The sequence below is a fragment of the Medicago truncatula genome, chromosome 1 (assembly GCF_003473485.1).
Source record: "Medicago truncatula cultivar Jemalong A17 chromosome 1, MtrunA17r5.0-ANR, whole genome shotgun sequence".
NCBI classification, from domain to species: Eukaryota; Viridiplantae; Streptophyta; class Magnoliopsida; order Fabales; family Fabaceae; genus Medicago; species Medicago truncatula.
In genome coordinates, this window is record NC_053042.1 from 31,583,542 (window position 1) to 31,708,261 (window position 124,720).

Sequence of the window (124,720 nt, forward strand, 5' to 3'; positions counted from 1 at the left end):
TGGAATAAATAAACTAAAATAATTGGATAGAAAATAAAATAACTACTAATTAATTAATAAAAAACAAGTGTGTCATTTTCAGCAAAGATGTCTCTCACGTGAGTGGCAGAAAGTGTTAATGGGGGATTCAAGAAAGGTTCATTTCTATTGTACCTACCAAAATGAAATTAGGTAAAATATTTGCAGTATATTCACACATGGATTCGATTCCAGTATCCTCACCCCACCTAATTTTGCAGCTCTTCTTGGCTTCTTCTGTTTTGTGTTTCATTCTTTATTGTCTTCTATAACAACATGCAATACAAACAAAAATTATTGCATTTTGTTTGTTTTTAACTTTTGTCAATTCACACTGTTTCATGCATAGATGCTTGTAGCATCTCAAAGCATCATACAACTCGACTTTGTAAGTATCTTCTGTAATATATGTAGATATTTTTGCAAAATAAAAAAATATCAATTTCAAGATAAATTTAATTAACAAGATTATATTGTATATTATTAAAAATATATTAATAAATGAAATACGCATATTTAACAAGATCATTACATACACATGCGTTCAATTATATTTCAAGATGTATATTTATGAGATGTTTTAGAAACAATATAACACATAAACTTTAATCCATAAAAATTTGAATGTACATAATTAATGAAAATTTGATCATCGTATAGATTATGTGGTTAGTTTAACATATATTTTGTCTATGGATGACACTCCAACTGATATCCTAACTAAAAAGAGTGATCTAAATGATAATAGTCTTATTATTTTATATGAAGTTCCTCCTTATATGACATCTATCCTCTTAGCAGATGTTATGAGCGTTGAATTTATTCGACCTTAATTTGTGTCGTTTTCTTGTTTTTTCCTTCTTCCTTTTTGTCACCAAAAAAACATAAACTTTTTTATGTGATGAGATAGATAGATGTATGTATAGAAAAAATTATATTGTTATAGTGTAAGATATAATTACCTTTTCGGATCTATAATAATATTAACAATTATTCAATTTACTATATTAGCATATATTATATGTTGTCCCTGTTGAGTTTATCTCATAACTTACTCTACTACCTCCGTCTCTAATTATAAGTCCATTTTGAGGAAAAAATTATCTTTCTTTTATAAGATCCCTTTGATATTTCCAAGTATATTAATTATTTCTTTACCAACATACCTTTATTTACTTTGCATCTTTTTCTTCAATCAACAATAAATATTATATTGAAAACATAAATTAACTCTCTTTTAAGGATAAAATTGTAAAAAACAATAGTAATTATATACAAATTTAATACTACAATCAACTTTCTTAATCTCCGTAATTTTTGCAAAAAGCTCCTATATTTAGGGAGGTAGTATCAATTATTTTATTGGAGAAAACTTAGGTACATTTCGTGCTTTTGTATGATTCTTAACTAAAAATACATATTTTTTGAATATAAAAAACTTTGAGAAAATTATGGATTTAAGGAAATCATGATGAATTTAGTTAAAAACCATACGAAAAGCACATAAGGAATTGTGCCCTAAGTTTTCTCCAATTTTATTTTATTTAGTTCAAATTACACTAGTGGCCAAGATCTTCATTATTTTAAGCAAAGTAATAATTATTAAAGGCTTGAAAAGAAAACACAAGCACAATAATAATAAGGGACACGTACTTACTCACAATTATCTCTGTTTGATGTGCATCAAGTTGGAATATACCATGAATCAGTATTTGAATCTAAACATAGCAAAAACGGGGATTCCTTCTTATGTCTCATGGGAACCCAACCAAAGCATAGTTACTCTTGTTGATAATACTAGTGAGGGACCGATTAACACTAATACGTGACATGTGTAAAACTATGATGATGGAGACATTTAAAAAGTTAAGAGGGTTTTAAACACATGGGGATGGAGTTAGAGATGAGCAAACATAATTTGTCTTTATTTTGCTGTGTTATTTACTTTGGTTAAATAAAGTTGTTGACTTTTTGTCCAATAATTTCTAGATTGGGCAATTAGATTCTTGTTGATAAGAAAGAGATAGCCCACCTAGAAGTGGAAAAGTATTCTCTCCCGTGAGAAATCCTCATGTCTCTCATGTGTGACAATTCAAGACATTAAATTTTATTTTTGATATTTTAAAATTTTTTATCTTTTATTTTTTAAGGCTCAAATTTCATTTGTCTATCTTTTTACTTGAGAGAATCCAGTTCCGCTAGAAGTAGTGATGAACATAACGTTTCATATTTGATTCAAGAGGACTTAAATACGATGCGCTAGCCGAAAAAAGATAATAATTCAATTAAGATAAAGGAAAAATCGCAGTCGAAAATATCTTTTTCTCTCAACTCTCGCTATGTTAGAGTTATGTGGTGATGGATCCTTTATGGATGTAAACAATAACCTTTTTATCTTGAAGTCAATGTCATATAGAGATACGAAACACATACTCTATACAGACCCATGGAGTTTTGACTGAAATCTATTGATCTTGGATACAATTTTGGGTCATAAACATTTGTCAGAACTGGATCTACACATTGTCCCTTTTTTGTAAGAATATATTAACTACCTTTAAGATTGAGATCAAAGATGATGGCAAAGAAGATTGGTAATCTAGAGAGAAAGTTCCTAGAAGTTGATCAATGAGCTACCGACATAATGGATAAATTGTTACACATTAAGGGGGATATCGATATGAGGAATCCTCTGAAGCGTGGGTCAGTGCTGAAATATTGAAGTAGAACATATGGATCTTATTTAAATACGAACGTTTGCCAAACTTTTATTACAAATGTGGAAGGATTAGACATCAAATGAAGGGATGTTAGGAGGAATCATGGCAAGATGGTGAAGGGAATAATGATGTTAAAGAGAAGGAAAAGGCCTATGGTTCTTGGACGAGAGCTTCCCCTATTCTAAAGATTCACTTGGAGATAAAGAAGGAACTAAACTCATTAACATGTAGTAAGTCATTCTTTTCCTCAACTAGTACGAGCAACTGTTCTAAAGCGGGGAATGAAAAAACATCAAAGGAGTTGTTGTTTAAAAGAAAAGAGGTTCCTAGCTCTAAAAATCCTAGTAGAGAGGCAACTACATAGAGTGAGAAGAAAAAGAAAAATAGAGCTATTAAAGGGGTTGCTGAAACCATATGTTCACTTTCCACCAAATTACACAAATTAGGTGTAAACCACGAGGGCTACACATTGTAAGAGGCATCACACTCGGTTACAACTCATCAAAAAAGAAAAGAAAATTACAAAGTTAGTTAGACTTGATTTTCTGCTTCTTCTTATTCATCATCTTCCTCGTCAAAGCCATCGGGCACTACGAGCAGGCCATCCTTCGTTTCCTTCAGAAAATGGACCACCTTGGTGTTAAGCTCGACACCAAGATTGAGTGCTTTCATCTGGGTCGCTACATTATTGAAGCCATAAGGGGTGCCTACAATGAAATCTTGTTGAACCTCCTCGATTTGGCGATGAGTCCAACACGGTCCAGTCCAGCCAAATCCTCAAGCTTGTTATGTCCTCGAGCTTCAGCTTGCTCAGTGGCTGTTCTCAACGCAGATTCTAGATCCTTATTCTCAAGTTCAAGCGCGGCAATTTTGCTCGCCACCTCATCTGCGGGCTTACAAACATATTCAACTTCCTCTAGCTTTTTCTTCACGGCTTCAATCTCCTTATCCTAGTTAGCACAATTTTGATCAACCTTAACCAAATCCCGTGCTTGTCTTTATAGTCAGCGAAGTCGTTTTCAAGTTTGGCGACTGTGGCCTCAAGGACCTGCTTCTCCCCAATCAAACCATCATTCCTAGCCTTAAGCTCGCTATCAGAGTCATTCAAAGCCAATGCCATGCTGAGAGCTTTCATCTCCCCTAACAAACCCTTCGTCATCGCTCAACCCCGTTGTAACGCCCTATTTCTATTAAAGCGGTAAAACACGCGAATAAAACATTTATTCAAGAAATAGACGCTACGTCATCATACAAAATTCAAATTCAACATGCATGCATAAGATCTCAACATTCGCAGCGGATATATAAACCATATACATCGAAGTATACATGACATGATATAAAAAATACATCAGCATAAATGTTCACCGAGTTCCAACAAAGGGTAAATCTCCAACATGAATAAATTCAAACACAAGAAATCTAGACCAACATAAACAGATGCCTAGATCAGAGTCATCCTAGACTCTACAAACACCGATACCGGAGATAGCTCCCAATATCCAACCAAGCATCAATCAACTCACCGGAGCAACTGATCTTGCACAACATCTACCCATCCATACAGGCAGGTAGGCGGTCAAAACCACTGGGGTAAGTATTACATCATCATAATCCACATGACAGTTAAACATGAATAAATAATCCAAATATCATGTACTTAACCAATAATAATAATATCCACATATATACATACTCATACCATAATACTAATATCTTACATTAAGCAATCACCAATCACATGTGTCATGAACAATCATCAATCACATTTATCAAATAGACTCATGTCATGATATGCACCTAGTTTGACACATATATGCATGTGGTACCAACTCACTTCAAGGGCGTCACCTATATCTAGACCACCAAAGGTCTCTGCAAGGCCGAAGCCCACAATCTAGATCACTAATGGATCTCTGCAGGGTCGAAGCCCACAAACTAGATCACTAAATGATCTCTGCAAGGCCGAAGCCCAATGATGCAACAAAAACATCATATAAAATCTCAACACGACTATGATGCATGAACATGTAGTAAAGACTCGATAATGCGACACCACCTCACAATTTTCACAACAATATAGAGGACAACTTCCAAATATATTGATCATCTCCAAAACAATTGTATTATCAAGAAATTACATCCACACAACGATCAAGACATAATTCAAATAAGATTCATTATCACATCAATAATCAACCATATCATTCAACATCAACTACCTCATATAGTTTCATCACTCCAATCATTTCTCATATTCCAAGTAAGAGAACATACGACATCTTATGATAAATATCATATCCAACACATAACAATTCATTCACACATCTCCATTTAGTCATACAAGGCTAGTCACGAAAGATCATAAGATAATTGGCTTAAAAGAACCATTTCCGATAAAACCGTATCAAGTGGCAAACGACCAACTTTGATAACTCTCAAGTAAGGTAACGTAATCAAGTTTGAAAACTAATACATCAATCTTAATCAATCATGTAGTCATGAGCTTAAGCCACTTACAAACTATTAGACATTAGTTCAAAGAATAGCTTAAGTCCGTATGAGAAAACCCAAGTTCACATTTTTCACATTCCCACCCGAAATATCACATTTGACCTGATTAAGACGTTTGACCAACCTTACAAGTTTTACCTAAATCTATATGAGCTGTAGGCTCAACTCGTAAGCTCAATTAGTTTGCAAAAGTTTGTTTTCGACAAAATCCTAATTTCCCAAAAATGTACAAGTTTCAACCGAAAACGGAAAATTTCAAGTTGAAAGAATCATTTTACAATGCTCGGATTGGCTCCCTAAGACTCGGAACGAAGAATCAAAGTGGCTGAAACTGGGCATGTTTGCTTAAGTGACCACCTGGTTCGCTTAAGCGAACAAGTTTCAGTAGCCACCTGACAGGTACACTTACTGGTCGTTCATCAGTTCGCTTAAGCGAACGAGTTCCAGTAGCTACCAGTAAAGTACGCTTACCGGTCGCTTGCAGGTTCGCTTAAGCGACCTGTACCCAGAACTCACTATGATGATTCGCTTACCGGTTCGCTTAAGCGACCCCTTAAGCGTACATTCATAGTTCTGCAGAAAATGTTACGGGTTTCAACCCCTTTTTACCCAAAATCCCCAATTTTGATCTCCCAATGTTCAAATGTGTTTCTAGAGAGATTGTTTTCAGGTCAGTATAACTAAAATGACCCACAAGGACACAACAAACATGAAAACAAATAACATTTGAACCAATTCAACCCATTTTACAAAGTCACCAACAACAACTCATTTCTCATCAAAAATCATGAATTATGCACACCCAAGCCATGAATTATCAATAACAACATCACTTAACAACAACTACACCAATTGAACATGAATCTCAGCATAATTCAACCTCAACATATCACAAATTGACATTTAGAGCATGATATGACATATATCATTTCCATATACTTTGATCATTCAATTTCACCAATAACAAATCAATTATCACCAATTTCTTACATTCAAACATAACATCATAATTGGAGCACGAATTCTAACAGTCATGAACAAATAATCAATTACTCAATTAAGCACTTATTCATACAACAATTGAAAATTTACACTAAAAACGATTATGATAAATTCTAACCCCCTTACCTTAATTATCTCCAATTCCTAGCCCAAGCTTCACTTTAGCTCCTAGGATCTCTTCCAATCTTGAATCTTCAAGCTCTTCTTTTCTCTAACCCATTTTCCTCTTTTCCTTCACTTTCTCTCTCTACCTCTCTCAAAATATCTTATGTAATGAAAATTGTGTGATACTTTCTCTTAAAGATAACTTTTATATAGTCTATTCTCTTAATGGGCTTAACCCTAAACCTTAGTGGACTTAACCCACTCCAACTCAATTCTAAAATGTTTCTACAGTCACAACGGTAAAATACTATTAACGATCACTTAACGGTAAAATACTAATTACTACACTAGTAACTTAGTAAAATAATGGTTCTCACTAAATGCTAAAAATAATTCTCACTAAAATTACTAATTTACCCCTCTAGCACGAAAACCCGTGAAAATGCACCCAATGATGAATATTCACACACAAGCACAATTAAACACATAATAAAAATAATTATAATAAATCTAACGAAAATCGGGCTGTTACACCCGTCCCACGAGCCCAATGTCGTTGATAATCGTAGGATCAGTGCCACACAATGTTAAAGTGACTTGATCGTGGAACTTATCAACATTCGATCAGACACTCAACGGTAAAAAAAAACTGACCATTTGGAGTCTGGACAACACCTTCATTGACTTGGGGACCCTTTCCTTGAGAAGAGGCAACATACTTTGTCCTTCTTATAAATCATTTTGCAATTATAGGAAAGATAAATTAAAGATTCGAAAGAATATAAAGTAAAAAATAGTTGAGGGTATAGTGGAAAAAATAACATTTAATGTTTTATTGGTATTATAAAATGACTTATAATTTGAAATAAATTTTCTCTTCAAAACGACTTATAATTTGAGACGGAGAAGAGTAATATAATATTGAGTATTTTCTTGTTTTTTAGGGGAACTAATACTAGAAAAAGTTAATATTGACTATAAGTAGCTTTGATAAATTAATATGAGGGCCGGTTGCTTTGTCGGATAACACAGGTGGGACATGACCAAACTGGCCACCGGCGGCGGCGGTGAACTAACATAATTACATTAAAGAGCATGCACTTAAGACACCACGTCTTCTCTTCTAGTTGTTTTTTTTTTTTAAACATTCATTTCAAAATCCATGCAGGTTATTTTATTTAGGGATGCACTTGTTATTTAATAATATTTAGATGAGATGACATATCTCTTTTTTTTTTTTTTTTTTGAAGGAATATCTCTTTTATAAGTTAACAAATATCTCAAGTTTAAATCCAATTTTTTTAAAGAAGTTTAAATCCAAACTTATAACTATACTAGTATATACTCATCAAATTACTATACAAGACCATTTATTTATAATCGCTTTTAAAAATACCTATCATATCCCATTGAAAAAATACCTACCACAGGCTTATTCTTATTGCAGGTAAAATTATTTTACATTCACTGTTCATGCACTATTTTCTCTTTTATTTAATTAACATACAGAAACGGTGGAATTCTTTCTGCCTTCTAGCCTAATTAATACTATATTATACAGCCATGTTAAAGGAAAACTGTATTTATATCAAGGTTGCATTCATGATTCATGGAAATGTAGAACACTTCCAAAATAGAAAATAAGAAAAAAGAAGATGCATATTTCTAGGAGCAAGTTTTGGTGCGCTTAGACATAGTGATGGAGTGGGTGGATACGGATTCCATAGAATCTATCTATGAGATACTAAAATGTATTAAAGTATTCAGAAAGCCAACGGTGCTTATTCAAACTCAAATTATAAAAAATAACAACATGCAAATAAAATATTCATGATACTGTGTTCTCCATAAAGAAATAGTGTTGAGCAGACTAATTATATTTTTTCATGTATAAATAATGAATGATCTGCTTGGCCTTTTTGGTGTTGAAAAGAACGACGCATTATAATAGAGTTTCGCACATTTTATTTGACATGTTGGCTGTCGAATTTTGAATTGGAAATGGGTTCGACGGTGTTAGTGGTTAGTCTCACATCGACTATGAATTAAATGTGTTGAGTATATAAGATGTAAGTCATATAGACACATATATTTTTATGATTTTGGATGATGATATAATATCAATAGCCCTTGGTAGTCATGATTGTTAGACCCATTGTTTCCCCAGCTCAAATTTGAAGCTTCTATGGCAATTACAATCGATTTTGTTCTGTGTAGCTCTCACACAAATACACCATTTTATCTATTTACCATAATTGCCCTTATAAACTCCTTGTATTCTTGAAACATATTACTCTATAATTTTTAGTTTTAAATACAATTGAAAATAATATTTTGGTCACTACACATTCAAAATTAATTTTGATTCAAGTCATCCATACAAAACCAAACCAAACCCATACTAAGTGATGTAAGCTTCTGAATCCGAGTTGGTTTCCTACTAATAAAAAACATTGGTCTGCTCCATGTGGTGGATCTCTTCATTATAAATGATCTTATAATTGTATCCCCAATTTTTAATTTGTTAGATTTTGATCAAATCATTAATTTGACCAAGAATATACGTAAATTTGTTGTTGATGTGGATGAGTTCACATGGAGCAGATGATATGGATAAGAAACACTTGTGTGTGAGTACACGTGAACACGAGAAGAAAGTAACATGTGAACCAGGAATCTAATGATATCTTAAGAGCTCAAACACCATTAAGTCAATTTGCCAACTAACTATCTTTGATTAAATGGATTAAAGATGTAAAAAATTTCTAAAAATTTTAAAGTTAAAAAACTTTAAAAAATTGATAAATTAGAAATTGATTTTGAATCTTATGTGATGTTGATCATGAATGATGACAAAATTATCAACTTTAAAGCTTGCCTACTTTCTATTGACAAACAAGGAAACACCGGTATTAAATTTAGTATTGTGAATTCCCTTCTCATGTATCGATCACTCACCACAAGGGTTGCTCACGGTCATCCTCTTTTTTACAACTTCATGTTATAGAGTTTGAGTTTTTCAAAATTGATTAGAGGTGGATCTCAAACTATGGTTAGTGTTGCTAAGTTGCGATGAAGGATGACGACAAGCGCCCGATACAGCGAGGTATACCTACAAATACTCAAACGCTCAAGTCAGTGGAAGATTAAGGTGACTGAGAGGTGTGAGAATAACGTGTATCTTTCTCACGAGTACAAGTTATTCACACACTAACCAACCCCTAGTACAAGTTATTCATACACTTGCCAACTAAAAATATATGTTGGCTTATCAAGTAGCCAACCGTAATAAATCAATTTGAATTGCAACCTTCCCATTACAAATATGATACAAAAATTGTTCTCCCTTCCAAAATTGATCATTCCCTTATATCAACGACAGTTAACTGCCGCTTCACATCTTTCAGCGGCAATTAACTGTTTTGCAAGCAACTAAATACACACAACACTCCATACATGTTTTAATATCGCCTGCATAAGTGTCAACATCCCAAATCCTCCTTCTCTTTACCTGGTTATTCTCCCCTTTATGCCAAAGAACCTCAGCATCAACAACTCTAAGTGAGTGCTTGTTTTGGAAGTGGGAATAAAGTAAAGTGCATCTACACAGAAGCTACAAATAGTAGCTTCTCCATTTTCACTGTGAATCACTCAAACGTGCGGCGGCAGTGAAACAACGCAAAACCAAACATACCATAAATGACTTTGGCAGAGCGTGCTCTTGTTTTATCAAATCTGACCAATATTTTTCAGTAAAAACATTACAGAAAGACTTGGAACAAAACAGTCCATCAACAGAGAGAAAAAAGTCCTCATGATGTTGCTCAAACCTTCTTCACTAACAACCTTTCATTGAACATTTCTTCTTTTCTAAATTAAGCCTCAGTTTAATCACTCCCGACTTTTTTAGTGCACTAACCAATTTTAATTATTTTGCAACAAACAATTTAATATCACCAAAACACATACAGATTAAATTGTAACGAACCTCTATTTCTAAATCCCAAGTCTTCCCTCTGTTCACCAAGATTGCAAACTGACCTAAATGTTCTTTAGCATTGCAGCATATCACAGTATGTAAACAAATCCATTTAAACGTCACATCCCACTCAATAGAGTAAAACATAATGATTGACTAATTCTTCATCACAAATTCCCACAACTTTCCACCTCCAAATCAGTTACTACTCAGTAATTTGGCTTTAAACAATCTATATACAGACACCAATAATTTGATGCTGAATGATATCACTGCAAATATTTCTGCCTAAGGAAGACCTTACTTGAACCAACCCACCTGTTAAAATTCTATATCAATCTTTTGCCAAACAGGCCTCCCCTTCCTTCACCATAAGCACTTGCCATCTACTTCAAAATCATGTTTCAAATAATTTATCACTGCTTTGCACTCCTCTTGCAATATGTTCTACCCATTGAAATAGCTCCCTCCATCTCCAAAGTCACTCTCATTTACCACCCACAATAGATGGTTAAAACATTCCCTTAGAGTCATACTACCCAGCCACCCGTCTCCAACCAACTTTCTTAGCCTTTGTGAGAACCAATTATGTTGGTATGGTCCCTCCCTCTTATCTACATCAATTAAATCCCTCCACCAGCTAGAACTTCACCTCCAACTCCAAATGATCACCTCATTTTTGTGAGTCCTACTTTTGTGATAATAAGTCAAACCATAAACCTCTTTTTTCCACTCTTAATCTCTACAACTGCCTCCCTAATAAAGACAAATTGAAAACTCAAATCATTAATCCAAAGAGTTGTTCTCACTTCCTCACCCCTCCCCCACAAAAAATCATATAACAAAGGTTTCATCTGTAAAAATAACACATACAGATGCCCTGAAGAAAGAAATGGAACAGACTGTAAGGTCAATATCAGTTAAGTAGCAGCAATTAGGCCAGTGGATTTTGTTTTTCCTTTATTTTAATGGCACTGGAATGTTTTATACAAACAAGTCTCTTATGTAGTAAAAAGAAAACAAAAGTGTCACGTGCTATTGTTCACACAACTATCCTCACAAAAGTGCAAAATGATCTTCCCTTTTTGGGATGATCGTGAATATGAAGGCCCAATGTTATAGATTTTACAAGCAAAAATTGATATTGAATTGATACTTATCTTCCGAAAAAGGAAGAAAAATAATCAAATGAATACCATCTTACACCAAACTACCAACTTGTATTATATAAACGATCTCAAGTAATATGATGATGACGATGACAACACCAATATTTATAATAGAAGTTACAGATATGAACCATCAGATGCGATCATGTTTTTTTTTTTTCTTTCTTTCTATCAAACCTTGTTGTAGAGGAGCTACCCCAGATTAATCCTGCTTGACATCTACACTTCCAGGTTTAGTAGGTTCTGTAGGAGATGGTCCAACACTTACCTCATCCTGCTATAACATTGAGATTTGTACTTAAGTTAAATTAATGTTATAACATTCGTGAAAGCTTTACACATGAAATCATCAATACAATTGTTTGCAAGCAGGTACATTCACCAACACAAATATTATTCACCACATGCATGATGCAAACGCACAAAACAATTCAGCAAACTTCAACAAAGACAGCCAAAGGATCAATATCTGGTCGTTTGAAGAATCACCCATTTATACAGAATATATCTTTAAGAAGGATAAAATAAAAGACAAAAAACAGATTTCTTCTCAATTCAGAATGTATGTGACTTTCAGTAACACAAACCCTTGACAGTCAAATGAAATATCATAATGGACAACACACATTTGGAAAAGCCTAGACTTATTCCTAAGGTGTCCAACTCCGTAACAATCATGTATGAGATGACAAACCAACAAGATAAAAATTAGGGGGATGGTTTCCACTTCTAATGCAGTTTTTGCCTTATTAATTTCACCAATTATAGTCCAGCGCCCAACAAAACTTATGGAGCATTTTCAATTATAATACAACAACAACAAAGCTTTATCCTATTAGGTTACATCGATGAAACAATGTCATAATGTTCCATTGCAAATCATAACTATAGTAATATAGCCAACCAATTGACCTCGAAATCTTACTTAACAATTTCCTATAACTTTTTTGGTCTTCCTCGGCCTCTAGTAATTGGATGGTCCTCAATCTGATTTACTGTCCTTACTAAAGAACTACATAGCATCGGCATTTCATACCGAAGGCGTTTTGGATAGTCCTGGATCACTTTTATTTTCTTGAATTGTTATCGGCGTCAATGTGTTGATGTCGAGCCATGCTTGGTGTTTGTATCTACGACAGTGCTTAATAGCTATAGAATAGAATCTACAGGTCTCCTTCACACATACCCAACCTACTTAAATCGAAATCGAAATCTAACCATAGCTTCTACAATAGTTGCTATCCCTACTCTATCCAATACTATAATGCTATTGACATAAAAGCCACATAATTGGTAAACATTTCACAAAGAAAATCAAAATTGAAAATTAGAAATTAACTAACTTTATTAATAGTTTTGTTTGAAGGCTTGATTGGACATGCTGGAGGAACCCTCTCTGGTTTTCTATACTCCCACCCAAAAGCCGCATAGATTTTCCCCTAAAAACACAAAAATTAGGATTAGTAATGCATAATTAAGTAAAATAATCATAATGAATAGTGGTGTAGTGTAATTTACCATTAGAAAATCGAAGAGAAGAGGGAGAAAATTAACGATTGGGACGAGAAAGAGAGGCACCAAACAAACCAAGCAAACCTATAACAACAAATTCAATTTGGTTTATTCATCAAAATTAATGTTCAAAAATTGAATAATACAAAATCGTAGATCAAAGAAATTATTACTATTCTACCATGTTGTGATGAATAATGGATGCAAAAATCGATGAAGAAGGTTGATTCAGTTGCGAAACGATGATGTTGTAATTTTGAATCAAAACGCAGGGTTTTTATGTCGTTTTGAGTTTGGCCCAAGAAAGAAAATAAAAGAAATAAAAAAAATCCGACCTACCGGATTCGAACCAGTGACCTAAGGATGTCTGTTGACCAACTACAGTCCTCCGCTCTACCAACTGAGCTAAGGTCGGTTGCTGATTAATCTCTCATACACATGATAAATATAACAAAGGAGTCTTTCACAACATTTTCTTACTAGTTATGGTTCATTTACAATATTGTTATTTTTATTTCGGGGATAAATATATTATGTCAGCCACTAAAGTGTAATAAGGTGATCCGTTGAGGTTGCTTCTTTTTGCTATTTTGTTGCAACCTATTATTCATAATATTGGAGATGATTGTGAGTTTCTTCTTCATGTTTGGTATCTTAATGATGGGACTGTAATGTAATATGGATTTAGATGAGGTGGTTAAAACACTTGACATCTTTTAAGACATGGGCCTAAGATTAGGTCTTGAATTGAATATTCATAAGAGTGAGATCTTTTGACTTTCGTGTGATAATAATAAGCATCATGTGGAGTTGTTCCCTTCAGACATTGGGAGGCTAGTTTTAGAGTGAGATCTTTAACTTGGTTAATTTACCGCACATGTTGCCGTTAGCGTTAATAAGGATTTCTAAATTCAGTTTCTTAAATCATAAGTAGACACCACATAACAAATGTTTTACTAAGTTAAATCCAACAAAGACGAAGGGGAATTCAAGGATTCCTTAATCATCGTTAAACCTCTGAATCACAAACATAATCTTGCATTGGGCAGGACAATTAAACTATGTAACCCTTTTTAATCTCTTTTAATTTTACTCTTTAAAATAAGTTTTGCTAATAGCTAAGTTGAACGACAATCCCTGTAGAGAACAATAAACTTACTACTTTATTACTTGTTACGGTTTGGTGCACTTGTCAATTTCGTCCATCATGGGGTCACCTTTTTTGTTTCATAAATCCCCATCAAAACGTTCTTGGTCTTTAACATGTAACAAATCTGGACGTCCGCATAAAAAAGTATTATATCTATGGTCTGCTTAAACTTTTCCATCATAAAAAACAACTCTCATTTTTCATGCTAAACCTCACCCAAATATAAATATTTGAAGTTCCTACTTTAAAATATTTAAAATATAAACTATCCGATCTTGATACAAATTCAACTACCAAAATGCATGTCAAATATAAATTCTTGCATTTTCCTCATAATTTATGATGAATTCTTTTTGGTTTTGATAGATTTTTTCTTGTTTACCTGTTTTTCACTTCTATATCTTTGCGTTTTCACTCACATTTTTGTTGGGTATGTATATATGTTTGTTATATTTACAACGACAAAAAAACTACAAGTGAATTTGTATAACTTCACAATAAATTTGAGCAGCATGATTGATTCTATTGCATTTTGAGTAGCATTAATTTGGGGTACTCTGGCACTGTCATTTTTTCTAGCACTACCAAGAGCTTTCCCATCATGTGCTTGCTGACATGACCACTGCAACATTCATCATGAACATAACAATAGTAACATGGTAACATTATAAATTGACTCTAAAAATAAACTTTATAAAATGATGAAGAGTGTTCTTAGAACACCATTTACCTTAATGTCTCAAACCAATTCCAATACACTTATTTTGATTGGCCATTTCATTTTGCTTTTCATTGGACATTATGCCAAAAGAGAAACATTACATAAACCAAAAATCATGCACACAATTTTCCTAACTTAATTTGTTGTGTCAATGTTGCTTTTTCGCAACAAACCCCATGAAAAATTAAAAAAATAACAACACAACAAATAATACTAGCAAATTATTTGGAGACCAAATCATCCCCAAATTTATTCACTTTACAATAAAAAGATTTAACCCCAACATTCAGGTGTTAGTCTATGGTCCCTTTTAGGATCTTGGCAATAGTTATAAACCATGTGGTGTCTTTGAACCCAACTCATAGACCAATGTTGTTGTCTTGTCAACCCACCGGACCGATACGGCGAGGCCGTGGCCGGACGACACCAACGCGACGCATAGGCTGTGCAACCACTAGCCTTGAAGTTTGTGTACTTTGCAACAAAAGGTTGGTACTTGTAATCAGCTTTGTATTTTCCATCTTCTGTTGCCCATGATGAAGCATCCCAAATAGACCCATAAACCCACATTGGTCTTAGTGGAAATGTTGCATCACTCTTCCTTGGGTACCTCCTTATGGGCATATCATCCACTAGGAATCTGTCACATTGTTTATTTATAATGTAAGTTAAAGAGATAATGGTATGGTGAAACTAATTTTATAATAAGGTATGTGGTTGGCCATAAAAAAACACATGTAGATCACTAGATTAATGTTACTTTTACAAGAGTTTGATATTGTAATTTAAAAGGATATATATAGTTCAAATTCTCAACTATCAAATTGTTATTATTGTCATTTATAATTAGTAAAGGTTCCCCTTCAATATCATGACCATTAGATTGCAATAGAAAATAATAATTGTTATCATTACAATTTAGTAAGACATGTTCCCGTGAGCTTAGCTCAGTTGGCGTAGACATACATAGTTATATGCAGGGGCACCCCTCTTATTCACCTTGAAAAAAGTGAATTTTAGCCACTAAACTACTTGACAAAAAAAAAAAAGAGTTTAGTAAGACAGATCTCCATCGTTTATTAATTTTAAATAATAAATCAATGAAAAAAAAGATAGTACTTCTATTATCACCTTCTTTAATTTCAAAGAAAATGATATATATTTTTTCAAAGAAAATGATATTATTGGTTTACTTCCATTTCATCCTACAATGTCAATCATTCGTGCATACACTGTAGTATTACCTATATTCTTTAAGAATCAAACAAATTAATATGACACAGACAAAGACCCAAGTTATATTATTGGTTTTTTTTGTTACCATCTACCCTATTATTATGTTTCAGCAGAAAAAGAAATGTTGGCTACCCTATATGCTCTACTAGCCCAAAAATAAAGTCTAACCGATTAATTTGAGCATTTCATACGAACATATGCTTGTTTAATTTGAGCATTTCATACAAATTAAAATATATGATAAATAAACAAATGAAATAGAATGGTAATTTTAATAAAGTATCCCTATAAACTATAAACTTGTGGTTATTTCAATTGTTATAAATACAAAAGTGAAAAATAATATCTTAAACGTGATAAACTTTTTGTGCAAATGTGATGGTTATTATACTACTTCGGTCTCTATTGTAAGAAAAAAAATTCATTTTTTAAATTTATTTAATAAATGATGTCTCTGATCAATATTAAGTGAACTGTCTCTTATAGTTGAGATCGGTGAAAGTAGGATCGAAAGAGTATTAATATAGAGTGGAAATTAACAGTGACTTACATTAATTCCTTAGGATTCCAAACTATAGCATAGTGATGAAATTTTTTGGTAGGATCAAACCACAGATGAAATTTCATTTCTCTGCCTATAATTTTTCCATCACCACTCCCTCTTATATAAACATTTGTCTGCAAAGTATAAGGCTTTCCAAATGTTGTCCCTAGAAATTCAATGTCTACTTCATCATGAAATCCTGGATGTGCTTCATTGTTAGAAAGCTGCAATTAATCAACTCATTAGTAAAATTTATCACACTCAAATTTTTTTAAAAATGTTTAACCTTCCATTAATCAACTTCATTTTTTTTAATCATGATCATATCTTAATCTTACATAAAAAGCTGTTATAACTCCTGCAGTGTAGCCAGGATGAAGCTTAATCGAAGCGCCAAAGTATCCCGATCGAAATGGACGATTCGACTTGAATCCACTTCCTATTAATCAGAAGAAAAAAAATGTAGTGTTACATGTCAATGATATATTTTGTGCATGCTTGAATTTGCGATAAATTTCGCGAAATCAAATCGTGCCATTGTAATTTTTCCGGTCGATAAAGTATCTAAACTAAAGTGAATTGAAACTAATCAGATTCATACCTGAGGTTCTATCAAGCCAAATAGTTGTTCCATGTTGATCCATGCTTTGGTGTTGAGGTCCCCAAAGGTTTCTATAACCATTGTAAAAGCTCATAGACCTGACTTTGGAACTTGGCCAGTAACCGGGGGAAGGTGGCCAATAGGCATTGCTTGAAGAAGCCATAAAGAATAAACTAGCAAAGAGAAATATGAAAGGAAAGGCCATGAAGAAAGGTAGGTAACTTAAATTTTAAGCAGAAAACAAAATGATGCTTGTGTGTATAAATGCAGGGTGTGTGTGAGAGTGATGGACTACTCAGTGAAAGGTGCATATGGATGAAGAGTATGGCAGTACATATTGATAGTAGTATAAATATAGAAAATTAATGGGTCCCTCTACAATCGACAACTATGAAACACCGGGAACGGCAATGAGCTAAACGTTCAAGACCAATAAGAGAGATAGAAGCCACATCTCGACCTAAAACCTTCAGACATTGGGGAGTCCAAGGGCGGCAATGGACTAAATGTCCAAGACCAATAAGAGACTTAGACACCACACTCTTACCCAAAACCTCAAGTCAACAGGGATATGAGTTTTCTCTCTTATATATCTAATGTTTCCTCCATTCCTAGTCGATGTGGAACATAATCACTCACACTTAATTTTCCAACATTATACTCCATCCGAAATGAAATATAAGTAAAAAATGTACTTGAGAAGTTGATCTATATGGACTAAATTTTTAACCATAAACTTTTGAATTTTCAACTATCATTTTTGTTTATATTTATCGATGATGCTTACATCAGACACACTTTTAATTCAAAGTGTGGGTGCTGCATAAACTCTAAATGGGACTGATTATGCAAATGAAGAAAATTGATGGGGTGAAGTAGAAAATTAAGCTTAACAATAATCAAGTGTACTATAGATCATTAGAGACAAAAAGGAAGATCTTTAATTGTTGTATTACACTTAATTAGACTTAATTTGGAGGGTCAGTTGAATTATGTCATTCTGTTTTTCCCAATGCAACTACTTTTCTTGTTACTATTTAATGACAAGAAAGCCTTTAAGCTTGGAGGGATCGAGAATTACTCTTAGACAAGATAACGGCATGCAGAAGAGGGTAGTTGGGGTGTCTTAAATGTGGCTCAAAATTGTGATATTGAGATTGGATTGCATGGCCCTTTCATCCAATAGTATACTCCCTTCGTCTCACACTCTTATTTTTTTTTTTTTATAAATAATTGTCACTTTAGAATATCAATACAACATTTAGTAAATAATATTAATTTTACCATTGAAATCAACACAACTAATCATTTTTTTAATAATTGTGCACAAACCTTAAAAGACTTATAATTTAGAGACGGAGGGAGTACTATTTACACAGTGATATTTGAACAACTGTTTGATACAACTTTTGTGATAATTTTTTTTTTTTTCTTTTAATTGGTTAAAAGCAATAGAGAGAAAAATGAAGAGAGAGAATAAAAATATAATGTGAGTATGAGAGATAAAGTTGTCACAAAATGGTTGTACAAATATCATTTCTCTTAATCAAGTTGATGTAATAACTTTTTTTTTAAGATTTGAATCTCGTATCTTGTATATATTATGCATTGTCTCTACAAAATGAGTTAAATTCATAAGGAGGACACTTGAATTAACTTACTCAATAGGAAAGTTTTAGTTTTAGTTTTAAGGAAAATAAGTGAGTCAATTATAAAAATATCTAGTTGGAATACATGCATTGAACTAAAGTTCTTTCGAACGATCAATAAATTAGATTTATATATGCTAAATTCTTAACACATACTCCCTCCGGTTCTTATTATAAGAAATAATTGAATTTTTTAGTTCATTATGTAAGTGATGTATCTAGTCTATATTTACAATAAGATACATTAATTATTCTATAAACTTAAAAAGTTAATTTTTTCTTATAACAAGGATCGCAGGGATAATTAAGAAACAATACCAAGTCTATACATATTTATCCTTAATTCATTTTTTGTGATATATACCCTTAAAGTTCACTAAGAGGAGTGGGCCAGATTATGATATTGTCAATTCTCAAAATCTTGAGTGAGTAATGGTGCGTTTGAAGCTATGAAAACTTCATCAATGAAGTGGGTCAACAACAGTCCTTTAGTGGCCCCAAACTTGATGAGTACTGGGGGTCACATATACGCATGGTTGATTGATTTTTAGAATAAATTATTCATATAACCTTAAGGTTATGATTTATTGAGAAAGAAAAGGATCCATGTATAGATTACAAATTGATTGCAATCGAAGTCATTAAAATTAGGATCATGGACTACACACATTTTAATGCTTTGATCAATTAATCGCATATAGTACTTCTTCCATAAATGAGTTGTACAAGCACTTCTTCCATCTATCCAATATTTTTTTTTTGGTGAATGTTAACCAATGCGCTAAGGATAATGGTTAAGCATTCAAAAACAAGTAAGTTTTCATGAAAAACTTGTGTAATCATTACTTTATCAAAAGTAACATCTTATATTTTCAATATAAAATTTTAATTTGTAGATTCCTTAACAATTTCCTTGATGACACTGGTTAACAAGACCCTATTTTTTTTAACCAAAACTTTACCTTCATCATCTTTAATACATTTCACTTATCTAAGTCTCGTGTCTTTCTTTCTGTTTCATAGCAAGCCCATCAAAAACTTAAGGGCCTAATGATCGGGTATAACCCATAAAAAACTCGAGTTCTTGCGTCAATCACCTAATGCTGTCAAAATGAGTTCGTTCGTAGGGGCCAGTTTGCCAAGCCGGTAAATTCTCTACCTATTCAGGCTAGCAGGTATGGGGCACGGGGTAGCCCATTTATCCTGCATAACGAAAAACATTCTAAAAATTACATATATTTTTAAATAATTCTTTAGGATGTGACTTATAAAATTAGGAAATAAAAGTGAAAAATTCAATGAAACAACACACAAAAATGAAAGTAATAAAAAAAATTGTAAATGCTTAAAATTTCAATGGCCAAACGAACATATACTTATAGTTAGAAAAAGCATTTTAATGTATTTAAAATTGTTTTCCTTTCCGTTCTACTTTGTAACGTTTGAACGACAAAAGTTTATAATTTTTGTGGGTACTAAGCAGTGTTTAGACCTATTAAAAATAATATTTATAATAAATTTTGTAACTATTTTAAGTATTTTTTTAAGGGTTGGCTTGTTTAGAACCTGCATGTTAATAGGGTTTTTTGGGGCTTAATACACCATTTAGTCCCTTAATTTAATTCTTTTTTTTAAAATGGTCCCTTAACTAAAAAAACGTTTCAATTTGGTCTCTTATGTTTTCTGTCGTTACCTCTTTTGGTCCTCTCCGTTAGTTTTTAACACCAAATGTCTAAAGTGAACCATATTTAAAGGTGGTCCATCATGGACCTTATTAATTTTTTTTTTTAATTTTAACCTTTTGATTTTTTCTTTAAAAGATAATTGTTGGATCATGTAGGGTCTATTGTATTTTAGTGTGAACCACTAACACCTAATATTTTTTAGATTTTTCTTCCTCTTCTTCTCTCATCTTCATCAATCTTCCATTAATCCAAAAAGAAAGAAAGAAATAAACTTGGACACCCAAAATCATCATCATCTTTGTTCTTATTCATTCATTCTTCATCATCAAAACTCATTGTTTGTTCCTCAACACCAACAACAACAACCTAGAATCATCATCTTAATTCTCATTCTTATTCATTTATTCTTCAAGAATCCAGTTTCAACCCCTTTTTAAATTCCTTATCATGAATTAAAATAAAATCTCCAAATTCTCTCATCATCATCAACACATCATGAATTAAAAAAAAATAAAAATGAATTTCAACCCTTTTTAAGTTCCTCATTTTTCTGTGTGTGGAGGTTCATTCCATTATTTGTTATATTATTGTCATGATTTTCTTTTTTCTTCTTTTCAACTAACAATTTTCGAAAACTGTTTCCAAATTTCATGTGGAAGAAATGCATGACATCAACATTATTGAATGGTGCAAGAAAAGAAAATTACAAGGTTTTCAGTTAGATATGCTTAGACCAAAACATAAATATCGGGTTGAGAGTTTCTCTTTAGAAGATACATCAATATCTGATGGAAGTCCATTTTTTTGAAGTGTGAACAACCACACGGTTAATAGCAGAATGGACGTTGATACAAGTCTCGTCTTCGATTTTCTGCTTCTGTTCAGTTTTCGATTTCGTTTTTCAGGTCTGATTTATCTTCGATTTATGATTGGGTTGTATATGCTTTCGTTTGTGTTCAGTTTATGGGGTGTTGGATTTTTGTTCTTGAGCATGATGTTGACAAAGGGGGAAGAAGATGAAGAAAAAGAAGAAAAATTAGGTGTTTATGGTGATTTATTTGTATTAATTGTGTGTTGTTGGTTGTTGTAAGGAGGAAGAAATTGAAATGGGTTTGAAGTTTGATAACTAGAGGAAGAACTTGGAAGGAGAAGAAGAATAGGAAGACCAAATTGGATACAGGTGGTCCACTATAACATACTATGGATCTGCAATCGAACGGTTATAATCATATTACAAATATTAAGAATCAAAAAACTAACTGTGAGGACCAAAATACATAACGGTAAAATACATAAGAAACCAATTTGAGACGTTTTTTAGTTAGGAGACGAAAATGAAATCCAAAAATAAGTTAAGGGACCAAAGCATGTATTAAGCCGGCTTTTTGGCTAGATCCAATGAAGTCTGATAGGGTTGGCATAAACTAGCCAGGTGGCCTGTTTTTATAACTCTACGTTCATTGCCTTCTTCGTCTCTTTCTTAGATCTCATATATTTTTTCCAAATTTAGGAATTTTTATACATAGACCGATCTTTAAAATATTTCATTTTGATTATAACTTTACTCTTAACACTTTTGTTCATTCACCAAGATTTTTTAACCGTAGGTCAAAAACCTCTTAATTCTTTCCATCATCTCTTATACTCCTTTTCTAATCTCATTGTCATCTTATCTCACATATCATTTTATCTCCATTGCTTTCTGAATCCTCCCTCTAAGATCTTGTGCTAGAAAGTCCTTTGTTTTTCACCCTTCAAATTTCACGACTTGATCTGTTGAGCCATATAGTGGTTTATTCTCTTTGCTCTGCTCTTAACCCTTACATGCATCCATAGCTAATGCTTTATGTTGGATAATCAATTCTTCTCAAGGTACGACATTACAATCCAAAAAAAAAATATAATTGTATGATTTTTTAATAAGAAAAAAAATCTATTTGAGGACATTTCATCCCACTGTTCAGTGTCATAAAATACTAATTTGTTTTCCTAATAGTAAGATCGAAAGCCATCAAAAAGTTTAAGATGAATTTATCCTCTACATTTTTCTCGTTTAGGTATACTCCTCATGCAAGCCCTCAAAACCTCTCGATACACTCCTGGCCTACATGCCCATTTAGATCATCTCGTAGAAAAATATTTTATCCTAGTTGTATATTCTGAATTAAACCTTCTAAATTCAACCAAAACTTTACTTTAAGTTGTTCTTCCATCCCTATCTGAGGTTTGTAAGTACTAATAACATTAAAGGTGTCTTGTTTCACTGAAAATTTTAGGGTTATGATGCAATTGCATATCCTTTTTACATCCACAATTAATATCCTTCTTCTACATGTTATCTATAATAATGTCTACCCCATTTCTCGATATAACTTTGCTAGTGTTTCGAATCTTAAATCTTGAATTGTCTGATTCTTTCTCCTTTTCACCTACCTACTTAGTTTCTTGTAGACACATAAAATTAATTCTCCTCTTAGTCATAATTGTAACGCCCTAGTTATTTATTTAATTATTTTATTATGTGGAGTATATATATATATTATTATATATGATGTAGGTGATTTATGTGGAGTATATGCATGTATTTGTGTATATGTGATTTTTGGATGTTCTATGTGATGTATTATTTTAATATATGGTTTATTATATAATAATTAGATTAAGTGTGAAATAATGATTATTTTGGAGTTTGGGAAATAATAGTAATTAATAGAATTTATGGGGAGTTAAGTGTAAATAGAAGGGAGTTACATTTTAGTGGGAAGTTAATACAGAGAAGTGAGAAACCAGTTTCACGTAGAAGCAGTTGTTGGGAGAAAACTAGGAGCAAGAGAGAAGAACCAGAGGAACCCTTTTTGCTGTGCATTTTTCATTCTGAATTAAGGTAAGGGTGAGGTTTACTTCAATAGTATAGAATTTAAAGTCTGATTTTGAGTTTAACAGGTTTTGGTAAAAATTGGGGATTTTGGGTTTTATGATGAAATTGTAGTTTTTGAAGTTGTAAGCATGAATTTGATGTTAGAAATAGGTTCTAGTTGCACACAGAAAGTTAATTTGCATCTGTAAACAGATTTGGGGAGTGATTGGAAGAAAAATGGGATTTTTGGGTAAAACCAGTTTTCTGCCCGTACAGAAGTTCATCGCTCGCCTCGCGAGTAGCTGTGCTCGCCATGGCGAGTGAGCAACTTCATAGCTCGCCTCGCGAGCAGTCCAACTCGCCATGGCGAGTAAGCCCAGATAAAACTTGATTTTGAAAAGTTGTTATAAGATGTTTTGGGAATGGTTTAAGGTACCTAGAGGATAATAAAGATGAATGGTGGAAGTTTTAGGTTAAAAAGATGAATAGGGAGCTTAGAATTGGAGTTTGAGTGAGAAAAATAGCATTTTTCCCGAGAGCACCTAATTTTCACTCGCCTCGAGTTCGCCTTGAACTCGCCATGGCGAGCTAGTGTTTTCGTGAACTCGCCACGGCGAGCAGATGTGCTCGCGAGGCGAGCTACTCAGTTCCTGAATGTTGAATTTCGTGCTTGAATGGTAGTACCTTAATGTTGTTGTGTTGAGCATAGTTTCATGTAATTATGCATTATTGTGGTTGTTTTGATTGCTGGATTGATGATTGCTGATGAAGAATGAAATGTATGCCAAGTATTGAATCATACATGTTGTTTAAGTTGAGTCACATGGAGTTGCATTGCATGGTCAGTTGTATGTAGATATACACAAGTAGGTCCATTGCATATGCATAAAACAGCGGTGAGGGCTTCGGTCCTGGAGTACTAGTTGCTCAACAGCGGTGAGGGCTTCGGTCCTGATGAATGCTTTAACCATTCAAAAGCGGTGAGGGCATCGGTCCTGATTGGTACCACATGCATTATTGCATTTCATTTAAGAAGTCTAAGATGGTGTCTTAGCAGTGGTCATGTCATTTGCATGAGTCTTAGTGGTTATTCAGTTGTTATCCGATAAGATGATTTTGGTGTTGAATATGTGACATATATATATATATATATATATATATATATATATATATATTATACTCAATGTGATTATGGTGTGTTGTTGATGTTGTCAATGCTTGTGGCTTATACCTATATATGTTTACAAGATAACGTGTTGTTGTTTAGGGTGTTAGATTCATTTGATGATTTTAATATCTATATTTATTGTTGTGAATCTCACCCCTTCTGCTTGAAAATGTTGCCCTTCCTATGGGTAACTTGCAGGTGATCCTGAGTAGTAGGTGGTGGCTCATTGTCGTGTCTAGGGCTCTGATACGTGGGATGGGAACATTCATATTATTTTATTGTTGTTTTCCTCCTATGTATCAATTTTTGGAACTTGTTGATGTGGCCCTTTCATTGGCTAACTTATTGTTGTTTAGGCTTAATGCCAAGATGTTGTTGGAGATTAAAACATTGTGGTTATTATTGAAATGCAAACTTTCCGCTGCATAAATATTGAAGTTATGAATGATGTTGACTTAAATAGTTTTATTTTCTATTTAAGAATTTTGAATTTGCAATGTAGCATGCCCGTATGTGGAATTACTCTGATGTTTATATGTTATTTTATTGCTTTGGGAACGGGGTGTTACAATTTGGTATCAGAGCAGGTTGGTCCGTCCGGCCAAGTAGTAGAGTCTTGTTGAGCCACCTAGGATAGAGTGTCAACTTTAATGTTGCTTTTTGTTGTTGTTCTGAGTTGTTGTTTGTCGTGTAGAATCTCGAGATGACTGGAAGTAGTGATGCTGCTCTTGTTGCTGCGCTTGAGGCTGTAGCTCAAGCTGTTCAACAGCAACCTAAGGTTGAGACTGGTGGTGATGGAACCAGGATGCTAGAGACTTTCCTGAGGAATCATCCACCGACTTTCAAGGGTAGGTATGATCCTGACGGTGCTCAGAAGTGGCTGAAGGAAATTGAAAGGATATTCAGGGTCATGCAGTGTTCCGAGGTTCAAAAGGTGCGGTTTGGGACGCACATGCTAGCTGAAGAGGCCGATGATTGGTGGATTAGCCTGTTGCCTGTGTTGGAGCAGGATGATGCTGTGGTAACCTGGGCCGTGTTCAGGAAAGAGTTTCTGGGCAGGTATTTTCCAGAGGATGTCAGAGGTAAGAAGGAGATTGAATTTCTGGAGTTGAAACAGGGTGACATGTCTGTCACAGAGTATGCTGCAAAGTTTGTGGAGCTTGCCACATTCTACCCTCATTACAGTGCGGAGACAGCTGAGTTCTCCAAGTGTATCAAGTTTGAGAATGGGCTGAGGGCTGACATCAAAAGAGCTATTGGGTATCAGCAGATCAGAGTCTTCTCTGAGTTGGTTAATAGATGCAGAATTTATGAAGAAGACACCAAAGCTCATTATAAGATTATGAGTGAGAGGAGGGGTAAGGGACATCAGAATCGTCCTAAGCCTTACAGTGCTCCTGCTGACAAAGGAAAGCAGAAGATGGGTGATGATAGGAGGCCCAAGAGGAGAGATGCTCCTGTTGAGATTGTTTGCTACAAGTGTGGTGAGAAGGGCCACAAGAGTAATGCTTGTGGAAGAGATGATAGGAAGTGCTTCAGGTGTGGTCAGAAGGGTCACAGTTTAGCTGAATGCAAGCGTGGGGACATTGTCTGTTACAACTGCAATGGGGAAGGTCATATCAGTTCACAGTGTCCTGAGCCGAAGAAGACTAGAATTGGTGGAAAGGTGTTTGCCTTGACTGGTACGCAGACTCCTAATGAGGACCGACTTATCAGAGGTACTTGTTTCTTTAATAGTACTCCTTTAATTGCTATTATTGATACTGGTGCTACTCATTGTTTTATTGCTATTGAATGTGCTTATAAGTTGGGTTTGGATATATCTGATATGAAAGGGGAAATGGTTGTTGAAACTCCAGCTAAGGGTTCAGTAACCACTTCTCTTGTTTGTCTGCGGTGTCCTATATCTATGTTTGGTAGAGATTTTGTAATTGATTTGGTTTGTCTGCCGTTGACGGGTATGGATGTTATCTTTGGTATGAATTGGTTAGAGTATAATCGAGTTCATATCAACTGCTTTAGTAAGACGGTACATTTCTCTTCTGCTGAAGAAGAAGGTGAGGTTGAGCTTCTGTCTACGAAATAGATGAAACAGTTTGAACGTGATGGTATTCTGATGTATTCTCTAATGGCACAATTGTCGTTAGAAAATCAAGCTGTGATTGATGGGTTACCGGTAGTGAATGAATTTCCAGAAGTATTCCCTGATGAGATTCCTGATGTGCCACCAGAGAGGGAGGTTGAATTTTCAATTGATCTTGTTCCAGGAACTAAGCCGGTGTCGATGGCACCGTACCGTATGTCAGCTTCTGAGTTAGCTGAGTTGAAGAAACAGTTGGAGGACCTGTTGGATAAAAAGTTTGTAAGACCCAGTGTTTCACCTTGGGGAGCACCGGTGTTGTTGGTAAAGAAGAAGGATGGTAGTATGAGACTGTGTATAGATTACCGTCAATTAAACAAAGTTACGATCAAGAACAGGTATCCGCTTCCTAGAATTGACGACTTGATGGATCAGTTGGTTGGTGCTAAGATTTTTAGTAAGATTGATTTGAGGTCTGGTTATCATCAGATAAAAGTGAAGGATGAGGATATGCAGAAGACGGCCTTTAGGACACGTTATGGTCATTACGAGTACAAAGTGATGCCTTTCGGTGTTACTAATGCGCCTGGTGTTTTTATGGAGTACATGAACCGAATTTTCCATGCTTTTCTGGATAAGTTTGTTGTGGTGTTTATTGATGATATTTTAATCTATTCCAAGAATGAGGAGGAGCATGCAGAACATCTGAGAATTGTATTGCAAGTGTTGAAGGAAAAGAGGTTGTATGCTAAGTTATCAAAATGTGAGTTCTGGTTAAATGAAGTAAGTTTTCTGGGTCACATTATTTCTGGTAGTGGTATTGCAGTGGATCCTTCAAAGGTTGATGCGGTATCACAATGGGAGACTCCGAAGTCGGTAACTGAGATCAGAAGTTTTCTGGGTTTGGCTGGTTATTACCGCAGGTTCATAGAAGGGTTTTCGAAGTTGGCTCTTCCGTTGACACAGTTGACCTGTAAGGGTAAATCTTTTGTGTGGGATGCTCAGTGTGAGAGTAGTTTCAATGAGTTGAAGCGAAGATTGACAACTGCTCCTGTTTTGATTTTGCCTAAACCAGAAGAACCGTTTGTTGTGTACTGTGATGCATCTAAGCTGGGCTTAGGTGGTGTTCTGATGCAAGATGGTAAGGTGGTAGCGTATGCTTCTAGGCAGTTACGTGTTCATGAGAAGAATTATCCTACACATGACCTGGAGTTAGCTGCGGTGGTTTTTGTTTTGAAAATTTGGAGGCATTATTTGTACGGTTCCAGATTTGAGGTGTTCAGTGATCATAAAAGTTTGAAGTATTTATTTGACCAGAAGGAACTGAACATGAGGCAGAGGAGATGGTTAGAGTTACTGAAGGATTTTGATTTTGGCTTGAATTACCATCCTGGTAAGGCCAATGTGGTTGCTGATGCTTTGAGTAGGAAAACGTTGCACATGTCTGCTTTGATGGTGAAAGAGTTTGAGTTGTTAGAACAGTTCAGAGATATGAGTCTTGTCTGTGAATTGTCACCCCAGAGTATACAGTTGGGAATGTTGAAAATTGATAGTGATTTCTTGAACAGTATCCGAGAAGCTCAGAAGGAAGATTTGAAGTTTGTTGATTTGATGACTACTGGTAATGACACTGAGGATAGTGATTTCAAAGTTGATGATCAGGGTGTGCTGAGGTTCAGAGGTAGAGTTTGTATTCCTGACAATGAAGAGTTGAAGAAGTTGATTCTTGAGGAGAGTCACAAGAGTAGGTTGAGTATTCACCGGGGGGCTACAAAAATGTATCATGATTTGAAGAAACTGTTTTGGTGGTCCGGTTTGAAAAGAGATGTTGCTCAGTTTGTTTATGCCTGTTTGATTTGTCAGAAGTCCAAGGTTGAGCATCAGAAGCCTGCAGGGTTGTTGACACCGTTGGATGTACCGGAGTGGAAGTGGGACAGTATCTCTATGGATTTTGTGACGAGTTTGCCGAACACTCCGAGGGGGCATGACGCTATTTGGGTTGTTGTCGACCGGTTGACGAAGTCGGCACATTTCGTTCCTATTAATATCAGTTATCCGGTAGCACAGTTAGCAGAGATTTACATTCACAGTGTGGTGAAGCTTCATGGTGTTCCGTCTAGCATTGTGTCAGATAGAGATCAGAGGTTTACTTCTAGGTTCTGGAAGAGTTTACAGGACGCCTTGGGTTCGAAGTTGAAGTTGAGTTCGGCTTATCATCCTCAAACAGATGGTCAGTCGGAGAGGACAATTCAATCATTGGAAGATTTGTTGAGAGTGTGTGTGCTCGAGCAAGGTGGAGCTTGGGATAGTCACTTGCCTTTGATTGAGTTTACTTATAACAACAGCTATCACTCGAGTATTGGTATGGCACCGTTCGAAGCCTTGTATGGTCGGAGGTGTAGGACTCCTTTATGCTGGTTTGAGTCGGGTGAAAGCGTTGTGTTGGGACCGGATTTGGTACATGAGACTACTGAGAAAGTCAGATTGATAAGAGAAAAGATGAAAGCTTCGCAGAGTCGACAGAAGAGTTACCATGACAAGCGAAGGAAGGATCTTGAGTTTCAGGAGGGTGATCATGTTTTTCTGAGGGTCACTCCTTTGACGGGTGTTGGACGTGCCTTGAAGTCGAGGAAGTTGACTCCTAAGTTTATTGGTCCGTATCAGATTTCAGAGAGAATTGGTACAGTGGCATATAGAGTTGGTTTGCCACCACATCTTTCGAACTTGCACGATGTGTTTCATGTTTCTCAGCTTCGGAAGTATGTTGCGGATCCTTCTCATGTGATTCCGAGGGATGATGATGTACAGGTTAGAGACAACCTGACAGTTGATGACAGAAAGGTGAAGTCTTTGAGAGGTAAAGAGATTCCTCTTGTGAGAGTCGTTTGGGGTGGAGCGACTGGTGAAAGTTTGACTTGGGAGTTGGAGAGTAAGATGCGGGAGTCGTATCCGGAGTTGTTTGCTTGAGGTAAGATTTCGAGGACGAAATTCCGTGATTTGGGGAGAGTTGTAACGCCCTAGTTATTTATTTAATTATTTTATTATGTGGAGTATATATATATATATTATTATATATGATGTAGGTGATTTATGTGGAGTATATGCATGTATTTGTGTATATGTGATTTTTGGATGTTCTATGTGATGTATTATTTTAATATATGGTTTATTATATAATAATTAGATTAAGTGTGAAATAATGATTATTTTGGAGTTTGGGAAATAATAGTAATTAATAGAATTTATGGGGAGTTAAGTGTAAATAGAAGGGAGTTACATTTTAGTGGGAAGTTAATACAGAGAAGTGAGAAACCAGTTTCACGTAGAAGCAGTTGTTGGGAGAAAACTAGGAGCAAGAGAGAAGAACCAGAGGAACCCTTTTTGCTGTGCATTTTTCATTCTGAATTAAGGTAAGGGTGAGGTTTACTTCAATAGTATAGAATTTAAAGTCTGATTTTGAGTTTAACAGGTTTTGGTAAAAATTGGGGATTTTGGGTTTTATGATGAAATTGTAGTTTTTGAAGTTGTAAGCATGAATTTGATGTTAGAAATAGGTTCTAGTTGCACACAGAAAGTTAATTTGCATCTGTAAACAGATTTGGGGAGTGATTGGAAGAAAAATGGGATTTTTGGGTAAAACCAGTTTTCTGCCCGTACAGAAGTTCATCGCTCGCCTCGCGAGTAGCTGTGCTCGCCATGGCGAGTGAGCAACTTCATAGCTCGCCTCGTGAGCAGTCCAACTCGCCATGGCGAGTAAGCCCAGATAAAACTTGATTTTGAAAAGTTGTTATAAGATGTTGTGGGAATGGTTTAAGGTACCTAGAGGATAATAAAGATGAATGGTGGAAGTTTTAGGTTAAAAAGATGAATAGGGAGCTTAGAATTGGAGTTTGAGTGAGAAAAATAGCATTTTTCCCGAGAGCACCTAATTTTCACTCGCCTCGAGTTCGCCTTGAACTCGCCATGGCGAGCTAGTGTTTTCGTGAACTCGCCACGGCGAGCAGATGTGCTCGCGAGGCGAGCTACTCAGTTCCTGAATGTTGAATTTCGTGCTTGAATGGTAGTACCTTAATGTTGTTGTGTTGAGCATAGTTTCATGTAATTATGCATTATTGTGGTTGTTTTGATTGCTGGATTGATGATTGCTGATGAAGAATGAAATGTATGCCAAGTATTGAATCATACATGTTGTTTAAGTTGAGTCACATGGAGTTACATTGCATGGTCAGTTGTATGTAGATATACACAAGTAGGTCCATTGCATATGCATAAAACAGCGGTGAGGGCTTCGGTCCTGGAGTACTAGTTGCTCAACAGCGGTGAGGGCTTCGGTCCTGATGAATGCTTTAACCATTCAAAAGCGGTGAGGGCCTCGGTCCTGATTGGTACCACATGCATTATTGCATTTCATTTAAGAAGTCTAAGATGGTGTCTTAGCAGTGGTCATGTCATTTGCATGAGTCTTAGTGGTTATTCAGTTGTTATCCGATAAAATGATTTTGGTGTTGAATATGTGACATATATATATATATATATATATATATATATATATATATATATATATATATATATATATATATATTATACTCAATGTGATTATGGTGTGTTGTTGATGTTGTCAATGCTTGTGGCTTATACCTATATATGTTTACAAGATAACGTGTTGTTGTTTAGGGTGTTAGATTCATTTGATGATTTTAATATCTATATTTATTGTTGTGAATCTCACCCCTTCTGCTTGAAAATGTTGCCCTTCCTATGGGTAACTTGCAGGTGATCCTGAGTAGTAGGTGGTGGCTCATTGTCGTGTCTAGGGCTCTGATACGTGGGATGGGAACATTCATATTATTTTATTGTTGTTTTCCTCCTATGTATCAATTTTTGGAACTTGTTGATGTGGCCCTTTCATTGGCTAACTTATTGTTGTTTAGGCTTAATGCCAAGATGTTGTTGGAGATTAAAACATTGTGGTTATTATTGAAATGCAAACTTTCCGCTGCATAAATATTGAAGTTATGAATGATGTTGACTTAAATAGTTTTATTTTCTATTTAAGAATTTTGAATTTGCAATGTAGCATGCCCGTATGTGGAATTACTCTGATGTTTATATGTTATTTTATTGCTTTGGGAACGGGGTGTTACAATAATGTCCACTATTTCCATAGATTTTCCAATAAGAGTACTTATATTCTCTGTTCTGAAAAAAATCATAATCTCATGAACTAACTTCGTTGTTCACACTGTTCACAAAGATGTGGGATGCAACAGCCCTTGTTTATTTGATATTGTACATGAGCTATACAGCGAGTTACTTTCAAAAAATGACCTAACATTCAATATATTACATATTTGATCCATGTCATAAAGATTCGACAAAGTTTTATACATTGATTGCCAACTGCCTAACACAATCGTTTCATTTGATCCGAGCTTGGGACCAACCATGGATAGCAAGACTAACATATCTAGAATTCATTAACACTCAAACAATGATAATAAAACTTTTTATATGTCAATTCAACAATATTAACCGAGTAAACGAACATATTCACCCATAAATTTGTAGGACGTTCTCAAATAAATATATGAAATCATGAATATTTTAAAAACATGTCTCACTCTATCAAATTTTACTCACATTAATTCTTCTGAAGATCCTTTTTTTTTCGATAATTAATTTTTTTTTGACAACGGTCTAAATTCAACATCAAAGTGAGCGAACTATATCCACCTTCTATGAAGGATTGCAAAGAACCTATGAAATCATTTTTTAAATTGATAGTAAATAATCAAGTATAAGGTTCAAATTCATAATAAATGGTTAGAATATAATGACTTTATTGATAATAAATCGTTAAATATTCGTAATCTCATTTATCTATTTGAGAATGTTTTACAAGGAGCAGTGCTATTTAAAGGGAAAGAAATTGTCCCTGATCATCAAATAAAGTATAGACCAACTTTTTTTTTGAAAGAAAGAATAAAGTATAGACCAATTAAAATGCTTTCTTTTCCACAATACACGGAGGAGAGAGAAATTGAGAGATTGGAAATACACTCGGGATAAATTCGTGATACTCCTGTTCGTGAAATCCAGCATTACACATTTTACAAATGAAAAATGCTAAATTGCACGAGATAAAATTTCGTGCTATACCCGCGAATGAGCTGTTACTTGCATAGCCATTAGATTTCTTTCAAATTACCATTTAATCCAAAACACCAAACTTATTCCATATTATTACGTCATCACCTTTCTCATTTTGCTGTAACTCATCCAATATATTTAGCTCATGTCATCATTGTAAGTAATTCCCTTCAAAAAACAAAATCATTGTAATTAAACAAAGGCTTCAATAAATGATTAGTCCAGGCATTTTTATTAGATTTTGACATTGGTCCCTGTACGGTTTTTTGTTTGCAATTGGTCTTGCACTTTGTAAAAATTTAGAAATTTAAGTATAATTAAACAAATTTTTATTTAACAAGGACTAAAGCTACGTGGTGAAAATATTTATAGGAACCAAAACCTATCACTTTTTTTATGAGGACTAAAAACAAAATTCGCTATATTTATAGGGAATAAAAACTTAAGGGAAATGCTACCCGATGTTTTCAGAACACTGGTTAAAGATACTAAAAAATGAAGTTATATAGTAGTTATTGTATTAAAAATTGTATAATCAATTCATAAAAAAGTAAAATAAAATAAAATAAATCATTTTTTAGTAATAATTTTCTTTTTTAATATCTTTAACCAATACCGGAAACATCTGTTAATATGATCCGAAACTTAGTTTACCTTATAAACAATAGTTAGCATTCAAGAACAACATGTAGCACATCCCTCGTATAAACTATAGCAATATCAATTAAAGGCACTAAATCAGATGTATTATGCATTAAATAACATATTCGTGCAATCCATGCGAAAATTCTTTCGGTCTAAGCGGCGAAGTTAGAGAAAATTCTACACGAGAGCCATAAACAAAAAAAATTATTTTTAAAACCAGCATATGAAATTTAAAGATAAAATATATTTTTTGTCCCATAAATTATAATTTTATAGGTTTAATCCTTACAAAAATTTTATTCAATTTTTGTCTCATCTTTTTATAATTTTACAAAAAAAAAAAAAGTGTTTTTAGTCTTGCATTAATCTCTATAATAATAAATTAAGGACTAAAATTAAACAAAATGTTAGGAACTTAACTTCAAAATTGCGAGTGTTGTAGATACTAAAAATAAACTTAATCTGAAACTTAATTGATTCATAAAAAAAATCACAATAATTCTGGCCAAAACATGTTTTAAGAAGTCAATTTTATCCATAATTGATTGTTTAATAAAAGATTACTAATGTCTTTTCAATGTAAACAATAGGTTATTTGTAAGAACTTATTATCTATTTATTTGTTTCTCACTATTGTTGTTGAAATTTTCTCCGACTAAAACTAACAAACCAATACAAATAAATCTATCAATGATGTAGTATTTTTTCACTTTCTTATTTATGTTAATATTCGGCAACCAAATTTATTTAAGGTAGCTCAATATTTATTATTTGGGTAGCTAAATATAAATATATATCAACCAATTCAAGATTTTTTTTTTTTTTTTTTGGGTAGCAAGGGCTACCCCATCATCATGGGGAACCGCCCCTGATAGCAAGACTCTTTACAAATTCATAGATGAATTTCGTGATTTACTTGATATTAATTCCTACTTTCAACTTCTATTACATGCATACGTGCTTACCATATTTGGCTATATTTACGGTTACCCAACTTCTCAAATCAAAATGGTGTAGCCGCCAAAATAAGCAATAAGTTTTGTGTGAATTTGTGAAAGATTATTAACTAAGATCCACTTTTTGTTTTGTATAAACTAAGGAATAGATCTTTGTAGAATCACTTTCATACGTACATTATCATGAACATTGACCAATGTCCCACAAATCTAGCAATTTATGGGTGGGATGCCAAAGGTACTAGAACTTAAGGAATGGTTTCCCAATTTGCCAACAACAAAAATAAGTCACCAGAGAGCTCCAGCTACTAAGCACCGGCACACAATATTTAGAAATATTTATATACCCAAAAAATGGAAGCTAATAATACAGATACAATCATACATGCAATGCGACAAGAGAAATCTATGTCTATTAGAGATTTTGTGGTTTTCAATTTAAATACAATTTGAAGTATATATATGTGTGGACAAATTCACACGATTGGAATTATACACTATTTGTCGGTCATACAAGGGAGGTGAACTAGTCTTGTTGAGGGTGTGATGGGCAGTAGGGACACTTTAATTTCCTTATAATTAACCGACAAAAATTAGAAATATATCATATCTCAAAATAAAAGTTTAACCTTATGTTCCTGAATTAGAACTTATAAACACCTATAAATTGCGAAGGACGAAGGAAAACATCTCGACGTTATCAGGACACTAGATCAGAAATTTAAATTTTTATTAATTTATACTATATATAAAGTAAATATGAGATTCTGGCTCCAATCTAGCACTAATAGTTCGAGCTCAAACATGTTACACTGCTTTTTTAATGTATAATATGCTTTAGATCTTGTGTATAAGGCGTCATGATATTTGACCTTAGTTAAAATGAGATTCATTTAGTAGTTGAAGAGTGTGAATGTTTATAAAATATCTTTAGTCTCAATTCTCAAACAATGTGAAACTTTTTGTTATACCGAAATAATTATATATTTTTATATTTTAGTAGCTTATAATATTACTATATTTTTATAATATTTGTCAAAAAAAAAAAAATAGTATAGTTGATATTTTATTATTTGAGGATGGGGATTGAACTCTCTCTCTCCGTATCATTTTACTAAGACAGCCTTAAATCACCTTTTTCACCATACTGTTTTCCGTTTTAGAGTGAAGAGTGAAGACCGATGGATGACTCATTTTGTTTCCTCACAAAAAATACATATTCCATATTACACTTCGAGAAAAAACACACCACTTTATAGTTCTTTAAAAAAAAATAAACTCACCAATAGAGTTTCCTAACCAATATTTTTCATTAAACCACCTCTCAAACGATGACGTGAATTAATTTTGTCCTCTGCAAGTGGGCTTCTAGTTTTGGCACGATCAAAATAAAACCAGCATAATAAATAAAATGGTTGTGTTAACCGGTGTCTCCGAACACTAATTAAGGTATTTAAAAAAGAAAAAATTAAATTAAAAATGATATTTTTTTTTTTAAGTTTTGAAACATTGATTACACAATTTTCAAGCAAAAATTACTATATTTAATTCCTCAACCAGTGCCCTGGAGGCACCGGTTAACATTATGTGACAGCGAGGTACAAAATCAGGGATCAAAGTGACTATTTACTTTTTTTTTTTCCAGTCAAAGTTGGTTGAGAAAAGAAAAAGTGTCTTGCAAGTTTAATTAATTTTATAAAAAAAAGTTACTTATTTACAATGCTAAACTTTATCTAACAATTTTTAATAAATATTATTCTAGTTATCTCATACTCACTCCGTTCCATAATAATTGAGTCATTTACAAAAAAAAAGTGTCCTAAAATAATTGAGTCATTTCACTTTTCAATACAATATTAATTACTTTTTTCCCTTTATAACTCTAATTAATATTACTTTCATCATTCTCAATTCAATATATTTCTTTATCATAGTGGAGAATGCACTAATAATTAACATGTGCACTTAAAATTATTTTTTTATTTCCTTCATTTATACATTTTTCTTAATACGTGTGAAATGAGCTTTTGGCTCAATTAATCCGAGACGGAGGGAGTATTAAGTATCACTTTAAGGTGTATATAAAAAGTGTCACTCACAGACAATTTATTTTATTTTTGTAGAAGTTGGGGAAAATTGTAAATAAATAAATGAAAGTGCTACAGTTTTACAAAACTAAGATAATTTTTTTTTAGGGAACAAAAATAATATAATTATCAATCATTTGATACCATGGTCATATAATGTATAGTAGAACATAATTAAACTGGCCCGTAAGTTGTAAACACAACTCAGTTGATAGTTACAAAAATAATATTATGTATGGATTGGAGTTTGAACCTCGACTAAATAAATAGCATAACTAAATTGTAAGTTCTTTCAAAAAAAAACTAAATTGTGAGTATAATTTTCATAAACCGAAGATAATTATGGTCACATGTTATCATGATGTATTTCCCATTTTTACGTTGTTTGCAAACTTCCCTTGGAAGGTATCATGTCTCTTTCTATAGAAAGTGGACGTAGATTTTCCTTTAGGATGTTTGTCCCCTCTAAAGATTATATATGTATAATAACGTAGAGAAATGATTTATTTTTTTTGAGGGCATGGCGTCACTAAAATCAAATGTGTTTCAACAATGAAAATTGGTTCCTTAGTCTATCCTACAACATTTAGAGTATGGTAGATAATTTCAAAGTTTGCTTCACTGTTATTTCTAATGTTGTGCAAGTTGATAGATTCATCGGTTGGAACAGTGCTAGCTATTCTTGTGCCATCGCTAATGTTGATGGTAGTTGTCTCAGCACCTCTGTTAGAGCTGGTTATGCTGGAATCATAAGAAATAGTGCAGACTTTTTATTAATCAAGGTTTTCAGGTTACCTACAATGATCATCTGACATTATGTGGACTAGGTTATATGCTATTTACCAGGGTCTCATATTGGCAAGAAGTTTGGACATTGAAGAGCTCATTTGCTACTCCAACTCTTTACTCGGTATCAACCACATCAAGGGGCTAACCACGAGGTTTCATGTCCATGTTGTTTTAATTCAAGAAGTGAATGACTCGATTGAGCAAAGTAATGTCGTTGTTTGTCATACTCTTAGAGGAAAATCATTGTGTGGACTTTATAACCAAGTCTGGAGCATCATTAGATACAAATTTGTCTTACCATGCTCCCCTCTCGAAGATCTTTTGCATCTCCTAAAATTTGATGCAAATGGAACTTTCTATGCTATAGAGTAGTATTTTCTAGTTTTCTTTCGGTTTAATTTCTTTTTCTCTTTTCAATGTTCTCTTTAACATTTACTCTTGGTAAATAAAAGTAGATCTTACACTTTAGAAATGAGACCCACATAATATGGTGGAACCTACATTCATTTTCACCGATAAAAGAATGAGTGTTAAAGAGTGTATTGAAAAAAAAGTGTTACCATCACTCCTCAAATAACAATAATAATAATTACAATTGCAATCATTTTGGTCGCGTTTGCATTAATAAATAAATGATACTACATTTTTTTTTAACTAAAAGAGTGGATTTTTTTTCTGGTGAATAATAAATTAGTGGCATTCATTCAAATTAGTATAATACGTTGATTGAAAATAAATAAATAATTGTTGAAACTATAAAATATGATTCTACGAAAACACACAACACCTATGTTATAATATACAACGATAAAATATCTACAAAGTGATAGAACTATTAATATGACAAAACTCATACTTTCATATTTGTAACATTAAAGACGTCAAAATCATTGATTTATTTGCACCGAATCAAAGTTATTTTGTCGATTTTAATCGAACTAATACCGCCGCAAGACATAAAATTAAAATAACACAACAAACAAAACCAATGTACCACACTAAGATGACAAAATGAGAACATGAAAACTATATATACACAAAAATACTTGTCTAAATAAAAGAAAAGAATCTTGACAAAAAAAAAGAAAGAAAGAAAACAATATAGATTGGTGATTTTAGCGCCAAAAGTTGATCATAATCACTTTTTATAGATGGTTGAAGAAGATAAAAGAAAGTTAAAATTAGTTTAATTCTAACATAATAGTATTTTTTAATTAAACATGTCATAATCCATTATCTTTTGATTTTTAAGGGATATATAGTGAGTTTTAAATAATTTGTCTTTTGGGTAATTAAATACTGTTTTTTGTGTTAACCCACTGATTTTTAAAGGAAATGAGTTTTAGTAATTCGGGTTTGGTTGGAAAATATGTAAAGTTTGATTGAAATTGTTTGAGTGCGCGTTGTGTTGTACTTATTGGGCATTATGGTTAGGGGTTGCAAAACGGATTGAGTCCATCGGACTGAGCCGTTTAACTCGCTATTTAGATGGAATGAGCTGAGGTTTTGAACTCGGTCTCTTAAATTGGTATGTTCCGTTTAACCCTCTGAAAAAACAAGACGGGGTGGGCCAACCTACAAATTAGTTTTAAGGGAAATTGTTTTTATTGCGAAATTATGAGAATTACAACACGTAATCATGTGAATACTTTATTTGAGAGTTTACTTGATAGTCTTTTCCAAACAATGTTATATAATCATGTGTAATTGTTTTAAAACTCTATTTGCTACTCTTAAGTATTTCCTTAAGAATTTTTTAATAACAACAATAAATCATGCGAATAATTCAAAATATTTTATTATTTTGTCAATAACAATAGAAAATTATGAACTTTTATGATTCATATGAATGAAAAAAACAATATGTTTAACGGGCCGACTCATCAACCTACCAACTTGCTAAGGGGTGTGGGTGACAATTTGAACCCGACCATCGAAGTTGGCTCGACCTGCCTTACCTTATTTTCGATTGATTAAAAGCGGAGGTGGGACAACCCGTTTTTCCATCCCTAACCATGGTTACGTAGATAAGATTCCCTATTAGGGATGATCTAATCTACCCTAACTTTAAACGGAAGAGGGAAAAAAAGGTATGCGCGAGAGAAGGGTATAACAACGAAGAACACAAGCACTTACAAAAAGTGTTGTAAGAATCAGACCGACCGGTCGAACCGGAAGAGTATGATTTGATCAAATTGTGGATCAGTTAAGCAATTGAATTGTTGAAAACTAGACGAAACTGAAAAATACGATGAATCGTAGATTTTGGTGAATCGAACAAATCAAAGCATGGATCAGGTTATTTAAAAAAAAAAAACTAAAAGTTGCAACATGAAGGATCAAACTAGTGAGCATGAGCTCATGGCCGCAAGACCTAACCAATACATGATGTATTGGAACGCCATAATTAATGTTTTTTTTTTTTTTAGATAAATGAAATAAAAAATAACTATTGAAACTCACACATAAGTCGATGGGTCAGGATTGGAACCTGATCACAACGTCCAACATAATTTTTGACATTTTTATCAGTTGAATTAAACTTGCATATATAATTAATAACTTTTTATTATTTGATTTAAAACAACAAAATGGAAAAGGCTTTTGGTAACAAAAAAAGAAGAACAAGATTACCACTACATAATCAAATAATTCAGTTTAAATGGTTATTGAGCTCCACGCCTCTATCTAAGAACGAATTGTTTGCGAATTCCATTCTTAAAATAATTATTGGTTAAACTTTAGGAAAAATTACATCCATCTCTCCTAAGGTTTATTAAAATGACACTGACATCCACTATAATTTTAAAATTTACACTAACTTCCCTTGAGTTTTTATCAAATAGACAAACACCTCCCTCCTCTCCTAACATTGTTAAATTTTCGGTTAACTTTTTTTAGAGTTTTCCATCAACATTTAACGAGTACAAACTTTCATTGTTGAATCCAAATATGAGTAGATCAAACATTCTACAAACATTTAAAAAGTTTTTTATTTGAATATCCTTTTATTCAAAATTACCAATATCTCCGCAAGATGTTATACTCCAAATCAATTGGCAATTTGAATCTTGTAAGTGATATGAATGGTGCTGGTGATTCAATTGTTTCATGTCATTGAATTGAGAAGATAAAGATACACGAAAGATTGTTGTAGAGGCAACTTCATTTCATTTACTCCAAAATCAATTCAGTCTAAAACAATTACAAAGAATAAGAAATGCAACCAACGAGACTTTGTGTTGACAAAAAGCGAATGAATCCCTCCTCACTCTCAGAGTGGTGCGAAATGAATTAATAGTTACGTGTTTCAAAAAACAAATGAAGGAGGATAGTGTGAATGTCAACAATGTGGCTGAAGCCATATCCACCGCTCTCAACGCACATTCAATGTTCATTCACATGTACATGACATGGTAGTAGCAGATAGAGTTTACTTGATAATCTTTTCCAAACAGTTTCATCATTTGTTATTATTATATTCCTATTCAAGTTGTTTGTAGTCCCACATTGCTCGGGTTCAAGACCGTTCATATGAATTTTTTTTGTGTGTAGTTAAGCTTTGTTAAAAAATCAGAATCATAATAACTTCTAAACATGAAACGAAATAAAATTAAGTGAAGGAGAGGTGAAATTTACCTAACAGTGTCGTTTGGATTGTCACTCTTCCGTGGTGGAAAAGGGAAAAACGAATGGTTTATGCGAAAATGAAATGATTGTTGTGATTCTTTCGATGAAATAGCTTTCCAAATTGACTGATTAAGTGATTATACAAATTGGGGGTGGTTTGATAGCATCAAATTTATGTTCAAAAAAGAGAACTAGAGTCTAGAAAAAACTCAAACGTGTACTAAAGAAAGAAAAAGAAGTAACATATATATTTTTTTTAATTTAAGTGGGGGGTGGGTATTAGACTTAATTTTTTTGTGGTCCGTAGTTTTTGGAGGCCCAGCTTGGTTGAGCACCTTGCACTCTCCCAAGGTCGAGCCTGCTCGGGTTCCAGGGCCGTTGGATTCAATGCGTTTTGACGCCCTCATCTCTTGAGCTAGGTTTTGGGATTAGATCCCAAACCCATTTAACATGTATCAAAGCCAAGTTAAATATTGCAAATTGGACGTAGGATCCATGTTGCGTTGAGATGTGTGGTAAGACTTGATGAGATAAGATTAGAAATGACCATGTTAGAAAGAGAGATGGGGTAACACCTTATAGTAGAAAAGATGGTGGAAAACATGCTTATGTGGTTTGGACATGTAGAGAAAAGACCTAGATTATGTAGCAAGGAGAGTAGATCAGATGGAGGATGTTCAGATCACTAGAGGCAGAGGAAGACCTAGAGGGGGTATGATAGAACATTATGGCGTAATTTGATCCATGTAGCCGACCCCGCTTAGTGGGAAAAAGACTTGTTTGTTGTTGTTGTTGGACATAGAACCCATGTTACTATTAGGCGTGATGGTGGGTATTGAAGTCCCATATTACTCAGTTTCCGGGTTGTTTGATGTATAAATGTGTGTGGGAGCAGCCTCTTCCTCTGAGCTAACTTTTGGGATGAAATCCAAACTCATGTAACAATTTCTATAGTATTTGATGTTACATTATATCAATTTTATTGCTACTGCTTACTAGTACTTGTGGTATTCTCGTAGTGTTGCTACCTTACATCGGAATTAATATCTGCTTAAGACTAATAATCTATTTAAATTTTCTTCAGATGAAAGCAAGTGGTGATATACGGACATTACCGACCACATTGTTCCTTCTGGTGAAAAAGAATTGGTCATCTGAAATCCGGTTGCATGCTTTTAAGATGCTGCAGGTTCAAGTTCATATGCTGCTACTACATCCTTTTGTAGGAGATTTATCTTGCTTATTCGATCATACATATTCTCCTTGTGTCTTACGTGAGAATATATCTTTGTTTACAGCATTTGGTGCGGTTAAAGTGGGAGGAATTAAGCCCGAAAGAGCACAAAAACTTTGCGAAACTCTCCATTGATTTAATGTATGAGATTGCAGATCCTTGTGAAGACTGGACTCTTAAAAGTCAGACATTGCTTCTTATTCTGTCACATTTGCAATTTCGCTTGGTATAAATTACATTTGGTTTGTGTTACTTTCACAGATAGTTAGAAGAGAGGGTCTTGTTCTATTATGGCATGAAGAAATGCTTCCAATCTTTGGTTACTCTATCCAGCAAGGGTCCAATACAAGTAAATTTCAAGTTTTCGCTCATTTTCATGTTTGCTTTATTCTATTTCTATACACTGTTTTTTTATGATTCGAAATAACATACAGGCTGAGTTGGTTTCAATGATGCTGCGGTGGCTTTCTGAGGACATTACAGTTCACAACGAGGACTTAGAAGGTTTGTGATCTCTTAAGTTTTATCACATAAGTGTTACTGCCGCTTGCAAGCTCCCCTCTTGTTGCTGGACATATGAACTTTAGACCTCCACCGCTGAGATCCACATGTAGCCACTTATTGTGTTTCTCTTTGCCATGTTTTTTTTTACTTTAGATTAGAACTGAGATTAGGGTTTTATGGGCCAGGGATTTGAATCCATTTAAGTTTTCCTTTTCAGCTAGTGGGAAGAGTTAAACTCGTTTGAATAAGGCTAGGTGAGACGAAGTAATAAAACAAATGGATGAAGTTAATGAAAATAGTTTTTCATATAAGGCATTTTATGTTTTGAATTTAATTAAATGCTTAGTGATTTAATTTATTCTCCTTATTTACGTTTTTTGAATTTTGTAGGATTTTACAATCCATGTTATGATACAATTTTTACTTCCATTCCTGATCCTAAATAAAACCTTTGATTCGACAAACTTAGTTGTACTAGTAAAATACAAAACATAGAAGTTGAAGCCTGCAATCATAACACAGATTAGCAGAATATGACTGTTTGCACTTGTAAATATTGAATGTGTATTTAGTCTTGAGTGAACTCTCTGTATGCGAAATGTTATGTGTCCTTGTAATATTGATGTTTTAGGTGACCGCCGAAGGCTACTTTTGCGCTGGGTAACTCAATCATTGCCAGAAACTTTGCCTCTATTACACACTGTATGTCTTAGCCCTAAACGCTAAACTTCATACAGGCTCTTTGTTAAGCACCATTGTAAATGTTGTGATGCATGGTGCAGTTACTAGAAAAACACTGTACAGCTGCACTAAGTGAAGCCAGTAGAAAACAGATCGACGTTGCCAAATTGCATGCTGCTGCAGTAACAGCTACTTTAAATGCAGTAATTGCATATGCTGAGTGGGCTCCATTGACTGATCTTGCGAAGTCTGGTATCATTAATCTGTATGTATCTTACGTTGTTTACTTATCTAGCTCGGTAAAATATTCTTGCTACATAATCACACTGGTTTTCTGTTCCTTCCGACCTTGTTTTTTGTGGACTCCCAACAGTTGTGGTTTCCTACTATCTGCTCCAGAATTTCGTCTTCATGCTTCTGAGTTTTTCAAACTTGTTTCATCAAGGTTTGCATTACAAGGCTCTAATGATTGATATATTCTGATGACATTATTTTCATTTTTGTTGATGAAAAATATCTCCTGAGTTGTGATTGTAGGAAGAGATCTGTTGATGCATCTGCTTCTGAAATTGACCAAGTTATGAGGGACATCTTTCAAATATTAATGAATATATCTAGAGAGTTTTTGCACAAATCTGGTTCAGGTCTCGGCTCCATGGATGAGAGTGAATACGATTTTTCTGAATGCATATGTGAAAGTATGGTGTCACTGGGTTCCTTTAACTTGCAAAGTATTGCCGGAGATAGTGCCGTATTTTCACTCTACCTAGAACAGGTAATTAACGTACAGTATAATAGTAATACTAAGTCTGTAATAATGAGCAGCTTAGGTTAGGGAAGATTGGCTTAAGATAAGGTATATAATATGTGGTTTTGGTTTTTCTTTTGCAATACTGTTTTAATCTCAGTATTGCTCATATCTTATGGCTTTAGTTCTGATCAAACTCCGTGGAAAAGATAATTGCAAATGACAGAATATCTTGGTTTCACAACAGATCTTCCAAAAAAATTCACATGATTTGTTTGCCAAGTATCAAGTTGATTTTCTTTTGTTCAACTCATGTTGCTATCATATGCATGAATGAAAAAAAAAATCTGTTTCAATTTACTTTTATTTTACACGAACACGTGTAAATCTTGCATTTGACTTAACCATCTCATTTTATTTTCTTTCAGATGCTAGGTTTTTTCAAAAACTACAAGTTTGCAATTCATTTTCAATCCCTGCAATTCTGGCTGGTATGTTGTAGTTTTACAAAAGTACTTTGTGGTGGTGCTTCTTCTCTTTTGCATCATATTTTCATATCTCCCATTTCTTGCCTCAAATGTTTACTTGCAGGTGCTAATGAGGGATTTAACGCCAAAGCCAAGAAGTTCCACTCATTCAGCCTGTGACAGTCCATCTGTTAGTTGCTCCGGTTCTGAAAATGCAAAGAAGAAGGACACTTTCTTCACATTCTCAAAAGAGAATACATCTCTTTTGAGTGATGATTTTTGTAGTGCAATGTTGGATACATCTTTCCTTCATATTCTCAAAAGAGAGAAAACTCTGCCTGGAACTGCACTTTCTTTAGTGGCACCAGAGTTGTGGAGTGACGATTTTGAGGACAAGGGTCAATTCATCCAGTATCGTTATAGTCTGGTAAGTCTCATGGGCATATATAAAGTCATATAGTATTGTCTATCATACATATTGTTTTTTCCTTTTGCTTACCGGAAAAATTTCTGTTATGCAACATCTTGTATGGAATTTTCTATGTTACTTAATTTATTCATAATTTGTATTTGAAGTTGTAAGATAGTATCCGGAAGGTGACGTATTGCATGAGGAGTCTCCTGTTTCATGAATTATTAGAAACTTATAGTACCCGGAAGGTGACGTATTGCTTGAGGAGTCTCCTGTTTCATGAATTATTAGAAACTTATGGTTTTGTAATATTCCTTAAAAACAGTTGGAGCTGATTAGATTTGTTGCTTCGTACAAACCCCTGATAGCTGCTGCTAAAGTTTCTGAAAAAATTGATACAATAATCAAGAGTTTCTTGCTTTCACCATCGCCGTCTCAGGTTTATTATATTTGATTTTTCGATTAGATTTTAGTCTCTAAAAAATGTCAGCTTCTCACCATCACTTCATGCTTATGTGTTGACTGTTTTTTTTTTGTTGAACAAATGTGTTGACTGTTGTTGGTTCTGCTTTTCTCATTGTAGGACTTAGCTGCGATCGAAAGCATGCCTTTGGCTTTAGAGAATGTTGTAAATGCAGTTTTCGGTGGATCCAACGATATGGCCGAGGAGAACGCTGAAGTTCAGTTAGAATTATGCAGAACATTTGAAGGTTATTTTAGTTAGTTTTTGAGATTTGTTGCTTGAGTTTGTCTAGTTGGACCTTGGTAATTTTTTTTGTTACTGTTTCTTGAAGGCTTACTCCAACAATTTATTTCCTTGAAATGGACGGAGCCTGCACTTGTGGAAGTACTTGTTCACTATTTAGATGCAATGTGTCTCTTTTTGAAGTATTCTCCGGATGCAGCTGGCAGTGTTATCAATAAACTATTTGAACTTCTAACATCTCTTCCACTTGAAATTAAGGTTACCTTAACAACCCTTTTTCATTCTTGCTTTCAACTATTGAGAAAAATTATCTGGCAAGTAAAAGTTGTATAATCTCTTGGCAGGAGACATCAACATCAAGTGCTCGGCATGCAAGGTTACATATCTGTTCATCATTTATTCGGATAGCAAAAGCTACTGACAAAAGCATCTTGCCTCATCTGAAGGTGCATTTGTTTAAACATCCGTTGTTGAACGATCACAGTTAACTGGTTATGACGTTATGTTCAGTTGTTCACAGTACTTCCCGCCGGACTAATAAGTTTGCTGTGCTATATAACTGGTTATGACGTTATGTTCAGTTGTTCACAGTACTTCCCGCCGGACTAATAAGTTAGCCTTGATCTAGTTATGAATTAAATATTATTTAAGCCAGTTTTGAGCCATATCAAAAAAATTCAGCCTCTATTAGGGCATGCTGAATTAACCAGGGCTACTTTGATATCTTTATTTATATTGATTTGTCAAAACACACCAGTGTAGTAATGCAAATATGAATGGGAAAAAATCTCAAAAAATCTTTGCTGTTATGCTATTAATAGTTAATGATTGAATTTTTGGTTTGATTTGTCAGCTGTCCCTGTAAAATTGTTCTCAAAATCAGCAAACATATCCGATATTTATATTTTATCTAAAACTTATATTCTGTTCCAAATCTTATCGCTCTTCCCTGTCAATATTGTTCTTTATTTACATCTCCGTACATTACTAAATGCATGGTCTATATGAATAGATATAATGTACTGGGCTTGTCAATAACCATTGGGGATTCATTTTTCAAAAACTTGGATGTGCACTTTGTTGCAGTTGCCCTGATGGAGAATATACAGTCAATGGAGTTTAGTCATTTGAGGGAACTTGTTCATTGCATTTTGATTCCGTTGGTTAAAAATGGTCCTGTCGATATGAGGGAGATTTGGCTGGAAAAGCTTCTGCACCCATTATTTGATCATGTTCAGCAAGCTCTTAGCTGTTCATGGTCAAGTCTTCTGCAAGATGGTAGAGCAAAGGTTCCTGATACTCATGGCATTCTTAGTGGATCAGACCTGAAAGTACAGGTGATGGAGGAAACACTTTTGAGGAATCTAACACGTCAGATTTGTTCACTCCTCTCTGTGATTGCTTCTCCTCCCCTAAATACTGGAATCCCTTCTTTGGAACAGTCTGGGCATATTATTCCTTTCGACATGTCTTCTGTGAAAAGCTTGGATGCAGTTGCATCATGCTCTTTGGTTGGGTATGCTTTCTACTTGTTATGGAATGTATGCTTCATTTCAGTTTCAATACTTTTTTTTCCTTCTCATTATGTCTTTACTCGTGATAGGTTCCTGCTGAAGCATGAAGGTCTTGCCCTTCCAACGTTAAGAATGTGTTTAGAAGTTTTTAAATGGACAGATGGTGAAGCCGTGACAAAGATTTCTTCTTTTTGCTCTGCGATGGTAGTTCTTTCAACAGTAACAAACCATACCAAACTCGTAGAATACGTTTCTACAGATCTTTTTACATCCGTTATTCAAGGATTAGAGCTCGAGTTGAATGCAATAATCAGTGCTGATCTAGTTGAAATTTGTCGAGAGATATTTGTATATCTTGGTGATAGACACCCAGCTCCCAGGAAGGCTAGTTATTTTCCGTGACTTAGTTTTTTTTTCTTAGTGCATTTACCTTATGGAATACACTTTAAAATCCTAGACCTTGAATATTGAGCAATATCATTTTAGGTTTTGCGTACATATTTTTACTGACATGCATTCATTTTTTGTTTGTTTAGGTTTTGCAGTCTCTCCCATTTATTACTTCTCGTGATTTACATGCCTTCGAGGAATCTTTGTCGAAAACGTCAAGTCCAAAGGAACAAAGGCAGCACATGAAAAATTTGCTTCTGATGGCAACTGGTAACAAATTAAAAGCACTTGCAGAACAGAAACGCAGGTTGAAACTTACAGGAGCCCGAGACCCCGACAACTGCTGCTAATCTTCACACATGTGTATAAAATAATGCTGTCCTTAAATACCACTTAGGCACTTACAAACAATATTTGTAATCGACTAACCGCTACATATGTTAATTCATGATATAGTTTAGAGAAAACTACACTAACCTCCCCTGAGGTTCATGTAAATACAACCAGCACCCCTTTTATTTTCATAAAAATAAAAATCATTCACATCTGACGTTAAATCCGCCTATCTTATGTTATAGTGAAGGAAAAAAAAACACGTTATTCTGAAATTGATATTCCTCGTTCTTCAACTTGAATAACTATCTGCTTGAGATAAGGATGTGAATCAAGCAAAGCAACTTCCCCAGCATATGAAGTTGCCTATAACACTCTTTCATGTGTCTTTTATCCTCTCAACCCTATCACTTGAAATGACTGAATTACCACAACCATACCCAAATTGCAAGACTGATTATAAGCAAACATCTTAGGTGAATTCTTCGGAATAACTACATCTCAACAAATCAATAGACAAACTTGTAATTCTTGCAGGATTCAACTCTGTCGTAATTTAGGGTGATATTGATAATTTTGAATGAAAGGGATATCCAAATAACCCTTGTTTGAACTATGTAGACATTTTGCATGATAAAACCTAAGATCAAAACATTGTTAAGAAAATTAACAACACATCAAATGAAAGAATATGACAATGGTATTGTTTGAATTAATCGAGTTAGTAGACGGTTCAATTTTTCCTTAGTTATTGAATTGATCTTAAGGAATGTTGTTTTTGTAATTTGAAAATTACGACAGAGCTTTGAAACAGATCGCTTTCTTTAAGACGTTTCGCGGCACTACCTAAGTTGTGCAAGGTAGACTAGCAACCGCGCCGTCTCCTAGCAACCGCGCCATCTCCAGGATAAAACAGCCCAGATTCTAACTGTACGATTAAAGGCTGCACTGCCAGAAATCGCTCGAGAATAACACCTCAATATGGTTTTCGAAAAGTTTCGAAAAACCACTCTAATATGGTACGTAGACCACTCGATAAACCAAAGAAGGAGGAAAGAAAGAACGGTTCGTCAACACAAACCGCGGGAGGGAGAAGAGAGGAGAGAAAACCAGATAAGAGTATTCGATTATCAGTTTTGGAGTGAAGAATACTATTCCCGAGCTCTCAATTTATAAGGAGGATTTCTACTAGAGTGTGTGATCTACCCGATGTGGGACATAAAATTTTCAATTCACACTTTACACTAGTTTCTCCATCCTTGTGTTTACATTCCAAAGGCTCCACAAACTCACTAGTATACTCCAAGTTTTTTTTCCATTATACACTAGTGTTCCAACAATCCCCCACTTGAATTCAAAATTGGTTTCGAAAGTTACGTTTTAAACGTTTCTTAAAGATTGCTAGTAAACAAAGGTGTCGGCAACAACTTGAACCTTTGCATAGTGAGTAGTATTCCGATTAACAAGAGTTGCTTACAGCATTGAACTCTATCTCAGACATAGGACCCACACACAACCTTTTCTTAGGTGTTTTCTAAAAAGCCTGTGCGTTAATGGCCTTGCACGTCTATCCCAGTTTTAACGAATGCTCTAGGAATTCTGCCTCGAAATTCCATAAGAACCGGCCTCAGTTCTACATACGTATAGGTGAGTCTATCAGAAGTACTCCTGTAGCTATGTACTTCACTCCATAAGGAGTATAGATCTCATTAAGAGTTTCTATTATCTCAACCTTCGGTCACTGCAGGATCATGCGTTCTCATAGCATGTTCTATCACTTGTGATTTGTTATTACCCATTGAACCTAGTTCTTGGGATCTCCAGTCATTTAGGTCGGGTTTCCATCACTTATGATCAATAGGCATTAGTCCCATCCTACTGGATGTATTTGCAACTTTCTCTCTGTTTAGTCCTTTCGTCAAAGGATCAACTAAGTTTTCATTTGTTCGTACGAAATCTACTCTTACCGTTCCGTTCGAAAGATATTCTCTTATCGTGCTGTGTTTTCGTCTTATCTGTCGTCTCTTACCATTGTAATAACGATTCTCAATCTTTGCGATAGCCGCGGTACTATCACAATGAATTAACACAGCTGGTAACGGTCTCTCCCATAAAGGGATTTCAGATAGCAAGCATCTTAGCCAACTTGCTTCTTCACTAGCAGCAGCTAGTGCTATCATCTCAGATTCCATTGTGGACTGAGCCAGAATGGTCTGTTTCTTGGATTTCCAGGAAACAACTCCTCCAGCAATGCTAAATATATAGCCACTGGTCGCTTTGGAATCATCTGATAAGGTGTTCCAATCTGCGTCACTGTATCCTTCAAGCACTGCAGGATATCTCTGATAATGCAGTCCTAGAATCATGGTCTTCTTCAAGTATCTCATGACTCTTTCGATAGCTTGCCAATGCTCCATGCTTGGCCTGCTCGTAAACTTGCATAATAGTCCCACGGCGTAGCCGATGTCGGGTCTAGTACAATCAGTGGCATATCTGAGACTGCCAATGATGCTCGCATATTCAGTTTGTCTAACACTATCTCCAGTGTTCTTAAATAGCTTCACACTTGGGTCACAAGGTGTGCTCGCAGGTTTACAATTGAAGTAATTATATTTCCTTAAGATCTTCTCAACGTAGTGAGATTGATTCAAGGAAATTCCATTATCAGTTCTAGTAATCTTGATTCCAAGAATTACATCTGCTTCTCCTAGGTCTTTCATATCAAAGTTGTGGCACAGCAATGATTTCACATCTTTAATGGCATTAAGGTTTGAACCAAATATGAGTAAGTCGTCTACGTATAGACATATGATCGTGTAAGTGTTATTTTCGTACTTGGAATAAATACACTTGTCGCTTTCATTCACCTTAAACTCATTCTCAATCATAAGATTGTCGAATTTCTCATGCCATTGTTTCGGGGCTTGTTTTAGACCATACAAAGATTTGTCTAACTTACAAACTTTGTTCTCTTGTCCATGGATTACGAAACCTTCAGGTTGGTCCATGTAGATTTCTTCTTCTAATTCACCGTTTAAAAAAGCAGTTTTTACATCCATTTGGTGTACTATCAAATTGTGGATGGCTGCCAAAGAGATTAGTACCCTAATGGACGTGATTCTAGTTACAGGCGAATATGTGTCAAAGAAATCTACATTTTCTCTTTGTCTAAAACCTTTGGCTACAAGGCGTGCCTTGTATTTGTCGATTGACCCATCAGGTTTTAGTTTCTTTTTCAAGATCAATTTACAACCTATAGTCTTGCATCCAGGAGGCAAGTCAGTTAGGTGCCAGGTTTCGTTGGACATTAGAGAATCCATTTCATCATTTATAGCTTCTTGCCATAAATCAGCGTCAATTGCAGACAGAGCTTCCTTGATGCTTGATGGATCCTCCTCTATAGTATACGCCACATATTCGGGGCCATATTCTTTAGCAATTCTTGCTCTCTTACCTCTACGAGGTTCTATAACATCTCTTTCGATGTTTTCATTGCTTGTTATGATTTCAGAAGGTTGATCAAGAACTGAGTTATCGGTGCCCCCACTATTACCCCCACTGTCTCCTGACTTAAAGGGAAATTTATTTTCGTAGAAGTCAACATCATTTGATTCTATGATCGTTTTAGATTTCAGGTCGTAAAACCTATAGGCTTTACTATTTAAGGCATACCTAATGAATACACATTCATAGGCTCTACTTGCTAGTTTGACTCTTCTGGGGTCTGGTTTTCTTACATAGGCTAGGCAGCCCCATGTTCTAAAATAAGACAAGTTTGGTTGTCTTTTCTTCAAAATTTCATATGGAGAAATTTTGTTCTTTGTTTTGGGTACTCTGTTTAGCACATAGCAAACAGTCAATAAAATTTCTCCCCACCAATGAGGCGCTGCTCCGGAATTAAGCATTGTTGCAACTACTAATTCGGTAAACGTTCTATTTTTTCTTTCCGCTTTACCGTTCATTTCAGGAGAATAAGGAGCAGTTGTTTCATGAATAATTCCGAGTTCTTTATAATACTTATTGAATGTATGTGATCCATATTCAGTACCTCTGTCACTTCTAAAACGCTTGATTCTAATATTGAATTGATTTTCAATTTCTTTTACATACTGTTTAAATATTTCAAGCGCTTCATTTTTATTTCTCATTAAATACACATGTGTGTAATCCGAGCAGTCATCTATAAAAGTGATGAAATATCTTTTTCCATTTCTAGTCAAGTTTCCATCTAATTCGCATAAATCAGAATGAATTAATTCAAAAGGTTCAGTTATTCTGGTTAGTGATTTATGTGATTCTTTATTTATTTTTGCTTGAAACTAAATTCTTCCTAATTTTAGGAGTGTGCAGCACATCCTTCAGTATCAGAGTCTTTCCAGAGTTGAACTTCAGCTCTATATCTCCGATTCCAGCAACATCAGTGGAGTGGGAGTCTCCCAGCAACACCTTCTGATCATCACAAGCAGTATATGTTTTGAACATATCTCTATCATAGCAGACATGGCGAGAAGCACCAGTGTCCACCCACCAACCATCAGAACCTGCAATCATATTTATCTCAGTAATCATAGCCACATAGGGCTCATCAGGTGCAGCAGCAGTAGCCATGTGAGCCTGTGCTGGTCGGTTGGTTCTGTTTCTGCACTTGCGTGCCATATGACCTGCTTGTCCACAATTGTAACAGTTGAAAGGTGGAGCAGCATCATTCTTTGGTGGCTGTTGAATCTGGGGTCTTGGATTGTTCCCAGTCTTATTCCTGTTGGAATTTTTATTCATAGGGCGGTTCTGATTCTTAAATGTTTTGCCAGCAGGCTTCATAACAGCACCTACAAATTTCTTTTTAGTGTTGTTGTTAGAAACAACAAACACCTCTTCATTCTGGTCCTGCTTTCTCGCTTTTTCTTCAATACGAAGGCGAGTGATCAGACTTTCAAGAGAGAACTCCTTAGTTTTATGTCTAAGAAGACTCTTGAAGTCCTTCCAGGCAGGAGGCAGCTTATCAATAATCACAGCTATTTGGAACTGTTCGGGAAGTGTCATCCCTTCAGCTATGATCTCGTGAGCAATTTGTTGCAGCTCATGTGATTGTGCCTCAACGGACTTATCATCACTCATTTTGAAATTCAGATAGCGGCATACAGCGTATTTCTTAACACCAGCCTCTTCAGTATCATACTTCTTCTGAAGTGCTTCCCATAATTGTTTAGCAGTATCACAGAGTCTATAATAATCATACAGAGGGTCTGTGAGTCTATTAAGAATATAATTCTTACAGAGGTAGTCATTTTCCTTCCATATAGCAATATCTATGGCTAGCTATTTATCTGGTCAGCTTTCTCAGGTTCAGCTTTCTCAGCAGCAGTAGGGTCTGCTGCCTTACCGTTGTTATTCGCTCCAGCAGGAGTCGAACTCGTAGGTGCTACAGGCATAGCGTCCTTCAAAACGTAGGCAACCTTTTTAGTGGTCAAGAAGAACAACATCTTTTGCTGCCAACGTTTGAAGTGGCTACCCGTAAACAGAAACGGTTTGTTAAAGTCATAAGCTGAAACCGCGGTAAACTTTTCAGAACTCATCGTATCGTATTCGAAACGTCTTAAAAATGTTGTTTTTGTAATTTGAAAATTACGACAGAGCTTTGAAACTATTACCGGGGTGAGTCACGACCAGGTCGCTTTCTTTAAGACGTTTCGCGGCACTACCTAAGTTGTGCAAGGTAGACTAGCAACAGCGTCGTCTCCAGGATAAAACAGCCCAGATTCTAACTGTACGATTAAAGACTGCACTGCCAGAAATCGCTCGAGAATAACACCTCAATATGGTTTTCGAAAAGTTTCGAAAAACCACTCTAATATGGTACGTAGACCACTCGATAAACCAAAGAAGGGGGAAAGAAAGAACGGTTCGTCAACACAAACCGCGGGAGGGAGAAGAGAGAAAACGAGAGAAGAGTTTTCGATTCTCAGTTTTTGAGTGAAGAATACTATTCCCGAACTCTCAATTTATAAGGAGGATTTCTACTAGAGTGTGTGATCTACCCGATGTGGGACATAAAAATTTCAATTCACACTTTACACTAGTTTCTCCATCCTTGTGCTTACGTTCCAAAGGCTCCACAAACTCACTAGTATACTCCAAGTTTTTTTTCCATTATACACTAGTGTTCCAACAAGGAACTCGTAGGAAGCTGAGTAACTAGGAACAACACCATTCTTAGAAGTCGTGGCCAACCTCTTCAAACTGAGAAAGTTACGATGATAGGTAACAGTGTCAAGAGAAAAAGTAATTAACGCGTTAGCAAAAGGGGTTTCACAAGTGAATTATCTAAGAAATAAGGGAGGTTTGTGCTTAGCAAAAATAAGGGGAGGATGACGTAATTTTCGCCATAGTTTATGGTTTTATTTTTAAAATTGATATTTGATTGTTTTAAGAAATGAGAGGGACGATTCATTACATATTTTACAAATGATTTGAAGTATGAAAAACAATTTCACGAATTGGAACAAAATTCATTTACAGCGCATTATCTATCTGTTATCTCTAATGAAATACTTCGCTCAAGGGTAATCTTGTTTCATCTCAGTCAAATGTTATATTTGCAATCTCTCTGTATATAATGTAATAATATTTCATAATTGTATGCCATCATAAATTTGTGAGTGCCAGATTAATTGACCCTATTTTTTTGCAGTTTTCCATCAGAAACTAGAGCCAGCAGGAAATTTTTCTATATGAAAAACAATATATTAAGTAAATATGAATACAAAAGAATAATACAAATGATATTCTAAGTTTACACCAACCACACAAGTCGGTTGCGAGAAAACAAATGATATTCTAAGTTTACACCAACCACACAAGTCGGTTGCGAGAAAATAATAGCAGAATGATGAAAACAAAAACCAGCAACAGTAATGAAATTTAAACAAGTAAAACCAAAATCAAAAGTGGTAGTTAATGTTGGATGCTCCTATTGTGCCAAAGCCTCCGGTCCACACCTAGGAGAGCACATATCTGCTCCCATTTCTCATCTAAGCTGAAAAAAACAACATAACTTTCAAATAATGTATAATATACTCGGTGAAGCTCATTTATTATCATTTCAAACCCAAAATCAGAAAGATGATTACCATGATAAAATAACCACCTCTGAAAATACCATAACTCCATTAAGCCTTGGGCTTGAGCATCTTCACAGTCTCCCATGTGAAATCAGGATCGTCACGTCCAAAATGCCCGTAAGCAGCAGTCTTCTGGTACCTGAATTTGCCACCTCTTGTGAGGTCAAGGTTGATAGCAATCATACCAGGCCTGAAGTCAAAGTTCTCCTTAATCAGAACCAAAATATCCTTATCTGGAATTTTTCCAGTTTTGTAAGTGTCCACAAACACAGAAAGTGGCTCTGGCACTCCAATTGCATAAGAAACCTGCACAATACAACGACGAGCAAGCCCTGAAGCGACAACACTTTTTGCAGCTTGCCTAACAATGTAAGCACCACTCCTGTCCACCTTGGTTGGATCCTTTCCTGAGAAGGCACCTCCACCATGAGCACCCCAACCACCATAGGTATCAATAATAATCTTCCTTCCAGTGAGCCCTGCATCTCCATGAGGTCCACCAATCACAAACCTACCTGAAGGGTTGAGATGGAAGATGGTCTTGTCGTCAAGGTATTTAGCTGGGACGACAGGTTTAATAACATGCTCTTTCAAATCTTGAGCAATCTTTTCATTTGTGACAGTTTCGTCGTGTTGAGTTGAAATGAGGATTGTGTGCACGCGAATAGGGACCATGGCTCCATTATCATTCTTGTATTCAACTGTAACTTGGGTCTTACCATCAGGCCTAACCCATGGGCATGTCTTATTCTTTCTAACTTCAGTGAGCTTGGCACCAATTTTAGTGGCAAGCACATGTGTGAGTGGCATTAGTTCAGGTGTTTCATCAGTAGCATAGCCAAACATGTGACCTTGATCACCAGCTCCAATTTCCTCAGGCTTCTTGCTCAAGTGACCGTGAACTCCTTGAGCAATATCAGGGCTCTGTTGCTCAATGTTGACGAGAACATTGCATTTGTCAGCATCAAGACCAACATCAGCAGACACAAACCCAATACTCCTGCAAGTGTCACGAACTATTTTCTCATAGTCCACCTTTGCCTTGGTTGTGATTTCACCAAAGACCATAACCATGTTAGTTTTTGTACAGGTCTCGCAGGCAACCTTGCTCTCTTTATCTTGCTCCAAGCATGCATCAAGGATGGCATCTGAAACCTGGTCACAGATCTTGTCGGGGTGACCTTCGTTTACAGATTCTGAGGTGAATAGGAAGGTATCCATATCTGATGTTCCAAAAAAAGAATAAGACCAAGAGTATATATATTAGATGTTAAATGACTTGAAAAAAAAAACAATTGACTAGAGATTTTGAAGGTAGAGTAATTTCTATCGTATACATATCCATGAAACGAATGTAAAGGTTAAGGTAGTAATTTAATATCTATTGTATGCATATACATGAAATGAATAAAGTTCTCAAAATGTCTTACATTACCACTATGCAAAGGAAATAATTCACACACAAAATTTACTCTGCTATCATACATACACCTCCACCCCAACCCCCCGCCCAAAAGAAAGTGTTGAATGCTAAGTACTCCTTTGATCTGTTGCTTAAAAAGTTATAGTCGACCAACTTCTTGTTTACCAAAACAAACAAAATATTATTGTATTAATAGTCTTTCAAAAAATATTATTGACTAAAATTATTCTTTTACAACAAATATTATAGAATTCATTAGGGATTGAAACGACATGCACTGTCAGTGATAGTGTAATCAGCCAAGGTTCGAACTTGGCACTCCCAACAGGTCCAAAGTTCATTAACCACTTGAGTTCAACCACTAAACCAATTGCTTAGACTAAAACATATTTAAACATTTATTATATGGATATGGATTTAATTGATATGCATAGTGTACAAAATATTATAACCTTTAGATCATAAATATTTGACTTTAATCATAGAGTATATCTTAAAAGTCATAGAATTGAAAGATTGTGATTGATTGACATTTACATAGACAGTACTCTGAAAATTAATCCCATGTTTTAATTTTTATACATTGTCAACAAATCACAACGATGTAACAACTATGATTGATTGACAATGTAAAATATATTAACAACAACAGTATAAATGAATTAAATCCATATCAAATACAGACAATCATTAATCTTCTAAAGTGATATAATACTAGCATATAAAGGAGGTGAAAGGTTCACATTGTTATTATATGTGAATTTGAAAAGAAAAGAAAAAATGTATACAGTGTGATGATTTAATTGCTTCTCGATTTAATTTGGATGTTGTGAGTTTCTTGGCAGATTCAAATATTGGGAGACAAAAGATCTAATAGATTCAACATTATTGTCTCTGATTGATTCGATTCAAAAACAGAGAAGAAAATCAAGATGAAGCTATGGATCTGCGAATGTAGGATGATAGCGAGATCCATACGAGAACGATTCCAAATTCACAATTACAAAAATTGGATTATGATGATAGAAACTAGCTATTGTTAGATCTAAAGAGAATAGGAATCATAGAAAGAAAGCGTGTAATTTGAAACGTACCTTTGTTTGATTGAATTGAGAGTGTAGAAGAAGAAGAAGAAGAATGTGAAATGAAAGAGGAAGAAATGATATTGTGGACTTATATTGGATTGGAAAGAGAGGAGAGAGAAACGCATACGGGTGACTCGTTCTATTTTCCTCCCTCCATCTCTTCCTTTTTTTTCGCACTTTATTTTTTTATCATCACTCGTTTTTTTAGCTATCACTCGCCATTTACGCATTTTCTTTCCTTTTTTACGGTAACTTTTTTAAGCTATACTATGTATGTATTTTGGTGTTTTCTTAAGCTATATTTAATTGTGTCACAATGGTATTTTACACCTCCGATACTATACTATATAAAGACAAAGTAAACATTGATGTATTTGATTCAAAATATTTATCAAATATATCTAGTTTTATTGACCTAATTTTTACATGTAAAATATTTTTTTAAATAAAAGGACTCAAAGGTTCAAAACAAACTAAAAACCTCTAAAAAAATACTCCATCCGTTTCAAAATGAGTGTCGCTTTAGCCAAAAAATTTATTTAAAAATGAATGTCACTTTCAGTTTTCAATATAATAATAACTTTTTCTTTTCAATTGTACCCTCCAATTAATACTCAGCACACTACTTCCAAAGTATTACTTTTAAAACTAATCAATAGTTAATAAGGATAATTTGATAAAATAATCATTCACTTTCTTTTAATCATTGCATTTTTTAATATGTGTGTAAACATCTACAACTTCCAAAGTATTACTTTTAAAACTAATCAATAGTTAATAAGGATAATTTGATAAAATAATCATTCTCTTTCTTTTAATTATTGCATTTTTTAATATGTGCGTAAACATCTACAACGACACTCATTTTAAAACGGAGGGAGTAATACAAATCACCTTGGATTAAAGAGAAAAAAATTTAGAACAACATAAAACATTCTCGATAAACATATTGTCAAAAAATCTCATAGAACAAAGCACATAACACATTAAATCTGAGATAAGAGATACTTCATCCGTCTCAAAATAATTGTCTTTATAGCATTTTTTTTAAAATAATTGCCACTTTACAATACAAATGCATCATTTATTATTTTTTCCACTATTATACTTTTATTTATTGAATTTTATCCAATTTAACTATTCTACTAACTACAATTAATATTGGTACTTTAATAAATAAAAATAATTTTACCATTAAAATCAACACATTTAATATTTTTTTAAAAATTGTACACAAAACCTTAACGTTTATTATTTAGTGACGGAGAGAGTGATGAAAAGCATTTGAACAACAAACACCATCTTCAACCATCCTAGTGGCAGAGGAAGTTACTCTTTATTCAGCACATGGTATCAAACAATTATCACGCTACTTGACTAGAGAAAAAGCATGGTACATATTCCATAATTCAGCACATTGTATCAAACAATTATCCAGGTTGGATGAAAAAGAATGGTACGTATCCCATAATTCAGCACATGGTCTATGTCCAAATTTATACCTTGTTCGTAGCACCTGCACATAAAATGAATAATATTTTGCACCAAGATTCCAACCAATTTTCATCAGTGATGCCTCATTCATCAATCAAGCAGAACGAATCCCCAAACCACCATTAATCTTAGAAAGACACATAGACTCCCAAAAAATCATGTGCATATGAAGATTTTTATCATCATCTACCCAAATAAAATAAATACTAGTAGTTTTTAACAACTCAGCAATTTGGTTCTAAATTATCACTTTATCTCCAATTTGGTTCATGAGATATTGCCCACATCCTGTTTTCAAAAGAAATGAGGGACTAAGATTATGACTAGTTTGACGACTACTTTGATGGAATCTAAATAGTTTATGGATTACTACTCCAGTCTTAAATATAAGCTAAATTTGGTTTTAAAAAATTGATGTATTTGATTCAATCGGACAAAATTAATCAAAATTGCGTAAATAAATCATCCTTTGTCACTCTCCAATCTAAGTAAAAAGAAGAAGATATACCACAAAAAAAAAGAAGATAAAATTAAGTATGCGATCCTTTAAATTAACTGTATTTTAGATTGGTCCTTTAAATTTAATTTAATTCTTAAATTGATCATTTATGTGACATTTTGTTTGAACCATTACTCTTTTAAGTTAAGCTTATGTTACATTGTCGTCATTTGTTATATTTTGCGATTGAGTCACGCCATATAGCCCTTCTCATCTTTTAATTGCGATTGACGACAATGCTCATAAGAAGACAACAAACAAATTTTCCCTTCCCAGCTCACATTGATCATAACACGGTCTTGCCAAGTTTGAGATGTTAGCTCCATTATTATTATTTAACATTGGACAAAATTATTACTTAACAGCAGCATAACTTATCTTCCCTCAAAAAAATGAAGTTTGAAAATCTTTCTACCATTACCTGAGTTTCCTATCAAATGATAGCGAACAAAGTGTTCAAACAGGTAAACACTAATCCGAGTGGAACACTTTCTATCAACTGTGACATATCTGCATTGTACGGTAGCAATTGCCACACTATATGATTAAAGTTATAATACTTGATCTCTGTTATCAAATATAAATAAAACGACCTGCCGTTTTTGCCATTTAATAACTTGTAAAGATAACTCTGTATATATAGTTGCGTTCACGGTTCAAAAACTGTAATTGAAATCTAATTTTGTCTTTGATTACGCGGTATCAACGCTACAAATAGTCCTTTGACAAATTACGGGGAATTTTCATATCGATGATAGAATGACATGCAGAAGACACGTCCAAACAAGCACCAAGTCAACCAGCAATTGTAAATTAACTGTACTAGAATCTGAGGTTCTCACTCCTGTTTCTATGTGAAAAAGCTGTAGTAAAATTATAGCCATTTTACCCCCTCTAAATAGTGTGAATCAGCAACCAATCTGAATTATTTAAACAAAATGATGGAAAATTACATAACATCCTCATAATCAAAACTCTGAAATGAAGTTTTAAGAACCAGTGCGGGAAAGAATATACACCATAACTAAAATAAATAACCTCGTCAATTGAAGCTGTAATTAGGAACTAAGGCCCAATTGAAGTCCAAGGGCAGCATGGACAAGAAAAAGTGTCATGATACTGCTACCCAAGATGCCATGAACATTCCTTAATCCAGGATTTCCCTGCATATCATTCAGGTAACTGAAAGTGAGGGGGTGACAAGTGGTAACAAATTCAATGACAAGGAAAGGGTGGATAGCAAACAAATCAACAATGTAAAGCTTTGAACTCATTTTCAGCTGATGCACAAGTTACTTTGGTGTACTAGCTTCTTGACAATGTTATTAACAACTAGATTGTGACTCCGCAGCTATTTGCACAAGACTCTTAAGCTTTGAGTACTGACACAGACATGGAGACGACAGTTACACCGACATGAAGACGCCATTTATAATTTAAGAAAATGAAAGTGATTGAATATATAACCCCATTTGTTGGTGTCGTGTCAGTGTGCTAGAAACCAAAATGTCGAATATTGGACACACTTTCTATATAAAGTGTCGGTGCTACAAAGTTTGCAAGACATTTTGATTTTGATTCAATAAACAGATTTTAGAGTTGATAACATTATGTGAATGTGGATGTGAAGAATGCATGATAAATGAGTATCTATCTATGATCAGGTAACACTGATTCAAAATTCCATGGATTAAAAAATAGGAAAAAAAAATAAAAACAAGTTAGCTCAATGGAAATAACCATTACCTCAAACAGTGAAGGTAATATAGTCTGTATTGTCAACAAAGCAAGGCCAATAACGCCTGTAACAGCGTGAGGACTGCATGCAAACAAGATGATATAAGAGTATCGCTTTTTGCTTGAAAATGAATAAAAAAATCATTTATTAGGAAATTTAGAAGTAAATTAACAAGTAATAATCTTCGGGGTCAAAGAGAAGCTGCTGAATGTAAATACCTGTCAAAAATGGGTTTATCTGTTGTGAGTAGAGATGTTACTCCACCGGTAGCTCCAAGAGCAAAGAAGAAAAACATACCAGCTAACAGCTTAGGATGCAAGTCCTTGGCCTTGGCCTTTTCCTCCTACAAATATTTAACAAGTTATGAAATATTACCCAGGTTCACAGATTAGATTGAATTAATTTTTATGACGACAAAAACAATCCATCAAATTTAATTAATTTTACCATATAAGTTTGATTCTATATTTAAATTCAATCTAATTAAAAGCGGTTTCTTATTAGATTCGTTTTTTGTTTAAAAGAAACAATTAGGAAAAACCCAAAAGAGTACTAAAAGAGAAATTGACAATATTTCAACTAGCACTTCATTTTCAGTCACAAAACAAATCAAGTTATTTACTTTTTTTATGTTGTATCATGGCGGGTTTGCCAGAATTTGTAAAATCACGGTGGCTAACTGTGATTCCGACTTATCAACGGTGGTACCAAACATGCACGAAATCTTTTGTGGCTTGATTTTACAAATTTCAATATTAAAACACAAAAAGTTATATAAGAAAGGATTAAAACTTGTAGCTTGACTAATAATCAAAGTAGATAGCGTACCACATCATCGGAAAATCGAATGCGAAAACCCAGATAGGTACCGTAACCACCCATAGCAAACAGCACCACTGCCTGCAAGAGCAATTCATGTGACAGAAAACGTTAATTAACTAACTTAACTAACCAACGCTCTTTCTATAACTGAAATCAGTTAGTATTTATTTATTTAACTAACCATGTTGGCAGGGTGACCCCAATGTACGAGCCAGTCAGGCAGATTCAGTGACTTGACTATCTCAACGAAAGGCGCAAACGCAGATCTCACAGCTCCGTCTGTTTAGTTTAGTTTAGTTTAGTTTAATTGAGTTTTGAAATGAATTAGAATTCAGGATTGAATTGTAAAATGTATTATCATGTACCTCCGGGTAAGAGAGCAGCGGCGTAAAGTAATGGCAATGGAGAGAAAGAGTGTAAGATTGTTTCACTTTTTGGTCTCGTGGATTCTATGGATTGAGGTGAGTCTTCCTTTGTGGCGTGACATTTGAGGTGGAGGCGAGTTGTACTTGTTCCGAGAGAAGAAATTTGGCGCGAATTATTAAATGAAATTGGTGATAGAGGACGGAGATTTGTGACAATGGAAGTAGTAGCAGTTAGCATTGCCATTTCGTAGAATAAAATGAATGGACAAGAACAACAACAACAATACAAAATAGTAGAATGAAGGAAGGTACCAGAAGCTCTGTTGTTGTATTTGTGACTTGTGATGGAAATTGAAAAGTTTTGTAGTAGTAACAAGTAGTAAGATCAAGATGAGAGTGGAAGGGCGAGGAAAGAGACACGACGACTATTTTATGATGCCACCTTCACTTTTCCACGTGGTTTCAACACGCTCCTCTCCTCTTTCCTTTTCTTGCTTGCTATTTTTTTTTTAACAGATGATTTTTTATAGCTTATTATAGTGGTTAGTAAAAATAAAATTAATGGTTGAAGTAATTTATATGAAATGACATAAAAAAAATATGTTTTTAATTAACATTAATTTTTTCAATTAAAATTGCTAAGGAAAAATTGTTATAAAAGTGATAAGATATAACCTACTTGAATTAATTTATTACAAATTGTTATAAGCTTATAAAAATAAGTTACAAGATCATGTAAAAATAGTTACCAAAGATTTTTTTTTAATCATACGAGTTTATAAACTATAAGATGGAATTTTTGTTTTGTCAAACATAGCTAAGTCTATAAATATTCCGTCCAAATTTGTGCTTGTTTATGTTCCATTCCACCCTCAAGTACTTTATATCGCATTTTAGGGTCCTGTCCATTTTGGATATAAGCCCTTCACAATTTTGCCCTTTATAAAAGACATTTTATTGGATTGAAAAGTGTGGTTATAAACTTCTCTTAACCTCAATTTTTAAACAATGCGAGACTTTAAGGTGCGCGGAAAGTATTTACATTGAAGTTGTGTTTAGAATAATAATTTTTTGTGCACTTCAAATCTCAAAAAACAGAATTACTCGTGACTCAAACAAGTTGGAAGTCTTGAGATTAACATCTTACATACACATTCAAAATACCCCAAAACCCATTTTTTTCTCATGCATTCCCGAAGACAAACTTATCAGGTCGGAAATTAATGTGTGAAGAATGTATGTTAGGGAAAAAAATGTGTATTCCCTAAGTAAATTTTAGACTAGAGTATGTGTACATATTTTCAAGAAAAAAGTATATGATGCGGAGATGAGTATGTGAGAATAAAATTGAACAAACAGTCAAATTCGTATCATGAAAAATAACAAATTAGTCCCTGAACGTTAAAAAAATTTGATGTTAAATGCCTCATTCTCTTCTCTAATTAATAATCTTGTCACTTCTCTAACAACTTCATTTTCAAATTGCAAAACATTTTTTTTCTTTTTAGTCATGGTTGATTGGTCATTCAATGAAGTTGGTTCAAGTTCATCAATGGATCAATCTCTAGAGAAATAAAAAGGTTCCACACACTCTCATTGAAGATCTACCGAGAAAAGAAACCACATTGATGAACCATAAAATATGAATGCATCATTCTAAAAATGTAGTATACAATTGTACTCATAACCTGAATTAATTCAATAATTAGATTTGTTAAATGATATGCTAAATTGTTAAAAAGGTAAAACCAAAAGCCTCTCGGTCTTGTTCAACTTCCATAAAGTTACACTACCAAAAAAAAAAAATTCCATAAAGTTAAAAGTATAGGACTTTGTAGAGAAGATTAGGGTGTTGGTTCTCCGAAAGGATATAATGTAAGGAGTTAAGGTGGTGAATTAAATTTGTACACGTACTTCTCAATATTGTTAAGTTTCAAGTCAGTGCAACTAATATGGTTCATGTGTTTGATTTAGTGAGTTTGCTTTCACTGAATCAAGCCTTTACTTACTGGTCATGTTTTGCATGTGTAAGTGATCGTAGCGTTTTTACTCGTTTAACTATGTATTTTTAACGTGAAAACAAAGTCACTCTGCTATCCATCATACTACATTGCATCTTAAATTTACGCAAAATGAATTTGTATCAAGGTTCTTGTGAGCCACTTTGAAAATGAACCCACAAAAAATGACTGACAAGAGATGAGGAATACCAATGAAGCAACCGTTTTCTCCTAATAGACCGTGATGGTAGCGTGGACGATAAAAGTTAAAACATGTGGCCTCTTTCTAAAACTATCTAAATCCCTCACTATCAGCCCACGCCTGATCGTTTATTTTCTCCTAATCATAAACTAATCCTTTCACATAAGTGGAAGATGTCAAAACATCAAACACTAATTTTGTCAAAAAAAAAAAACATCAAACACTAATCTCAAATTTAAATGTACATACTAGATGGTATTAGAAGACACTCAATCTAAATGCGGTTCTTTCATGAGTGCTTGTGTCCCCTCTTTTCCATTTTGCTGTCAAAATTGACAATTTAGAAGTTCACAGCAAACCATTATCTTCAATTCCTATGTATCCTACAACAGTTCACAATAATATTAGGTCAATCCCCAAATTTCAAAAACAAATTCAATATTATTAAGATTAAAAATTTATTGAGATTGTGCTGACATTAACTAAAAGTGTCGGTAATCACTAACTGATTTAAAAGCATTTCTATCAATTAAGACCTCAAGATCATTAGTATGATTCTGTTACTTCCAGAATATACCTGGGAACATTTAGTGCAGGTTTGGATAGGTAGTGAATTTGGCAGAATCACGGTGTGCCACTGGTTTTGCTAAAAGCTACACTTTGGAGCTTCAACAAAATCACAGTTCCATAGTGATTGCGTCAAACTCATTGATTCCAAACATGGTTATGAGGCAAGATGGAAACCATCATCATACCTTGTTATGTACATCTAGCAGTTATGACCTGTGAACCAGAATGCATCATCTATCTACTCTTAAAATGTTGTTACATATATGACCTCTAGCTACTGACTCCCTTTGTGGATCTGTTCTCCAGTCGCCATCAACAACAAATTTTATCTACAACAAACCACAGGTTGTTATTAAATCTTTAAGTATTTATATGTTTTAAATAGTCAATGCTTTATTCATGTTTATCTAGAAACATTCTTCCTAAACGAATTGCAACTGTATCCTGAAGTAAATTCAATTAAACATTAGTGGAAGATGCACACACCTCATATACACCAGGATAAAGCCACAGCACCGCAGACCAAAATCTTGATTTCCTGGGTATTATAATAATGAACAGCAAATATCAGTATTATTACTAAGCCAGGTCAATTCTTACGAATCTTATATGTTGTTCTTTTAAGATGTGTTTTCTCTCTATCACATATGACATAGGCTTATTCCGATAACAAATCATTGAAATGATACTTTCAGTCTTTACTATAAACCAAAAAAAAATCACTTTAATTTTCCTTTTAAACGAGCGTAACATAATTAACAAGAACAGAATGATGGGAAATATTTAATCAGCCAATAGTTACTAGCTGAAATTTCAATTTGATTTGAAGCCTTAAAACAAAGACAAGTATCTTATGTCATTAAATTGCTTAGAACCTTGATCCATCATGGTCTATAACACTAGTTAATGGTTGAGGATCCATCTTTATTGGGTGATGCCAGCCATTGAAGCTACCAGCCACTTCAACAACATCACCGTCGCCGCAGAATTCAACAAGAACCTGGAAATACAAGGAACACAATGCTATCAGTAGCTCTACAGATTTTAATCACTATTTTTTTGGATAGGAAGGTATAATCTCACTAATTGATTGCCAAATACAGCATATATAGGATCATTAGATTAGAACCAATAACCCATTAATATGAAAATGCATACTTCTATCACAATGAAGTTTAGAGGGAGTGCCAAAATTTAAAGGAGCGCTGTCGCTGCCTCTTATACGGAAAGAAAGAAAAATGCTGCTTGAAATAATTCTTTCTCTGACAAAACTGGCTTTGACTTTTTGCTGAGCTAATGACACAGCCCCATAAGGCAGGATTCTGGTGGTCTTATGATAAGCTCATCAAGACTTGTTTTACAATCATGAGTTTAGGGACTGTATGTGGATATTTCTGAATTTCACTCTTTAATTTCATAACCAACATTCCTATCCAAAACTGCTTAAAAAATTGACAAATGCTAACCATTAGGACAAGAAAATGCAAGATCCTCCGAACACATTAGTGGACTAAAAGTCCATAGAAACACAAATGCATTACCTCCTTGAGTCCTGAAAGACTTTCTTCAGCCTCATGCAACTCTGCATCTTTTTCAGATATTAGTTTTCTGGCTTTGCTGATTTCTTCCTCCGCCTTGGTTTGCAAGACAGACAAAGCATGCTGAAAGCAAAAACATGTGGCTAAGAAAATTGTATGGATTAACTGTCATACATTACACAGAAGGATGGGGGAAGGGCTTAGCATGATATCTTTAATTAATAAAAATGTTTTTCTTCCTATGAGCAATAGATTGGGAAGAAATATTTTTTAACATTCATGCACTCATACGATTCACGAATAACTCAGCTTCTTTTAGCAATCTAAGATCTTGTTAACACAGCATGCAAAAAAACAAAATATGCATGATGCTATCAGATTTTGGACACATATTTGGCTTGGCAGGTACACTTAACTTCTGAAACTGTAGAAAAACAAAAAAAGTACAACGCGGTGGTATTAAGTATCCCAACGTTAAGTCCAGAAATCAAACCTCTTACAAACTTTAAGCAATCATATTCAATTTCTTAAAATTAAAGTGTACAAAGTTCTCAGTCAAAGATCCTTTAGAAGACCAAACGATTACCCATCTGATTTCTGGACTTAAATTATAAGATCGAAAGGGGATCTTGCATCAGATCGAAAGCAGATAGTAAGATCGTAAAATATAAGATCGCAACCAAGATCAAGGATTCTACTCAATTAATTCTGTAGGATTGAAATGGGATAGCAAGATCGTAAAACATAAAATCGCAACCAAGATCGAAGGATCCTACCAAAACAAAAATAAAACTAAATATATATTATATATAAACTACTCAAAGTTTCAAATCTTAAACAACCAATTCTCAAATCCTAAACATAAAAGACTCAAATTAAGTCTCAAATCTTAAACATAGACGACTTAAAGTCTCAAATCTTAAACGTAAAACAACCTAATCATAAAGCTTAAGCATAAACAACTCAAAGCCAGGATCTTTAATATCATATCGAATTGCAAGATTTCACGTCAATTTCATGTGATTTTGCAGGGATTTCACGTTAGAATCATAAACAATGCATGCAGGTATGACATAAATTTGAGGAGGCTCAAATGCTGTTATTAGTCATAATTGAAGGTAGAGACCATTTACAAAGTTCTCTCATGAAGGAGAGCATCGTCATATATATACATCAAGCAAATAGGATTCTGTATCATAAAATATGTTTTGGCACCTTTTTCCCCTCCATTAAAAACAGAGTAAAATTTAACAGCAGGAATCTCAAAAAGTTGTTCTAGAAGAAAAAGAGATTGAAAATCATCCGAGCGATTTTATCAGTAAGTGACCGTCTACCTTTTCCTTCTCAATCTGTTCCTTCAGCCGAGACAGTTCCAACTCCTTCTGGTACTATGCACCAAATAGCATTTACAAAAGGAAGAGGGGAAAAAAAGAAGACAGAATGATTACAAGTGATATTCATAACTATAACTATTCTAAACAAAAAGGTTAAATTATACTTTTGATCTTTCAAGTTATTTTAAGTTTCACTTAGGTCCTTTAAAAAAAAAAAAACATTTTGGTCCCTTAATTTACAAACGTTAGACATTTTGGTGCCTTAAATTTTTACGTTCCATTTTGATCCCAAGTTTTTATGTTCCATATTTTGGATCTATTAAGTTACAAACATAAGACATTTCAGTCCCTTAAGTTACAAATGTTAGACACTTTAGTTTTCCCTTTCAGTGTCTAACTTTTGTAACTTAAGGGACCAAAGTGTCTAAAGTTAGCAATTTAATGGACTAAAGTGTTAAAATGGAAAAAAAAATATAGGGAGCCAAAGTGTCTAATGTTTGTTACTTAAGGGAGCAAAATGAAATGCAAAAAAGTTAAGGGATCAAAGTGAAACCTAAAAATAACTTTAGGGGCCAAAAGTGTAATTTTGTTAGCCAACAATACGTAATATCTAAATCACAATTGAAACTTCATAGTTACTACCAGCATGAACTTGAGATGATTTATCTCACTTTGATTTTGTACATTTGAGCCCTGCATAATGAGGCAAGTAAAAAAGCAAGCAATTTAAATCTCAAGAAGCTATCAGTAAAGATAGAATTTATAATGACCTCAGCATCCAAATCCTTGTCAAAATGAGTCATTGGATCCTCATGTAGCATGTGATCATCCCTATATATACTTCAAATCCAGGTAAAAAAGGGGATCTCAGTCCAGATTCAAACATAATAAAACTTCTAACCACAGTAGTTGACAGACCAATATAATACAGAACACTTACCAAAGAGGCTGATCCAACTTTCCAGATGGAACAACTTGATTGGATGTCAATGAGTTCCCATTATGTGCCATGGCATTGTTCTCTTTAGGTGGATGGGCACCTAGTGGCATATCAACAATAGGTTCTGAATTAACATACACTTTATTTTCCTAAGAATCATCTCCTTTTGCAATGTGAGAGACATGTTCTAAGAATCAAACAACTAGACTTATGTATGCATTATCCTAAAGTGACAGATGGAAAATGTCCATAAAATGTATTCACTCCGGTCTCAATTATAGGCAACTTTTCACTTTTTAGGTTCATTGAATAAATGATGTATGCGGTCTATGATATATACAACATGCATCATTTATTCAATGAACCTAAAAAGTGAAAAGTTGCTTATAATTGAGACCGGAGGAAGTATACTAAATCGATCCATTACAATGACTTTGACTAAAGCCCAAGAATTTGTTGCCAATGATTCTTTTAAAATGTTCGGAAACTAGACAAGCTAACCAGGCATTAAAGTGAAAATTTGAGTTAAAGCAAGGTAGACAGTTATCTATTTCTTTAGTCACTTGCATAGCTTTATAAAATTTACAGATAGAGAATTCCGCAATCACAATATCAAACAAATATGGGACTGACAGGTAATAAAGAAAAACAGAACACGGCTTCTTTTTCTACATTTTTTTTTTACTTAATATGCTGAAACTCAAATCACAAGCTTCAACTGTCAAAGGCATGGTTGTAGGAATTCATCACAATGATATGGAACTACATATTAGATTTACCTTCAACTGGATCTAGATCTCCATTCTGAATAAAATTTGCGACCTTTTCCTCCATAGATAAGTTGAATGAAGTGTCGAGATTTATATCACTGACGTTTGCAGAACTACTAATCGAATCAATTTTGTTCTCAGAAAATTCAGAGCCAGAGGTTGTGGGAACATCATCAGTAATATTGTTATTGTAGTCATCTAAACTTTCTAACGCACCCCAGTCCTTTTGCTCTACGGACAAATCAACTGATGGTTCCAAACAATTGAACTCTTTCTCTCTATTGTCAACATCAGGATCACTATACGAAGTGATGGAATGGTTTTCCGTGGAAGGAACTGTCAATGGAAAAGTTATATCTCCAACCATTTTTCCCAATAAAGCATCATCGCATTCTGAATTTCCATACTGTGTTGTCTCAAATGATGATTCACCAGAAATTTCTGTTGGCATAGAACTTTGGCTATCAAAGTTCGGATAAAGACCTTCACTTGAACTACCCAAATCATTATCCACAGTGGTCACTTCAGTTGGGTGGAAATACGCCTCTGCCACGTTGTTGACTTCTTCAGAGTGATATTTGAGTTCACCTAGGCCATCCTCCACGAAAGAAATATCCGAGGATTCTACAGGGGCGGAAGTGCATTCATCTAAACTCGGAGTTGAGTCAGCATACATACTACCAGAACTGTCCCCCTGAAGAAATTCAGTTGATACCGTGGTACCATCATCTGAGCCGTCAACCTTCTCATTCTGACCTTTAAATTGTATTAAAGTTGGTCATCAGTCATGATTGTGAGTAATGCAGAATAATAGTGCAATAAGAAAGAAGAAATTGTTTGACCTGTTAATAGAACCTCAATATCATTTGCAGCATCCGATCTTTCATCTAAACCTTTTCCCGTTTCTAAAGAATTAACGTTGCCACATAAACTTGTGAGAAGGTCCTGGATCTTTTTATGACCTCTCCGTCTGACAATGTTTGCAAGGTCATTCCTATAAACAAACAAGGGTTAAATAGATAATACAATTAAAATGTAATCTAAAACACACATAATCCCCCTACTAGAGGTCATTTGTAAAAACACAATATCAATGAAGTTTTCAGGTCAAAATTTCTCTAAAAGGAAAAATGAAATTTAACATTCATACTTGTTTAATATTGTGGAAATGAAAAGGAAAAAGTAATATTGCTTCTACAAAATGTACAATATTTTTGTTATTAGTTCCTGTACCCTTTTTTAGTCGTCTCTACAAATTACATTTGTACATGCTATTATTCCTTAAAGAGTGATCTTTTCTTGAAGCAAAAACGGTATCCATCGCTATAGAGAAAGTCATTTGAACTACATTGACTCCTCAAACTCTACCAATCATTTGCAGCATACCAGATTTTATTAAAAGAAGAAAGCCTAAAGAGTGACTGAAAGCATGCAATTTTGCAATCTGTCGGCACCGAAAAGTAGGTACAAAAATGAAACAATGTTGGATATAATTAGAGGGACTAAAATCATATTTAGCATTTGTCTTAATTGCATAGCTTGAATAGTTTGAGTTCTGTTTCCCATCTTCATTAAAAGCTTGGCATGTTCCAAAATATTCTAACACTTAAAATCTGTAACAAATTGAAACTAATTCAGTTATATAAAAGGATAATGGATTGCATAAGTCTACTTTAGTCACCGCGAGACACAATTTTAACCTCCGGTTTCAGATTTTTCATTTTCTCATGTAATAATAGTTGAGAATTGAAAACAATAATTGAAAGGACCTTCCGTGGCTTAAAAGTTCCTTGGTAGAGGGAATGTGGCCGTCAGGAAGGCCAACTTCGTCGAGGAATTGACGAATGTCGGAGCGGATCTCATCATCGGTTTTCAGCCTTCGGCTTCTCCTGAAAATGAAATTAATCCAAATTAGGAATTAATTAAAAATCAGTAAACTTCATTTATAGTTAATTATTGGCATTACAGTATAAAAAGAAAAGGAAGAAAGATGGGAGAAGGTGTTACCGTGTGGTAGTGGTGGTGGTGTTGGTTTTAGAAGCGAAAAGATGGAAATAAGTGAGAGGGAGAGAAATAGTTGTTTGGTGTTGCTTTGGAGAGAATATGCACTTGTTGTTGGTGTTGCCACAGAGATGATGTGTGAAGCAGTTTGGGAAATAACATAGCCATAGAGTTGAGGTGCCCATTTACACAACTACTGCTGCCACTGCTTCTTTTCCTTTCCTTTCAGCTCAGCTGAAAAGGAACCCAGAACAAGGATGAATGAATAGGAGTAGTGACACTGAATCTGTTTTTTTTTTTTTTTTTTTTTTTTTTTTTATCTTGATTAATTAATTTTTTTTATCCTCGTTGATTAATAATAATAATTACTGTACTTCTCTTGCACTTCCTACCTCAAAAATAAAATAAAATCATTTACACTTCTTGGTAATCAAAAGGTTAAATAGCTCGTGGTCATTTATGCTTTGTTTGGATGAGAAAGGAATGTGAAGGGAAAGAAATTAAAAGGAATGATTGTTGAAGGAATGAAAGTGAATGGAAAGTAAAAAAAAAGTGAGCTGATTTTTTAGGTGTTTGATTAGAATGAAAGTGAAAAGAAAGTAAGAGAAAAGAAAGTCCTAATTTTATTATTTGACATAAATGCCCTTATATTAAAATTAAAATGATATATATTATATATAACAAATAACACAATAATTATACACACAAAAGTGGTGGGATATAATATAAAAAATATTAATTGTGTAATGTTGAATATTGTTAGCCTAAAGCCATGTTACGTGAGAAGCAAATAAATTGATAACACGTATGTCCATGTGTTAAAAAATAGTCTTGAAAGTAAGGGTTTTTATGTAAATTTAAGGAAATGAATGTGCACTTCATATACTTTCTTTTCTGCATACTTTCTGCACATATTAGAAGAGAATGGTTTTGGACATGGAACCCACAAAGATTCTTCTTTCTTTCCTCTCTGACATTGCAACCAAAGGTGGAAAGAAACATTTCAATAAACTTTCAATCCTTCCTCCTATCAATCCATTCACCTTCCTTGAAACCAAACAGCCCCTTAAGTTAAATGTTTGTATTGAATTTATCTTTAAGTTTTTTACAATAAAATAGTTCTTTTTTAAGTCATAAAATATCTTTATAGTTACTCTTATTTTTTTGGTGAAAATCAGTTAAAAAAAATTTATATGAAAATTTAATATTAAGTTGATGAGTTAAATTCACAACTAGAATTCATAAATTTTTTTTTTTTTTTAGTTTGAAACGAAATTGTTTGATTACTTGATTTATAATGTTGCTAATGAAACATTTCCAATAAAATTATGTTTGAATTTGAAAACATGAAGGAGAAAATATGTGTATTAGTATCATGTTTAATATTATAAGCATTTTTAAGACATGTCATCTCAATGTTAAATGATAATTATTCGTCTCATATCATCTGTCTCATTTAAGTTTTATAGGTAAATAATCAATAATGTTAATTTTAATGATAAAGTATATATCATATTACTAAAACACTTTTCTCTATTATACTTAGCATAGTTTTAAATGATTGACATGCAATGATAAAATTGATAAATAATTATATTTTTCTGTAGACTTAGCTCTAGGATAATACATATTATATGTAAAGGGCCACGAACTTCTCATTTTTCTACTTTTAAAATGTGTGAACTTCAATTACTATGCTACTTGACAAAAAAAAAATGATAAATAATTCAAGAATAATTATTTTTTTAAAATGATAAAAGTATTAAACAGCTCCATGAAAAACAAATATTCAGCCGCTGCCACTTTTGCTTTGGACTTGAAGTCGCGGCACTGAACTCGACTGCCAGAATCAGCGTCAAACCGTCCATTGGATAGTAGCAGTGCAGACGCACGTAGCTGAGCACAATCAACGCTTTTGGTCGCTACGGGTTCACTTCCTTCCTCTCTTCCCTTCCTCTCTTCAGGTAGTTCATTTCTTTCGCCATTATTCTGATTCTTATTAATCACAACAATCATAACAATCAATTGTGTATTATTATGTTTTCTTATTAATCACAAACTTTAAATGCATTCTGATATTAGTCCTTATAAATATTTACTGTCATTCCTATTTGAAAAGGGTTAATGTCACTATGTCAGCATTTGGGGACTATTTTAATGTCTATTTTGGAATTCGATATTGTTGTTACTCATTACACATTCAGCATTACACATTCAGAGACTAAAATTCCTATTACCCATTTCTTTTGGATTATGAAGCAAATACACTGGACACTGAGCACCAACACTGACATGTATGAAACCAATATTACTTTTAAGAAAATGAAAGTGATTGAATATAACCATATGCCACATGTGTTGGTGTCGGTGTCCGATACCTCGGACACCAGCCGGACTTTTGATTATGAATTGAATCAGTAGGTTAAGACATGTTCAAGCTTTATTCTTTGTGGGCTTCAGTTGTCCATTGACAAGTCTATAGAATGTTTGTTCAGTTTAGAAGGCTTTAGAGAACAAAGATACATGAATGACTTTATTTGTTTAAGCTTTATTCTTTTGTGGACTTCAGTTATCCATTGTGAATAGAAGGCTTTAGAAGCTAATAGTATTAAGAGACTCAGTAATCATTCTATAAATGATCGTCAAGAAAGAAAGGGAAATATACAATCAAAGCACACACAATATACTTTTGAAAGAGGAGTGCTATATGGCACAAAGCTTTCTTCGTGCAAGACACGAGAAGGCGTGCTTGACTTACAAACTTTTTGTTTATGGGCTTGTTTTAATTATGTTAATATTAGTGATAAAAGTTGCACTCTCCATCTGCTTCCTCCATGTCTAGCATTTTTTTTAATTGCATTCTTACTTAGTTATCAGCCCTTTTGTTTTTGTTGAGCAGGGAGGCATGGAGCAGAGATATGCTAATTGTTGGCGGTTGACAGTTAATGAAAAAAAATTCATCGAAAGTTCCCTATTATCAGAGCTTCGAGTGGATGGTCGTGGCTCTTTGGAGTATCGCAAGTTGAGCATTAAATTTGGGAAAGATAATGGTTCCGCTGAGGTCCAATTGGGTGAGACACGTGTAATGAGTTTTGTGAGTGCTGAACTTGTGCAACCTTACAAAGATAGGCCTAATGAAGGTACACTTTCCATCTTCACTGAGTTCTCTCCCATGGCTGATCCTTCCTTTGAGCCTGGCCGTCCTGGAGAATCTGCCGTTGAGTTAGGACGCATTATAGACCGCGGTTTACGTGAAAGCAGAGCCATTGACACTGAATCACTCTGTGTTCTTTCTGCCAAGCTTGTCTGGGCCATTCGCATTGATATCCATATACTTGACAATGCAGGGTGAGAATCTTGTTTCTTACCGAACTTGTTAATTTGCTTATCTACATCGAAGAATCTATTTGGATTGACCCATTAGTTATTTGAGCTTATCTATTGACATAAGCATTATTAGACTAACAAGAGAGCTTATGGACACAACTTATAATGTCCATAAGAGGCTTTAGCTTATATCCATAAGCTCTCCTGTATAGCTTATGAAAACAAATTATAGCTTATATGAAAACAATTTGACTTTATTTTATCTTTTGTTGTAGAAAATAGAAATAATTTATGCAAAAGCACATATATGATAAACAAATAGTATAAGCGCTTAGTTAGGTTGTTTATCCCAACAGGGCCTAAGGCTAATTATTGTGTTTTAATTTCTGAATAGGAATCTTGTTGATGCTGCAAATATTGCTGCATTGGCTTCTCTATCAACATTTAGAAGATCTGAATGCTCGTTAGGAGGAGAGGATGGTCAACAAGTTGTAGTGCATCCTCCCGAGGTTAGCTTCTTCAGTTTAAAAGTGTCTCCTTTTGTCCCTGTTTTCTATTTAGCTTCCACAAATGTTATGTATAAATTATAATATAATATGCATTACAGGTGCGTGAACCCCTCCCTTTGATTATACATCATCTTCCGGTTGCTGTCACCTTTGGATTTTTCAGTAATGAAAATCTTGTGGTACGGATCTCTCTCTCTCTCGTGCACATTTTTCTTGATTTTGGTACATAATATGAGGTAATGGTCCTTTGGTTTTATATGATGCTCTTTAGGTCTTGGATCCGACCTACCATGAAGAGGCTGTAATGACCGGAAGTATGACTGTAACACTTAATGCAAATGGCGATGTTTGCGCCATTCAAAAACCTGGGAGGCAAGGAATCTTTCAAAGGGTTATCATGCATTGCTTGAAACTAGCTCATGTTAAAGCTGCTGATATTACAACCAAGATAATTGATGCAGTGAGTTGTCTTTTTTGTTTTTTTTTTTCAAAATGCTTAAGCTTCAACGGCTTATGAACTGCACTATACATTCAGGGTATGTTTGGATGGAGGAATTTGGAGGGGAGGGCTTACTTTTCTCTTTTAAATTATAAATACTATAAAATGTTTTTTAAAATCAATTAAGTGTGATTGAAGTATTTAATGATCATTTATCATGTTGTTTTTTGATTTTTTTATCATGTTGTTTTTTGATTTTTTTTTATTTTTTAAATATAGACTTAGTCCTATAAAGCCCTCCCTAACTTCCCAGACAGACCCTTGGTAAATATCATCTTACACTCTGGTGGTGGAAAATAATTAAACAGGTCTTCTTATTTAAGATTCTGCTTATTATTCTTCTTGTTTGTTTAGTTATAATTACTGGAAGAATAGTATATATTCTGCTTACCCTCTACTTACTTTTCATTGTCTTGAAGTGTGCTTTAATATCTTATTGAAGTGTGCTTTAATATATATATTTTTAGATGTTGTTATGAAAATTTTCGTGCTTTTGGCGATCTGTCTCAATTGCCATATCCATTGCATATGGAATGTATATTCTTCGGTATAACTTATTTTGATGTCTGGATTGATGTAGGTTGAAAAACACAACATTCAAAGGGAAGTACAGAAGGTTAAACGTCATTCTAACTGTTTTACTGACTAACGAAGTGAAGACTCTGAAGGATGCTGTCAAGCCCAACATGAGGAGAAAAAAACATCTTCCAATAATGAAAATTAAGTGATGAAATTGTAGTCAGTTGATGATTGCTGCTATAATTGACAGGGCGGAAGATTGCTAGCTCCTATCATGGACCGCATGTTTAATTAGAGCTATTTCACTTAGGTGTGTTTGATCTGCTAAAGAGTATGTGTTAGAACGATCACAAGACAAAATAAAATAACACAATACAGGGCGGCACAACACAAATCAATCACAACTACACAAGTCAACCACAATTGTAACTTAACAATCCCATTAAGTCGCATAAGAGTAAAACAGTTTTATTCAAAAATATTTCATTACAAAACAGTGTTTCAGCTATTTTAATGTTTTCTTTAACTCTTATCGTCCTTAAACTTTTCGAGGTGAGTTACAATGTTCTACCTTTAGAAAGCCATAAACATGTAATATATTGAGACATTCAATTGTTTTTAAAATGTATTTTCAATAATTGCAAGTGAAATCGAGAGAAGGAAGACACCAATAGAATATTTTTATGTTTGAGGGGTTGAGTAACTTTGAGTTGTCAAAAGGTTAAGAAATTGGAGATCTAGGATTCAAGTGTGATATGGGAAAAAAAAACAAATATAACACAAATAACAATAGAGATACTAATATTTAATGTAAAAAAAAAAAAAGATACTTTTATATTTGATTAATATTTGATGTAAATATTATGTGAAATTATTCGGTAGATTAAAGCATCAACAATGGTGGGTGTTTCACCTATTTAGCACCAGAATTAATAAGCATCTTCATTGTGGAGAGAAAATATTTGGTGCTTATAGAGAAGGGTGGCTATATAAGCACCCTCTCTCTCTTTAATTTTTTTGGGTCATATGTAATAAATTGTACACAAATCAATAAACTTTGTTGAAATACAATGACATTGAGTTATTAATATGATCTATTTTCTGAGATGCTGGGTTGGAGAGATTAGATGCTTATTAAGTAATATCGTTGAAAAATAAATAAAAATTAGATGATGTGTACATGCATGACCCACTTAAGCACCAAAAATGAAGTGCTCTATTGTAGATGGTCTAAAACATTACATTGTCAGCCATGATTAGACCATCAACAATGGGAGGTTCTTCCCCTATTTAGCACCAAGTCAAATATGCACCCCCATTGTGACATCAATTAATTGGGTGCCTATAGAGATCGGTATTTTTATACGCACCCTATCTCTCCTATTACATTTGGGTCCCACATACACAATTAATTGTAATTTTTTTCTATTCAATTATTATATTATTTTAATAGTAAAAAAATAAATTAAATAATACTTACAAGTGTTATATTTAATCAATCAACTTTAAATTTTCAATGAAAGACTATTTTTTACTACATCAAATAATTTATTTATCTTAAATTTAAAAAAGAAATCAAGGGTATGTAATTTATTATAATTTGATGATTTTTCAAGTTTTAGTTTTTTTTCTTCTGAATTATTAATAAAATTAAAAACTGTTCACTTTTTTTTTTTTATAGTTTATAACGAAATTAATTCAATATTTCAAAGTTATATAATTATGAATAAATAGATAAATTTTTGTTAAAATTTAATGACATATAGTTATTACTGGGACTCATTTATTAATTTATTTCGGGTGATGGGATGGACAAATTAGGTGCTTATTATATATTAATTATGAAACGAGTGACGTGTACAGTCGGGACCTGTTTAAGCACCCAAACGAGGTGCTGCACTGTGGAGGACGGTTAGAATAAAATTCAAAAGTTACCTACTGATGTGCATAAGACAATTTTGCCCATCAAGAATAACTCAAATATAAAGATATTTTATCGTACACAACAAATAAGGTGACATTTAAGAGAGTGCATCATAATAAAATGGCTATTAGTTTTGGTAAAGAAAAAACTACGATTAGTGTTGTCCTTGTGAACTTAGTTCAGTTGTCAATAACATTTCATTGTTATATGCAGGGGGCGAGGTTCGTACCCCGGACGCCTCATCTATTCACCTTAAAATATGAATTCTAGCCACTAGATTACTTGAAGAAGAAAAAAAAACGGCCATTAGTGTTACTTGAATAAAAAAATGGTTAATTATTGAAACAACCCTTGTAATATACACGAAATGTAAAAATAGTCCTAGTACAAAATAAAACACAGATTCTATCTCTATAATTTGATATTCTTCCAATCTTTGTCCTCCTACAGCTAGTCATATAAGAGGCGCTAATGTGGCAGGGTATCTTATCATGTGGCTGCTACCATGTGTTTTTTATGACGTGGTAGGGTATCAGGTGTGGCTTATGATGTGCAATGGTAGCGCTCATAACAAGGTAGATTTAAATGCAACATAGATGATCCTTTTCACAGGATTGAAATCATACAAGTATTGAAATGTGTGTGTAATGATGAATGAGCTTTTGTTCTAGCAAACACTAGTTTTTCTCCTTTATGTTCCGTCTTTGTAGGCGAAACATTATGTCTGTTTTATACAGTAAAATGGTTGAGCGACATGCAGATGGATAACGTCGATTTTGTGGTGGATTCCAAAACAACAAATGATGATTTTCACTCCAACAGGTATGATGTCTCAGAATCTAGGTCATATTATTTCAAAGTGTAAAAGACTTTTCACCTCCCAATTTACAAACTCTTGAGTGGAGTTCAACATACGTCAAGCAAACGCGGTAGCTGCTCTAGCAGGAGAAACCTTATTATCAGTTAATCCCACTGTTTATTTTAATATTCATTATTGTATTAACGATATTATTATAAATAAAATGTTATAGGCATTTTTTTTTTAAAAAAAAAAGGAGAATGTTAACTGGTGTTCCCGGGCATTGGTTAAGCAACAAAAGAAGTAATTTTTTATTAAAAAGTAATGTAATTATTACTTAATAAAAAGAGAAATGATATTTGAACAACCACTTTTTGACAACTTTTGTGACAACTTTCTCTCTCATACACACATTGTTCTTCTACATTCTCTCTATTGCTTTGATTTTTGTACCTAAATTTCTTTGTATAGTGTTGTTGTCCAACAAGTTGTTACATAAAAAGGTTGTTCAAATAACATTGCTCTAATAAAAAGTGACAATTTATAGATTCCTTAACCAGTGCTCCGGAGGCATCGGTTAACAAGACCAAAAAAAAAAAAAAAATCACGTATTAAAAATGTTATCAATTTTAAGATATTGTTTTGATTTGTATTTTAAAGCTCAAAGTTAATAAGATTTCATATTTTTTTTGACAAAATAAGATTTCATATTAATAGTTCGAATATTGTTTTTACTTTTCCACGTATTATTAAAAGGAAAATTTTAAAATAATTTGACTGCATGTTATATCTACTTTTTTTAAAGGTCTTCCTTTTCTAGTCTCGTTTCTCTACTATTTCTGTCATTTTCTGTTTCAGAATTAATATAATTTGACCATTTCATTTTATTTTTCTCTTAAAATAAGTAATATTATATCGACCTTTATCGACCATTTCATTTTCCTTTATTTTATCAGTCAAAAAAATAATAAATACTTCCTTTCTTTCATCGACCTTTAGCATATATATAAACCCAAAATCTCTGTGCAAATCTATTTTCAATTCACAATACAACTATTATCTAACAATGGATAGTATCAGTCATTCCAACAACCATGTGAAGATGTCAACAATTTTCTTCCATTTCACAGGTGTTATGCCCATACATTCTAACCAAACAAATGTTGTCATGCTATTATCCCCTAACATGATGAAGAGCATAAAGAAAACCATGAGCAAGGCAATCAAACACAAATGGTTGAAAAAGAAGAAGAAAGAGGATGAAAGATGTTTGTGGAAGAAGACCATATTGATGGGTGAGAAATGCGAACCAATGCAATTTCCAGGTGCAATTTTTTATGATGACAAGGGGAATAGACTTTTGGAGCCACCACGCTCCAAAACAAATAAACCTTAAAATTTCCTTTTGTCAATCCAAATGAGGCAAAATATATTTGTAGTCCATGCTCTCAACTAAAATTATACTTGTGTTGCAAACTTGCAGTCTTGTAGATTATAGAACTTCATGAATAAAATTATACTCCTTATGTTCTAAGTCTCGTTTTAGACGTTTTTTTATTTTTTTTATTTTCCATTTTTTAAGTTGAAAATAGTATTAACTATTATTTTTATCAAAATTATATTTTTTTTTTAGGGGAGGGGGCAAAATTATATTATTTATCATTAATTATTGTAATGAGAAAAATAATATGAAATGAGATGATAAATAGTTGAGAGTATTACAAAAAGAAAAAAATAATATGAAATGGGTTGGTCTAGTGATAGAAAGACACAACTTAGATCTAATGGATTCGAGATTCAAAACCTGCTAGTCCCCTTCAAGAAAGATAGATGTAAATTCATTTGTGGGCGCATTTTAAACCCTAAGATATTTCCTACGTTAAACCCTGATATAATATCTAGTTTCACCTTTTGATGATTTTATTATGTTGACAATGAAAGCGAGTCATGGTTTCCGCTACCCCACAACCCACTTTTACTGCCAACATAATAAAATCATCGAGAGGTGAGACCAGTTTTATTGGCCATGGCAGCTTCCATGAAATCATCGACAAAATCAAAACACAAAAAAAAAAACTAGCTGAAAAAAAATAAATTGAACTCATGATCTTCTTACAACAAAAACATATTTTTGCAGTATTGAAAAAAAAATCATAAGACAATCAAAATATAACGATGGATATAGAACAATTATAATTAGTACATTTTAAGGTACCTTCAATTTTTAGGTAAAACGTGATTAAAAAAAAAATTAACATTTTATCATGTTGATGTATTTTTTTATAAATATAAGTATAGTTTATAGTGTTGAAAAAAAATCATAAGACAATCAAAATATAACGATGGATATAGAACAATTATAATTAGTACATTTCAAGGTATCTTCAATTTGTAGGTAAAAAGTGATTAAAAAAAAATTAACATTTTACACATTGATGTATTTTTTTTTTTATAGATATAAGTATAGTTTATGATCTTGTCCAACCAGTCAAAATAATATGGATTCATTGCTATATGGATATTTTTTAGTGTTGAAAACAAAATCTTAAACAATCAAAATACAACAATACATATAGAACAATCATAATTAATACCTTCAAGGTGTCTTCAATTTTTAGGTAAAAGTGAGAAAAAAATCGGGTAAATTAATATTTTACAATCTCTAAATATTTGGTAAAAAATATTGACATCATTATTTTACCAATTTTACATTGGTCTATTTTTTTCACAGATAGTTAAGTTTATGATCTTGTCCAACTGGTCAAAATAATATGGATTTATTGCTGCTATATGTGTTAGTTCGTGTGTGGATCAATTTTTTTTTATTTTTTTTTGGTAGATCGCGTGGATCAACTTTAGGCTTAATAAATTTTCACTATATTGTCCCGTGAGCATAGCTCATTTGGTAGGAAAATGCATTATTATATGCAGGGATCGGGGTTCGAACCCCGGACACCCCATTTATTCACCTTATAAAGTGAGTTCTAGCCACTAAACTACCTGATCAACAAAAAAAAAAAAAACATTCACTGAAATTGTCCCTGCGCTTATCTCATTTATCGGCGATAATGGGTATCCTTTTGATAAGGTATCAACATGCTCATACACATACTTGCATTTATAAAATATTCTCGTACCTGAATGTATTTCGTTGTTAAAAACAAGTTTGATGTTTGTCCTTGTATCATATGGGCATCTAAGCGTCCGTTCTCGTGTCCATTACACACAATTTAACAAAAAAAAAAGACAATAAATAACAAAAGAACATTACAATGTAATTAAAATAGGTGGATTCTAAGGTGAGGGTTCAATTAAGTCCCTCACCGATATACCACTTTAATTGATCATTAGATTAAATAAGTCTATATGATTTCAATAGTCATAACCACACTCGATCATATCTCTCCTCTCTCTTTCTCTAGCCCTAGCAAATGTCACTTTGTGTTGCACAAGGACCATGACAGAGCTTGGTCTCCATTTGTTCCAAGAAACGCTTAGCGAATTCAGAAGGCGTTGTTTAAGATTTCAAATCCCATTTCAATTTGATTACCCTTTTTCAACATTCAGGGTGCAAATGTTGCGTCTTACTATACTCTTCTTCATCAAGTAGTTTAACAAAGTGTCTTGTTAGCGGTTTGGTTACCATGTTCTTGTAATGTATTGGTAAATTATATCAAACAATAACACATATATTGGACAAATACCCAAAAATTAAACCAAAAGAAATGCCTACAAATTCTAACGAAAGTTGGTGCATTCAAGGAATAGAGGGGATAAAGGGGAGAAAGAGGGAGAGTGAGAGAAAAATGATAAGTGTGATTCGGTGTATATGGTGTATAATAAGATATATGAACTCAATTAATCTAATGGCTCTTATTGTTATTCACGGTGATCCACTGGTGAGGGACTTAATTGAACCCTCACGCTAGAATCCACCATTAAAATATGATCTTAAATCTTTTAAACCAACTTATAAAATATTACACAACATAGCATTTAGTCAGATAAAAAGAATGAAAAAGTATAAGAAACAAATGCATATTACAATAAATATCAAAGACTTAGAAATAATTAACTAATTTTAGTATTATAAATTATAAGTATAATATATATAAATGTGCAGAGTTCCTATATATATATAATGTGCAGGGTGTGGGGCGGACTGAGCACTAGAGTGTTTGTACCCGCATTGAAACCTGTTCAAATTTGCGGGTATTATTCAAGCGTATACCCAAACCCAACAATCTAGGTATTTCCTGCCCATTGTGAGTATTTTTTACGGGTGTCAATTGATCTTGGGTCCAACTGTCAGCCCCAATCAACAATCTAGGTGTTTACCTGCCCATTGTGAGTATTTTTTACGGGTGTCAATTGATCTTGGGTCCAATTGTCAGCCCCAATCTCATTTGATAGGGGCATTGATCTTAACAAATGAATTTCTAGCCACAATACTAGTTAAAAAAAATAAAAATCATGAATATTCAATTTCACAATAAAATTAAAAAATCTTATTAAATAATCAAGTCATTTTTTTATAAAATTTTCAAAAAGATTTTGGATTAATTTATTGCGCACTTTTACATGATGCTGGTCCAACACATTTTGAGATATAAAGCATATTAAATATTAGATTTTTTTTTTTTTTTATATAAGAGAAATTAACATTTCTTTTTGAGGAAATAGGAGAAATTAACATAAAACTCACAAGTTCTACAAAAAGAAAAAATAGGTTTAAATATAATTTTGATCCCCTTATTTTCGTAAAAACCCCAAATTTGGTTGCCTCATTCATAATTTTGTAATTTTTGTTCCCCATTTTAGAATTTTTGACCAACCAATGATTTTGACCATCCAATTTGAAGATATGGCAAAAAATAATTATTTATGCGACCTTATAAGAAAATGAAAGATCTAATTACCATGAGACTTAAAAAATGGGATATTAAATAAGTCGTGACCGAGCATACAAAGCGAAGAAAATATCAATTGAAATGATACAAGGGACAGAGAGTGGAAAAATTATTGCAAAGTCATTAAACTGGATGATCAAAAGCATGCATCGGTCAAAAATTCTAAAATAGGAGACCGAAATTGCGCAGTTAAAAATGGGGGACCAAAATTGCTATTTTGTCAAAATAGGAAGAGCAAAATTTCATTTCAGCCAAAAAATTAAAAACAATATTGATCACTCATACATTAAAAATAAATAAAAATATTCAATATCATTTAAAAAAGACTAAATAAATAATAGGGTTAAACAAGTATTTTATCCCTATAAGTATAGCGAATTTTGTATTTAGTCCTAATAAAAAAAGTGATATGTTTTTTATTTAGGCTGTGTTTGGTAACACAAAAAAGCTAGCTTATAGCTTGTTGGATTAGCTTATAAGCTCGTTAGTTGAAAACGTGGCGTGTTTGGTAACAAGCTTTTATCATGAGCTTATAGCGTTTTTTGAAAAGCTATTTCAAGTAGCTTTTTAGCTTATAGCTGGTAGCTTTTTATATTTTCTTCCAACTTTAACCCTATTAATTGAAATTAATTATTTTTTTAATTAAACAACTACCCATGTTCATCTTTATAACCGCCCCATTTTTCCCTTAAAAAAAAATACCGCGTTGTTTTTTTTTTTAAGGAGCACTTTATATATATATATATATTTTTTAAAGAAATGTTTTATATTTTGCTATAACTAACCTGCCGTACACCACAAAAAAAATAACTAGCCATTTTTTTTAAAGGAAAAAATAACTAGTCTTTTGTACGTTGTAAAATTTTATATATTCTAACTCATATTTTGTTTCCACCTTTCTCTTATTTTTGGGATTCATAAAGCAGAGATCAAAATTGTCGGTGAATTTTTTTTTTAGATTAAAAGTCGAAGAATTTTTTTATGGAGACTAAGACCAAAAGTTTGAATATTTATAGGGACCAAAAACATATTTAACTATAATTAAAAATATTAAAAAGTAAATACATTAAAAAAATTTGTGTGTCTATATGTATATTAAAAAAAAAAACATGTCATTTTATACTTATCAACCACTTCAACAGCTAATTTTACCAAATACATTATTTTTAATAAGCAAGGTTTTCAGCTATAAACTATCAACTATCAGTCATCAGCTATCAGCTAGCTTTTCAGGTATCAGCTAGCTTATAACTTATTTTTACCAAACTGAGCTCAGTCTTAAAATCAACATCAATAGGCTGCTAGAGCTGCTCCTGGTAATGCGGGGGAGATGATAATTTTTTGGTATCTTTTGCTTTTCAAGTAGAGTTAGAGTCAATCATACATGCTATCAATCTTGCTCATAGAAATGTTGGAAGAAACTCTGGTTGTACTCTGATTCCCCTTTAGTGGTCATGTCTTTTTCATTTCAACATGTGATCTTGTTTGTTCATCGAAAACTAGGATATAAGTGATGCAACTGTTTACTTATACTCTCTTCCTTCAATCCACAATCTCTCCTTTTTATCGGAAACAAAATTATTGTGTTGTTTTTTTATTTCCAAAAAAATAATTGATAGAAAAGTTAGTAAATTTATATATTGACTTCTATAAAATGTAGTGGCAGACGAGTTTATATGTTCAAAATGGAATTTTATAGACCTGAGTCGACTATTGCACTAAACTCTTGGTAGACTAGAGTGTTTTAAGCGTCTAGAATGACTTAGGTTATTTCTTGGTTCCCACCTCTTATATGATTCTTCATGACCCTATAGAGATCCGATCCAAAGACAGACAATAACTCGAGAAATCTTGACTAGGGTTTTGGGATTCGTCTTCTGAACAAAAACCAGAGATAGAGGGTGATACACTTGTTACTGTACAAAACAGTCACCACCAAAATCCCACTTCATATTATCATGCTTTTGGTGCTATATATTTTCTTTAACTTTTACTACTATTTTCTTTGAAAATTTCACCCAAAAAAATATTCAATAGAGCACTGTCCAACTTGCATTGTTTGTAAATTTCATCCATTCATCACTTTTACTTTGACAAGATAAAATTATTTTAATCAAATTATATTAATGAGAAATTGAAAGATAGAAAGAAGAAAGAAAAAAAAAAAAAACTCACATTAAAATATACAAGTTAAGGCAGATGGAATTTTCAGACCAAATGGAAATTTAACACCAGGGCAGATATATCATATATTCAAATCAGGGTCAAATTTCAAGTTTAAGTTCTAACGCCACAACCAACAATTTATTGTGGCCAGATAGAACGGACAATTGGATATTGACATGAAAATAATTCTGTGTACATGTACAGAGATACAGTGACATCAACTTTTTTGTGCATATACAGAGATATTACTAATTTTTATATACAGAGTGCACAAAGAATGGTTAGAAGACCTAGAATATATCTACAGAAAGTCCCATTGCCAATAGACCTTGTCTACAATTCCTCCTCCACTTTTAACAGCTAGGTGAAGTGTCTCAGAAGCTGGAGGAACGCCCCATAGTAACGGTACTGCAACAGTCATGGTTAGCTTTTCATGCAAATCACCTCTGCTTGCCTTCTCTGCGGCAATCACCTGTGTCACATATTAGATCGAATGATCAAAGAAGGAAAAAAGTGATAACAGAAAAAGTGAAGGAAAAAAAATCTAAATAATTGACACTGCAGCAGAAAAGTTACAAAGTAAAAGCTTCCCTGAGCATGCATTTTACCAGCAGTACCCTTTAATAGCTGGCGCCTGGCACTAAGTACCAACCAACTTCCAGGATTTTCCAAACATGCAATTACCCATGAAAATTCCAGCTATTTATTAATATTAAGTTAATTAGCTAAGGAAAATAGGAAAAATACAGTTATGATGATTGTTCAATAGTAGGTGAATGAATGAATGGTTTTATAATTCAAACTCCTGTAATTGGGTAACTTATTCCTCAACTTCAACAAGATCCTAACGATGGAAATTGAACTGAAGAGCTGGTATATTAAAAGATGTAATTTAACATGCTAGATTTGTTGGAACAACAAATAAAGGCAAGAACTGGTATATTAAAAGATGTGAACTTAACATGCCCGATTTATTGGAACAACAAATAAAGCAATCAGTACGATGCCGACTTGTGGATATTTTATCTATGCCAAAAAAGTCTTTGGATGTTTTATAAGCAGAACATTTAAAGAAATTCTAACGTCTGCAACTGCGTAAATTTTTTTTCAACATAGTAAGAACTAGGACATATTATTTTAGGCTAATTCTATCTATGCCAAAAAAAAAAATTAGGCTAATTCTAGTGTACACATGTGACATAGATTCTTTACCATGCACCATATATTTCCATCACTAGATAAACAATCCCACCAGATTTGATGCTATACCCAGTCCACCAAATCATTCCCCATCTTCCTCTCAGCCACTCTCATCCTTCCTATCCTTACAGTCTCTCCAGTGACATAACCACATCTGCAATTGATGATGCAAAACAAACTTCAAAGATAGCTCACTCAACTCCTCCGAAGGGTAGGGCTCCACTGAATTAAAATGCACAATCCCAGAAAACACAAATTTTTACATTTCAGCACAAATTCGGATCACAAATCACAACCCAGTAATTCAATAGAGTAATTGAAACCAGATGGGAAATGATATGGGATTTCGATTTCAGAACCTAAAATCTTAATGATTTCGTTGAAAAGAGCATGGCAAACCTCATTGTGAGTTAAAAAGTTGTTGTTGTGTTGTTTTGTGAGGGTCTAAAGGTTTTGATGAATTGGATGAGGTAGAAGATGCAAAACATGATGAGATTGTGAAAGGAAGAAGGAATCAAAGGATCATACTTTGTTTAATGTTCTCGTGTCTTCTGCAAATTGGAAGATGTAGTAGTTGTGTTATGTGATGATACAAAGAGAAAATAGAACAGATAAATAGTTCTAATTCTAATGGAAATAGAATAAAAATGATAGACTATTTACAGGTTGTAGAACATCAATTAGCATACGTGGCCTAATTAACAACAAGCTCAAACCCCTAACAAATCGAACTCTTGCTCCCGTTAACACAAAATACAGGTTTCATTAAAATGTTGTGCATCTCAATCGAGCGAGTGTAGCATCAAATCAAGTGGGATTGTGCACACTAGAATTAGCCATTGTTTTATAGCTAAAAGAAAAACGATTATTACGTAGCACCTACCTCCCCACCATGCTCCAATACAGTATCTTCCACAACATCACTAAGCATCTCAATCGAGCGGCAGAAACCAAAAATGCATAGTCTTCTGCTCATATCAAGTCCCTGGAAAGAGGACATTCAAATTTATAAGACAGCAAAGTATTACTCATAAAGGATGTTTAATCAACAGAATAGGTACTTACATTTGTAGCTGCAATATCAAAGAGTGCACCTAGACAAAGGCCTTGATTGGGATCCATGTAGTTGCTCTCTTGATACCGCTGATATTTTTTAGCAGTTTGGGATTTCCCTTGCTTCTGTGAAACATGAGAACCTACTTAGCTAATCTAAAAGAATCTCTGACATTGAAATGGATTTAAACAATAAGATGGCTCAAACTTCAAACAGGAGAAAGATTCAAAGAACTGCATACTGTATCTTGACCTAAAAAGTTAAAAGTTGATTCTATGATGCCAAGTGTTCTACATGAAAGACTAAGGAGTCTAAATCTCTATTACAGTTACAGCATGCAGTAAACCAACAAAAGCAAGTACATAATTAAAACGTTATAATGACGAAGAACAGCTTAAGTTTTTAAGCTAGCTGAATTCTAAACAGAGTACCAAAGCATTGGTGTCACCCTCTTCCTATAAAGTTAAATTTCAACAAATGTTTTGGGTTCACATGTATTTTGTTCAATTGAATGATAAAATCATACATCAGAAGACTTGACGCGACGAGGAACCATGTTGCCTCCAATTTGGATGAGTCCATCAGTGGTGAAGAAGGTAAATTTGTCCTGAGAAACCCATTGAATTTCTGTGAGAAGTCACAAACACAAATGAAACAATCTCAGAATAAATCGCATACACATGAAAGCCAAAGCCAACACAATTTCCTTAAAATTCAGACTTTCTGATTAAAGATCCCTAATCTTTGAATTTAACGTGTGGTACACAAAATCAAGAAAGATAAAAAGACAAAAAGAAATCAGCTGGAATATGAAATTGAAGAGCGAACCGTTATCGTCGTCGGACCAAGGGAAGAACTCGAAGAAATCGTTGTTGGAGGAGGAATGAGTTGCTTTGGGGGAGAAACGAAGAAGACGAGGATGAGAGGAAGAAGGAGAAACATGGAAAGAGTTGTTGAATGAGAAAGGAGGTTTGGAAGAACGAGAAATGATGGAATTGTTGAATGGTGGAGAAGAGAATCTGAATCTGAATAGGGTTGAGGTTTCAGCCATTGAAGAAAGCGAAAGAGAGAAAATGTGAAAAATTTGAGGAATGGAGTGAGCCACACGTATATATAACTAATTCATGATTAATTTGGTAAATTTGTTGGTTATGCCGCCATTCTCTTTGCCACTCACTTTGAGGTCGTTTATTCATTCAATTAGTATCATGTTGAGATTATCAGATTTTCATAAGGATCATATGCTCCGTTGGAGTAAAAAAATAAATCTATTGCTTCAAAAAATGACGTGTCATAATGGAACGGCAGAGGATCCATTCTCATCATCATTATCATTAGAGATGCTCTAAGTTGTTTTGAATTATTGACATCGTCACAATTTTTTATTAAATGAAGCATAGATTGTGTGATGATCTCAATATAACATTATCTCGTGAGTCCGTTATCCGACACTCTTTGTGCTGGTGGGATAGCCTGTTAGTGTTAATATATTCCATTTTGATTTCTTAAAAAAAAAACATTATCTTCACTTTAAAAAAATATCCTTAAAAATAGGGTGAAAGTTACGGTAAAAAAATATGCATATTTTGTCGTATTTATTTATTTATTGTTAAAAATTATTTTTCTCGATATCAATAGTGTAAAAAAAAAGGCTTAAATGACATATTATAAACCAATGAATTTAAAAGAATAATATTGTCACGGTAAATACTTGAATTCTTTAAATTTGTAATTAAATTTAAATATTTTATTATTAATTTTAAGATTTTAGAATTTTTTTTAAAGAATAGAAAATTTAAATTGTTTTTAGAAAGAGTATAAAATTAAATTTTAATTTGCTTATTTCATCAATTTTAATAATTTGTCCAATTGTTTCCGTGAATATAACTCAGTTGGCAGAGACACCACAATTTGAGAAAGAAGACGATACCATCGGATTAAAGCTTAATCCTTCTTCAAAAAGGATTTTTATTTATTTTTTATATAAGTATATCAATAAAAATAATGAAAAAAATAATAATAAAAGATAATAATATCATTGGAAGATTGTAAAAAAAGGTTCATGGACCAATATCAAAGTGCAGGGGAAAATATCTAAAAATGCAGAAAGTGCAGAGACTAATCATATTTTTAAGTCAAAAAATAATGAATAAGAAGTTGGAATATTTTAATTCTAATTTGTTTGTCTTTTAGTGTGCCACATGTCGTGTAATAATTGATCCACGTGATACACCGTTAGTTTTTTTAATAGAAACTTAACAGACGACTAATTGCAAATTACAAAGTGCAGAGACTAATGTAAAAAAAAAAAATACAGGGAATAATGACATATTTACACCTAATATTTAACCCAAAATTAAACATACTTCTGATCCTATTAAGGTTGGGTTAAAAACCTCATAGGATTTTTTTTTTTTTGACAAAATAACGTCATAGGATTAAATAGGCCTCTTTCACACATGGTATTCTATTCATGCGACTCTTCTCCAACATTTGTGCCTCTCGCTTGTTCTCTCTTCTCCAACCTTTCATATCCCTCTCCCTCTATATCTCTCTCTATTTGTAACAACCTTTGTTGTTGTTTGTTAAATGAGTAGAAACAAATTTACACACACCTTCAAATAATGTTTTCTCAACACAAAAAATCATGTATCAATTTCTTCTTGCATTACTATTTCTGTTTGTTCTTATGTCTTTGCTTCAAACAATGATAGTTGTTTATGTTTCTTTGATTGTGTTCCCAATTTTTTTGATAGTTGTTTATGTTTCTTTGATTGCGTTCCCAAATTTTTTCATCTTATATTTAAGGTAGGGTACCAGTAGAACATTTTTTTTTTTTTTTAAAAGATGGGTACCAGTAGAACATGGTTATCAAAGAAAAAAAAATGAGAAAGAAAAATATGGTCTACATAAAAAATAGAAAGCAAGACAAAAACAAAAATTCAATCTTTTCCAAAAAAATAAAAGAACAAGCAGTTCTACTAGTATCCATTTTCTTTTAACAGACGCAAAAGTAAAAATTAGTACCTCATAAATATTGGTTGTGACAAAACTGTGAATGAAATTATAGGTTTGGAAGAGAAAATATTTCAAAAAGAAAATCCTTGGGAACTAACTCCAAAGTTTGTTAGCCTGCTTTCCCAAATATATATATATATATATATATATATATATATATATATATATATATATATATATATATATATATATATATATCTTGAATTTCTGTTTAGAATTGTTTCAATATCATAGTAACGTACAATCACATTACGACAGGAGTGTGTCGAATATCTTGACCTACCTCAGTGACTTTCTGAAATATATAAATGTATCTTAGAATTGTATGTCATTGAAGTAAGAATATCTTTTTTAAATCTGTTATGCTTGCATGGAAATAGTAAGATAGTTAACTCCGATAACAGGAAGAGTGACCATCTAAACAAAATCTCTAAAAAAAAAATGTTTCTCTTCTTAAATTCGTATAAATTATAACTTGTTGATATATTATATATTAATTAAAATACAAAAGTTTGAATCTCTACTTAGTATCCTAGTGACGCCACCTGCTAAAGACAATATCTCATATAAAAAATAAACGAAAATGAAAGGTAATTTAGAAAATTAAATTATTGCATATCAAAATTATGTTTTTTTTATAACGTGATTCAAACAAACATAGCAATTCAATTACTTGTGAAATAAAATAATCAAGCATGACACTCGTTGCCAAGTACAATACCCATATACATGGGATTCAACGTTGGTTTTGGCGCTAATTCAAACAAACTGAGTCAACACTTCTCTACCTCAGCCAAGCTAAGAAAGTAGCAACAATGTCAAAAAACTGCTTCAACCTCAAAACAATGACGTATTCATCACCAAGACAACCCATTAACCTTCCCACCGATCCCAACCTCTCTTTAACCTCCTTCCTCTTCCAATCAACTTCCTCTGTCGCCGACACCATCGCCCTCGCTGACGCCGAAACCGGCAACTCCCTTACCTTCCGCCAGCTCAAAATCCATGTTTCCGCCCTCTCCCACTCTTTGCTCCACCTTGGTATTCGACGAGGCGACGTGGTTTTGCTATTAGCACCTAACTCAATACGCTTCCCTGTTTGCTTCCTTGCTATAGTCGCCATAGGTGCTATTGCCACCACCTCTAGTCCTTTATACACCCTCTCCGAACTCTCTAGGCAAATCCATGACTCCAAACCTAAGCTTGTTATAACCGTATCTGAACTCTTCAAGAAAATCGAAGCATTGACCTTAGGTTTACCATTAATATTACTCGACGACCCTTCCAAGAAGTTTGGTGCTAGGGTTTCAAGCTATGAGGATCTGATCAGGGAGTCATACAATAGCTCCGATGATATTCCGGTGAACAGAGATGTGTCTCAATCCGACGTGGCGGCGATTCTTTACTCTTCAGGCACAACGGGGAGAAGCAAGGGAGTGATGCTGACTCACCAGAACTTAATAGCTACAGCGGTGGCGGGAGCGGTGGATCAGGACCAGAACGGCGAGGGGAAGAACGTGTTTGTGTGTTTTGTGCCAATGCACCACGTGATGGGGTTAGTGGGGATAACGTACACGCAGCTGCGGAGAGGGAACACGGTGGTGTCGTTTGGTGGTAGATTTGATTTGGAGAAGACTTTTGCGGCGGTGGAGAAGTTTAAGGTGACGCATTTGTATGTTGCTCCGCCGGTGATGGTGGAGCTGATCAAGCGGCGTGAGGTTGTTATCGGTTACGAGTTGTCGTCGCTGAAGTATCTCGTCGGTGGTGCTGCTCCGTTGGGGAAAGATTTGATGCAAGAGTGTACTAAGATTCTTCCCCATGTCCACGTCATCCAGGTACAGACAGAGAAGGAAAAAAAAATATTGAATTGTTTATTAAAAAAAAAAAGAAAAAATTCTAAAACCATTTGTTGTCTTGACTAAGTTTAGCAGGATTCACGTACTCGTGTCGGTGACCATGTGATCAACGTTGCACGGTCCTAATTAAGCACAGTGTCATATTTGGTTTTTCTAGGTTGTCTGATAGTCTGAATGTCTGATCAAAGATTAATTTTTATTTGGGCATAAACACAAATTAAAAATATTTGGACACATGTAAATAAGAAAAATTAAAGTTCATATGGTTTGTATAACATAAATTAATGTCACCTGTTATATGAAAGATGAGGTCATAGAGAATGAGTTGAGATCTTTATATTTTTCGATCCAAACAAACATGCTGATCGATTTCGTTTTTTTTTTTTAAACCTTATTTACATATTAGAATGTCTACCGGTACACTTTAAGTTACGATGTACTGTAGAAGTTTCCTTATAATATATGAATACATGTTGTGTATGATAATTGTGATAGGGGTATGGCATGACTGAAGCATGTGGACTTGTTTCCATAGAAAATCCAAAAGAAGGAAGTCTCATTTCGGTTTCTGGTTCAACTGGAACACTAATTCCAAGTGTAGAATCTCGTATAATTAATTTGGCAACATTGAAGCCCCTTCCACCGAATCAATTAGGGGAAATTTGGCTACGAGGACCTACTATAATGCAAGGTAAATAAGACGGTGTGTTACGTAATCAGTAATTACATGATAAATTTTTCAAACTATCTTATTATATTGGTTGATCAAAAAACTGATTTGAGGGTCATGTCTGTTTTGCTTTTCTAGTTGCATTAAACTTATATTGATTCTAATTAGAATTTCATAATTGATATTTCTTTTCAGGATACTTTAACAATCCAGAAGCAACAAAGTTGGCCATTAATGATCAAGGTTGGATGATTACAGGAGATCTTGGATATTTTGACGAAAAGGGGCAGCTATTTGTTGTGGATCGAATAAAAGAGCTCATCAAATGTAGTGGTTATCAAGTATGTTCATCATCAACTTAGTGAAGTCTTTTATAAAATATAAAATAAAAAATCCCCACCATAATTGTGTAGGATTCAATTTTGTTAATCATTGATTTTATACCTAAATCAAGATAAAAATGTGGACAATCACTTATAGAAAATATTAGAGTTCATATTATATTAGAAATTTTAGCATGTTATACAGGCACATTCTATAGTGCTCACCCAATACACATTTCATTGTTAATTAGGTTGCGCCAGCTGAGCTTGAAGACTTGTTGGTTTCTCATCCTGAAATTTCTGATGCCGGGGTGATACCGTAAGTCATATTTTAATGCACAGTTTCATTTTATTACAATCACACTATTTTACTACCACCTTGTTTCTAAAAGAAATAATGATTCACCGGGACATTGTGACAATTCTAAATCAGATCCCCTGATGCCAAAGTTGGCGAAGTTCCGGTGGCTTTTGTTGTTCGCTTACCCAATAGCTCAATAACCAAAGAAGACATTCAAAAGTTTGTAGCAAAACAGGTAAGATAAAATATTAAATATATTTTTGTTAGAGTGAGTGAGTGTGAGAGAGTTAAGATCTTTATATTTTCGGTGATGTTCAAACCACATTCGTTTTTGTGTGAGACATGTGGGAGTTGAGGCCTAATCGGTGGGTTCGGGCTGCTTGGCTCCAAGGCCAACCCTGCATTAATATTTCAATTTAACGAATGATTTTTGATGAAAAGTTACAATTGCAAAAAGAAACAAAACATTGACGATTTAATATCATCAACTATGTAGTATGAGCGATGCTCTCAAGCATCATTAGCGGAGGAAAACCTAAAGAAAATAGGTTTTGAAAGTCGAATATGTTAGTCCAAAAAGAATAGTTGATTTGTCAACCTATATTTCAGGTGGAGTTGGTAAGGATAATGTTTGAGTTACTTTGTCAAATGGAAAATTTAAGGTGGTAGGATAAGGGAGAATTCTTTTTAAAGTAATATAGCTTTCAAAAAAGATCACATTAATCTTGAGAGGCAAGCAAATCAAAAGTTAATTTTAGCATGAAAGATTCATTGATTACTCTAAAAGAATGCAAACGCATACCCCGTACAAAGAAAGTGATGCAAACCTTGGACTTCCCAACAATCACAAGTTTGCTAGAGTTAGTTAGTAGTGTCACCGTCGTACGATATAAAACTACAAACTGAATTATCTACTATCTGGAGTTTTCAATAAAATGTACGTCAAACATAGATATGAAAACTATACATCAATATTTCTTGAAATACTTAACATATTGTACTCCTTCCTTTATGGATAAAAGAGAGCCCTTCCAAATATAAATACGTGCTTTAACTTTATGAGCAATTGGCAAAGATGAACTGCATTAGGTTTTCCTTGAAAGAGAAGAACCCTAAAATAAGTAAGAATAAAGATACATAGACACCCTTTTTACAACCAACCAAAACATAACACGTGTTGAGTGATGAGTGATGAGGGCTGAATTGAGAGAGAGAAAGAGAGAAAATGCCACAGGTTGCATTTCTATGTGGAGGTACAAGGGTGTATACCATCTAATTATGTCTATGTATCACTGCTCACTAAGTAAACGGAAAATTATCCGATGGGAAGCCAAACAGATCTGAGGCGGGTCCACATTCAAATTAGGTTGTGCGCGCAAAAAATTATAGTGTATCTTTTTCTATGAAAAATATTAACATTAATAAGCATTCCTAGATGTACTAGAGAAAAACATCAAAGTCTTACAAATGGTAATCAAGCAAACCAAAAAGAGAAAAAATAGAAAGAGATTTGTTAGCTAATGCTCAAACAAGATAAGGGGCTAAGCCATCAACCATGAGAACCAAAAACTAAATTAACATATTTTGCCTTCGACCACCGGTAGGATAGTAACTTGACTTTATCCAATAAATGATGAATAAAGTCTTCCTTTTGGCTAAATATTTTAGTATTCCGCTCTATCCATATTACCAAAAAACATGAAAATCAAATTACATACATAATAGATTGCCGAGCTTTTAAACCACATGTAAAATAGACAAATGAATAAAATGGTTTGAAATACTTAAAGATCAACCGAAGAGAAACTAATTCAATCACGAACATGATGCCAAATGCCACTGAAGAAGTTACAATCCAAAACAAGTGATTAGTTGATTCCTCAACACCACACCTGCTCACATAAAGCTAGGATTCTTAAGTAATAATGCACCGTCTAAATAAATTGTCTTTGATGGAAAACCGATTTTTGAGAAGACATCAAACAAACACAAATACCTTTGAAGGAATGTTTTTATGCCAAAGTGAATCTGAAACAAGTGAATAACAACAAGGAACAAAATGACCTAACATCTAATATGCTGGTAGAGTATCCAGCAAATTGCTATTGCCAATGGTCACCGCCAACTGCACACTACTGCACCTGCTAGCTTTGCACGATTCTGCACCAGCTTTTATATTACTAGTAAAAAAATTATTTTTATTTTATCATTATTGGGGAGTTGACTCAGTGAACACTCTCTGTATGCATAAAAACTCACGTGACTATTTTTGTTAATGAAATTGAAAATATTGGACAAAATAACTTCAAACTATAATTTTTTTACTCAATTTGTAAACTATAAGAATAATCGCTTATTTTTTATACACTTATAATGTACTTCTTTTTAAACATGTACTCGAACAAATCACTTAATATTATTCATAATATTACATCATAATGCCATTTTGTAAATAATTTGCATCCCCCCACCCAATAAGATTTCGTAGATAGACAAAATTTTATAATCGAAATGTAAAATGTTACATGTAGGAGAAAGTCTTGGTTGTGTACATATCCAACATTTTAATTTTAGGCACATGCACAAAATCAAGAAAAAAACAAAGAAAAATAAAATTATAATATAATATATCAATTGATGTGATTAAATACTTTTTATTGAATTTTGTTAGTTTTATCTGAATATGTGCTCAAAATTGATATGTTGGGTATGTGCCCAACCAAGACTTTCTCTATATGTAGTCTTCTTTCAATGTACTCGCCTGGAATGAATGAAATCTAAGTAAAAGTAACTGATAGTTTTTAGAATGAAACATAAGCAAATTTTAAAAAATTATCGGTAATTTAATATATGGTAGTGTCTCTAAAATATACCTCATTTAATTAACTTTTTATATTTGCAATGACTAAATTTATTAGTCATTAGAGGGTAATATAGGCAAAAGACTTTACTTTTATTGAATTTTTATAGATAAAATTTAATCAATTACTTTTCTTGATATACGTAATTTAATTAACTTTTACTTATAATTCATTCAAGATGAGTATATATTACTACGGTAAAAAATGCGTAGGAAGGTTTTTTATTTTCTTATTTGTTTTATTTTCTTTGTCTAGGTTGCACCATACAAAAGGTTGCGGCGTGTGACTTTTTTAGAGAAGATTCCAAAGTTAGCCACTGGAAAGATCTTAAGAAAGGATCTTGTAAGTTTTGATCGACAAAATACATCAAAGTTATAGTATATTAATGCATTGGAAATCTCTTTGATTTACCACATATGGAGATGAAGCAGATATTGTCACTAAGGAGTGCTTTGTTTTCTAGGTGTAAAATAAAAACAAAGTGAAAACTCAAACTAAATATATTCCATTGATTTAAATTTTAGTGAGTTGATGCAAAGAAGCCGTTGGAACACATAGTGTGTATTATGTGAATTAAAAAAATATATTCATATGCTAACTTTCTTTTTATTGCTTATTTATGAGGAGATGTCAAATCATTAATTTTGTAACGGTCAAATGATCTTGGCCGTTGGATTTGAACTCATGTGTGGCTCCTCACCTATAAATAGAGCACTCTTCCTCACTTCTACTCACCTCAAAAGTTCTCGAGTTGTCAAATAACTTTTCTCTCTTCTCCCTCCTTTAGCTTGTGTTGACGAGCTATTCTTTTCCTCTCCCTCTTTTTCTGTCCCTTCGAATTTAAAGAGTGTTCTTAAGGCCATAGTCCCTTTGGTTTAAAATGTCCCTTCAGAATAAGAATGGTCTTAAGAAAATAGTCCCTTCGGTAAAATTCGTCCCTTCAAAAATAAGAGTGTTCTTAAGATCATAGTCCCTTTTGAGAAAAATTGTCCCTGCGTAAAATAAGAATGATCTTAAGAATATAGTTCATCATTTTATATTTTATGCCCTTGGAGAAGTTAGAGGTTAGAGTGGTGGAGACACCATATAAGAGTGGTTCTAGTACCATATAAGAGTGGTCTTAGTATCATAATAGAATGGTATCAATACCATATTGGAATGGTCTTAGCACCATATTGAAAGGTGTATTTCTAGAACAGATCCTATAGTGCAATATGCTCTGATACAATTGTAGCTGGACTGTTTTATCCTGGGGACGTCGTGGTTGATAGTCTGCTTGCACAATTTTGGACAGTGCCACGAAACGTTTTAAAGAGAGTGACCTAGTCTGCGACTCAACCTAGTAATATCTTCAATGACAAAAATATTTTTTAACTAATGTTGACTATTGTTCCAACAGAAGCTCACTATGGTCCTTTTAGCTTGTATCTTCTCTCTTATAACTTTAATTTCTTTTTGAATATCTATGTAATATCTCTTTTCTTATAACTTTAATTTCTTTTGGAATATATTTGTAATGTCTCTTTTTTGATCTATTATATTTCTGTGTTTATTAAATTCACCATGAGATAAACCGCTATAAGGTTAAGGGATAATGTACTTGTATCGAGTACAATTTCGATAACTAGAGTTTAGTCTGTTTAGGTCATGTCTTAAGAATGATCATAAGGAGAGTGTTTACAGTCTTTTTAGGCTTGTATATTTCTGTGACTGAGGCCCTAAGTAACTTAAGCCCCAAGTAATGTTTCTTAAGAATGATCATAAGGAGGGTGTTTACAGTCTTTTTAGGCTTGTATATTTCTGTGACTTAGACCCTAAGTAAGTTAAGTCCCAAGTAATGTTTCTTATGTAGAACGTGCACTCTAGATGCTTCTATAGAAGTCCATGAAGGTGGTGACGAGATTTTAGGGGAAAGAGCGCACCCTAGGGACAGTTAGCCCTTGCAAAATGATACTAAGCCTTTAATAGAATATTGACGGGCCAGATAATTAATTTACAATTGATGTTTGCAATGTTGAAGTGTGTTTAGCTCCTTTTAAACAATATGATTTAACTCTAATCTTTAAAGCTTACTTGATCAACTTGGTTTTATTCCTAATATTTTGAGCTTGAGAGAGGATAAAAATGGAAAAAGCTTAATATAATGTTGATTAAGTTATTAAGCTCGAAAGAGATAATGATATTAAATGTCTAGAAATATCAGTTGAGTGCAGATGAAAGCTTCATATTATTATTGTAGCATGGCTTGATTTGCAACATAAACCCGAAAAGAGTAATAGTCCAAAACCACGGTAGTTGAGTTTAAAAAACCCCAAGGCCAAATGGTCTCAGAATGCTACCTCATGCTACAACATCTTAGCACATTTAAACTTATGTTATAACATAGTTTTACTCTTAGCTATTCTTTGTTGACCGATTCTTAAACCAACTTTTAGTTGCATCATTTACTTTTAATCATTATTTATTTAGAGTTTCTACGGTACAGTCAGGAAATTGACATTTTTGAAAAAGTTAATTTTGATTTTAATGTTTGATTCATTTTTAAATTGTTGATTACTGATTAATGATCAATAGTATATTTATCTAGTAATGCTTGCAACATCTTGAACTTACAGATACTATTTTATCGTTGGAATCTTTAACATGCAAATAGAGTTGATTATATTATGTGATAGTCTTAAGTATTACACTTTGTAGGGTGTTACGCTTAGAACTAGGTATGATAAAATTAGATTAAGTGTAGTCTTGTTAACCTGATAAATTGATGATACTATGAGGGCTGGACTTTTGATGTCATTCTACAAACTATGGGTGTTACTCATTACATTTTTGATGTTATAGTGTTAACTTCACAAAAAAATCATTCTTATAACTTTACCATAAATTTTTTCTTATTTTTATTTATTTTAAATGTTAAAAACCTCAAATGATTTATTTATTTTTTACACAAACAAGTGCTTTGTCTACAAAATTATTAAAGTTAAGAACATAATCAATCACATGTACACAATACTTATCACTTTTGTTTTACATTCTTCAACCAAAATACCATGTATTTTTAAACCCAACACCTACAAAAGTATATTAATAAATCTCACTAATTAACCTATATTATAAGAAAATTCGAAAAGAGAAAAATTATTATAAATGACACTAATACTAATGATCATTTTACAATAATTTCTGACAAGTAATAAAAAAAAACGTAATTTAAAAAAAAAAAAAACGTAATCAACAAATATTATAGAGAATAAACATGAAAATTTAATGTCAACATTATTTCTAAGAAAAATGGTGATTAACTCAATGATATTTTCCCTTCCAAAAACTTATTACGTTTATTTTGTTTTGTTGAAAGAAGAAATGACAAGAGTCATTTAGTTTAAAAATCCAAACACACGTGAATGAGTTAGAATTTAAACCCTGATCAGTTCAACTTAATAATTTCGATTTTTTTTTTTTCAATTGAGCTCTTTTAGACAACTTAATGATGTATATAATATTATTATTTAAGAAAGTCAATGTCTATAAAATCTACCCCTAGTTAACGTAAAAAAAATAAAGAACTCTTAGTTTAGCTACATTGTTTTATTTTGACTCCAGCTCATCATTTCTTATATTATAAGACCTATGGTTATTTACATTATTTTATTTTGACTTCAGCTCATCACTAATGAATTAAAAATATAATTAGAAAAATACTAATAACACATTATATACCTAACACACATTTTAAATTGATTGAAAAAAATGCATTTTTAAAATAAAAAAATTCAAAAAGTCTAATGTTAAAACATACACACTGCTCATCACCAATGAATTAAAAATATAATTAGAGAAATACTAGTAACACATTATGTACCTAACACACATTTTAAATTGACTGAAAAAAAAATGCATTTTTAAAATAAAAAATGCAAAAAGTCTAATGTTAAAACATGCACACATAATGTAGATAAAAGGGGTATTGAGTGAGTAGTTTTAGGAAATTGAGATATTTTATGCAAACATTTGAAATATTTTTTGCTACGAATAAGTTTGTTTTATGGTTTCAAAATTTATTTTTGAGATTAACTTTCTAAGATATTCTTATCTTGGGAATATTATTCCTACAAATGTGTTCAGTAAATTCTTGATATTCTTAGAAAATTGAGAAATTTTAATTTTTTTTTTCTTCCAGCTTCCCTCTTCTCCCTTCTCCCTTACAACCACATCACCTCACAACCAACCATCATCACCAATTGTCCTTCTCCCCTCACGTCCAAACCTCAACCACCTTGATATAACCTCATGTCATGGTGGTGCGCTTGACCGTGTCAACATCACCTCCAAACCTCAATGAGGGTAGAAGGCCAAGTCCTTGAGTCCAAGGCCCAATAAGGCAAAACACATACCACCTATGACATTGAAGTTGTGTATCGAGTAATAAAGCCTTGAGAGTCTATTTGAGTCTCCTAAATGATCAAGCATCCGTCCAATCATAACGTCGAGAATGGCACAACCATCTAAGTTGTTCATGCTTATATGGCACACTCAATAGTTTATACATAGTGCACCTCCACTGTAAAAACATGTACACATTTTGATTCCGAGAAAAACCTCAAAGTACTTTTAAAGTTGAAATCTTGTTAACTTTAGTCGTTGGAGTGTCTTTGTATTTACATAACTCCTCTCTGTCAAAGACCTACATTACTTCGTTGAGAATCCATACTGTTCCAGCAAGAACCACCACACTGTGTCACACGTACTTCGGTTGTTACTTTTGATCCCCTCAAGATCACACCTTATATTTTTAAACATCTCATTTCATATTTATCCCATTATTCCTATCACATCACCAACCTATCACATCTATCACAACACATCACTTCCTCTTATCTCTCTCTCTCTCTCTTTCTCAAGGTATACCAAATATTTTCATTTTTATACTTTTCTTAGGTGTGAAATGAAATAAGTAAACATGTTTTTTTTTTATATAAAAAAGTAAACATGTTACTCCTTTGCAAATGCGAATTCAAATTGCCTAGAGCCACCTATCAAACACATTTAAGTAATCAACTTCGATAATATTGAAAAGGGACCGGACAATTCAAATTTTAATGTTGATTTTTTTTTTTAAATTAAAATTTAAATAAAAAACTTGATCGGTCTTATCTCAATCTAACGGTAACAGATGTGTTGATTGTATGCGTCAAAAAGGTGACCTAGCGATTCGGAACGGACCAATTCCTAAACCATAGGATTCAACGTTTGTTTTGGCGGTAATTCAAATAACTAAATTAACGATCGTGAAGCCATTGACTTTTTAGCATAGCAGCATAGAGTGCTTGAACGATTGGATCGAAGATATGCCAATTAAGATATCTAAAAGTCAACACGTTCTCTTCCAATAAGAAAACGGTATCAAACTTCAACAACAACAAGAAAAACACACTTTACAACAAAGCTAAGAAAGTAGCAACAATGGCGAAAAACTGCTTCAACCTCAAAACGATGACGTATTCCTCACCAAGACAATCCATCAACCTTCCCACTGATCAGAACCTTTCTCTAACTTCATTCCTCTTCCAATCCACTTCCTCCGCCGCCGACACCATCGCCCTTACCGACGCCCAAACCGGTGAATTCCTAACCTTCCGCCAGCTCGAAAAGGAAGTCTCCTACCTCTCCCGCTCATTGCTCAGTCTCGGAATCAAACGAGGCGATGTCGTTATGCTATACGCACCAAACTCCATACGTTTCCCCGTCTGCTTCCTCGCTGTCGCCGCCATAGGTGCTATTGCCACCACCTGTAGTCCTTTATACACCGTCTCTGAACTCACGAAGCAACTTGAAGATTCCAAACCTAAGCTTGTTGTAACGGTATCAGAACTCTTCAGAAATTTTGAAGGATTGGGCTTTGATTTAACTTATATACTGCTCGATGGTGAACCTTGGACTCGCACATATACATCACACGAATTTGTTTCTAATGTTTGGTGCTACGAAGATCTTTTCGGAGAGTTGTGTGAGAGCTCCGGCGAGTTTCCGGTTGTTTCACAATCCGACGTGGCGGTGATTCTGTATTCCTCAGGCACCACGGGGAAAAGTAAGGGAGTGATGTTGACTCATCGGAACTTCATAGCGACGGCGATAGCAGGTGTGGCGGATCAGGATTTTTACGGCGAGGGGAAGAATGTGTTCCTTTGTTTGGTGCCGATGCATCATGTGATGGGATTGGCGGTGATATTATACACGCAGCTGAGGAGAGGGAACACGGTGGTGTCCATGGCGGGTAGATTTGATTTGGAGAAGACTTTGGCGGCGGTGGAGAAGTTTAGGGTGACGCATTTGTTTGTTGCTCCGCCGGTGATGGTGGAGCTGGTCAAGCGGCGTGAGGTTGTGAGTGGTTATGATTTGTCGTCGCTGAAGCAACTCGCCGGTGGTGCTGCTCCTCTTGGGAAAGATTTGATGCAAGCATGTGCTGAGATTCTGCCCAAAATTGAAATCATTCAGGTAAAGAAAGGAAAATAGTTTGAATTTAAATGTCTTGTTGTTTTGTCAACGAGAGAGCAAGAAATACTCCACATACTTAATGACGGTCACAAATCAAAAATATTCAAACACACAATTAAGAAATAAATGAGTTAAATGATGTGATTAAATTATCTTTCTTTCAATACCGTTTATTTGCATGTGTCCAAACATAAAATTTACATGAGTGAATAAGACCCGACAAAGGACCCCGCCAAATGGGATAATTTGGAACCCAAATTCTCTACCACAAGTACATGGTCAAGAAGTTTGTGATTGATCGTGATCGAAAAATACAAAAAAATAAACACATTTTACTTTTCTTTTATTTTTTTGAACTTGAGACTTCAATCGGATGATCACGAATTCTTGACTTTGTGCGGCAAGTGACGGGAGGGTATCAAGGTTTTTGATAATTTACCTATTGAATATGTTCGAAATGGATTGGTCCAAATGGTAAGAGATTTGTGCTCCTTAAACATGTAGTCAATTGTTCGATTTGTGTCTCTTGCATAAGGAAAAAATCTAGTTGGAAGAGGAGAATTCACCCTATGTGTTTCACAAAATCTCCTTAACTCACGGCTATACAACGGTGGAAATTTCATGTCAATATGATGATAACAAAAAAAAAATCTTAATTTAATTCATTCGTTGAAAATCTAAGATAAATAAATGCTAAATTAACAAATCATGAAAGGTTTTATCAATCCATAAATTTAGGACACTAAATAATCCAACTTAGGATGAAAATAGTGATCTGAATGAATGTAATACATTAGAAGCATAATATGGAAGAAAAAGATTATAGATGCAAACTACATCATGCAAGATTTCTTGTTATATTTCATTTTTTTTTAAGAGAATCATGTTACATTTCATATCTTAATGATATTGGCACATTAAATCGTATACACATGACCTATGTAATGAATTATTTGTGATATGGTATGGGGTAATTGTGGCAGGGATATGGCATGACTGAAGCATGTGGACTTATTTCCTTTGAAAATCCAAAGGAAGGAGCCTTCCTTTCGAATTCAGGTTCAACTGGAAAACTAGTTCCAAGTGTAGAATCCCAAATTGTCAGTTTGCAAACATCGAAGTCCCTTCCACCGAATCAATTAGGGGAAATTTGGCTACGAGGACCTGTTATGATGCAAGGTAAGATTTGCGATATTTTGCAAATTTATAATGATTCATCGGAATATCAAACATGCACTTACTATTATATTAGTAAATCATTTGAATATCATACCTATTAGTTTGCATGAAACTTAAATTGATTCTGATTTCTAATCTCATATAACATATTTTTTTCAGGATACTTTAACAATCCAGAAGCAACAAAACAAACCATTAATGATCAGGGTTGGACGCTTACCGGCGATCTTGGATATTTTGATGAAAAAGGACAACTATTTGTCGTGGATAGAATAAAAGAGCTCATCAAGTGTAATGGGTATCAAGTATGTTTTTCCTTTATAAGAAAAATGTTTCCCTATATGATTTTGAGTTAGGTTCAAATACTTTCTCTAGTCTCTCAGATATATGCAAAACAAAGAGTCATATTTTGTGGCCTAAATTATATGCATTGTTAACTAAATCTACCATACACATTTTCATTATTAGGTGGCGCCTGCTGAACTTGAAGACTTACTAATTTCTCATCCTGAAATTTCTGATGCCGGGGTGATTCCGTAAGTCATATTTTTATTTTTATTTTTTTTATCTAGAATGTATATTCAATATTTCCTCTTATGCATGTTTATACTATTCTATTTACCATCTCAGGTCTCCTGATGCCAAAGCTGGCGAGGTTCCAGTTGCTTTTGTTGTTCGCTCACTCAATAGCTTGATAACTGAAGAAGACATCAAGAAATTTGTAGCAAAAGAGGTAAGTTTTGTTACAACTTATTTTGTATAAAACAATTACTTTTGGAATGTTTGTTACAGTTTGTAAAAAATGATAAACTAGTAAAGATGATCTAAATAATGTTTTCAATGAGAAGCTACCTTTGGATATAACTTCTCTTGAAAATAATTTTTAAAAAATGTGAATTTACTTTTGGTAACTAAATGTGAATTTTGTAAATATTCACTTTTCTCTCCCTTTTACTTTATTTTTGTTACAACTTACATGTATTTTAAAAGTATGAATAAAAATTAAAAGATATGGTATTTGACATCAAAATTTTGATCTCAAAATGTCTTTTAAAACAGTAGTAAATAAATAACAAAATGATTCATTACCTAATTAAAAAGTGAATGATATTTTTCATATCCTCAAACTTTTCTTTTTTTGAAAGGTTCATATCCTCACACATAGTCATCTTATCTCATATATTTTTGTAATTACTCCATCTAATTATCGTTTTTCACTTTTATATCATAATGAATTGATAACTCGAGATTGTTGTGACAAGTGTGAGGAGAGTAGAAGTTCCATATTCGATGGAAAAGTGATCATTTAAAACAATATAAGTGAGATGACTCAAATCTAATATTAAAGTTTTGTGTAAAGATAGGGTATCTCTCACTTGTGTGATTGATTTTCCCTTAATATTGATGATCTCATATAGGAGTGTTCCAAACCAAACCAACTTAATGGAAAAACTACAAACCGAACCAACCCAAATTAAAAATCACATTTGATTCAGATGTATTTGATTATTTTTTGACTCAATCGCACGATTTGGAAAAATATAAAAGAAACACTATTTAAACTTTTGTAACCTAACCTAGTACTCAAAAATTTAATTGGATTTTTTTTACTAAGACATATTTTTTTTCTTTTGTTAAGTTTCTTCGATGCTTTTGATTTCAAAAATGTAATTTTGTGCTTTAATTTAATTCTATTTGCATATATGTTTATGTTAGATTGATCTATTGAATTATAGAAATTTAATGACTTATCGAAGAGGGTTGTTTTTCTTTTCATGCTGATAAATACATCGTTGGATGAAAATAAAATTTTAACGTTGGATCAAATTTAAAACATTTTTAAAAATAAGTTGTTATTAACTTGATTTTAACATTAGAAACAAAATTGTATTGTTTCACAAAAAACCGCAACAATTCAACCAACCTAAACCACATTGGTTTGGTTCGATTTTTATTTTAAAAGTTAATCGAACCAAACAAACCGCATATTTTTTTATCTCATGATTATGATTATGATAATTTTTAACCTTAAAACCAAACTAAACCGTACTACGAACATTCTTAATCTCATAGACTACCCTCATGATCAAACAATATTGCCATAGCAAATGAAAGAGTTTGAAGGTTGGTATTTTTCTTCATATATTGATTAGTTTATTTCTTCCTGCAGGTTGCACCATACAAAAGGTTGCGGCGAGTGACTTTTATAGAGAAGATTCCAAAGTCACCCACGGGAAAGATTTTAAGAAAGGATCTCGTAATTTTAGATCGACAAATGACATCAAAGTTATAACAAATTAGTGCCTTGGAAGGCTCTGCAGTCAGTGACATTGAGGAGGTTGTGTGACTACAGTTATCCCGTAACTTGTAACAATGGTTGTTTTTTTTTTTAAATTTAAAAAAAAAAATAAAAAAAAAATGTAACAATGGTTGTTTACGCAAACTGTTATTGTATTAATAGTATTTATCATTTATTGTTATATACATTCATGTATGTTTTTTTTTCTCTTTTTCTTTGATAAATAAAACTCCTATTAAACAAGCGGTTGGAATATGGTGTCTTATGATTTCAAATTGTTGAATTATAACACCTTAGTAATGTTTGTTGGAACACAATTATACGTCGATTTTTACCTTTTTCTTTATCGAGGGGATGTCGGTTTTTTACTTATCTTTAGGTTGAACTCAAGATTAGTTTATATTTCTCTTAATGAACTAGATGATTCATATAAAAAAAATAATTATTCTTTTTTACAAAAAAAATAATAATGAAAAACTTCTATTTCATTAATCTATTCTTTTCAATCATCTTATTAAATTTTAATGTTAGATTTGACTCATCCTTACAAACTGTCTTATAAGGTAAGTGGTGCGATCTTTTATAAACATATTTTAGACATTACTATTATTCTATATGAATTTGAGTTTTTTTTTTTTTAATACACCCTCTTATACCTAAGACCTTACTGATAGTTACTGGCTTGGTGAGTGGACAATAGCTACAAGAAAACAAGCTCTTTGTGGATGTTAAAAGCCCTCACAAAACCAACCAAAATGGTTATAAATTTTATGTTTGTAGCATATTTTTACTAAATTATTCCGTCACATATAAACTAATCACAAACATTTGTGGTAAAACAAACGGCGACAAATATATATATATTTTTTAATTCAATAGTGAGGGATTAAACAACCACAAACTCGTGGTTGTTCTGGACACCATAAGCATAATCCATATATAAATAAACAAATAGGTATTTTGTGGAGATTCAAACTGTCACAAAAAAATCTATATTTTTTTAAAAGAAGTTTGTGGTGGTTTGAAACCTCCCACAAATCAACATATGTTTTAGAAAAAAAAAAAATATAAACCCATTTTGTGGTTGTTCAAACCATCACAAAATGCCCAGATTTTTTTAATTAAAAAAAAAATTTAAATGTATTTTTGGTCCCCTTATTTTAGAAAACTTAATGTTTTGGTCACCTTTTTTTGAAAGTCAAATTTTTGATCCCTCTTTGATATTTTTCTGGATTTCAGTAATGATGTGGCACATAACATATGGGCAACCTATATTCCATGTCATTAATTTTTTTTCCATTTAGCATAAATATTTTTTTAAAAGAAGTTTGTGGTGGTTTGAAACCCCCCACAAATCAACATATGTTTTAGACAAATATATATATATATATATATATATATATATATATATATATATATATATATATAACATGTGGGCAACCTATATTCTATGTCATTAATTTTTTTTCCATTTAGCATAAATATTTTTTTAAAAGAAGTTTGTGGTGGTTTGAAACCCCCCACAAATCAACATATGTTTTAAACAAACAAAAAAAAAAAAAAAAAATATATATATATATATATATATATATATATATATATATATATAAACCCATTTTGTGGTTGTTCAAACCATCACAAAATGGCCATATTTTTTAATAAAAAAAAAGTTTAAATGCATTTTTGGTCCCCTTGTTTTAAAAAACTTAAAGTTTTGGTCACCTTTTTTTAAAAGCCAAATTTTTGGTCCCTTTATCTGATATTTTTCTGGATTTCAGTAATGATGTGGCACATAACATGTGGGCAACCTATATTCATGTCATTAATTTTTTTTTCCATTTAGCATAAATCTTTTTTTTTTGAAGGGATTTAGCATAAATCTTTTAAAATTAATAAAATAAAAAATCAAATAATAACATATAAATATTTTTAATCAAATATATAAGATAGAAATTTTACAGGAAACCTAATTCCCAAATATGCATTCCGCGAACCCATGTCTCATCTTCCTCCATATCTCATATTCACCTCCGTCTTATTTAATCGGTGCATGTGATATACGATTCTAGTTTCTCCCCTCCGTCTCGTCTTCCTCCATCTCTCATCTACATTGTCTTCTCCAAATTTGTGAACCCAATTACCCTTTCACCCAACTTTGCAATCCACGACCCAGTTACAGTTTCTCACAATTTTGCAAATCTGTGTTTGATTGCATCTGCTTTGCAAAATGTACAAAATTTGTCTTTGTGTATTCTAATGGTGTCTATGTTTGTTGATTTTTGGATTAAGATATAATTTCTGAATGTGAATTTTGTTGTTTTAATAGTGTTTGTGATCCCCTACTATATGGCATTAATACTCAAAATGGAAGAAGTAATGTAACAATTGCATAAACCGCTAATCTTGATGTGTCTTAATAATATATCAAATGATTTTATATTTATGTAAATATGCAAGGATGATCTATATGATATGTACTTATAATTCAACAATCAAATTTGAAAAATATGTATCGAGTAAAATGATAATGAGCAGTGTGACATTGGTGTAATATTACATCGGTGTAATTTGATCACTCATATATATATATATATATATATATATATATAGAGAGAGAGAGAGAGAGAGAGAGAGAGAGAGAGAGAAAGAGAGAGAGAGAGAGAGAGAGAGAGAGAGAGAGAGAGAGAGAGAGAGAACATATATAATGAGAATGACTTTCTTATGTGAGAGTGTGAGAATATATTATCAGCCCTTCAGATTAAAATGAAGGGCTTAAATTTAATGTACCAATAAAAACATCACATGGACCATCACCATCTTATTTTCATTCTCTCGTTAATTCATGTTCTTCTTCGTTCAAAAGCTGCTCTTTCTTCTTCGCCTCACCTCACCATCATTGATTTTTCCGGCGACCCAACCCTCCCCCCTGAAGCACGCCAATGTATGCCAAGCAGGGGTGAATGCTTCTACAACAAAGGGGTAGCTATGGCTACTCCAAAAAAATAAATTTGATTGTGTTAGTAGGTATATTTTTATGTTTAGCTACCCCTAATAATATATATTTGCCTACCCCAAGTTCGATTTTAGGTGTAATAATTTTTTGTGACTTCGGTAACTTTCGGGTGGCTACCTCATAAAATTATTGCTAGCTTCGCCGTTGATGCCAAGTAAAGTCTTATGTTGCAAAGATACCACAATTCTCAAATAAGTTGAATAAGTTAGATCAACTTATTTCTCTTGTATATCCCTTGATAGTGTAACCTTGGTTAACTATGGGAAAAGCTGCACAAGAAGATCATAATCAAAGATAAGAAGTTGGAAAACAAAGCACAAAGAATAACAAATAGCTTAAAGAGTTGCTTGTTCATCAAGGTAAGACACTAAAAGACAGAAAACAACTAGTTCTCAACATCTAGTTTATGACTTGCTCACCGAGACAAAGCTTTATATGGAGATATACCATCATTATAAAACAAATATCTCTGATACACATCAACTCTCATTTTGCATCAAAATCATATCCAAAAAAGACCACAAGGAGAAAATCAGGATTTCTTGAAAAAGATCAGAATCGTCTTCAAACTTGATATTCATTCTCAAACTATAGATAGAAATCCAAAATACACCCAAGCCTCTAATATATCTTTGGCATACCTTTAAGTGTATTTGAAAAAGTTCAGATTCACCTTAGTGTGACCAAGTTGAACTTAGAGAGAAAGAGAAAGGTCATTGTAAGTGACAGGGCCGCAAGTGCACGGCTATGTCGGTTTTAGTATAAAAAGTATCGTATCCACAGAGACCAAATTAACAAGTACCGCTTTCTATTATTTCTATGTTTATCTAAGGCGAAATCAAAATATTTTGGAATTTGCGCGGAATAAAAAGGTTTTTAATTAATTAATGGACTAGTAGAGACCAAAACGACGGTTTCCGTCGACTTCCATCACTCACGTAAATTATTGCGCTAATTAAATGGTAACGAGAGAATTAAAGCTGGTTGTAGGATTTATCGAACAAGAGACAATGTTTGCTTTCGCAACACGTTGTCGGAATTTTTAGACACGTAACCCCCTACTTTCATAGCGTATAGTTACAGGCCTAAAAATTCTTTTTTCTAAATTCAATAAACTCTTAATTAAAAGAAAAGAAATGCTTTCGCTTTAACCTTTTCGATTAAAAACTTGATATTTTTCTATGTCGGATATCGTTTTCGCTCTTTCGATGCGTAAACGATATCTCTGTGTCTCTACTTTCGTAGTAGACTTTTAACAGTTGCAAAACAGAATTTTTCAAAACAATTTATTTAAATTCTCGTTACACTAAAAGAAGCGCTTAATTTACATGAGTTTTGTCGGTACGACAGGACCTCGTTTTGGGCTCAAATGAGACTATTCGTGCATAATTATATTAAACATACAAACTGCTAATTGATTCATGCTAAAAGGAAAAGAATTACCTGTAAAAATCTGGAAACTTTAATTGAGTATAAATCCCTTGAACAATTCGATGCAGACTGCTAAATGAGGTATCTCACTGCAAAACTTAAGCAAGCATCAACATGATAATAAAAACAAGAATAGGACCAGCCAGGCGAACAAGCAGCACCGGTTAAAAGAACACAATCAGCAAAGTAACCGAATTCAATAACAATGAAACTATGGAACAAGGAAGTAAGCAGCTAACTAATAATATTACTAGAGTAAAACATCACAGCAACTGGACATGAATAAGTAGTTTGTAAAGGCAATGAATTTACACGGCAATGAACACTAAATCAAAAAGCTAAGGAATCAAAAGCAATATGTCTTACGGCACCAGCAATAGCACATGAATAATAGGGATTAAAGTAGCTAGCAATAAAACAACTAAGAATAATAGTAAAGAGACTCAATGTAAATTGGATGAATAAATAAGAATGAAAGAAACAAAGGCAAATAAATAAATAAGAACAGGGATGCAGAAATTGCAAACAGAAACTTTCAGGGACCGAATTGCACGAAAATGTAAAGATGAATCTGAAATTTATTTCTTCACAAAGTGGTTCGAAAATCTCATACAATTCTGCAGGAACGATTTTTGTTTGAATCGGAATTGAATTACAGTGAGAAATCACAACTTAAGCTAAAAGCGAAAATAAACTCTATTCCGAAAACGTAAAACTAAAAGCTGAAAAACGTCCCCCCTTTCTGATCAATTGCCTCCCTTTTATAGCTCTGAAATTGCCACCACATCATCTTTGCTTGAGCCTAAAGATGTGGAGTGAAGATTAGGATTGAAACTGATAACTCTGCAAAGAGACTCGGAAGCGTTGTTGCTGAACGCCTTCTTTCTTGGCTTGATCTGAATTGGGTATGACATCAGCATGATGTCATTAGCCATGGTGATGGGCTGACCGTACTAGCTTATGTTTCTCTTTTCACCTCCTTCTTGATTCTTTTACTTTTAACACCCTCGTTACCTGAAACATAACAAAATACTAGCCAGAAGACATACAAAACACAATAAAAGACTCTAAATGAATAAAAATTAAACTATTTAGACAATGTATTTTGCGTGTTATCAGTAAGATCAAATTGATCATTGTTAGATCAGGACACAAAATAAAATTGAGTAGTTAGTTGTAAGGAGCTTCATTTATCCTTTTTAGGGCCTGTTTCGTTCAACATATCGGAGGGCATGAGAGAGATTTTAATTGAGGGAAAGGAAAGGGAGGGAAGAGAAGGTGATATATTTCAATGAAATATATGTTTGGTTCAAAAGAGAAAAGGGAAGGGAGAAAAAAGATTTTAATCAAATATATGTTTGGTTAATTCATAAAAGGAGGGGAGAGATTTTATAACTAATTTACATTTTTATCCTTGTAATATAGTACAACAGGTCTTATGATATCATCAAATATACACACACAAAAAATAGCAAATAAATTCTCAATAAAATGTAATATAATGGAGAGAGAAAAAAGTGATGTGAAAAAAGAAACAAAATGGCGTGAATAAAAAAAAAAAGAAAAAGGAAGCGACGTGAAAAAAGAAAAAAATTTGGTATGAATAAAAAATAGAAATTTACGTAAAAAAAAAGTAAAATTTCAACAAGGATAATTTAAAATTTTAACTAAAAAATTGTGGGTAATTTTGTCACTATAGTGTATTATAGCATTAACTGAAAAGAAAAACCTTCCTTCAAAAAAAAAAACTAAAAAGAAAAACCTAGTATCAATTAAACCCTAGTTAATTAGTGGTAAATGGATTGATGAGATGGCATTATTAGATGTCGTTGATTGCATTTTAATCTTTTTTTGACAAGTTTGCATTTTAATCTTATTGTTAATTATTGGCACGGATCGATGAGGTGGCAATGGATATATAAGCAGAAATGCTACTCTCTCATATTCTCACTATCTCTATTCATCGGAAATTCAAATCCAAACGCTTATTACTGCTACGCTCTCTTCCTTCATGAAGAAGAAAATGTCCTTTTCCGATCATAAACCAAAAACCAATCATGTTCATCATAGCTCTCTTCAAAAACCCAAATACCCTTCTTTCTCTTTCATTGATTATTCAAACCCTAATCAGCACAAAACCAAAACCCTATCTTCAACAACTAATGATGCTGGAAAACAGAAGATCATATGGTTTTTTTCTTATTCTGTTGGAAAACAAAACCAACACTCATGTGATGTTTGCAACAAGGTTTTCACTTCTAACAAAGCATTGAATGGACATATGATATGTCACTCACCAACTGCTGCATCATCTTCCTCTGCACAAAGCTATGACGATCACTTTCTACCACCTAAGAAACGGCAGGTGCTAAGAAGAAGAAGTTACATGAATAATGATGATGATGCTATTGCAGCTGAAACTCTATTGCATATATCTCACGGCGGTTTCGAGACACCACAAGATTGCAAGGAACCTACTGCCTCTAATCAAAGTATTGACGAGAAGAAGATGAATGAAGGTGAAACAGAACTAGGGTCAAAAGTTGTGAAGAATTTTGATTTGAACGAGCTTCCAAGTAATGATGTGATGAATTTTGAGCTTTCAAGTGATGATGTGAAGAATTTAGATTTGAACGAGTTTCCAAGTGATGATTGTGAAGATGAAACCAATTAGTGTCTCGTCTTGGTTTAATGATTTTGAATGATATTATGAATTTTGTATGGGATGAATACCCTTGATGTTGTCATGTAATTTTCTTTAATAACAATTCTTCTAGTTAAAATATCATCATGAATTATTGAGCAATTTGCTTACAAGATATATATAAAGTTTAGTTTATCAATTTCCATCTTTTACATTTGTCTTAATCTTCTTGTTTTGTTTGAGTGAAACTAAATTGAGGGTTGAAATTGATGGAGATGCTTTGTCATGGTAATAGAGAAAGTGAGAATAAGGAAAAATAAACAAAAAAGGGAAATACTTTGTCATGCACCATTTGTGCACTAACTTCTTTGTCACTGCCATTTGCGATCTCATGAGCCAGTGCCAAATTATGAGCAGGCCATACTGTAATTTGAAATCCAAAAAAATGATAAATTTACTTAACATTAAGTATTATGTACTTCTCCTCTACTACATATAATGGCAAAATTATTTATCGAACCACATCAATATTGCTGTTGTTATGTTCATGGTAGAAACCATCCATTGGAAAGATAAATTGTAACATAGATTCTGGTTTTGCTCCTAAGTCCTAATCAACAAGGCGTAGGAATAGGGATGATTCTAAGGGACAAGGAAGAAAATTTCGTGCAGCAAATACCATTTGGCAGAGTCCAATACTGACAATCTTGGAGGGGAAAGTTTATAGTTTTTGGCTAAATATGTTGGGGTTTCAAAATATTGTTTTAAGAGTTAATGTTTCATATTTTGGTGTCATTATTGAAGCATATAGGCCTATGTTTTTTTGATCATTTTTAACAGACTTCATTTTTAACAAACTCTGCTATACTGAGAAACATTTCTCTTACTAATCATTGTCAAAGGTGCTTAAAATATGAGGAAACATTTCTGCATTATGACAGATAGTTCTTTCGCTAGGAAAATGTGAGAATCTATTGCCTTTGAAAATTTATTCAGTTACAATTGCCCCAATGTAGTTTTCTTCTACTGATTCCTTGAGGGTGTCATTTCTAATACTTTTCCCTTTTTGTGTCATGGAACATTTCTGCATCTTCTTAAGCGTCGGTTCATAAATAATTTTTTTAATCATAAAAGTTTGACAATATTTTTTACATCCATGTGGAAAAGTTTCAATTATATTAAGTTTCAAATTCAAACGGTTGATTTAAGAATAATTTGAACTTAATTGAAGTCATTTATTAATATATTCATTTCATTACGGAATTTATTAATATATTCATATGTAAATATGATAGAGCAAGAAATATTACCATGTATACTAACACTTGATAACTCATTGAGATGAAGTATACCAAAGCTTAACAAGACAACAAAACAGGCTAAAAATGAATCATGCCAACTACAATTCATGAAATATCTACTCTTATCATTAGAAAGACTAAGATATTGGAATTTTAGACGAAGTAATGGTCGGATAACCACTGTGAAATTCAGATTGCACATAAAATCATTGGAATGTATGGCAATAAGTAAATGGTAATCATAATTTAGAATGTGACATAAATGATTAGAGCAAGCAGAAGTACCAAGTGATATACTTCTAAAAACAAATCAGTGAGCGGCTGCTAAGACGTTATATATACCTGAAAGGGAACCGACCACTATGTTGTCCTCCTGCAAAGACCAAGCCCCCTCAATCAATTGTCTGCATTTAGGCACTAATCAAGTTACAAACTCAACTTAATTAGAATATTTTACGTCAACTTCTAAAAAATACAGTCCACTATAAAAAATTTCATTCACTACTTTTGGTCCTTATTTTTACGTCAACTTTTCTATTTTATTAATGAAATTGTGCAGAAATGTTTAGAATATTGTAAAAATATATGCCCAAATTAATTAGAATATTTTAACAAAACATAAATTAAATATGAATTTTTAACCGCCAAAAATATATAAATTCATATTTAATTGTTGTTTTTTTTTAAAAAAAATTCGAAGTTTTTTGGGAGAGATTATTATAATATTATAAATTTTTCAGTAAAATTTTATTCAAAAATATGAACTCAACATATGAGTTTACTTAAAAGGAGTGATTAAAAGTGAAGATGTAAAACTTTTGGAGGATTAAAAATCAAAGAAATAATTTAGAGGGATTAAAACGAAAAATTGACATATTTGTAAGGACAAAAAAAATATTTTACCCTTTAAAATATGTTTTCAATCAGGGTGAAGTAAAACTTTATGAACAACTTCTTTTTGGAAAATATATGTATACAATTCGAAATCAGGTTTGTCAAACTTTCACACATTCGATATATCTATGATAATAGGATTGAAATCATGTGATTCTAATTTAAAGTGGATTTTAACTTTCTTAAAAATATAAAATATCCAACTTAAAAATTTAATTCTTCAATTATCTCGGTTCAATGACCAGTTATCTATCAAATGCATGAATGCGTCAAATTTTGAGCTAAGGGAATCATGACCAATACAATTCTTAAGTCTTGCATTTCCACTTTTCAAAGAATTTTGATGAAGATTTGCATTTAAAAACATATTTTAGTGAAAAAAATTACTTTTCCTATGATAATTAAAGAGTCAAATCTCATAAATTTTAATTTTACAAAAGTCAAGTGAAAATAAAAAAAAAATATTGAGTTTAAGTGGTTAATGAGATCCCCAAAGACGAATTGTACGAAAGAACCCGAGTTCGAATCATGATGGAACAACTCTTGGCCAGACTTTACATACCTCCGAGTGGAACTCAGGATTACATGGACAGAAATCAAAGAATTAACACACAAAAAATAAAAAACCAATCATGTTGATCATAGCTCCCTTCAAAACCCCAAATACACTTCTTTCTCTTTCATTGATTATTCAAACCCTAATCATAACAAAACCAAAAACCTACCTTCAACAACTAATGATGCTGGAAAACATAAGATCATATGTTTTTTTTCTTATTCTGTTGGAAAAACAAACAAACACTCGTGTGATGTTTGCAACAAGGTTTTTACTTCTAACAAAGCTTTGAATGGACATATGATATGTCACTCGCCAACTGCTGCACCATCTTCCTTTGCACAGAGCTATGATGATCAGTTTCTACCACCCAAGAAACGGCAGGCGCTAGGAAATCATGATGATGCTATATCTCGCGGCGGTTTCGAGGGATCAACTACCATTATCAATGTGAATCACCGTGGTGCTAAAAGTCATAAACTTTTTTTGCAATATGATGGATACTAATAATAATAAGAAGAAGAAGAAGGAACAAGATGTGTTGCTAACAAGTGCTAAAGGCAAAAAATTTCAAACACCACAATATTGCAAGGAACCTGCTGCCTCTAATCAAAGTATTGAAGAGAAGAAGATTAATGAAGGTGAAACAAAATTAGGGTCAAAAGTTGTGAAGAATTTTGATTTGGACGAGCTTCCAAGTGATGATATGAAGAATTTTGATTTGAACGAGCTTCCAAGTGATGATGCGAAGAATTTTGATTTGAACGAGTATCCAATTGATGATGTGAAGAATTTTGATTTGAACAAGCTTCCAAGTGATGATGTGAAGAATTTTGATTTGAACGAGTATCCAATTGATGATGTGAAGAATTTTGATTCGAACGTGCTTCCAAGAAATAATTTTGAAGATGAAGATATTTAGCGTCTCGTCTTAGTTTATATCTTTTTAATGATTTTGAATGATATTATGAATTTTTTATGGGATGGATACCCTTGATGTTGTCATGTAATTTGCGAATTTTTTTAAAGTATATCATCATGAATTATTGAGCAATTTGCTTACAAGACCTTAAACCCTTCATGAATAATAGTTAAAGTATGTCATCATGTTCTAGGTTCAAGGATTTGCGATTTTGATGACTAATAGTTAACATGACCTTTGCTGAATGATTGAAATGAAATAATTTCAATTTTGTGGTCCAACCAGCATTCAATGAATACGGCAATATGTCACATGGTCAATGTCTTTGATACATTTTTTTCTTCTGTTTTGAGTAGTAGTGGCAGTAACTAAAAGGAATGATTAGTACGATGATTAATTAATTTGTAAAATCACCATGTATTACCATATATCAAAATTCATCTGCATCAAAATAACTTTCTGGTATGGTATCCCTGGCTTTCAAGACGGCAAAACTAAAGTGAATGGAGAAGAAGAAAGGAAAATTAAACCATCATCGCTAGTCCTTGATGTAGACTTCACCACTGAAAGTTCCAAACAAAAAATAGTGATGCTAATGGTAAGATAAATCCTTTACGTTCAACTCCATTAAATAAAACAATAATTATTATAACATAACTAAACAGGATAGGTAACCTTAACCATCGTATTTATGATGCATATTTTCCACATCAAGCCACTCAGTAAACTCATTACTCATCTAGACATGCATTATTCAAACCATGCAGAATCTCCAACAATTTAATACTAGTTTAGTTTCACTCAAACAAAACTAGAAGATTAAGACAAATGTAAAAGGTGGAAATTGATAAACTAAACTTTATATATATCTTGTAAGCGAATTGCTCAATAATTCATGATGATATACTTTAACTAAAAGAATTGTTATTAAAGAAAATTACATGACAACATCAAGGGTATTCATCCCATACAAAATTCATAATATCATTCAAAATCATTAAACCAAGACGAGACACTAATTGGTTTCATCTTCACAATCATCACTTGAAAACTCGTTCAAATCTAAATTCTTCACATCATCACTTGGAAGCTCAAAATTCATCACATCATTACTTGGAAGCTCGTTCAAATCAAAATTCTTCACAACTTTTGACCCTAGTTCTGTTTCACCTTCATTCATCTTCTTCTCTTCAATACTTTGATTAGAGGCAGCAGGTTCCTTACAATCTTGTGGTGTCTCGAAACCGCCGTGAGATATATGCAATAGAGTTTCAGCTGCAATAGCATCATCATCATTATTCATGTAACTTCTTCTTCTTAGTACCTGCCGTTTCTTAGGTGGTAGAAAGTGATCGTCATAGCTTTGTGCAGAGGAAGATGATGCAGCAGTTGGTGAGTGACATATCATATGTCCATTCAATGCTTTGTTAGAAGTAAAAACCTTGTTGCAAACATCACATGAGTGTTGGTTTTGTTTTCCAACAGAATAAGAAAAAAACCATATCATCTTCTGTTTTCCAGCATCATTAGTTGTTGAAGATAGGGTTTTGGTTTTGTGCTGATTAGGGTTTGAATAATCAATGAAAGAGAAAGAAGGGTATTTGGGTTTTTGAAGGGAGCTATGATGAACATGATTGGTTTTTGGTTTATGATCGGAAAAGCACATTTTCTTCTTCATGAAGGAAGAGAGCGTAGCAGTAATAAGGGTTTGGATTGAATTTGCGATGAACAGGGAGAGTAGCAATATGAGAGCTTAGCATTTCTACTTATATAGACATTGCCATGTCATCGATCCGTGACAAAAATCAATAAAAAGATTAAAATGCAATTTTGTACCAACAAAAAACAAAGATTAAAATGCAATCAACGACATCTAATGATGCCACCTCATCAATCCATTTACCATTAATTAATTAACTAGGGGAGGGATGACAGAATAATACACTATAGTGACAAAATTACCCACAATTTTTTTGTTAAAATTCTAAATTATCCTTGTTGAAATTTTCCTTTTTTTTACGTAAATTTCTATTTTTTATTCAAAACAAAACTTTTTTCTCTTTTTCACGTTACTCCCTTTTTTTCCTTTTTTTTTTTTTTTTTTTTTCAAGTAGCTTAGTAGTAGGGATGGCAATGGGTAGGATACTACACTGCCCGTCCCCATCCCCGCATTTATAAAAAAATACCCGTACCCGTGCCCGTACCCTCGTGGGCAACAACTTTAGTCCCCTTCCCCATAGTCTATGGGTACCTCAGTGCCCATACCCGCACTTCAACTATGAAAAAAAAAATATCACAAATGAAATAAAACTACGATCCCAATTTTTTAAAATTAACTCATAAAATAATATGAATCGTGGTATTTAGTCAAATAGAAAACATCCAAAATATCCCTAAAAAATTATACACCGGCATAATGGAGTTGTTATTGTATTAAGCAGTTGTTTGGTTTAAGTTTAGGTTTAAGCTGAAATAGCTAAATAAATTAATTAATTATACATAAAAAATAAATAAATAATTTATGATATATTATATAAATATGTATATGCGGGTTGCGGGTCTGGGTAGTATAGTACCCTTACCCGTGCCCGTACCCATTTAATTTTGTGGGTATTACCCGTACCCATGTCCAAATCCATAAAAGCGGGGTTTTACCCTACCCATTGTGGATATTTTTTGTGGGTATCCATTGGATCTGGGTCCAATTGCCATCCCTACTTAGTAGCTAGAACTCACAATTTAATTGTGGAGAAGTGGAGTGTCCAGGGTTCGAATCACAGCCCCTGCATATAATATGCGATATCCCTACCCCAGTAGATGGTTTATCTTCATAGAGTTTTGTCGTGAGCAAGTCAAAAACTAGATGTTGAGAACTAGTTGTTTTTTGTCTTTTAGTGTCTTGCCTTGATGAACAAGTAACTCTTTAAGCTATTTGTTATTGTTTGTGCTTTGTTTTCTAACTTCTTATCTTTGATTATGATCTTCTTGTGCAGCTTTGTCCATGGTTAACCAAGGTTACACCCATCAAAGGATATGCAAGAGAAATAAGTTGATCTAACTTAGTATACACGACTTATTCGATCATTGCGGTATCTTTGCAACATAAAACTTTACTTGGCATACATTGTAGGGCTTTACATAAGATTCAATGAAAAGACAAAAACATTTTATATAGATGCAACAAAGAAGATCCTAAGATACATTAGAGGTGCATTGGAGTTTGGTGGTGATCATATTTCCAACAATTGACAATAGAAGAAGCTGCAAACTTGTTGGCTACACTGACTCAAATTAGTGACAAGGATGACAAAAATTCATTAAAGGCTACCTATTTCTGTTTGAAAAATCACCCATCTATTGGTGCTCAAGGAAGGAATCTATGTTATCTCTGTATGTGCGATGAATGCAGTACCTATGATCCTCTCTCCCATGGCAAAGAGAGGAGCTTTAAAATTCAAATCAAATTGTTTTTCATGAAGGAAAACGAGAAAGGTCAAAAGAAAGGCTATACCGTATCTAGGACTGTGTCAATGGAACCATAACAGAAGATAATTTATAATGCCATCACTCAGAGGCTCCAAGATTAACAAACATCATCCTCTTAAAACCTTAGTTTTCCTTCAACCAAATTGAATTATATATCTTTATGTCGGGTTTTTTTCTAGTTACACCCCATAAACTTTTTGAAGAAAATATAAATATATGAACAAGGATAATTTTGGTATTCTAATTAATTTTTAAATAGATTTAGGTGTAACTAGATATTTTTGGTGTGTACTAGAAAAATTCTTGATGTCATTGGCATATCTTACAAGGCATTGCATTATAAAAGGAAACAATGTAAAAGATTTTTATGTTATTAGTTTGAAATTCTAATATTGGTTAATTGCTATCATTGAATATGAATTTTGAATGCTTAAGGAGATGCTTACATTGAAGGGGACAATCCATTTGAGCTAATATAATTAGGAATTTTATCAAGTATGCTTTTTTGTTTGTTCTTTTTTTTTAACACTTTTCTTGTTTGTTCTTGAATGTCCTTGCTTCTTTTCAATGTTCATTAGAAATAAGGACATATTACGTATTCACTTTGTTACTCTTTGTTATCTTGAAAACAAGGAGACTCGTCTGCATCTGTATTGGTTTGGATGGTGCACATGGGAAGAATTTTACAATAAAGTAAATCCACAAGGAGTAAAAGAGGGCATCCAAGGGTACCTAGTACTATACTATACTATACTATAATGTACATTTTCATACAACTTTACCTATGAGATAAGCCTGCAAATGAAAAAAAATATTGATGATGATTTTGTTTTTACGTTTAATTCAACAGTCTCTCAAGTCTCAAGTGGTGGTATTTTTAATGGTTCCTAACTTCCTAGTACTATACTATAATGTACTTTTCTTTTATTAATGGTTCTTAAATTTGTGATATAAGGAAAATTGAATAAGAAGACTAGGTTGATTTGTTGTTTTGGGGATGAAGACTTCAATTACATTAAAATCTCCTGGTTTAGTGATTGTTATTGGTCTAAAGCTTGCTTTTATTTCTGTGAGTAGAATGGAAGCAAACGTGGACATGTTTACACATTCATTAGGTATATGTCATGATGTTTAACAAACTCTGATGTGGTTATAGGCTATTTATAGTATTTTTATTTTTTTTCTGGATTTGAATCCTGGACCTTGCATATATTATGTATTGTTCAAACCAACTGAGTTAAGCTTAAGAGGACATTTATATATTTATTTGATCATATGTTGCGATTGACTTATTTTTTCAACTCTTGTGTTTGCTTTTAGTGTATTTTGTAGTTTGAGGCAGTTATGTATTTATTTTTTTATTTGCTAATTCGTCGTAATTAAAAAAATGTATCCCAACAAACATCTTATGGAAGCATTCTTGTATAGGCACAAACATAAATAAATGGTAGTGCCGCATCTCTCTAAAAAAACAGAACCCGCCGCTTACACCTTCTTCCACCTCAATACAAACCCTCAATTTACAAGATGTAGTCGGTCAGGGTGGTGGTGCGACGAGTGACACCAGTCCTCCGCACCACCTCTAAACGCCAGATCTGTCGGCGCCTGCGTTATGGTTGTTGTTCTCCGATGGTCTTGTGTGGTTTGATTGTTTTTGTTCCTCTTCGAAACGGCAGCGACTTTTTTCGTTTTGAACTATTGCGTGTTCTATTTTTTGTTGGTGTGTTGTGGTGGAGTAGGTCACAGTTTTTGCGATTATAGGAGGTGAAGGTGGTGATAACGTGGTGATTTTACAGTGGTGGCGACGATGATGTTTTGGTGGATCAGTTGAGAGAAGAGTCCGACTTGTGGTGGTGTTGTGGTGGATCTGGAATCTGTGGTTGCGGGTCTGCGGTGTGATGGTGGATTGGTGTGGTGGTGGTGATGAAGTGGTGATAGAGAGCATCGAGTTGTTTTCGTTGTTGTCTTCGTGGTGGTTGTGTGGTGGCTAAGGGTGTGTGGTGGTGGCTGATGGGAGGGCCAGTGGGGTTTATTGGTTTTCGTGGTGGCTGGTGCTGTTTTTAGTGAGGATTAATGGTGGTGTTTTGGAGGTTAATGGTAGTTTTTGGTGGTGGTGGTGGTGGTGCTTGTGGTGGCTAGTGGTGGTTATGCTTTTTGTGGGTTTTCTTTTATGAGTTTGTTGTTGATGGGGTTTTCAAATACACGGATGTTAGATGGTGTGGCTTGTTTAAGGTGCAGTTACATGGGTTTTTGGTAGGTTTGATGGTTATTTTGGAGAGGTTTTTTAATGGTTTGGCTTAAGATTTGTTTCTGCTATTGCGCAGACGTTTGGACTTTGGTTTTTGGAGATGACTTCTTGGTTTGGTGTTTAGTTTTTATTGGTTTCGAGGGCCCTCAGTGGAGGGTGTTTTTGATTTGCTTGTAGAAGTTTGTATTTGATACATGGCTGTTTGTTTGGGTGTTCCGCATATATATGGACACTTTTCGTTTGTATGTTGTTCTTTAAGTCTCCTAGCTTAGCATTCCTTGTGCTTGCTAAGATTCTTTGTGCTTTAAATAAATTTCATTTTAGCTTCTTAAAAAGAATTATTTGGTCAAACATACTTTTAATGAAATAATATTTGGAATGATGAAAGTGGATGAAAATTAGTGAGGTGGGTGTAAACAATTTGATAAAATTTATAAAAATGGGCGTATATGATCAAGGAG

General features: G+C 33.4%; 9 protein-coding genes, 1 long non-coding RNA gene and 1 other non-coding gene across 21 annotated transcripts; 3 read left to right on the plus strand and 8 right to left on the minus strand.

Annotated features, from left to right (window-relative positions):
- Positions 1 to 11,272: 11,272 nt before the first annotated feature.
- On the minus strand, positions 11,273 to 13,358 carry LOC25483952 (uncharacterized). Of its 2 annotated transcripts, none has more exons than XM_013612675.3 (4): positions 13,201 to 13,358; positions 13,026 to 13,103; positions 12,851 to 12,946; positions 11,273 to 11,781 (listed from the first exon to the last, which is right to left on the minus strand). In XM_013612675.3, the coding sequence occupies exons 1-4, from the start codon at positions 13,201 to 13,203 to the stop codon at positions 11,710 to 11,712; spliced, it is 249 nt and encodes an 82-aa protein (XP_013468129.1). In that variant the 5' UTR covers positions 13,204 to 13,358; the 3' UTR covers positions 11,273 to 11,709. The 2 variants fall into 2 exon arrangements, with proteins under 2 accessions (XP_013468129.1, XP_013468130.1); XM_013612676.3 differs by having other exon boundaries at positions 11,273 to 11,784.
- TRNAY-GUA (transfer RNA tyrosine (anticodon GUA)) lies at positions 13,349 to 13,434 on the minus strand. Its single transcript is given in 2 exon segments — positions 13,349 to 13,384; positions 13,398 to 13,434. It is a non-coding gene; the product is annotated as a tRNA-Tyr (tRNA).
- A 1,434-nt stretch (positions 13,435 to 14,868) lies between these two features.
- Positions 14,869 to 17,606, minus strand: LOC25483954 (probable xyloglucan endotransglucosylase/hydrolase protein 32). Its single transcript, XM_013612677.3, has 4 exons — positions 17,272 to 17,606; positions 17,009 to 17,109; positions 16,677 to 16,894; positions 14,869 to 15,530 (listed from the first exon to the last, which is right to left on the minus strand). The coding sequence occupies exons 1-4, from the start codon at positions 17,474 to 17,476 to the stop codon at positions 15,164 to 15,166; spliced, it is 891 nt and encodes a 296-aa protein (XP_013468131.1). The 5' UTR covers positions 17,477 to 17,606; the 3' UTR covers positions 14,869 to 15,163.
- A 24,790-nt stretch (positions 17,607 to 42,396) lies between these two features.
- On the plus strand, positions 42,397 to 47,973 carry LOC25483955 (protein HASTY 1). Its single transcript, XM_039830853.1, has 15 exons — positions 42,397 to 42,550; positions 42,636 to 42,705; positions 43,337 to 43,407; positions 43,488 to 43,651; positions 43,760 to 43,831; positions 43,924 to 44,161; positions 44,563 to 44,625; positions 44,726 to 45,028; positions 45,339 to 45,452; positions 45,597 to 45,723; positions 45,808 to 45,977; positions 46,064 to 46,188; positions 46,732 to 47,235; positions 47,323 to 47,617; positions 47,770 to 47,973. The coding sequence occupies exons 1-15, from the start codon at positions 42,497 to 42,499 to the stop codon at positions 47,971 to 47,973; spliced, it is 2,574 nt and encodes an 857-aa protein (XP_039686787.1). The 5' UTR covers positions 42,397 to 42,496.
- A 6,702-nt stretch (positions 47,974 to 54,675) lies between these two features.
- LOC25483956 (S-adenosylmethionine synthase 3) lies at positions 54,676 to 57,761 on the minus strand. 4 transcript variants are annotated; one of them, XM_024778267.2, is made up of 3 exons: positions 57,592 to 57,761; positions 55,101 to 56,297; positions 54,676 to 54,984 (listed from the first exon to the last, which is right to left on the minus strand). In XM_024778267.2, exon 2 carries the CDS (start codon positions 56,293 to 56,295, stop codon positions 55,123 to 55,125), a length of 1,173 nt encoding a protein of 390 aa, XP_024634035.1. In that variant the 5' UTR covers positions 56,296 to 56,297; positions 57,592 to 57,761; the 3' UTR covers positions 54,676 to 54,984; positions 55,101 to 55,122. The 4 variants fall into 4 exon arrangements, with proteins under 4 accessions (XP_024634035.1, XP_013468134.1, XP_024634022.1 ...); XM_013612680.3 differs by having other exon boundaries at positions 54,676 to 54,989; XM_024778254.2 differs by having other exon boundaries at positions 55,084 to 56,297.
- Positions 57,762 to 60,155: 2,394 nt separating this feature from the next.
- Positions 60,156 to 62,923, minus strand: LOC25483957 (uncharacterized). Its single transcript, XM_024783403.2, has 7 exons — positions 62,501 to 62,923; positions 62,317 to 62,414; positions 62,142 to 62,213; positions 61,532 to 61,656; positions 61,322 to 61,394; positions 60,614 to 60,738; positions 60,156 to 60,495 (listed from the first exon to the last, which is right to left on the minus strand). Exons 1-6 carry the CDS (start codon positions 62,742 to 62,744, stop codon positions 60,634 to 60,636), a joined length of 717 nt encoding a protein of 238 aa, XP_024639171.1. The 5' UTR covers positions 62,745 to 62,923; the 3' UTR covers positions 60,156 to 60,495; positions 60,614 to 60,633.
- A 1,694-nt stretch (positions 62,924 to 64,617) lies between these two features.
- LOC25483958 (protein PTST homolog 3, chloroplastic) lies at positions 64,618 to 72,138 on the minus strand. 6 transcript variants are annotated; one of them, XM_039827497.1, is made up of 13 exons: positions 71,862 to 72,138; positions 71,624 to 71,743; positions 70,697 to 70,848; positions 69,864 to 70,610; positions 69,085 to 69,184; positions 68,915 to 68,975; positions 68,787 to 68,837; positions 68,145 to 68,192; positions 66,814 to 66,933; positions 66,148 to 66,272; positions 65,759 to 65,810; positions 65,458 to 65,601; positions 64,618 to 65,085 (listed from the first exon to the last, which is right to left on the minus strand). In XM_039827497.1, exons 1-12 carry the CDS (start codon positions 72,038 to 72,040, stop codon positions 65,503 to 65,505), a joined length of 1,854 nt encoding a protein of 617 aa, XP_039683431.1. In that variant the 5' UTR covers positions 72,041 to 72,138; the 3' UTR covers positions 64,618 to 65,085; positions 65,458 to 65,502. The 6 variants fall into 6 exon arrangements, with proteins under 6 accessions (XP_039683431.1, XP_039683430.1, XP_024634044.1 ...); XM_039827496.1 differs by having other exon boundaries at positions 68,145 to 68,198; positions 71,862 to 72,137; XM_024778276.2 differs by having other exon boundaries at positions 68,915 to 68,984; positions 71,862 to 72,137.
- A 1,506-nt stretch (positions 72,139 to 73,644) lies between these two features.
- LOC25483959 (exosome complex component RRP45B) lies at positions 73,645 to 77,317 on the plus strand. Its single transcript, XM_013612684.3, has 6 exons — positions 73,645 to 73,819; positions 74,755 to 75,203; positions 75,577 to 75,691; positions 75,790 to 75,870; positions 75,963 to 76,151; positions 76,771 to 77,317. Exons 2-6 carry the CDS (start codon positions 74,761 to 74,763, stop codon positions 76,837 to 76,839), a joined length of 897 nt encoding a protein of 298 aa, XP_013468138.1. The 5' UTR covers positions 73,645 to 73,819; positions 74,755 to 74,760; the 3' UTR covers positions 76,840 to 77,317.
- Positions 77,318 to 86,809: 9,492 nt separating this feature from the next.
- Positions 86,810 to 89,962, minus strand: LOC25483960 (uncharacterized). The gene is made up of 5 exons (XM_013612690.3): positions 89,591 to 89,962; positions 89,289 to 89,389; positions 88,774 to 88,887; positions 88,592 to 88,693; positions 86,810 to 86,980 (listed from the first exon to the last, which is right to left on the minus strand). Exons 1-5 carry the CDS (start codon positions 89,811 to 89,813, stop codon positions 86,810 to 86,812), a joined length of 711 nt encoding a protein of 236 aa, XP_013468144.1. The 5' UTR covers positions 89,814 to 89,962.
- Positions 89,963 to 92,497: 2,535 nt separating this feature from the next.
- Positions 92,498 to 107,969, plus strand: LOC25483961 (4-coumarate--CoA ligase-like 7). Its single transcript, XM_013612691.3, has 11 exons — positions 92,498 to 93,615; positions 94,132 to 94,327; positions 94,502 to 94,647; positions 94,881 to 94,948; positions 95,063 to 95,165; positions 98,047 to 98,133; positions 105,270 to 105,465; positions 105,625 to 105,770; positions 105,934 to 106,001; positions 106,096 to 106,198; positions 107,636 to 107,969. The coding sequence occupies exons 1-11, from the start codon at positions 92,596 to 92,598 to the stop codon at positions 107,756 to 107,758; spliced, it is 2,256 nt and encodes a 751-aa protein (XP_013468145.2). The 5' UTR covers positions 92,498 to 92,595; the 3' UTR covers positions 107,759 to 107,969.
- A 2,497-nt stretch (positions 107,970 to 110,466) lies between these two features.
- LOC112419953 (uncharacterized) lies at positions 110,467 to 113,344 on the minus strand. 2 transcript variants are annotated; one of them, XR_003010108.2, is made up of 3 exons: positions 112,221 to 113,344; positions 110,895 to 111,046; positions 110,467 to 110,753 (listed from the first exon to the last, which is right to left on the minus strand). It is a non-coding gene; the product is annotated as an uncharacterized lncRNA (long non-coding RNA). The 2 variants fall into 2 exon arrangements; XR_003010107.2 differs by having other exon boundaries at positions 110,835 to 111,046.
- Positions 113,345 to 124,720: the final 11,376 nt, after the last annotated feature.

What these genes read in the sequence shown, in the direction of transcription:
- LOC25483952 (XM_013612676.3), bottom strand. An exon ending in TTCTCTTCGATTTTCTAATG is followed by an intron (nt 12,947 to 13,025) that starts GTAAATTACACT and finishes TTGTGTTTTTAG; the next exon opens with GGGAAAATCTATGCGGCTTT. An exon ending in CAAACAAAACTATTAATAAA is followed by an intron (nt 11,785 to 12,850) that starts GTTAGTTAATTT and finishes TCAATGTTATAG; the next exon opens with CAGGATGAGGTAAGTGTTGG.
- LOC25483954 (XM_013612677.3), bottom strand. Translation starts at nt 17,476, where the DNA reads ATGGCCTTTCCTTTCATATTTCTCTTTGCTAGTTTATTCTTTATGGCT. An exon ending in GAGTTATAACAGCTTTTTAT is followed by an intron (nt 16,895 to 17,008) that starts GTAAGATTAAGA and finishes GATTAATTGCAG; the next exon opens with CTTTCTAACAATGAAGCACA. An exon ending in TGGAATCCTAAGGAATTAAT is followed by an intron (nt 15,531 to 16,676) that starts GTAAGTCACTGT and finishes ACAATGTGACAG; the next exon opens with ATTCCTAGTGGATGATATGC.
- LOC25483955 (XM_039830853.1), top strand. Translation starts at nt 42,497, where the DNA reads ATGAAGAAATGCTTCCAATCTTTGGTTACTCTATCCAGCAAGGGTCCA. An exon ending in AATCCCTGCAATTCTGGCTG is followed by an intron (nt 44,626 to 44,725) that starts GTATGTTGTAGT and finishes GTTTACTTGCAG; the next exon opens with GTGCTAATGAGGGATTTAAC. An exon ending in CTCTTCCACTTGAAATTAAG is followed by an intron (nt 45,978 to 46,063) that starts GTTACCTTAACA and finishes ATCTCTTGGCAG; the next exon opens with GAGACATCAACATCAAGTGC.
- LOC25483956 (XM_024778267.2), bottom strand. Translation starts at nt 56,295, where the DNA reads ATGGATACCTTCCTATTCACCTCAGAATCTGTAAACGAAGGTCACCCC.
- LOC25483957 (XM_024783403.2), bottom strand. Translation starts at nt 62,744, where the DNA reads ATGGCAATGCTAACTGCTACTACTTCCATTGTCACAAATCTCCGTCCT. An exon ending in GATAAACCCATTTTTGACAG is followed by an intron (nt 61,395 to 61,531) that starts GTATTTACATTC and finishes GTTTGCATGCAG; the next exon opens with TCCTCACGCTGTTACAGGCG. An exon ending in TATTACCTTCACTGTTTGAG is followed by an intron (nt 60,739 to 61,321) that starts GTAATGGTTATT and finishes AATGATATGCAG; the next exon opens with GGAAATCCTGGATTAAGGAA.
- LOC25483958 (XM_013612683.3), bottom strand. Translation starts at nt 72,040, where the DNA reads ATGGGCACCTCAACTCTATGGCTATGTTATTTCCCAAACTGCTTCACA. An exon ending in AAGTTGGATCAGCCTCTTTG is followed by an intron (nt 68,985 to 69,084) that starts GTAAGTGTTCTG and finishes CTGGATTTGAAG; the next exon opens with TATATATAGGGATGATCACA. An exon ending in AACAGATTGAGAAGGAAAAG is followed by an intron (nt 66,934 to 68,144) that starts GTAGACGGTCAC and finishes TTTTGCTTTCAG; the next exon opens with CATGCTTTGTCTGTCTTGCA.
- LOC25483959 (XM_013612684.3), top strand. Translation starts at nt 74,761, where the DNA reads ATGGAGCAGAGATATGCTAATTGTTGGCGGTTGACAGTTAATGAAAAA. An exon ending in TCAGTAATGAAAATCTTGTG is followed by an intron (nt 75,871 to 75,962) that starts GTACGGATCTCT and finishes GATGCTCTTTAG; the next exon opens with GTCTTGGATCCGACCTACCA. An exon ending in CAACCAAGATAATTGATGCA is followed by an intron (nt 76,152 to 76,770) that starts GTGAGTTGTCTT and finishes GGATTGATGTAG; the next exon opens with GTTGAAAAACACAACATTCA.
- LOC25483960 (XM_013612690.3), bottom strand. Translation starts at nt 89,813, where the DNA reads ATGGCTGAAACCTCAACCCTATTCAGATTCAGATTCTCTTCTCCACCA. An exon ending in GTCGCGTCAAGTCTTCTGAT is followed by an intron (nt 88,888 to 89,288) that starts GTATGATTTTAT and finishes CATGTTTCACAG; the next exon opens with AAGCAAGGGAAATCCCAAAC. An exon ending in TTGATATTGCAGCTACAAAT is followed by an intron (nt 88,694 to 88,773) that starts GTAAGTACCTAT and finishes TCCTCTTTCCAG; the next exon opens with GGACTTGATATGAGCAGAAG.
- LOC25483961 (XM_013612691.3), top strand. Translation starts at nt 92,596, where the DNA reads ATGTCAAAAAACTGCTTCAACCTCAAAACAATGACGTATTCATCACCA. An exon ending in TCAAGTGTAATGGGTATCAA is followed by an intron (nt 105,771 to 105,933) that starts GTATGTTTTTCC and finishes TTTCATTATTAG; the next exon opens with GTGGCGCCTGCTGAACTTGA. An exon ending in TCTGATGCCGGGGTGATTCC is followed by an intron (nt 106,002 to 106,095) that starts GTAAGTCATATT and finishes TTACCATCTCAG; the next exon opens with GTCTCCTGATGCCAAAGCTG.